General features: G+C 41.8%; 1 protein-coding gene across 1 annotated transcript; it reads right to left on the reverse strand.

Annotated features, from left to right (window-relative positions):
* Positions 1-14,299: 14,299 nt before the first annotated feature.
* On the reverse strand, positions 14,300-83,624 carry JAG2 (jagged canonical Notch ligand 2). The gene is made up of 26 exons (XM_054400257.1): positions 83,292-83,624; positions 82,708-83,031; positions 55,927-55,981; positions 49,328-49,582; positions 48,259-48,319; positions 37,734-37,864; positions 37,232-37,351; positions 35,397-35,510; positions 34,509-34,622; positions 33,829-33,942; positions 33,253-33,299; positions 32,855-33,028; positions 30,472-30,622; positions 30,055-30,219; positions 29,379-29,492; positions 27,569-27,682; positions 27,108-27,221; positions 26,129-26,245; positions 25,082-25,109; positions 23,896-23,981; positions 21,819-21,932; positions 21,493-21,608; positions 19,729-19,974; positions 19,142-19,273; positions 18,050-18,206; positions 14,300-14,772 (listed from the first exon to the last, which is right to left on the reverse strand). Exons 1-26 carry the CDS (start codon positions 83,622-83,624, stop codon positions 14,300-14,302), a joined length of 3,969 nt encoding a protein of 1,322 aa, XP_054256232.1.
* Positions 83,625-131,603: the final 47,979 nt, after the last annotated feature.

The raw sequence follows: 131,603 nt of genomic DNA on the forward strand, positions 1-131,603 counted from the left end.
TGTCATTTCATCACCTTTATCAAGTTATGCCATCTTTGAACAGCACCTGGGTATTTTGTCAGGCTTCACATTGATGAGAGGTTGTTTTTCCATCTCCTAAAATTCGTAATTTGTTCTTCATTCACTTCCTTCTGCTGATTCAATCAGCTGCAGAAGTGACCCATTGCATGATGGCTCCTCTGAGTTTTTGGAGTTGCCTTACGCTTACACAAGGTGCAGTCATGTCTCACAGAAGCTATCAGTTCAGTGGTGGACATCTCCCATGGAGATGCTTTCCCAGGCTTGTTGCCAGGAAGATCTCAGCCATAGTGGGCTTTTCATGCCAAAGCCCCTGATTTGCTCACAGGCCCTTTCAAGAGCCTGAGGAAAAATCAAGTTCTCTCTTTTGGAAATTGTTTGTGGAAGACCAGGTTTCCGTTGCTGAATGCCAGGGATGTATGTTATCCAGCATATTTGTAAGAGGCACAGCAGCAACACAAGGACAAGAAAGGAGCACAGACCTTAGAGGCAGTCTCTCAAGAAGCTGAGTTCTTAGTTTTAGCAAAGAGAGAGAGATTCCAATATGTATGCTTTGAAGGGATGAAAAGACTCAGTGCTACTAGTGGTTTGAGAGTTAGGGACAAATATATCTGAACCAGAAGGAAAGCACATGACTGAACAATGATTGTGACCAGTCACTGAGACAAAAAGACACTTCATCTCTCAGTGTCTTCAGAGCAATGTGGGCTTCAGTGAAACAAGCTACTGAGCTTGAGCAGTTGAGCTCAGTGGTCTGGGTAAATACAGATTTAGCCATTCCTTTTGGCTGTAAAAGCTATGACCCTTCTGGTTCTCACATTTTATCAGTGGGAAAGGGCTGAATTTGGTAAACTCAGACATAAATGTTGTGAGCTATATTTATACAAACCAGAGCAACCTTCTCCTTGTAGGGCAGCAGCCCTCTCCCCATGTGGCAGCAGTCATTCATCAAAAGGTGGCAGCAAGTCTGGGATGCGGGCTACTGCCTGGGAGGGTGACTGGAACTCATCCACAGCTGTCCTGGTGTAGTGATGGTGCTGGTGTCCCAGATCAGCTTCTTTTCTGTCAAGAAAGCTCAGAGGCAGAGAGAGAGGGTTTCGTGAACCCATAAAGGAACCTTTAAGAGGTTTGACATCAACAGCATCCAGCAGCACCTGGAGCCTAACACAGGGTGAGGGTGTGGGGACAGTTGTGTGCTGTTTCTGAAGGTGTCAGGTAAACAGCATCTGTGGTGCTGTGACCAGATATGATGGTCTGGTTCGTCCCATATTCATGTAAATGCAGTTCTCTGAACACCCAGAGACCCCTAAGCTTTACCAGCTCACCACACCAGCCCCAGTCCAACAATCCCCACAATAACGAAAACAAAACAGGTTTAAACACTACAAGAATCATAAGCTCTGTGACTTTCCAAGGTGTTGCTGTTGCAAGATAGGTGACAATTTCCAGTTTTGGCCTGGAAGTTTGGCTTCATCTCCTGTGCAGAAACCCCTGGCACCAGCCGTCTTTTTCCCCACAGGACACGTACACGGGTAACCAGAAACCCTATCCCAAGCCCAAAGCTGGGTTTGGCTGATGGTTTCTTCAAGGCTTATGGTATTAACCAGGCCTCCTATGAAAAGATCTCAAGCATGGAGAGGAACATAGAGAATGGTGTGAAACCCATGGGGGAGAGTAACCCAAGCAGCAGCATTGCTATGGCAATGGAGATAAGGGGCAACCCTCACAGAGCAGCTGATGAGTGACATGTTTTCTGGTGCTTTCAATGAATTGAAGTGTTTTCCTTCTCGGCTCAAACTAGAAGTAGCACAACTTAAAAACAATTAACGTCCCCTAGAGAAAAAAAAAGAAAAAAAAACAGGCCAGCAATATTTTCTTCTATTTTTAAGTCTCACTTCACCACAATAGCTCCAATATTTCACTCCTGACTCAAAGGCAAAGTCCAAGGGAGCAGGATATGCTGTAGGGTATCTCTCTTGCCACACTATTCGTGTTATTTTCAAGTTCCTCTCTGCCGGGTTGATCTTGGCAGCAGATCACAGCTCCACCGCAGCACAATGTAAACCAGAGCCATTGTTACTCCATCTCCCGCTCCTCATCGCTGCAACAACATTTCCCCAAACGCCTCCCAGCAAATTGTTGCCATGTCCCGTCCCGCTTCCCCCTCCTCCAAAATCCATTAGGCTGCTGCAGTTCAGCTATTCATCTAGCCCTCTTGGAGGCACCGAAATAAAACAGTTTCCCCTTGTTGGCTGACATTGCATAGGGTTTTGACAAATGGTCTTGGTGACAGCAGAAAGTGACTGCTGCAGGGCTGCCCGATGTTTCATGTCATGGGCACCAAGTGGGCAGAAGAGGGTAGCAGGGAAGGGGGCAGCCATCAAAATGGCCTTAAATTTCTTTCTTTCTTCCATCACGTGGTGAAGGCACAGTGGTGGGTCCAGTGGAGACCCTTGGAGGTGAACTCTTTGTATGGGAGTGGCCCAGTGTACCATCTGAGGAAAATACCAGGGTTTGGACCAACACAGTCAGTGGAGTCAGTGATGGCTTTTGCTGCTGGAGTCAGAACTGAAAATGAGTTGTGAGACCAACAGAGAGCTAGGGGTCTCAGTCCTCTTCACTGGGGACCAGTCAATGGCAGCAGATATTGCCTGTTGAGACTTTTGCTTACAAATTGGCATCTAATAAGACCCTGATATACATCAATGTGATGTATATATGTGTATGCAAGTGAGCTCACTCATTCAACAACACAAGGCCAAAGAGCACTACACAGCATCAGCATGACGCTGAACCTTGGTGAACCCACCCTGCTTCTCATGAGTGCTGTGACTCCAGCCTCAGCAGCTGCAGCAGAAGGATGCCCAGTCAGCAAAGCCAGCTCTAACCCCACAGAAATCCCCACAGCCACACTCCGCCCATGCGTTGCCCAGGTTGGCAGTGGATGGTACCCAAGATAGGCTGGGAGCAGTGATAAAGTGACATCCATGGGAGCTCACTGCCAGCTTCAGTGAAACAAAATCAAGTCTTGGCAACCTGCTTTATCAACATGAACTTGTATCTCTGCTCCTGTTTTTCCAAGGGCTATTCATGGTTCAAAGCTGTAGACAATACTGTTCCTTTCTTCACTCACCGCCACCTGGTTATCTCTGGCAGAGAGTGACTCTGGAGAGAAGCAATTTGAGAGAGGAAATACATTGAAGATGGAAATAGCATGGAAGATACAAGGGCTCTACTTTCTTGTTTCTATCTTATTCAAGATTATATTTCCTGACTGCACCCCCAAAGTCCTTTGAGTTGTTCTAAAAATTATGACAGGAACAATTAAAAAAAATAGAAAAAAATCATGTACATTGTAGAAAATTCAGAATGATTCTGTTGACTTCCACAGTGTGGAAATGGCAAATGGGAGTTGGCACTTGGCCCTTGGCTAAAGCATGTAATATATGAAAGGTGCAGGGGCATGGAAGAAAGAAATAGTGTCCCAATCAGATACCTATGTGGGAACATTTCTATCAGCATTCCAGTTCATAGCCCATTGGAAAACTCATCTTGGTCTCTGCAAAGGTTCAATGTGAAAAAAAAAAATCAGTAGGTGGATAGAAAAATGTATTAGATGGAAAATTCTACAAATGAGAGTGTGGCAGGACAGGTTTAATTGGGAGAAATGACTGACGAAAACCAAAGTCATAGGTATCAAATACTGGGTGTGCCCCTTTTCCCTGGAAGTCTGCTGGATCAGTTTACCTGTACAGTAAGGAAGGTTGCATTCTCGTCCTGCCTTTACCCTGAGTTTCCTAAGTTTGCACTGGAAATAGGCTAAGAAGCTGTGGCAAGTTTTGTTCATGGTGAGGTGAAACAAGTGCACACAAGCATAGGTCAGTTTTTATAGTAAGGGCTTTGCAATCTCAGCAGAACATTCCTTGAAAAGCCAAAGTTGTCCTCTCATAAGTACATCTGATCTGACTGGTTTGATTTTTCTGAAAAATGGCTACATAGACATCAGGTGGTAATTTTGTAATGAATTAGCAAAAAGAGGCAATAAAGAGCAAATGGAACAGAAAGAAAATGACAGGGAAGTTGTAAAAAAATAACCTTAAGGAAAAAAACAAACCAAAATAACCCCCCCAAAAGTCCAGTCAGATATTTTCCCCCTTAGCTGACCAGTAATAATTAAGGCTAAAAGGTCACCTCAGCCCCATCTGGAGTGCTCTGCTTGGAGCAGTCTCTGAAGCTGGAGGGGGCTCAGGGATGCTCCATGGGGCAGAACTGCTGCTGCTGCCCCACCTCCCAGGACCCTTGACACCAGTCAGGACACCAGTCCACAAAGTGGCTCTGGGTTTATCCCCTCCACACTTTCTGGGGCTGTGTCTCAGAAAGTCTCATCAAGAGAGCATCTCTAAAGAGATCCCAGGCTGTCAAAATGCCCAAGCTGAAGCTTTCTATTTTGATCAAATCTAGCTTGATCACAAAGCTTTTTCTGCCTGACCCTAAATGGATGTGAAGACAGGGAAATTTATGAGAAATAAACAGCTCCAGTTAAATAAACATTTGCAGCCCTGTGGCTATCCTGGCAGGGGAAAAAATAAATAAACCTGACAGCAGATATTAGCAACAGATTTTTAACAGGTGGAGGAATTATCATATGTATCTAAGAAAGAAGACACAACAGGCACTCCTAAATCACCAGTGCTGATTTAAACATGGGCTTTTAAATATAGTGTGTGAGCAGCAAATGAGTCCTAATTGAGGAAAGCTTGTAAACAACCAAGAGCTTTCATCTGCAGCATCAGGCACAATACAGGCTCTGTGATGGGGGCTGGACAATGCTGCAAAGCCCAACCCTGGGAGTGGAGACAGGTAGGGGCTCACATATCCTTAGTGAAGTTCAAGGCAGAAGCACATTGGAGTAGTGAGAAGCAGCAAATCTAGACTCATACTTCTCAGGGAGATTTGGAGCAGTCAGACTGCCATGGGAGTCACTTTTTAAAACCACCCTTGAGAGATGTCATTTGTCTTGCGAGAGTTGAGGGCCCTTTCCAGTGCCCATGTTCATGTGGGCATCTGATTCTCATTACATCTACTTCTCTGGGTAATGACGTGCCTCAACATCCAACATCTGTCAAGCACTGCGAAGTATCTGAGGAACAACCTGGGAAAGTGGGAGTAGCAGAAAGGAGGGAATGTGGCTGGGAGCAAGCCTCTAAAAAATAGTTGGGGCTGCAGTCAAGAAAGAATGGTCTGTTGCAGGAGAGCATGCAAAGTTAATGCTCATGTTGTGATGCAAGAACAGGGGAGATGCAGCATGTCAGGAAATGTCTAACCAGTGCAGATACAATCAGCCTGAAAACACACAGAGCATGCCAAGGAAGTAACCTTGAATGTCTGCTGGTATTTTTCTCTGGAAGGCAACAACAGGATATTAGGGGACAGAAACATGGACATGGTTGCTAGTGCTTACCTAGATACATAAATTACCTGCCCTGGAAAGGAGCGTGAAAGGGAAAAGTGTTTATGTCTGGTTCCAGACCAGGACTCCCTAAAAGGTAAATGCTGGCTCCACTGCCAGCAGTGCCCTGATGAGTTGTCACAGCCAGCTGGAGGTTTTTACAGTGAGATGGTTATGTTCAGGGTTAGAGCTCAGTGCTTCCACTAGGTCTGCAGGGGTCAGGCTATCAAAAACATTCCTGCTGCAGGAGAGATGGACCTAGGAGGCTGAGCTGTGCACACATCAGGCCTGTGCTGCTAGGAAAAAGCAATCTGCCTTAATTCAGGTTTTATTTCCAGAAGTTTGGATCTGCTCTCTGCTCCAATAAATGATTAATCATTCCAATGAACTGAACCAGAAACTGGCAAATCAAAGCCACCCTTGTTTTGACAACACTTTGCCCACAACCCCCAGTTTAGCACCATACCCCAGAGCAGGAGAAACACAAACCCAAGCAGAATATAGCACCCGCAGCTCCTAACCCAAGTACCCAAATTTAGGCATGTAGATACAGCAGCTTAACCCTGTGGATTGCTGGGACCCATATAGACCACCAGAGTCAATGGAAGCAGCAGGTGCTTGGAAACTCTGAAATCAAAGCACTCATTTAGGGCACTAAATATAGAGCAAAATTTAAACACCCAGGCTGGAAAATGTTGGCCATGTAGTCCGTCTGCTGCATTTTGCTGCAGGTCTTCTGCACGCAGGCTGCTGCTGTACAATACCCGTAGAAGGTGCTGGGTCTCCACTCACACCAGTGCTACTCATTAACAGGTTTTTATCCATGGTGACACAGTGCAAAGTAGGTTCTCCTCCTCGCTTTTTCAGAGGATATTGCTGCACTTGAGATAACCTCACTGGTTTATCTGTACTGAAAGCAGTGTCAGCGGGCTGTTAGAACACCTCTCTGCGACTCACCGCATCCAAGGCGTTTTGGCGCCATGTGCAGGGGTTGTCTACATGCCAACAAGCCAGGGACCCTCACCAGGCTGAGGTTTGCATCTAGACAGCCCCTAGCAGCACACTGGGGTCCAGGGAGCCAAGGCAGCACCTCCCAGTACACACTCAAGGAAGGCAAAGCTCTCTGCTGCCAGTTTTCTTTGTTTCGCCCCTGTCGTTTCATTTAAAGAAAAAAGAAAAGGAAGAGTCTGCTGATCCATGCTCACCTTTTAACTTGCCCAAATGTTCAGCTCCAGCAATGCCTTATTTTGCTGCCTGTTGAGAAGCTGCTGCACTCACCATTTCCATTTGCTTTTCAGAAGCAGAGTTTAGAAAAAGTTGCAGGGGCTGAACTTTCAGTGCCCTGCGGGCAGCCCTGCCCCAGGGAGTTTCAGTTGCACAGAAAGCAGCTCAGGTCACAGATGTCACCTTGGCTGGAGCAAGAGCTGGCATGCACATCTCCTGTGCAGGGTGACTTGGAGTTTTAGCACTGAACAACCCTTTCTCATGCCCCTCTCATGGACGATTTTGGACTGTAGCCCAGTCATGTAGACATGCAACAGTGAAGGGAGCATCAAAGAGAGAAGAACTAGATAAACCACGTGGCAAAAGGAGAAACATATGAACTGTCTCTGAATTTTCAACTCAGAGAGAGGTCAGGTCCTGGGACTGCACCGAACAAGGGTACAATTCCCCTCTTGCCAACAACTATCATACTATATATATAGTGTATATATATATATATATATATATATATATATATAAATGCTGTAATACTTACAACTTCATGTAAAATTATAGCTCCTAAATGTATGAAATGGTAAATTTGAGCCATCTCTCAATGCAGTTGTTTACTTTGGTGGTTTTTTCCTAGGACTAGGAGGTACCAGGACCTAGAAAAGCTCTGCCACGGTATTTCTTCTGCTCCTAAAGCAATGAGCTGCCTGCAGTAGTTCCTGGCTGTGGGCAAGTTTTTAATAATGGGCAGCACAGTGAAGAATAGTAGATGCTACTCTGCCAGATAATGGTGTAGAGAAGCCACCCAGGCTGCTCTCCTACCAACTTCTCAGGGCTGGGCACAGGAAAATGGCCACCAGCCACACAACCCGTCTTCCTTCTCCCATTTCTCCCTTTTGCATCTCCTCTAAGAAGAAACTGAGAGCGCTGGTAGTGCAGCATGACCATGGGTAGTTCAGTCGCACCTCGGAGAATATGGAACTGTGGACATACAACTTTTGAGAAAGACTCTTTCGGCAGTGACTTGCTGCACAGGTCCTCAGCAGCAGAAATGGAAGAGGGATGAATGAATGCAATGTGGTAGCTACCTAACCTCATCTCTGAATCACAAAACACAGTCTGCTTTCACACTATTGATGCCCACAGCCTTTTCAACCTCCTCCCTGCTGGGGAGGCTGGAGGGTTAGCTGTTGTTCTGCTAACCGTATTGCATGAGTCCTGATTATTGACATACTGCCTCTGCCAAATGAGATCAGAAAGCTCAACCCCAGCATGGTGTGCACATCCCTACTTTCCAGTGCTGCTCCTTGACAACAGTTGTGGATAAAATGAGTTTCTTCAGGGACCCCAGCACTCAGAGCAGCAAAATTCAGGCAGCTTTAGACCTTCACTCTAATAAGAACCAAGCACATGCAAAAAAGCATGAAGCAATCATCTCTGTTTTCTTCACCAGTCTCAAAGCCAGTAGGGGCCAAGAAACAATCAGCCCAGCAGGAATTGTAAACAAAGGATTCAAACCAAGCAGAGAACAGTACTGATCCATGTTGGAAGCTCACACCTCAGATGCTGTTCAGTTTGGTCGTGCCAACTCAAAAGCATCAGAGAATAATTTAGAAGGGTATAGAGCTCATACAGTAAAAACAGCTGGTAATGTGGAACAGCACCGCTGCAAATGGAGACTCTCAACCCCAGGGAAAGACGGGTGTCTGCACTGTAAATCCCACATGTTGTGGAGATGAAGAGGGAACAACTTTTTGCTGTATTTGTGTTACTTTATCAGGGATAAGATTCACAACAAACAAAAGGAAGCACTTTTCCACTCAATTCATAGTGGATTTGTGGACCTTATTGCCACAGGATGTTGTGGAGGCCTAAAGCATAAAAGGGACGATATAATGCCATGGAGAAGAGGCGCCTACCAAACATGTCTGGCTCAGGAAGGCCCTAAACCACAGATTGATAGAAGCTGAAAGAGGGCTAGCTACAATTCACTGCTTTCTTGCATTTTCCCTATGCATCTTCCACTGGCTGGTACAGGACACAGGACAATAGGCTAGATGGACCTTTGATCTTTACCAGTATGGTTGTTGGCTACATCAGCTTCCACCTACAGCTAGGGCTTTGTTAATAGGTAGGGTTATACCCAGGGTTATGCCTCCAAACAGAGGGCCAAGCCTTCAAAGGGCCTTATGTATGCTGCTGCCACAGCAATTTCCAAACATGTTCCACAGCTCCCTGCTCAAGCTTCTTTCATATGCAGCCTATCAGCACAGCAAATCTGCCACAAGGAAAAGTCCCCTTCAGATGGGTGGAAGAAGAGATAGGATAGCAGCTGAGAAAGATCTACAAGTTAACAAGTCTTTCCATACAAAACAGGACTGAAGGATTTGCATTTGGTTGCTTTTGTATTTTTTGTTCTGTGGGTGCTGGGTTTGTTTGTTTGTTCTTTTGACAGAACATTTGAAAGCAGTAGTCTTTTTTGGGAACTTTTAGGCCAGAAAACAGTGTGACACCCCAGTCACAGTCTTGCATCCTTACAGAACTGTCATGTTTACAGCTGCAAAGTGATCCTTCTGCCTTATCCAACACTGGAGAGAAAAAACAAAAGAAAAGGCACTCTCAGTTTGGTTTTTAGAAAAGCACCCATTCTTTGTGTTTCTTTGGTTATAAAGAGCAACATGGATGAAGTATTATTAAATGAACAAAAGCATAGCAGCTCCTAACCACTGCCTGTGTTAAGGTTTTCATGATTCTTTTTCCTCATCTAGAAAAACTGTAAGCTGCTTTGTTGCCAGGGACAGAAACTAACTGCCTTCTCCTTCTAAGTTCCTGAAGATTCACTCGAGATAGTTAATTTACATATTCCTTTCGAGAAGGTATCACAAAGTACCCTTTGAGAAGAATGTGCTCTATGAGATATGAGACTTGGTTACTGGCTGCAAGAATCAAGACAGCATTGCCTCCTCCTCAGGACATGACATGCCTTGTGCCAATGCTCTGCAAACAACCTGCATTATTAATTCTGAGGCAGGAGAGCTGGGTCCTGATCCAGCTCATTTAAGTCTGACTTGGTGCTATGCATAGACGCTGCTCTGTACAATTCTATTTCTTCTTGGTCCAGAAGCAGGATTCAGCATGTAAAAAAAAAGGTGATTCATCTAAACCACACAGATTCTACTGGCTTTAGCAAAAGTGACCCAATGAACCATGAACCTTAGAGATGCTTGCAGAAAAAAAAAACATCCAATTTAAGAATATTACCTATGACATCCATTTATAAGCCTTTGATTGCAAGCAGATGTTTGAAGAGATATTTTTGCACTTAACTAAGTCTCTGTCACACTGCAAGATGTCACTTCTACATAGAGCAAAAGCAGAGTTCCACATATTCATATAGAAACATTGTGAGTATGAGGATGAACATGGGAAGGATTTAGTTGTATCTCATTCCCGAGGGGACCTTTTGTTCCTTTACTGTTTTATAAGCCCATTCGTTATCCCAGATGAAGTTAGGATAAGGGGGTAGTTAGGCTCTACTTTGGAGCACCAAACAGAAGAGGTCTGGGGATTCACACAATTTTTCCAAAGGAAGAACAAGATTCCTAAGAATGACTCAAACACCTACTTTACTGTTGAGAAAGGAGCAAAAAGCAACACCAGCCTCTTCTATCCTCACTCACAATAAGCCCCCCAAATGTCTCAGCTAGACTGCCTAACAGAGGGGGTGGTAACTGCCTGGGCCAATTCACTAGCTATTCGAGCTCTTCTTCAGGCCCATCATTCCCCTGTTGCATCAAAATGACTACTCATAGCCCATCAGGATTCAAGACTATGAGACGGAACCACATGTGTGACAGTTATCACAGAACCATGGAATGCTATGGAAAAGTTATTTTGCTACATGAACTAATTTCCATCCAAGCATAGTTGGACCTCTAGAGGACTAATTCCATGGTCTGCTGGAGAGCAAACTGGACCACAGCAAATGGCCAAAAGAACTGAGTTTGCCAAGAGTTTCAGGTTAGCATTGGATCTTAAAGGCGGCAGAAGGGAAAAAATAACCTAGAAATACTCATTGCTTAGGAAAAACAACTCTCAAGGAAGAACCCATTTACTAACTTTACTCATTACACAGTTAACAGATAATGCTACTAGTAGCATACAGCTCAGCACACGTGTACCAGGCAGAAATTAAGAAGTTTTGATGTAGAAGACATGCAATCACTTTCGGAGCATCATAGAAATAAAATCTGTATAGGACGGATCAAGGTTAAACTGTGTTTCTTTTATTCATCTTGTTTCACATATCTCAGTCTACATTACTCACTCTTGGTCATCACTGAGAGGCTGCATAAAATAAATGTTGGATTTAGCAGGCAAATAGCACTACCAGTTGAACAAATCCTGGGTGTGGTATCCATCGGCCATGGGAGAACTGCTCTGCCCCTTTGTTTAGGACAGTGGGTGACGACCACTGCTGTGACCCCATTACTTCAGAGATTTCAGTAATACAAAGTAGCAGAACAAGAGCCTACAGGAGCACCAAGCCAGCTCACTGCTGCATGACAGAAGAGCAACGGTCTTATTCTGTATGTAAAAATCTGTTATTTCTCCTTTTGCCTAGAGCAGCAACACCCATCACAGTAACTTGTATTCATGCATATCTCCAACAAGGTGCATACTTAAAACACCTGAGAAGAATGTTCCGAGTATGAGAAAAATTGTCCTGAGCATTGCTCCCACTGTTTCTGAGGAGTTAATAGCAGCCACCAAGTTTTAGAACTCATTTCTGGAAAAAAAGTTGGTTCCTCTTCCACCAGCAGCCTAAGCCCTTCTTCAAGAGCAGGAAAGGTATTTAAAAAATGGAAATCATGTTAATTTTGAGAACTGACTTAGAAGCCTTTAGATGCGGTTAATCTAGTTTAGTGGTCATGATAGTTTGGTTACAATTAGACTTGATGATCTTAAAGGTCTTTTCTAACCTTAATGATTCTAAGAAACAGCTCTCAAAATGAAGACAAACCAATACTCCAAGGAAAATAATAGCAAAATAATTGTGTGATAACTGGAATATAAACTGTTAGGATCTGTAATTCTGCTTTGGAGGATTACAGCTACGAGGAAAAACACAACTTTTAGAATTCCATATATGGAGAAGTTCACCTTTTACTGCAGAAAGTATTTTATGCAAGTCATTCAAGCCCCTGTGAGATACAGGCACAGACCTGGTGAAATTGGAACATGACAAGTAGGAGGTCTGAATAGCTGCATAACAGAGGAGAAAGGTATTACTTAAAAATCAAACTCAATTTGGCAACACTATCTTAAACCCCTGCATGCTCAATAGCCCTCATATCACCCAAGCAAGCAAAATAAAACTGCTTGGACAAGCTTCATCTCAGCAGCTGGGCAGTCATGCCAAGAAAGGTTTATCATATGCATGGTCAGTAAGTATCAGTTAAACCCAGCCTTTTCAAAGAAGCATCACAAGGAGAGTCCCAGTGTAAGGACTGACGGTGTCCATGTCTCTGGACCACATGTGGGATACCACCTCCCACACACACTACTAATGGTGCAGCAGTGGGCAGATGACAACACTGCTGCCAAGCCAGCTCAGAAAATGTCAGCACTCGGGTGTAGGCTTTGAGCTCTGCTTACAAAAAGTACTGGGCATTAAATCAGGACTTTCACTCCTTCGTTAAGCCTCACCGCACCAGAACTCCAAGCACTTAGAAAGCAAACACACTCTTAAGTATCTTACACACAATGAGGGAATCATTTTATTAGATTATGGAAGACAGCAGCATTACAGTACAAAAAGTTACAAGAGTAGCAGAAAAAAAGTGGTTTTGGTTTAAATACTCAGGATTATACTGGGGAACATGAGAAGAATAGTACCCTTTTCTAAACTAAATCCTAACCAGGTTATCAAAATAAATTTTGAATATTTAGCACAAGTAAAAAAGTTACAACAAACATCATTATAAAATGCTTTAATAAATAGGTTCTTTTCTGAAAGTTTGGTTGTGGGTTTTTTTTTTTTTTTTTAAGAACATGTCAAAAAAATGTCATAAAACAGAAGATCCTGCAAAGTAAATCCTGGGTTCCTGTATAAAATAACTGGTTTCAAAACATTCAGGTTTACATTGTTCATGGGCCAGAGTTTATACTCTCAAACATCCACTCCTCTCACTGGTAGGTTAGCTAGCTGTATGTAGTGTCATGGTTCTTCAGTAATTAAAATTAACTTAGTTTGCCCAGTTAATAGCAATAATAAAGTCTTTAAAAAAACCAAACAACAAAAAACAATAACAAAAAAAACCATAAGCCTTCCATGACAAAGAACCATTTCTAATGAGGTACTCCCACCTCTTCTGAGCTCACCAGCCTTTTGTCTTTAAAGCGAAAGATGAATAAAGCACAAGAGAAACGAGACTGAGGAAAATATTGTTCCCTTCATTAGGCCTGTATTTAAACGCAAGAAAGTAATACCACATGTAATTAACATATTCACAACAGAAAAGAAAAAAACAATGCCTCGCTATGTGGGTACTGTACAGTAGATGCACCCGTTAGTGTTCTTGAGATGGGCTGAACATGGGGATAAACAAACATTTCTGGATTATTTACACGTAAGTGGTTATGCTCCTATGTAAATACAAATGACCAACAGATTCCTAACATTGATTGTATTAACATCATATTCTGATCTGGACATAATACCAAAAAAACTTTTATAAACTGCCATAAAACCTCCTTTTCTGCAACATAAATTAAAAGGAATGACATGTAAAAAAAAAGACCAAAATATTTAAGTTATTAAATCAAATATACAGAGTGATTCATTTAATATGTACATATTTACAAAAAAAGCACTTTCACTATTAGAAAATAAACTGTGTCAGTTGGGGAACCTAGAGTTCTCACAATTTACTATATGGACATGGCAGTCTTTGACAGTTGCTATAGAAAAAGTTTAATCTCAAGGCACTTGTCACATGCTTCAATACTGCAATTCTAAAGTAATTAAACAGAAATTAAAAGGCCACTTTTAAACCACAGTTGAAAGATCTCTATAACTTTTTGTTCCTATTACAAAGTGTGTAAGGCAAATTTGGAAAACATCTTACAGAAGCTACTAACGTAACAAGTGCAGTGAGCTGCCATTAATAGAGATTCAAAGTCAAGAAAGCAGTTTAAAGTTCACATAATTTCCTCAACCAGGAGGTTTTAAAGCCACCATTAAATTAGAGCAAGTAATAAAAAGAAATACATTCTGTAAACAGTGTACAGTCTTTTGTACTAAACTTTACACATATTGAAAATACCTCTCCTCTGCCACACAGCGAGTGGATTATAAGTAAACTTTACAAAAATAGCAACTATCAAAGATTACTCATTGTTTTTCATCTGACAGTCATTGAATAATTTATACAAGGCTAAAGAAACAAAATAAATTTTATTTATTATTTTTATTTATTTTATTTTTTTACGCAAAATAAAGAAACTATGAACATTTGACTCCAGATATTTTTAGTCCTTGATGCAAAGTGGAGATGCCAATTTTTCCCCTCCCCAGCAAGTGCAGGCGCAGTCAGCCTACGTTCCAAATACAGGTTAGTCTCTACTGCCTTCAAAGTTTGATGCATTCACATTTTTTACAGATCTGTTGTCCATTTTGCCTATTTGATGGGATTTCTTTACTGGACTGCTCTCTGATGTGTCAGATGCCTTTGTTGGCAAAGGCTTTGTAAGTTTGTGAGAGAGGAATTTGTCCATTTCCTCATCTCTTTCCTCCTCTTCATCCTCCTCTTCCTCATACTCTACATATTCCTCTACTGCATCACAAGTTCTTTTTTGAGGAGATATGAAGTTTTTGCATTCATAACGAATGTCTTTGTTACTGTAAGATCTGTCTATAGGATTTCTTATGGGATTTAAAGGTGCCCACTGGTTGTTGGCACCCTCTTCTCTGGGAGGACGACTTCTCTCTCTCTCTTTTCTTCTCTTCCGAGTCCACCACACGCAGATGATTATACAAGTCAGCCATACAATACTAAAAACCGCACATAGAATTGGAACCAAATAATCTAGAGGGTAAATGAAAAAAAAAAAAGAAGCCTTGAGTTAACAGGACTAGATGTATAGCACTAGACATCTGCAAGAGAAGTATCCATACATAGGTTAGCTCTTGAAAGAATTTAAGAGAAAGGAAATAGGATGTTACGGCCACACAATGATAACCTCCAGAGTGCACTAGTCCATCTAGAAATGCTCTTTGCTAGTTTAAATGAAGTTAGAGCTTTTCCTGCTTAATGATGATGAGGAGAAACATTTGTGATGTTTTCTTCCAACAAACTGGCTATATAGGCAGCATTCATTCTCAAGGACCCAAGCTAAGTTGGCCCAAAAAACCCTAGTGGTAACTTTTAACAAAAGAGTTCTATCCTTGCAGGAGGCAGGATATAAAGACTAATCTGTCTCTAAGCTGCTCTAGAAGTACTGGCACTTGTCTCAGAAATATCCTGTGTTTGCTGTAAGAGGAATCCTTTACCATTAATTCCACAGACATTTATGTACCAGCTATCTCAAAAACCATTCAGGTTAGAGCTGTGCATACAAATCAATCCTGCACTTTTTAGGATGTTCAAGTTTTACTTCAGAGTAAAACACCAGAATAGTCTTCACTGCTCAATGATTCAACAAAAGTGTTGCGGCAACTGCTTTTTTCTACCTTCCCAATAAACCCCACTAGTGCTCTCCAAGCCACTCAGACAGATTGCTTCTTTAGGAAACCATTTCTGGAAATTTATGTACTTTTGGACTCTTTCCCCTGCCTCCTTAAGGGCTTTACTGCTAGGATAGAATAACAACATTTTTCTGCTCTGCTTGATAAGCAAGAATTCACACATGGCAAGAGACAAGACCCGAGGTGCTTAGCTTTTTGCATGCACTAGGATTGTACAAAAGCTCTGCAGACAAATGCTATCAACCTACCAATCTAGCCTCTGATCAAAAAAAAAAAAAATCCCTCTGCACTGTGTACAGCATAACCTGCAAATGGCTATATAAGAACATCCAACTGCTTCAACACCACGGTCATTCATCCCAACATTAAAGCTTCCTCTGAACATATTCTTATGTGGAATACAGCACACGCTCAAACACTTCCTCCTGGTAAAGGGGAGGATGAACAAATTGCCAACGTGCTTGGCTTGAAAGGATCTAAAAATCGTATTTTAGCAGCTTGCGAAAGTATTGTGTTCCTGGAGTAACTGTTATTCTCTCCTCATTTTTCATAAGCAGTCTATGCTAAACCATGAATGAGGGGGAGGAAATACCTCAAAGGAAAAAAGCGCTTTCTAAAGCAGTTTATCCCAGAATAGAATACAAAGCTTGCACTCTCACTGCGATCACATGTATTACTTACACATATGAATGTGGATCCCATTTACTTCATAAAAGGTTCCTACACAGAACTGTCTATATGCAGACTCCAAGCTCAAAACACCTTTTCCCAGAGTAAATTAATAACGTGTCTAAGCGACCATCTCATCTATACACTTGAGCCTTTCACAGGCATGAGATTCTCAACATAGATATGGGGCTTTACAGTACATTTTGTGACAGGTTTCCTTGTAGCTCACCCAGTTAAGGGGGAACAATAAAAGAAACCAAATTGAAGACCAGGAAAGTACAGGTTAGTGTACTTCATGACAACTTCATGGCCACGAGGATGATCAGAGGGCTGGAGCACCTCTCCTATGAGGACAGACAAAGAGTTGGAGCTATTCAGTCTGGAGAAGAGCAGGCTCTGAGAAGACCTTATTGTGGTCTTCCAGTATCTTAAGGGGGCCTACAAGAAAGCTTGGGACCTGACTTTTTTAGGATGTCAGGTAGCAAACAGGACTAGGCGGAATGGAGCGTAACTAGAAGTGGGTAGATTCAGATTGGATGTTAGGAAGAAGTTTTATACCACGAGGGTGGTGAGACACTGGAACAGGTTGTCCAGGGAGGTGGTAGAAGCCCCGTCCCTTGAGGTTTTTAAGGCCAGCCTGGATGTGGCTCTGAGCAACCTGATCTAGTGTGAGGTGTCCCTGCCCATGGCAGGTGGGCTGGAACTAGGTGATCCTTGAGGTCCCTTCCAACCCTAACAATTCTATGATTCTATGAACTTCATTCAAAGAACCAGGCCTGGGTCACCTATATTAAAAATGAGGAGTCTAGAAACCACTCTAACATCAGCTGCAAGTGAAGTCAAAGTCTATCCACTTTCTTAGGAGAATCTTTGAATCTGATTGAGATGGGAGGCAAAGTAACCCCCATTCCTTTTGTCAGAAGAAAGAGGTTGAAGTATGTCAGAATCTCAGCTTAGTTCTTTATCTACACAATTTCTGTTCAAGACATGAACAAAGCTGGTACGCTCCTTTGGGGGAGCAGAGGAAATACTTTATTTGCCAAGGCTTTAAAGAGTTGAAAGGCACTGCCTAGAAGGGAAATGCAGGGGAAGCGGAACTAGTAAATTGCCTAGTCTGTGGGTGGAAGACCTTCCAGAAGACTATGTTGAGGAGGTCTAGGGAAAAACTTGGGAGGGTCTCCTACTATTTTAAGATTTCTAATCTGAAGTTTAGTTGAACTGGAACCTACCAGGGGTCTCCCATAATATAGCCTCCTGCCTCCCCCAGGCAGGAACACATATATGCAAAATCTTCAACTATTTTGGCACAGCTCTCAGAGAGCAAATATTCAGAGATAAAGGCCTCTCCAAACACAGAATATCCTCTTTAAGAGGAGTGAGCACTACATTTTAAGCCAGCTGTGTACTAGTGACAATCACATTGAAACAGACCAAAGTTTCACATTATCATGGCAAAGTATTGGAAGATACTAGACATCTTTAACACTTCTTAAGGTAAATAACACTTAAGTACTTCAGAATAGATACAGCATCACACTATGTCTGACCCCTCCCTGTATTTTTATTATCTCATAGCCTCAGTTTCTATAGTGCAGCAGCATTGAAGGCTGATGTCAGGCTAAGGTTCATGTTGGAGAATCAGAAAAGATTGGAACAGCACATGAGAAGAGCTGATCTTACGTGAAAGGTATATTTAGAGTGCAGGATGGTGTTGGAAGTCAAAACCAGAACAGTGGCAAGGGCAGGCAGGGATATTATGCAAGGGACGAGGTTAAGTTTAAACTAGCCCATAAGCACAGAATCTTGGTTTTAAAATCTCCTTCTCTTCAGTTTGTAGCATCAGTTAAAGCAGCAACCCAATCTATCATTTTCTTCAACACGTAAAGGTAGTAAAGACTGACAGCAGGGGAAAAGAAAATGCTTACACACAGCGAGGATGGGAACCTTACCTGATGATGAATTCCCAACAACGATGGTCTCTACTTTGACTTCCGTGACTGACAACATAACCGTGCTGTTCTGCCGCTTGGTGATTGCATTTACTATCGTGTTAGCAGCGTTCTGTATGAGACTGTTATCTTGTTCATCTCGATGTGGGACAAATGACTGAAGAGTGACAGGAGGAAAACAAAGTTATTGCAATCATCCATGGAAATCTACTTTTTAAATTCAGCTGCATCTTAATTGAGTTCACTAGGTTGAATTTATCCGACAATAGTTAAGAGCCACCCTAGAAGTTTACTGCAGCAGTATCGCGGCTGGCTCTATCCAAGCTGCAGATGCGGTGTCAGACTTGGTGGGTAACACGCCTACTTGCTAATCCAGCATACCCCAAATAAAAGCCAGCTGACTTCCATGTTACGCTGCTGCGCTAAACTTAGTCATAGTTTGGAGCACTTCAAGACATGTGGATTATCTAGACAGAAGCTTGGACTAAGAACAGTCTGCTCTATTTATACCATACACTTTGCTTCCTGCACCATGGCTCAGCATGTTCTTTGCAGTGCTGGTGGAGACAGTTCAGCTTCTGCTTTGATAAACACTTTACTATGAAAATTAACTCTTACTTGGAAACTAAGCAATACATAAGCAGAGTGGTTGGGCTGTAAACACCTCTTAAGGAAGCCTTTAGCTCTCTAGGGCAACAGTCCCTTTCACCTACTCAACCTGCACCTTCTGACATCCTGAAGCAGCTGTACTCTAAATACACAGCACAAACTTCTTCATAAGATCCAATCCAACCACCTGCAACTATCTCCTTACTGAGAAGGTCCATAGGCCAAGATTTCTGACAGAACAGGCAAGCACTGTTCAGTAATTTGGGCTGAATTAGTCTTCAGTTTAATCAGGAAGTTGTGGTAGTCTTACGTCATTAATGAAACCTGAAATTTAACCTATCCAGCTTCACAGGAAGCTGCAAATCACAATTGTCATCTGCTTTGCAGTAACTGCATTGAAGTGAAACAAGCTTAAACAACATCACCTTCATCTCAAAGGAGTAAGAAAATATTTTCCTATATAAACACAAATCTTGTACTTACAATAGCAACTTCCACGGCATTCTCTGTGGAGTAAGATAGATCACATAATATTATCAGAGTTCTTTCCCTAGAAACAGTTCTAGTAGCTGGTAAATACCGGATCTCTGAACAGATATTTTCAGTTGTAGTGCCCTGTTAGAAGCAAGTGAGATTTGCACGACTTTAGTTCAAATGAAAAAACAGTACATCAAAATAAACATCTTCAGATTTTTTTGTAGTTACTGAGACCTAACGAAGGCAGAAAGGGCAGAAAAGAGAACACAGTTTCTGGAATGCAGGGTGAAAAACTGAACCTGTATGACTATTCTAGTACAGTCTGAGTCCATCTTGAAATGTAAGAAAGCAGTTCAGTGCGATTAAAAAAAAAAAAACAAACCAAAAACAAAAAAAACCCCAAACATTCAGAGTAAATCCTAATTTTGCCTCTCTGTTTAGCCAAAGCACAATTAAAAACAATAGAGGAGTCTAATAAACTTTGCAAGTTCATGACAGCAAGAGATCATATTAGAAACATTAATCTTCTGTGCTTTGACATGGAATATATCCCTACACATATTGCCATACTTCATTAATGATTTTGTTCTCACCTGGGGGACTTTGTCTCCGTTAAAAATTAAAGTAATTCTAGCACAGTCATTGTCCAAGTATCCAGAATTAGGCAGACACTTGATATTGGCAGGTAGAGGCTCAGAGGCACTGCATTCTCCCCAGTCTGTGCATGGTGGCTGGAAACATTTCATGTATTTCTCCTGGCACTCTTGACCCATGGGACACTGGTTATTTGAATTATCCCAGTGTTTGTGTAACAAACAAGGCTTTTTCCCACACCACACCTAGAAATTAAAAAGAACAAACTACTGATGCATAAAAACAATTAACTGTAACAAAAACAGCAATTCACATAAGACATTAATGAAAACAAAGTCTCTATTTCATTATTGTTCTCATTTTCCAAAACAAGGATATTTTATATGAACGCAAGAGTGAAAACTGAAAAGATGATTTGAGACTCCATTGACTGGGCATATCTTCTTACAGGCTTACAGATTGGTGCCCCAACTGAGTTACAGAAGTTCAAACATTATAAAAACCTAGATAACTAGTTTAAAATAAATCTAGGAAGAGAAACATCTCCTCAAGGATTAATTTCTCTTCAATGTTTATACTGAGATTCTTCCCACAGAATGCTAAAGATGCAAGAGTTGATGCAGGTCACTGGATAAGCACTTGTCACTTCAACCACTCTCCCCTAAAAGTAAACAGCATGTTGATGCCCCAAATTACTGAGGTGCAGCAAGCTTACCAAACAGCTCCATTTCACAATGCAAACTTTACTATTCTATATAATGATATATACAGCTATTATCTTAGGAACTTACGGATTTCTAAAAGGATACTTGTTATTTAGAAAGCATGAAAGAACCAAATATCACATATAGATATAAGTTACATTTATTGCATCACTATTTCTAAGATTCTAGTTACCTTCAGGTACTTTTATCTTGTGATGACATCTCAAAGCTGAAGGTGAAGACTGTAAAGGGTCTAAAACAGTACTTCTAAAACAACTAAGTGCATGGTTTAATTATTTCTTTACCTACAAGACCTAGCTAAACAAAGTTTAAGGCTGGATAGATTAATAAGACTCAGAGGTTTTTAAACTGGTACTTCCATTGAAATGTGTGAGCTTGCTGTGAGGCAATGTTTCATCAAGTGCTCTTTAGTGGAGCCACCCACCTAGACCTACAACCTGTAAGAGGCCACTGATCTTGTATCTCTCCACCTGCACAGATACCACAAATCCATTGAGAAATACTATCGCAGGATGGCTTAGAGCACACATACTAACATAACATGTTCTATATGCATTTAAGCTAGTCTTATTTTTCTGAAGTCAACTACCAGGCTGTAGCTCATAATAAACACACAAAAGTTGCAATTTGCCCTTCACTAAGTCTGTGAATTGACAATATAAAAAGGCAATTACTACCTACTTGAAGAGACTTCTTCCTACATGTCCTTTCCCTTGGAACTAAAGTTTCACAATAATTGGAGGCTCTAGAACTGTGTTTGCAAAGCCTTAGCAGAGTGATTTATCCTTTCAAGGATCATTGTTCCATTCTAGTTCATATTTCCTTTTCTGCAAAAAGTGCATTTTCTGCTTCTAGAGACCTTGTTCTAGCATGTAGAGACCAGGACAGTAGCTTATTGATAATAAAAACAATCCTATAATGAATTTTACAGGAAGTCATTAACTTTTTTTTTTCCCCATTTAAACAAAGGCGTTTTGGGGGATACCTACAGAAGAGTCTAGATGGAAAAATGATAAGTTTCAGACAAAAATTATTTACCTTGGTGCAGTCAATACGGCCATCCAAACAGTGGCAGTTGTTGCATTCTTGATCCCACCGGCTGCCATGGGGAAAGGTCATTCCTTTAAGCCAGCAGGGCTTTCCAATTCCAATCACTAAGTAGAAAAAAAATGAAAGTGCACTCAGACACTTCACCTCTCAGTTACTAAAGCTATACAAATGTAAATAAATTTTTAAAAAGACAAAACTACCAATAATACTAGTTTCTGTTCCCTACACATCAGACTACTGTACATGAACTCTATACCAGCTACCTTATACCCTACTGTTTTTTAGGTAAAGGCTGATAGCAAATATAGGAATACCTTCTTGGCACCTAGGACCAATTCTTCCAGGGGGACAAGTACATCGATATCCATTTATTTCATCTATACAAGTGGCACCGTATCCACAAGGGGAAGACTGGCATTCATCAATATCTAGATAGAAAACAGGTAAAAATCAATGACAAGAACATGGAACATTGTAATCAAACATTTACTGAGATGTAATCTGACACACGGTACCTGTTTTCTTAGACTCACAGAATAGGTTGGAAAAGACTTACCATCAAGTCCAATCACAAAACTAACATTGCCAAGTCCACCACTAAACCATGTCACTAAGCACCACAGCTACACCACATCTTAATAAACAAAGTACAGCTTGACTTCAGAATTATAGTTCTACCATTTCAGCAGTAACCTCTAACAGATTTCTCATTATTGCACCCCAATTGAAGGTCTGTTAATCAAAGAAGCAATCATAACTGACTCATCTCTAAGAGATGTTGGACAGCTGAAGGTGCTAATGTCTTCTCCACATTCAGCTATAGAATTGAAGTCCCACATCCTGTTCTGGCACTAGTCTCAGACTTTTAGGCTTCCTAGAAAAGCACATGCTTTCAGGAAGTTATCACAGTGCAAGAGCTAAACAATGAATTGGCTCAATAGTGTCCAAAAAGTGTGACTTACTGCAATACAATCCACCATAAGGAAGGAGAGTAGCTTAGTTTGTAACAGACATGATGTTAACTTTTCTTAACCTTGAAACAGCGAATAGATTTAGTACATACATGCTTAGCACAAAAGCCTCTTAGGAAAACCACCGTCCTTCAAAGGATTCTGAGGCTTAGCCATAGAAATCTACTGATAAAGGCAGAGAAGCAGTCCATTCAGATGCACAGCAGAGTGGTGGTTGTTATCCCAGGGAAGTGAGCAATATTAATTTATGCAACAGTCTACCAACAAAGGCAAGAGAAACCAACTCGTCAAGTTTTGAGCCACAGGCACCAACTGCTTCATCTTTAAGCATAATAACTTCAAAGACGCTTTGGAAGAGAATAATTTCCTTCTATTGAAAATGGATGATCACTCCAACCCCCCAGAAAACACCAGTTCTTACTGATGCACAGCATCATCTCACCTTCTACATTTTCAAGGACTGGACTTTGAAACTGAATGGGGTAAATGGTAGTGGGTGAGACTGTTACCCATGCAGGCAATGGAAAATACCAAATGGATACGGAACGGCTTTTGGTTCTATGTAAGCTTCCTTCAGAAGTGCAATAAGATGAAGGTTTATGCAAATACAGAAATATCCAAACTACTACAGTGTTTAACTACTCTTTCCTCCTCTCTTCAAACTATATTGGTTTAAGCCTCTATAAACTGGAAAAAATGACTGTTTCTCTTATCTGCTATAAAAGGCATTTTGTCAGAGCTACTCCTTTTGCCCCATTCTTCTGTCCCATTAAAAATGCACAGTATTTGCCTTTGACTGCAAATAGTCTTCTCTGCAATTCTTGACTGGAAAAAGAGAATTCAATATCTCAACATCTGTGTGTCTGGACGAAAACACATGGCTATCTGCCATCCCCAGCTCTATATTGAGAGATCACTAAGCTGATGCTTAGTGATATGGTCAAAGTGGTAATATTCCATTTTTTTTTAAACAAAGACTCTTCCACAACACTTCAGTGCAGTTTTAGGGTCTTTTGTTCTTCATTCACATTAGTTTCCATCAATAACTGCAGTTTAACAGTTCTGTTTTATAGCTTTGAAAGACTTTCATCATACTTCTGTTACTTGTGTGCCAGCACTACACTCCCGACATTTTCTTTTTCATTTACAATGTTTCAATGAATTTTGCTTTCTAATGTTCACTGGAAGACCTAGTGATATACATCACCTCCAAAGTCAAGCTATTTAATAAGCTTCTAGGATGCCAGCACCCTAGAACCTTCAGAAATATCTGATCAAATCTAGCAACCAAGGCTTTGAGTATCATTTAAGCCAACTCATTTCAGGACAGGTAGCTTCTGACTAATTATTTGGAATTCAGCTAAGCTAAAGGGTCACAGGGTGTTCTGATTTATGCATATTTACCCGTACAGGTACTTACTAATTCTGCAGTCAGGACCAGCAAACCCAGGCGCACATTCGCATCGAAACCAATTCACACCATCAACGCAGATGCCTCCATTGTAACTGTAAAAATAATAACCCTATTGTTACACCGAGGGTTCTCAGGGTAGATTCATGAGTCTAAAGATGAGCAAAACCAGTAGGTTTTGCGTGCCATTTTTGAATGCAAATTTCTGTTGTCCCTATTCATATTACTTCCCTGACTATTCTACAATGCAGAATTTAAAAGTTCATGTTAATTCATAATAGAAGTTCTCCTTAATAAGCCATCTACATTGTTTCACTAGTCTCTAATTAAAGCTTTGTTAATTAAACCTTATGCTGCTGTTTCAGTGGATGATCTATTTTCATCAAAGGAGAAAGCATGTTAGATAAACAATACTGCTTAGTAAGTCACTTGTTAAAGCAGCAGCATCCTACTTCAGTGCCTGTATGCATGGGGAAGTGCATCAACACAATCCACTGAGATAAAACAGCACTGCAGAGTGAACATGAAGGACTGAGCTTTTGCAAGGGGTTGCTCTGTTAGGGGGTTTTTGTTGCTGTTTAGGTTTCTTTTTTGTTTTTTAATTTTAGTTTGTTGTTTGCTTTTTCTAATATCTGAAGTACAAATTATTGCATCAGAATGGAGAGAGAAAGATGATTTGCTTTATCCCCATACCGGTGTTTTTCCCCTTCAACCAAAAATATTGATCTCTATATTTAAACTGCTCCCATTTTACATTTCAAAAAATTAATTTTGTTCTTGAAACACATTTATACATATTATTTGATCTAACAGGACACTTTTATATTACCTACATTTATTTATTGTAAACTAACAGGTTTTGATTTCTCATTTTTATTCTAGAACTCAATTGTAGATGCTTGAAATGTTATCGTCTGATTCATTTCACATCACAGTAATTTACTAGTCAGTTCTGGCATGAATATACTAAAATGCTTTCATCTGTTCAGATATGATTCAACCCAGGATTGTTTTGTGGTTTTTGTTGCTGTCAAGGAACAGGTAAGGCATGGCAAAAAATTGTTTTAAGATTTTTACGGAAGTCTGGCTTTGATTATTTTAGGATAAAATTTGTTTTAATCCGGAATGAAAACTCCTATTACTGTGCTCACTTTGATTTTTAAAATAGGTACAGAACTGGAGTTCACACACTTACCATGGATGAGGGTTGCAGTCATTAGTATCTATAAAAAAAGACAACAGACTGGTGTAACTAGCAGCATATTTTCTAATGTCTATGTATTCTAAAAGTTCTTTCTTTTCTAATATCTAATGCTCAGTAGACTATCTGATATGATACAGGAAAACAAAGAAAAATACAGAACCGAAAGTCTTCTTCCAGACTTGCAAACAAAATTCAATCAGACCTAACAGACCAATGAACAACACTTCAAATTTTATGAACAGACTGACAAATGCAACATTTTACAACTTTGGTGTATTTTGATATCAATATGCAACATCACAGAAATAAACTAGGATATTGGTAGTGGATAATTTAACCAGGCTCTAAAAGCTTTCTAAAGGATCACTACTACACTACTACTTTGGCACTTCATATGTATATGAGCAGCTAGACAGACTTACTTAAAACTTTTCCTTTATAAATGGCTCTAAATTACCCATCAGTATTAATACTAGCAATGTCAGTTTTAAAACAGCAAACTAGGGCATACATCAGTAGAACAGTCATTTCAGAGCAGATTTAGAGTAGTAACAGAGCTCAAATTTAGGTGTGTTTTTTTCTTCCTCTATGTTACATCTTGGAAAAAAAGAAGAATCAATGTGGCAGGTTTTACTTCAGCTACCCAATTCACTATATTGGTATGTCAAAGTAGTTAACTGCCATTCTCAGAGAAAAGGATGGGATATACAATACTGTCTGCCTTTCCACATTCTTTTAATTATTAAAATTAGTATTTTGGTGAGAATTCTTTTTGCTCTGCTCTTGTTCCCAAAAATGCTATTTCTACAGAAGGCTGAAAGTCTTATGTTGGCAGAGATTAGGTGCAAAAAGAAGCATGACAAATTCTTCATTCATTACTCTAGCATCATCCTCTTTACCTACCTCCCACTCTGAATGATTCAGATGTTTTGGCATATGAACTCTATAAACTTGCTTTGTTTCAGTTAACAGCTCTGTGCCAGACACTCCTAATATTACCCTGGGGGAATGCAGGGGAAGAAAGGAGAAAAGCCTTACTCTGAGTGCATGTACGCCCTTCCCATCCTTCTTTGCAGATGCAAGAAAAGGAATCTCCACTGCCAACACATGTTCCTCCATTCATGCAAGGGTTTGCAATACAGCTGCTGTTTTTAGCTTTGAAAACAGAAAAGGCCTCTACTTAGCATAGAAAACAAAACATAGCTATATTCTGGATACATCAGTAACACAATCCTGATTAACATCTGAGTGAACAGTGCAAGACTTGCAAGGGTGTCACACATCGCATGAGAACCTCGCACCTACCTTCACCATCCCAATTCAGTTGTTTGATTGAACCATGAAGTTTTATTTTAAAAGAGTACCTACTTTTTCTCCATCTCTGTAAGCATCTTTCAAATACTGCTAAATTCCTACTTTGGCAGTGAGTTACCCAGGTCACGAGGTGTGTTTCATAATAAAATAGTTGCATTTGAAGTTCAGATTAACTAAATGCTGCAAATTGTATCTAAAAAGGAGAAAGGCTACACTAAATTACCTTCATCCAACTTCTTGTTCCTAGTGTGAGTTTCACATTCATAAACATGTACCATGGAGACTATGTTCAATCCCCTAAATGATCAAGAGTTGTTCCTTACAGGAACCCTGCAAATCCCCTAGGAAGAACCATTTAATTTCATTCTTCCTGAATATGTCTGCTCATATGCCTCTCGATCACAAACTTACTCACAGGGTCTTGAAAGAGTAATAGAGAACTCAAGGCCCAAGTCCACATGTTTCAAATCTGCTTAGGAGAAGCTACATAGAAGACTAACCTGCTGAGAACAGCTTCCTAAAAATCAGTATTATATCTGGTGAGTAGAAGAAATTGCTCTAAACTTCAGTTACCCAGCCAACTGGAACAGCTGTGAACTAGCAAGCTAAAAATCCACTGTGTCTGTTAATTAAACAGTTAACTACTACTTAAACACTTCCCTACTTTTTCTGGTTTTATCTGTAGCTGATTTAAAAAGCTTACCGGTGTTGCAAGTACTTCCTATCCATTCTGGAGGACATGAACAGCGAAATGTATCTCCATCATCATAGCACGTTCCACCATTGCTACAGGTATTTGCATCACATTGGTACTCACCTATGCATCACAACAAAACAGTTTTAATTTCCATTGGTCTTACTGAATTTTAAGACTAATCACTTTTTTAATTACAAAACTACTTTAAAAGAGTACTAAAAATGCATAGTTCCACTTGCTGTATTATAGTAAATAACCAGAAGAGTGGAATCCAAGGGCATCTCTTACAACACTATTTCACTACATGAAAATGTTCTATTTTGCTCCTGGGAAAATGAAGTAGCAATGAAAGTACACTTATGATTTCACTGTGATTGTTTTACATTCGATTTCAGGAACTCTAGTCTCATGAGAAGAAAGAAAACAAGTCTTTGGGTAAAACAAAGATCAAAGCAAAGAACACTTACGTGAATGGCAAGTTTTGCCTTTCCAGTCATTCTTACACTCACAATAGAAGTCATTTACCAAATCAATGCATCGGCCACCATTGTGACATGGATTAGGAGAACAGTCATTGAAATCTAGAAAAAGAGTTATTCAGATTAGAATATCTAGCCTACCCAAGGTCATAAGACAGCATAAAACACTTCATAAAGGAAATTGTGTGCTATTTAGGAAGAATAGCACCCCCAGCTGTTATGGGGTTATCTTTATATAAGCAAGGAAAAAAAAAAATCTGATTTAATACAGAACAGCATGAATTAAGGAAGGTCTTCTGATAGCCTAAAAGTATCATTTAGTGTATCTTTTAAGTAGAGCACCAAGCTCGTTTCATTTTTCCAGCAAACAGCTGTATTCTGAACTTCACAAAAAAACCTTTCTAGTAGGCACTACAGTGACCTAAAAAGGAGCCCCAGTCCAGGACATTCACATGAGATGCTTAATTCTCCCTCCTTTGCTTTATGTCTCAAAATATAGAGAGTTAAAAACATTAGATGGCTTAACCATATACATACACTAATGCTTGTATACAGACATATATACATACATACATATTTGAATTTCAGAGAAAGTTCTTTTTACTTGAAAAATACTTTAATAGGTAGAACAAAATTATTCCAGACTGAACTTCATCTAGACCACACAAAAAGCTTTGTTGACAGTGGTAGCTGCCAAAAGCTTCTCTGTCTTTATTTCACATTTCAGTTGGTGCACATCCTGTAATAAGTCTCAGCAAGTCCATGTATTCACATGTTCATAGATTCATAGAATGGTTTAGGTTGGAAAGGACTTTGAAGATCATTTAGCTCCAACTCCCCTGCCGTGGGCAGGGACAACTTCCACCAGACCAGCCTGCTCAAGGCCTCATCCAATCTGGCCTTGGACACCTCCAGGTAGGGGGCATCCACAACCTTGCTGGACAACTGGTTCCAGTATCTCACTACCCTCACTGTAAAGAATTTCTTCCTATTATCCAGTTTAAATCTACCCTCCTCAAGCTTAAAGCCATTCCCCCTCATCCTATCACTCTAAGTCCTTGTAAAAAACTCCTGGCTTTCTTACAGGCTCCCTTCAGGTACTAGAAGTCAGAGGATGTCTTCATTAGAAGGATGTTCAGAGTACAAAAACAACTAAATGCAGTTTCCTCTGAGGTAACTTAATCAAGAACTGTTCTGTTACACTTTTGTCAACTAAGGGCTAATATGTCTCATGTCAGGGCAGCTCCCATGGAACCCAGAATACAAAACACTGACTCATGGTATTCACTGAGTATAAACTCCAGCTTCATCAGTACTTTTCTTTCTAAAGGAATAGATATAAAATTTATAAATTACTTTAGTAAGGTAGAAGCACATTACAGCTTACACTAGCTCAAAGCTAAAAAGCTTTCCAATTTTGGAAACTGCTGTGTTTGAACAGATTACATAAGTTTGCCCCTTACCCACACCAGTAGGTATATTTTGCTTTTATTGCTATAAGCATATAATGAGGAGACCTCCTAACAGGGTATATTCATTTTAGCCTCTCCTCAGAAGAAAAAAGGTTTTCTTCTCCTAATGTATGTTCTGTGCTGTATCAAAAATCAGATTATGGTCCCATTAAAAAGGAAGTGAAACTTTTAGAGCTGCTACTCAAAAATCTTATTGAAAATACTGTTGCAAACAACACTAAGTAGACTGTAATTATAGAAGAGAGAAACTACTCCATGTACCAATTATCCTTAACTGTTACAGCAAAACTTTAATATTTGATCCAGCAACACTTAGTAGCACTCACTTGTGTCACAGAGTTCTCCTTCCCAACCACTTGAGCAGAAACATCTAAAGGAATCAACTTCATCGATGCATGTCCCACCATTCTTGCAAGGTTTCCCAAGACAATCATTGATATCTATGACAAAAAGTCCACAATTATTGTTCAAGGCTGTCTTCACCTGTCTAGAGGAATGATCTACCCTTGCCTCTTCAAGAAAAACAGCATGAGGTTATGTTATATTTGTACATACACAAGAACAGCTTAAACAGCTGTTTTAAAGCCTGTCAAGGTTTCTAGATGTATTCTCTCATGTAGAAAGTCAAACCAGAACATTAAGTTTACCTTGCAAAAATGTTCAGGTGTTCAACAAATGCCTGCAACAGCAACACATGCCCGAAGCTGTGCTGACAATGTGTCTGTACCTTCTCTATCATTCCCACGTTGGAGAAATCCATGTCTTGTTAGATTGTACATAAACACAGTGGATATAGACATATTCACGTTAAAGTTGGACTAATCCCAGTGAATCAGTACAAAGACTTGCCAGAAGAAACTACATTTCAAGCAGTACATCTCAACCAATGCTCTTTGTGACTTTATAAATCTTTGTAAAATCTTCATATTTTATGACATAAAATTTCATAATAAAAATTTATTTTCAGAACAACAAATATATTTAGAAGAAACTCTTACTTACTTTCATGACAGTATGTTCCAGTAAAACCTCTTTCACAGGCACAAGTAAAATTCCCTCCTGGCTGACTAATACACCGTCCATGAGGTCCACAAACATTAGATGAAATGAAACGTATTCCTTCTTGGGTTGCATTAGTGAAGACTTCTATTGTACAGCTGTCTATTACTAAGAATAATAAGTGTATCATTAAACTGAATTTGCATCACCAATCACTTCTTTTTGAAAAAGCAGTGCAAAAATTTATCACAATTTAAAAAATTATAATTTATAATTCAGGACTGTTACAATCATTTTTTTCTCACTACAGAGTCCAAGTTCGTACAATAAAAATGTTACTGCATTGTGCCGTTCTAGAAATACTACTCTTCTAATGTACCACCAATACATGAAGATAAGTTTCTGGACAAGAGCAGGTACCTTTACAAGAGCTGTTCTTGCAGTGGTCCTTGAGATGAGAACAATTCTTTCCATCATAGTCATCAGGACAGGCACAGTAATAATCTCCTCCTAGATCATAGCACTTAGCCCCATTTTGACAAGGGTTAGGCTCACAGAAATCAATATCCATCTGTAAGAAAGACCATCGTTAGCAGCAGCTGCTTCATCTCCCACAAGTAAGCAGGATTGTCTGTGTTGCTAAAGACACAGATAAAGCCAATGTACAAGCAACCTCAAGTTTTCAGGTTTGTCAATAGTACGTATATATATAAATATATATCGCATCCCATCCTGCAACACAGAGAGAAGCTTCAGGTTACTTTAGTCAATCCTAATGCAAAGCATTTCTGATACTGATAAAAAGATACTCCTTTGCAAGAGGCTGAATAAACACAGCTGCAATAACTTAGCAAAGATGAAGCCATTAGGAGATATACTGTGACTACCCTGGATCACGACAAGTCATTTCTCTGTCCTTCACACCCATATACTAAGCGCTGTAACGAAAGTTAAATACTAATGCACTTGTCAGCTTTGTCTGCAAGACACAACACAGAACCTTAGAAAAGCCTGTTCTCTCCAGCAACTTCTCTTCCCATCTCAATTAACACATGGAATTTATTACAGAATCACGTAGCCTGGAACGGACCTCTAGAGGTCAGCTACTCCCCACCTCCTGCTCAAAGTAAGTCTAGTTAACACCAAGCTGTTCAGGATCTTGTTTGCACTATCACCATGCCAATTTACACACAGAATACTTGGTACATTTTGAACATTTCTTACCATCTGTTTCAAAAACCAGAATCTAAACCTAGCTTTCATAATATAGCCCTTAACACAGACAAATTGCTGTAGCAGAGCAGTTCTGCTTCTACAACTTCAACATGAAAGACCAATTGGTAATGCCTTCAATTCACCTCAACAGGAATACTGTTATAAGGAATACTGAATATTGTTTCTTTCCTCCAACTTGTTATTCTTAAGCATTGTTTTCCTTTCCTCAAGAGAATTATTTTTTCCTCTCCACATCTCACAGCTTTCCAATCCTTAGATGTAAAATTATGTTGACAGTGGATTTGGTCACTATTTTTAGCAGTTCTGTAGCTTGATAGAAGAAAAATTCAAAGGTAACCAAACCAGAAGGAACACAAATGGTGTTAAGTATTTCATTCAAAGAAGCATGTACAATTCTAGCTACAACACAGGGATTTTCAGCAAGCTACACCATGTTCTCATATGGAACATTCAAATAAACTACAAAAAAATAGCTAAGGTTTGAGAAAGATTCTCAGATCTCCCCTATCAGATGTCTCCATTTGTTTCCTTCCATTAGTGTAAATTTCCCCTTCCCAATGCAAGTTCAGTAGCTGGTACTTTAGCATCTGGAATCAATGGTAGATATTTCCTGCAACAGACAAGGCAAGCAGCCAACTCCTCCCCTATTATTCAAACAGATTTGCTAAAACTAATTGCACAGCATGGTATGAACCAGCCAAGAGTGAAGTACTTCAGCTATGATCCTTATGTAGAAATGGCACATGAACTATTAGGTACTGCACCAGTTTTACTGAACTGGTCAATATCTAGAACCTTTTTAAAATTAAGAATAAAAGGAGGGCATTGTTTCTTTAACAATGCAAATAATGAAGAATAAAATTACTTCAGCGTTTAAGAGATCACTCTAACATCATCCACGAAAAACTCTGGTGCAAATCCAACAAAATTCTAACCCAATGCCTCCAGTTGATGCTGCTAACCATAGCCAAATTCATGTGTTATCAGCAAAAGACAGAAAGAGTACATATTTAGGGCAATATAATTACATTGGAAAGTCTAATGTCCTAGAAAGATCTTAATTAGCACATAGCACTTTATGAACTATCACTAGTATTTCAGATCTGAATTCTTAAGCACTAGAACTACACGTTCCTAAAATGATCTAAAATGTCTTTGAGACTACTCTTATCAACAGCAGTAGGATTAACTGAATTAACTCTGAAGTATGTATCTGAAAGATATTACGATGAACACCTAAAACATTCTAGCGTAACAAAACAACGTAAGTCCTGAAAATTGTGAAAGAAAATGTTGCAAGCTTAAGGAATGTTTGCAGCCTTAAAACATTTAAGAGAGTCTACACCTATGTGCAACAGCTTGGAAGTTTAATCAGGCTGCAAATTCAAGTGTTACAGCTACTATGACAGCACTGCACAGCAAATTTGCTTATTCAGAGTATCAAGTAACAGCTATGTCAGTCAGCAATGCTTTAGCCTTGGGTTACTCCTATTTAAACCCAGACATATGTTTCTTTCAAGAATTTGATCCATGAAAAGTATTGCTGTAATTTCACCACTGCCCTCACCTCACAGAAGACTCCTGAGAAGCCCTGTGAACACAGGCAACTGAATCCATTCACCAGGTCTTTGCAACGGCCTCCATTTTGGCATGGATTGCTTTCACACTCATTTGTTTCTGTCTCACAGTTTTTTCCTGTGAAACCACGAGGGCATAAGCAATGGTAACCATTCACTTCATCCTTCAGAGATGGGGGGAAAACAAGAGTAGAAAGACTTCATTGATAAAACTTCTATACAAGAATTCAAGTTACGTCTATAGTTTGGATTTGTGAACAGCAGTAGCACTACACTTTATCATTTAACCAACCTGTAATTCCCAACTACAGAATGCATACCTAGCCAGAAAAAGATTATTTTTCAACATGGTTAATTTTCAACACGGCATGTAATAAGCAGTAATTACCTTACAAGTCCCTCCATGTTGGCATTGTCCGTGACAGTCATTAATATCTATGGATAAAAATATGCAAGACATTAGAATTTATAATGGAACAGTAAGCTGTAAAAGTACAGGTTTGCAAAACAATAAAGGACAAATTCTTTTTAGAAAGGATTTTTCTCGATGTTTCAATAGAAAGCAACAATGCTTGATATCTTAAGAGGTTCTTATTTTTAAAAATATATTATAAAAAATTACATTTTACATATTTCTATTAGTGTAATAGAAATCAAATGCTATCAGCTAATATCTAACATTTTTGCTAAAAAGTATTTTAAACTGAATTAGTACATAATATCATTCAGAATCTGGAATAAGATTTATTAGAGTCATGTAAGTTTATACCTAAGCTCATTTTAATACCAATTACACTTTCAAATAGATTTTCAAACTGTATTTTCACTTCACATTGCTGGAAATTTGAGAAACCCTGTCAACAGGTATTTTTACTTTTACAAGTATGTGTACTATCGTTCATCACAAAATCTTTTTTTAAGAATGAATTATCCTATGGTCAACAGATACTAAAGAAATACTAACTGATATGACAATTAACTCCTGTCCATCCTGGAATGCAGTCACAGTAATATCCACCAATGAGATTTTTGCAAGAGTAAGCATTAACACAGGGTTTCCCCTCACACTCATTAGCATCTGTGAAAGAAGAGAAAAGAAAGAAGAGAATAAAGAACAAACCCAGAAACAGATTACCACAGCACCCAGCAAAGTTTCCATGCAATCCAAGCATCAGAAGTTCTTACTATACATTGCTAGGGCACTAAACCTATTTACATACCATAGGTTTTTAATGCACATTTGTCTGTAGTAGCACATGCATGTTATTTTATTCTTCCCTTTACCACAACTCAAAAAGATGTTAGTCAGGGCAAATCCCTTCCTTGCCTCCATTAGCTTATAGTCACTGTTCTGCCACCATCAAGAAGGAGATACCATCACCAATGCTGTATTATAAAATAGAAATGTTATCTGACATTCTAGAAGAATTACTGTAAGCAAGCTTAAATTGGGGCTTAAATAGTTACAGGTTCACTTCAAACTTCTGGCTTTGAGATCTGTTAAAGAAGAGCTAAGATACCAATTGCAACACAAATCTTCAGTATTTTCTTCAATAAAAATCACATTGGAAAACCACTTACACAATTATTCATTATTTAGGAAAAATATCTAGTGGTTTTCAAAACTTTCAGGTAATTGCTTACCAAGCTGACATGTTGCTCCAATCCACTGTTGTGGACATATGCACTCAAATGCATTAATACCATCAATACAGGTCCCTCCTTGAGCACAAGGGTTTGATGCACATTCATCAATATCTGGAAAGTCAAAGGATGACCTCCATTATACACTTAAAAATTTGGCTTAACTTGTTTGGGTTTTTTTTTTTTGAGTGATTTTAAGGTGAAAGGGAAGACTGTACAAATAAGAAAGCTTAGGAACAGACTGGCTTTATCTAACTTTTGCATAGGTTGTTGCATGTTTTTGATGCAGGAGACAGAAACTCTGAAATTTTCTATCTGCAATTCTATCCTAGATTGAGAGACAAGCTTCTTTTTTTGAGGGGGATGTGGGGGCACATGCGGGGTTAGCTGCTCTTGAAAAATGGATTAAAAAACCCTGTGTTCCAAATCAGAAGCAAACATGGAAAACGATTACATAGGTTCGTAATACATTTTACTACTTCCCTGTCTTCCAAATAAAATACTTCAGCATTTAAATGAATCTACTCTTCTGCTACATTAAGAAGGGGAGAACCATTCACATTTATATTCCTTCAAATAAATCCATTCTATATTTTGCTTTAGATAGGTTAAAGAGTCAAACTGTCCTACAAGCTTTGGCAAGAGGGCATTTCTCTGGGTATTGACCAGCTATGCTTTTATAACCTGTAGATCTCAGCTACATCAACTAGATACTGCTGGCTGCACAGTACCATTAATCTTTTCAGAATTTCCCAGCAAACAGCTGTTAGAAGTCCAGTAAGGTCAAAGACTACCACCAATTCCAAACCCACAGAGCATGATATCATGAAGTAAGGTTGAAAGGGTTGATATAACTAGCAAGTCAATCATCAGTAAGTACATACTCACCAATAGCACATGTTGGTCCACTCCACCCTGATGGGCAGTGACACTTGAAGCCTGATGAAATTTCATGACAAATTCCACCATTAGCACACGGATTAGATACACAAGCATGCTCCGCTGGGAAGACAGAAGGAAAGAAATTCTTGCTAAATCTCTTCCAGTATCAATTAAAGAGAACTTCACACTTAAGAAATTGCATTCTGATTAAAAGTGACCAAAACCATGAGCAGTAAAAAGTGCCTGTACAAAAGTTTGGAGCCTCCCCCTACAGCTGTGAAACTGTAGAGAATAAGATTCTAAGTCAGAATTTTATTGAAGGGCATAAACAGGATTTTATTGAAGGGACATCATCCTTCATATCAACTAAATAAAAAGCCTAAAGGTAGACAGGTCACTCTACCTCAGTGTCCCAGGAGCTAGAGCAGTTCCCCATTAACCTACTGCTTTCAGTCACACTTCTACCTCTAGAGAACTTCAGCACTTTTTTTTTATTCAGTGAGACAAAACAAATGTTGTACACTGAGGTCTGAACAGTTTAAGTATCAATGATCTGTTTAGCTGCATTCTAATACCATTCCTTGGAAACAGCAAAGAATAGAGCTATTTGCAATCATAGGCACTACTGCTTGCTGTCACTCCATGGTGGACTATAACACCAGCAGAAGCTGTATTACACAACAATCAAGTTTAGGAGGAACAAGTTGTACACTTTAACTTTTGATATGCTCCTTCGCAGAAGTCAAGGAAGCTTTTGGAAAGAAAAAAATCCCCTTACTAGGTAAGGCTATCTAATTGTTACTAGCATTTATATTTTGGAATCTCTATTTCAGAGATGCTATCTTTCAGAGATTTATACTGTCTATGATCTTCGGCTCTAGTACCTAAAGCAGCACATACACAAACATACTGCTAATAATTGGTATAGAACTCATTAAATGTATGACTCCTTTTACTCTGCTTCCTCATCTGAAGAGCCAAGGTGCTTCCCCACAATTTTTTGAAGCAAGCTAAGACAAGATTTCATTCACTTAATACCATGTAGCACTTTATAGAAGTTCAAAGAAGATCTACACTCTGATAAATGTGAAAGCCTTCTGCTGATAATAGTTTAGTGAACTTCAGACCAAGCAGTTAGACTGATTAATTAAAAAAAAAAGGGGGGCAAGATTCAATGTGAGAAGACTGGGAATATCACTTTTAAAAAAGGGATTTAACAATGCATTGTGGTAAAGTCACTGCAGAACACCTAGCTGAATACTACATATGAAAAAGCATTAATTTTTCTCCAAATATCGAGTCTTTAAACCAAAACAGGGAAAAATAGAAATAGTGCACCTGCCCCTTATCTCCAGTGACAGAATAATCAGCAAAAGTGTCCAAATACTAAAACAGTCTCCAGTACATGACAATTTTGGTCTTTGTGTAACACATACATGGATAAGGGGAAAAAAGCCCAATGTACTATCTTTGTGTATTGTGGTGTGCAATTTTTCATGTTGGATAGACACAGATCTGTTAAGACCAGTCAAGAAGGCACACCGCACCAGAACAGCCTGCGTAAGGCGCTAGACAGGAGGGCTGAAGCTGGCACATTCCCACTATCAGAAAAAAAGCTGAATCAAGCTGAAAAGACAAGTTACATGCCATCACTTTTCACACTTCCCCTTTCCCCTTTCAGAAACCAAACTAGCTTTTGTAAAGGAGAAAACAGCTGCTCTACAAAAATTAAAATAAACATCAATGAACATATAGAAATACCACCTGCCTAATTAGAACACACTTCTAAATACCTAAAACCATTTCAGATTTCTGAAGATACATGCAATCTACAGAAGTACCTATTTCACAGTTCTTTCCAGAGTAGCCATCTGGGCAAGCACAGCGATACTCGTCTGGTTCAGTGTTCATGCAGGTTCCACCATTCAGGCAGGGATGGTGATTTCCACAGTAATTCAAATCTGGACAGAGAAAAGCATCAAATAGTAGGGAACACATCTCACCATTTTCATCCCAAGGCAGACATACAGATGCCTTTGTAGCTTGAACACCATTCTTCTACTTCATTCTCATATTCCATGAGCTAGCCTGTCATCTGGTAACTATTCACAGAACGGGGAAGGATGAGCAAAGACACAACTGCATGAATTAATTACAGTCACGGTCAGTCCAAGCCTTTTGTCTTAAATATTCCTATACTTACAATGTTTAAGCAGCACCTGCTATAGAAGAATTAGGCACAGAAACACTCAGATAGTTGCAAACTAGCAGAATATAAATGGTTAGAGAGTTAAGTTAACCATGCAACTTAATTTATTTTTCCTGTACATTAACGTTAAGTACCTTTGTTACAGAGCAGGCCACCCCAGTTGGTTTCACAATTACACTGCCATGGTTCATTACAGCTCCCATGAGCACAGCCTGGGTAGCGGACACACTCATCACAGAACTGTCCTTGCCAACCGTAATGACACCTAAGATGTAAGTTGACATGTTAAAAGTTAGCAACACAATGCTTAATTATCAGCATTACAGGTATTTAGAATGTTACCATTTTCAATAACAAGGGTTGATTGTTCACTGTGCAACAGGTAACACTATTTCTGTTTAGAAGGGACATACTAGTCCTGTTGAACACCCTTACTGGAACTAATCTTGCTCGACTGTTCTACATACCATAGCAAAGAAAAATGCCAAGCCCTGTCTAACAAGAACAAGTTTTCTTTCACAAGAAGTCTCATCTTCAATCACCTCACATAGGAAAAAAACTCTGATTGGTATAAAAGGAGTTGAAATTACTTTTAAAAATGAAATTGCTGGCTTACTGCATCAAGAACAATAGTTTTTCTCTATGAAAACAAATTTCAAGATATTAACTAACTTGTTCTAGAATGCTACAGTCTTGAAATACAAGGGCAGCCAGAGAGGCAGCCATCTTGTCCATTTTCAAGAGAACCTTAGTAACAAATTTTTTCTATCCTCAGTGTTCTCTAGTGACAAACAGTATTCTTTGGAGATGAGGAGAAAGAACAGGAAAAAAAAGCCATTAATAATTAATTTGTTTTTAAGAGAGTTGAAATATTGTCAGATTTCTTCAGAGACCAGTATCTTTACATTACCTATTAAAGAATTCTGCTAACAAAACCACAACTAGTAAGCCTCCTCTTTTAGGCAAAAAAAAAAAAAAGTTCTACTTGTTATTTTTGAAGTACTTCATATAAACAATTTAAGAACTGTACTAGGAACAACAAGATGCACAAAACCGCACTGAATGGAGTTGGGCACATGCATGCCAGTTGAGCCCTAATGCCTAGAAGGAAAAAAAACGAAAAACATTAGAAAGGAAACTGTACTCTTATAGATTTAACACCACCATTCTGTTATCTTCATGCCCTGAATATCATAGAAGAAGAGAAAATACATTCTTAAGTCTTTGGAGCATGGTGAGAGCAGACAAGAAGTGTAAATGAGGATTCTTGGTTCCTTGTGAATCAACCCACTTCTACCATTTCAGTAAGCTGTATCAATCCCAGAAGAATAGAGCCAGTTAATGCTGGCAGTATGTTAAATTTCAACTAATTACACAGCAGAAGCAATCTAGATGCAAATCTTTTTTTCTATAAAGTTCTAGAACTACTTTGAGTTCTTAGCACCACTATTCGGTCCTCATTCAAACCTCACAGTTACAGGATTCCTAAAGGAGAGCCTCAGCTGCGTACCTAGACCAGAAGCTTATGATCACTCATCCAAGCAGGGCTGCAGAAGCCTGGAGAACACAGATTTCAGAAGAAGTTTTCTTTTGCTCTATTAGCAGCAAGAGGAAATAAATACTGCTCCTGCTAAATTTGATCTCTTCCTTCCTCCTCAAGCAAAGAAAAACCTTTTCAGGGACTGGTAATAAACAATAAATAAAAAATAAAATAAAATAAAAAAAAGTAGCACTATAACTCACTTTACTGGCCCTAACCCAAATCTCCATCCTTGCCACACCTGGCACTACTGCCATTAATTTACCATGACTATCCAAGCCAGAGCCAACATCCCATCCACATACAACAAGCATTTTCTAGGGCTGAAAGTCTGCATCATGAAACAAATAATCACAGTAACTAAATTTGGTTCCCATACCCAAAGGCTAGCAAGTTTCTTTGTTTAATGCTGCACTGGTGATTAAGAGGGCAAAGAAAAACACAGTCACCTCCCAAGAACTTGAAGGCATCTTAAGCATCTACTTGAGTTTGTAGGTATTCTTGACTTCATTAAAACTAGTTCAGCAGAAAAGTGTTGCTGCTTTTTCACAGTATTAAACACAGTAAAAGTTTGCTGTTAAAGTTACCACCAAGCCTGAGGGTAGTAGTTTCTAGAGACTAAAAGCAGTCAGTAAGAAGGAACACAGTGTTTACAAGTCAAAAGGTTACTATGTGGTAAGCTGATCAGCCTTCAGTTTATAAGGAAGAGTAAATTAGGATTTCCTCTTCAACAGGAAGTCTAGTTGCATCCTACATTAGCAGGTGCTAGAGCAGCTTTAATCCCACTTCCTTCTAAAAAGATGTTTACACAGATCTCAGCTCAACCCTAGAGCAAGATGTGATCAATAAAGTGAAATCAATTCAGAAATGGGTACATTGTCATTTGTGAGAAAGATATAAAGCCAAGGCACAAGGATTTAAAAAGGTTAATGATCCACTATAAGAAGCCCAAAAGGCAGATATAGAAAAACATCTTCGATACAAAAATAAAAACCCATACAGTTTTAATGGTGGACTAACAATTACTTCATCTCTGCTGTCCCCCTCTTTTTCAAAGTTTCTGCAATCCTAAAGTTTTCACATCTGACTAAATAAGAAAACCAAATGTAGAGAATTCATAAGGATTCCCATTGTTTGACAGACAAAGAAAATTCTTATTGGAATCAAGATTCTACTTCCTTTGTCCTTCCCCTCTGCTGACTTCATTGGCTCTGACTTGTCTTTACAACCAAACACATGCAAAACAAAATCAGAGCTGGCTTAATCTTAGCCCTTGCTGGGTTATTAAAAGTACAAAAGAAGTTACCATAAATAGATTGTTACAGTTTAGTAACTTCCTGATGGAAGGTTGAAGTACAGGCATATGATCCCACCCAGACCAAGTGTGCCTTCAGGTCAGGATTTACACAGGGACAGTGCAACAGAAATTGAAGAACATTCGCTAGTTATCTTGAAACTAAGACCTTGCAGAAAAGATCTTCATAATTCTACCAACATGCTTCACAGATTCCATTTTCCTTAGACGAGAATCTGGTAGCAACAGAAAATGAAAATTCAAACACAAGGCTGGAGGAAGAGGAGGTGGCAGGAGTTAACATTAGTAAAGCTTCTAGATAACATTTCAGTCTTGAGATTAGAGAAATTGCAACTATGCAGGAAAAATACTATTGTCACTGACAAGTAGATAAATCCACAATAATTCAACTCATAATGTATACTTGGTTACAATAGGACAGTGGGGCTTCAAGCAGTTAAACTCCAGGATAAGGAAAAGCACTTTCTACGGTAGATGTCAATGTGTTTTGAGTTGCAAATTTAGTATCAAGAAACCCTGCAGAAGCACCCATCACTACACACAATTCAAAGATACATACATTCGTAGCCAGCAGCAGAAGCAAGGAAAAGCAAGGAAAGGAGAAACAGAAGATTTGAGGGTTTTGCTTTTCTTAGGGCTATTAAAAAAAAAGCTAAACTGGTCAAGTTAAATTAAATAGAGGTTTTTCTGCAGAACTGTTTTCCCTCTGTTCTTCTGAAGCAGTCCTAGTAAACAAGCTGGTATTAGTCTTTGCTCTTCTGTGAGGAGGTTTGTTTTAGAATTTAGTGAAAGCTAAGTTGAAATTTCAAAATCAGATGGCACAAAATTTTCAAAAGATCCCATGTAAACAGATACACTACTTGTATGGATAAACTGGTCTAAGTAATCTCATCTCCTTTGGGCAGGGGGTGGGACCCTGATTTTATGATAGAGCCTTCAACAGCAATTATGGAAACAATGTGGAAAGGTGAAGAAATTAAAACAGATGCTGCTGGTCTGTAAATCATGGTCTCTCAGCACCTTGCATTATTAACAACTCCTTATCCAGGAGGAAGATGCCTATTATATAGCAAAAAGTTAGGGTGCTCTCAACAGTTAACTTTACCAACTCAGCTGTTTCATACTATCATCACACATGGTTTATTCTTCTGGTTCAATTACTTTTGGTTATCTGAGAAAATCCATATGGCAGGTCTCATTCAATTACTGAGCTACACTGGTTAACCCTAAGACAAGACTTACAATATACAAGAATGAGAAGATACCCAAATAAATTCTGTTTTACATCCAGCTACAAAGATTTGTCAGCACTTCACGTTGAAATAAACTACCAACGTGAAGGAAACCAAAGCCAAACTATTTTTAAAGCTTAAGTCAGAATATGGAGCCTAAAAATAAATTAAAGAAATCCTAGGGAGGCAGACAACGTGGTGTAAGCCTTTAATCACCACAGGTTACATCTTACTGGTATAATGCACATCCCACAAAAGCTGAAGATCATTGTGACAAATTCACATATTTTTATAAGCAGGCTTTTTGGAGGGAGTTTCTCCCACTCATATTTCAAGTAGAAGCTGTGGACAAAACACTCAACACAGGAAAATAAGGCAAAACAGTGACATTAAGAACAGAAGCAAAATGCATCATTCAGGGGTGGGGGAGAAATAACACTCTTAAATGGAAAACCACTAAATTTTCTAATGACGTGAACAGGATGGTGCTGCATAGGCCAGAACAATAGCTTTATATTAGTTATTTACTTAAAATAACTATAAAAAGCCTGTTTAATCTTTTAAGAGATTAATTGTTGCATAGCAGGCAGCAATATGGTCTAGCTGTTAGATCCTACAATTGTAAGCATCCGGATTCAATATTATAGCTAGTATGATGCTCACTAAAAGGTGTCACAGGATTGTGGCCTCACTTTCCTACCTTTAAAACAGGCATGATAGTTTTGTAGGTAGGGGAAAAGAAAGAAAAAGTCATTAATGAACTCAAATATTTTAATTATCTGAAACCTTGTAACCTTTTCCTCTCAACCTCAGCATTCTTATTAGACCAAAAGACACAAGCCTTTCTCTACAAATTTTTTTCTTTTCCAATAAAGGAAAGTGAACATTCTCACTCTGGTACTTCAGAGTTTTGTGAAGGAGCTGTTAGAGAGGATGGTTCAAAATTGTTTAGCCAGAACATGAGGAAACATTACTCAAGTAACTTGCAGTAAGTGGCTTTAAGGGTGTGTCTATATTTGCACTACTTCACACCGGGAGCATGCTCTTTAAATGAGCTGCCTGATCATTCCAGTTGATGATGTGTTGGTTCACATCAGAGCTGCTTTGGAACAAAGGAATCTGATTCATTTTAGTTTAGTTAAACTAAGGTAATGTAAGATAATGTGTGCCAGGAGCACACAATGTATTCCAGCTGCAAACAGGCAATCAGTCCACAGGAACAGACTAGAGCTGTCTAAAAATTAAAACCAAAACAAAACAGTGTTTTTAGTATGGATACTGGGTTGTCAGTGCTGCGCTGATCTACTGTTCTAGTTGTACCTACTACTGTAGGTACAAGTTAGAATAATACATGTTTTCACTTCCTGTACACCAGCTCACATTGTCCTGGATGCAGCATCCACCCTTAGGATACGTTTTGTGCCTTCCTACCCATTAACCACCCAAGGATGTTAGTGAAAAGTGTGCCTCAGTTCCTTAACCAATAAAGAAACAACACAGGATTCTTTTCTGTCTAACTTAATGCATCTGCTTGTGAAATATTTGCCAACAATCCCAGAAGGCTTACCATTAGAACATAAAAAAAACAGTAATACAGATATTACTGTTTATGGTAACAGGCAAAGGAACTTTTATGATGAGACAATGAGCAATTGTAATAGTTTTCTAAGTTCTTTGAAACTTGCAGCTGTGATATGGTATCTTGCATCAAAGAAGAGACAGGAGAAGATGTCCTGGTACTGGTACCAAGTGCATTCCTACAGCTCTTCAGGGATCATAGCCAGTCTCAGCTCAAACAAGACTTTTCTAGTTTACCATTTAGAGAAGCCTTTGAGATTTCTTGCAACTCCATTCTGGAACAATTGTAGAAGGAAGCCACATTAATTAGATCTGGACAATCTAATTAGCTAGTATGGAAGTTCCCTATCTCTCACTTTTACAAACAGGCACTTTATTTCCTCCTTTTTTTGCAGTCCTCTACAATTTTTTGTTAATCCTCTACAGTTTGTAAATAGCCTCCTGTTTAGAGATGCCTCATCAGATTTCTTTGTACCCAAGAATGAACTGACAAGAATCCAACCATCTTAAGTTCAGGCAGAGTTCCCCAAAGCTGATGTTAACAATGTTAACCACCCAAGTGTCATGAAACTCAAAGTGAGACTATTGATATTGGTAGGCATCCTCCGGAAAAAGTTAGGAACAATCTTAAGCCTTTAACATCTAACAAAGTATCTCTAGAACACTATTGCACCCCAACATTCCAGGTAGTTGTAGCTTATTTTGCAACTCAAGCTTTCGTTTCTGCATCTCTGAAAATAAAGAGCTGAATGCAGATATAGTGACAGACTGAGGAAGGATAACCAAGTGGGAGAGTTCTACATCATTTGCAGACACTGCTGGACACAAGAAATCAGCCTTGCAAACAAGGCTGAAGTGGAATACAAGGAATATGGCACTGGACAGCAAGTTTGAGAAATCTGCTTCAACAGGACAAAATAAAATGTAAGTGATTGCATAAAACAAAACCAAACCAAAAAAAAGTCACCAAAATGGTAAAACCAGAATTTTGTCAGATTGTTCAAAAACAGCTCTAGAGTAAGACAAAGTATACAGATTAGCCAATTTATTTACTTCAGGATTTTTAATAACTGTGCTTGCTCTGCTTATCTTCCACAAATTCACATTCATGCACTAGTAACAATCCCATTTCCATTTAATTCCAGTTAGGCTACACATTCTGAAAAAATTTTGTACTACGGTTACGTGAAGTAAGACTTTCATTTCCAATGACATAATCTAGGTCCCTACCATAGGTCCAGAACCTGGACACAAGTCGAGCAGTATTAGGGACTTGACCATTTCTGTTTTGCTTTGGAAGACATTCAAAAGCCAACAGGAAAAGCAGAAAGACTTCTGAAAACACTATCATCCTGGCAGGGATGGCAACGTAGGCCAGCTGTGAGTTATATCTGGACTTCTGACAAACCCATCCCACTCTGGATCACAAGGAAGTAAAAGATGAAGCTGTTAAACCGTCAGTGAGCTTGAGAGGTAGCAAAGATACTCAAGCCATAGAATCATAGAATCAGTCAGGGCTGGAAGGGACCACAAGGATCATCTGGTTCCAACCCCCCTGCCATGGGCAGGGACACCTCACACTCAGTAGTTTTAATCATGGAAGGAGATTGTTATTTGTGTTTCTCTATTGTCAGCTTTATTCATTTCACAAGACAATCGACCCTGAGCCTGTTAAGCCATTAGATCAAACTTCATTCTTTGGACAGTTTAATGGAATTTAAAAAATTACTTCAAATTATGAAAAAACATAAAAAGCACCAATCATCATGGTTTGGCAATCATGCTTCTTTGACAGTGCTTCCTACAACACCTTGGGTTGGTGAAGTCAACAAGACCATATGGTCTGCCACTGCAGGCAGAAAAAAAAACCAGAAACATTATTGTGTCCATGTTGATTCCAGATACAGATTAAGGTTTGCTTTTTTGGTTGGTTGGGGTTTGTTTCTTATTTCTTTTTATTTGCGTAAGATGGAAATGTCTCCTCTTTTCAAGATTCAGCTATACTGTGTTTGCTTTCATTAAGGATGTAATTTTTGTTCATATTCAGTATGTTCCTCAAGACAGTTGGTACATGAACTTCCCCAACAGATGATGTACAGTTACAGCCAATAGTATACACTTTACTAAGTCTGCAGTCATTTAGCTACTTTTAAGATCTTGTTTTGGTGTAACACTTTATCCAAAACCAGCTCTAATTTACATTGGAACATCAAAGCATGGAGGGTAGATTCTTTCCACAAGAGTTCAGCTGACACCTCAGAGCCATTGCTTAAATCACCTGCACATTCATGCAAGTTAGGATGAAAACCATTTCCCGACTTCTTTATTTATAAATGCCACTGCAGATCTGGCAACTAAGTGGCTATTGACAGCAGTAGATTTCCATACATCTCATGCCCACGTTTTTCTCACATTTTCTTTTTCTTTCTGAATTAAAAAAGGGCATTGTTTTCACCTGTGAAATGACAGTGGCAACTGTCCAAAAACCAGGATGAAGGAATCTAGATTATAATTCAATAGCACCAAACATAGCAGTTGCCTTTAAATAACAGCTTCCTTTGTACTGCTGGAGATAAAGGTCATCTCTGTGAGCCTTATTTTTAGTTCAGCATAATTTTTCTACAGAAAGTATTATCCATTTGGGATAGAAGCAACATTTCTAATATAGCCTAATAACTATTACAGAATACAAACTAAAGATAGCTGTGCAAACAAGCTCAAGCTACCAAGTCACATTTAAAAAGGTAGGCAAGAACCTTCCGCAACACTGCAGATGGAGTGGCCATACACAAAGGCCATTGTTTTCCTTCAACCTGCTGATCACAGATCTATCACTTCCCAGACAGGTACAAAGGAACAAGGCAGATGGCACATGATTCATCTGAAATTTGAAGTCCCTTATTCCTTCCCCCAGTACTTCCTTCTGCATGAGAGAATCCATCCAACAGAATAGTGAGATTTCTGGTCAGTCCTTCAAACAACTCCCTTATTTTTGGAAGCTCTGCTTAGCTGGGCAGGTCAGAAAGAGACATGAAGGCTAACACTAGATGCTTACAGCATGTCACTCACAGGAGGAAGGAAAGGCTTCACTATTGGCAGACACCTTAAAAAGTTACTATCACCACCCAGGCTCCCATCTTCAAAGGTTTTGTAATTCACTTCTTTAAGTCTTCCTCTTCCTCTCCAACTTCTGCCTTCCCAGACACAGCTGGCATCACAGAGAAATGAAACCTAAGAAGGAAACTGCACCATCCCCTTTCACTCCCCACCGAAAGGGTACTGTCTTGTAGTTTAAATGCATTGCTTTTTGATCTTTGTTCAAAGGCTCCTTCCATTCCAAAAGCAAATGTTCACAGTCTCGTAGGACAATCCTTTGATGTCTACAGGATTCCAGAAAACTACAGGACATCCAGAAACCCTTACATGGAACAAAATTCATCACAGTAGGTTCCCAATGGGAACTTGTGTTCTTGGAAAGCTCAAGGGAAAGAATACTTCTTGCACAAGCAGAAGTAATGCTGATACTGACCCAGCTGTCAACCTCAATTTCTACTTGTAACCTGAAAAAAATAATCACCGACAGGAGGGGCACACAATACTTGAAATCCCATTGAAAATATTTAATGATAGGAAAAGATCACAAATAATATTAAATAGAAATATTCTCTCTTGCAAAAACAGCCATGAAACATTTTTATGGGAGACTTCATAGCTCTTCAAATGTTAAACTGCACATGCACTGAAGTGTTGCATTTCATATGCTAGATTTTACAGTTTGCAGTTAGATCTGAGAGATACAACACATCGAATCATCTACAAGCCAGCAGCACCTGATGGACATTTCAAGGCAGTAAGAAGCCACTCTGTGGTGTAATGATTTAAGACTTTATTATCTACCATACCCCACTGTCAGACACTTCAGGCTATCCAGCAGGATGGGACTTGTTTTTACATCAGCTACAACAGCTCAAGAACTGGCACTTGAGCCCCGGCTTAGCTCTAAGCACAAATCTAAGTGACTTGCATCCTATCTCTGCCATTTCTGTGATGGCTGCAGCAAACGATAGGAGGACAACAAAGCTTGCCACAAATGGTATTTGTCAGCTCTCAAGGGTTCCAGCAGCCAATTCAGTTTCATATCATTCCAGGCAAGAAGATTCAATACAGCTCACAAAGGAACAACTGCACAAATCTACCCTTTCAATGATGCATACAACTCTGACCACAAATAAACTTAAGAACTTACACAGGATTCCAAACTTGCAAGACCACCTTTGCCATTTTTATCACAGTCAAGAGGAAACGGTTATTTTTACCCTGACCTACTGTGATGGATGGATATCTGAACTTTTACAATGAAACAATCAACTCATCTTGCTATCACAGAGTCTGCTTAGGCTTCATCACAAAGCCAATGGAACATTTCAGAAGCTTTTCTCATATATAGACACCAAAAAATTTCGTCTGGGGCAGAAAGCTTAGGTTGGCGTTGCTACTGTATCACTATCACTACCAAAACCTGCCCCTTTTTTTGGGAAAGCCAGATTTACTAGTTTGGTGATCAAATACACACACACACACACACACATATATATGGTGTGTCCTAGGACTGTGAGCATTTCACAGTTGTGACAGTCCAAAGAGCAAATTCCCTTTTTTATAATACAAATAATACACAGAGATCAAAGCTCCTAAGGATTTTTGTAGAGAGGGGAAGAAATAATACCAAGATTATTCTCATTTGATAGAAGCACAGTTTAAGATTACATGAAACAAATCTGTTCAGTCCTATATATGCCAAAACCAGGATTGTAAACCAGTAAAAGTATATGTAGTTCTTGTATGTGTGAAATCTACTTCAGCTCTATTTCCATCCATGTTCCTGTATAGATTTTTTCCATTTTAAAACAGACTTTTAAAAAGTAGTAATATACATGAAAAATGCTAAGATCAGTACTCAAAAAAAAAAGTTATATTCAAGCATGCAGACTTACTTGCATTCTCCAGGTACACTGCAACCCCCATGGAGCAAATTACATCCTTGTTTACACACAGCTGTAAAGAGAAAGATTCAGGCATCAGTATAGGCTTCTAGGCACCCACTGGTACAGCAGCAATCTGCAAATGTTTAGCTAGGGCTTGTGTCAATCAGCCTATATGTTTTTTGTGCAAAGCAGACTGTCTTTAGCCACACATTAGCTGTTTCTTCCAGACAGCTATTTCACAAAACACAACCCCATTACAGCTCTTTTTGGATAAAAATAGGGTAACTGTTTTTAAAAGTTGCTACTGAAGGGGGTTTGCAGCAAAAGTATCACCACTGAAACATTTCTCAAATAGTTATTTTTTTCAAACTTGGTGTTATGCTGGAAATCTCAAACTTTGATGGATAAATATGACCTTGAGTAAGCCTTAAACATGGTCACCTCTGTCATTAATAGACTTTTTACTGAAAATTAATAGAAAACAAAACCAAGAAGCCTTGAACAGAAAAAGGAGTATGTCAAGTAATTTTAGCACTAATTATTCACTGAGACTGAAGACAAAACACAAAGAGACTTGATTAAGTGGTACATGAAAGAGATGGCTACACTTGAATTTCTGTTCACATTAAGAGCTATCGAAAAATGTTTCAGTTTTGCCTGTATTACACTTCAAACTTTTTCATCTGCAAGAAGAGTATTATGAGAGCATTTTTACAGGATTAAAATCTAGTGTATTAATAACATAATTGTTCAATAAAAATCTTGCATTAGCAGATGTAATACTTAGTTTTACTTTAAAGTAACACCACCAATGAACAAATTCAATTAGTAAAAATGTTTTACTATTTCAAAGCCTCTACTTGTGTAACCCTCACAGCACAAACCACAAGCAAAACTTTATCCTGTGCTGGGCTGTGCTCTTCACAGAGAATGTTTTTTCAAAGATTTGTATTCAAAGGACAAAGCCTGTATGTGTTAAAATTAGTATGCTACAGCACAAACTACAGAAATATCTCCTGCAGTTTGTACCTGTTACATAGGCACTAGAGTGAATATAAAATGAAGTAAATGATACTACCTTGTTTACATTCTTCTCCCATCCAACCTTCCATGCAGGCTTTGTTTCCATTTTGATCACATGTGTAGTGACCAACAAAGTCATCTCGAGGACCACAAAATTTATTGCACAGGGAACTGTAGTAATTTTCATCACACTTTACTCTTATTTGTACTTCAAAATGGGCAACAGGACCATTAAATTGTAGTGTCTTCCATCGATCTTCTGGATTGATCATGCCAGCATGTGCCACTCGTTCTATTAACAAGTCTTCACCTTTTAAAGAAAAAGGTAAATTCAACAGGTGGTAAGTTTGACAGCACAGAAGAGCATGCAAATTCAAATCAAAAGTAGCCAACTGGTTAAGAGAAAATCTAGTGAAGAAAATGTTAAGATGATAAAGATCTACCATATAACTGAAATTTCCTTTGCCTTGCAAAGTTCATTACAGGAAGGCCAATTTAAAAAAGTGTCCCAAAGGAAATATTAAAAAGCCCTGGAACATAATCCATAGGAAATAGCTTATTTTTCAAGGCAGCCAAACACACCACACCCACAAGCTGACAACTAGCAGCTTTATCTTGATCTGAGGCCCTTTTTGCCTCCTTTTTTTATTATAAAATTGCAAAATGTGCATAAACTAGAAGCTGAGATAAAGTTCTTTGGTTTAAGCTTAATTTTAAAAACAAACCAAAACATATAGTAACTCGATTTGCTGCAAAATTATTGTGCAAGAGTAAATGTTCTGGTATGCTTACATTGTGTAGATAAACTAGCTTGTTTCCATTTTACCATTCTCTCAACATTAAAGGCAAAAGATCCTTTACAGGCATTTCATAGAACCACGCATAGTTAGATATTTAACAATTTGAAAGAAACATGCAAGTGAACCCAGGACTGTCAAGGGGCCATTCACACCTCTGTATCCTGCTTATCCTTATCCCTAGTGGAACTGCCAATAACTACAATCACTATTGCAATACATTCTACAAGCCTTGCCCTCACAGAAAACAGCAGCACTATGGCTGCCAGGCTCAGTTACGGGGACTAAATGTGCACCACCTATTATGTACCACATGGGACAAGAGGATTCTAGGATATAAGATTCTGAAACTGCTAGTATGAAGTATTTTCATTAATATGTATTTTGTATTTTTATCCATTTTATTCTTTGCGTCCTTCAGTACTAGGAGATAATTATTGCCAGTACAGTAATATTATACGATTGCTTCAGTAAATGCTAAGAATAGGCAAAGCACAGCAAGGGTAAGGGTAGACAGTGAGTAACCCCACGTAATAGGAGTTTTCAAATATCTTCACTATTCAAATCTGGTAACATCCCACTGCATAAAAAGAAAGAAAAGGAACCACCAAAAGCCTGCACAGGGGAAGATGCTGTAATGATAGTGAGAAAGTCTAAATCTCAGATTACTAGTAATATAAGACAAGCTCGTAGCAAGCAATACCCAACTACCATCTTCAGCAAACGCATTTCACCTACCTACTTTCCAGAACTCATTAACCTAATCTGTTTAGAACAAAAAACCAAAAGGAGCAACTGTTTCTCAACTAGGAAGTTACTGACAGAAGTATCCTGTGCATCTCTTACCAAAGCTGCACTGCCCCCTCACCATATTAAAAGGACTCCAGCAACAATTATCAGCCACTCCAACATTAAAAGGAAAGCTAAAGAAGTAATGGGCTCTGCAATGTATTTTGTTATTGTAACAGCCTTTTTCAAACTTGCTTCTACCATAAAAATCTATCTTCTCAGAATTAGAGAATATTGAACTTAAAAAAAAAAAGGAAGAAAAAAAAAAGCTCTGTTTTAATTAAGCAATGAAGCGTTCTCCAATTATTAAGAACACAAAGTACCTCCCTGCCTTACCATTAAAAGTGGTATTGCCGTGTACAGGCCACCATTCATGCTTGCCCAGACTAGTCTGCATAAACCAAATATTTTACAGCTAGACAAGACTCATTGAAGTTTACCCTTGTTCGTTAACATTCTAATTCCCATACATAAACTCCTCTGTAATCCACTAGCACAGTCAGTAGCAGAGTGGACAAGAAACCTGTAAGCTAGAAAAGGGTGCCTGCACTTTGTTTTTGACTGAACAGAGTATCTATAATTTCACCAGACACCATTAAAAGCATCATGATTAGATTCAACATCCTTTTATAATCTTATTCTTCTCTAATGACTATTGATCCACAAAGCTATAAAGGAAAAAGGCTGAATCATTGAGATTTGAACAAATAGCAAATATGCATTATAGAGCTATTTTCCAGCTATAAGAAACAAGCTTATTAAAAATAGCTGCAATAGTCACAGCTAGTGTTTCACCAAAGTGCATCAGATGGACTGAAGAACAGGTACTAAGATTAAAGGAGTGGCTTACGTAATAAAAAAAGAAAAAAAAAAATCTATCGAGCATCCTCAGGCTAATGCAGATTCATCAGATCCAGTTAATCAACTGGAACAAGCATTACAGCTATTGCAAATGTATCTATGCACAATAGTCCTCTTGATACCTGGAATCAAGAACAAGGGAAATAACCTGACAGTGCTTTTGTCTTTCTTTTCCAGAATACTCAAATTATGTTCACAAACTCCTTGAAAAAGAATGTATTCCAAACTGTAAGAGATTTCTCTCTGGGTTATAACCAGTAAAAGTAGGTCTCAACAGCCTGAAGCCAGACAAATGATGTGCACTGAACCACAAAAAGGCATCAAGAAACCAGTTCCAATATAAAAACGATCCCAAATAGAAGATGCATTTTCCAAAGGGATCCATAATCAGAGGAAAGAAAGGATTTATCGAGGTTCCTCCTTCCTCCCCCACAATGTCAAAGTGCTTCTGAAGATATCCACTCTCTTGCATTTAACTGTTTCAATGAGAGAAGTTTGCTCCCTGCATCTGGTTTAGCACTAAAATTCACCTTAGAACTCACATGTTGCTTTTAGCTCTCAGTAAAAGCAATGAGCTGCATAACTGAACTTGTTTGGTTATTGGTCAAAAAAGCAGCATAACTACTCAAACCTCCACACACAGCCTTCAAAAGCAATAAGGTTTTTTTTTTTTTCCTTGATTATTCCTTGATTATTCCCAAATCCCCTACAAGCTTCTCTGGAAAAGCAGATACTGGCACAGATGTGCCTAAGAGGCTAAAAGTTTTTATTACTGCTCCTACAGCATCTAGTTTTTAGAAGAAGAAGCCTTATCTGAGCCGTAGTTAACTGTAACTGCAATCAGAGCTATGACTATATGCTTCCTTAAGAACACTGCTCCACACTAACTTTTATCAGCAGACATAATCAAGAAGCAACTCACAGCACAATACAGAAAGGTGATGCTGGCAGGTGTTTGCAAGGAGACACACAGCAGCACATGAACTTCATATCAAAGGAATAGGAGATACTCGTCTTAGGAAGCACATTCTCTTCAGCCTATTTCAAGCAAGATTTCAAAAAGCCATACAGACAGATTAGTCTCCTACAATCTAACACAAAAGAAGGCAGCAGCCACTGCATCCCTGCAGCAGATGTAGTCACATGGAAAGTTTATGCACAAAGATGCCAGTTTGCTTCTCAATGGCAGCACCAAGTCAGACGTTACCAAGTCTGCTGCTATACAATCATAAATTTGCCAAGTCAAATGACTTACCTGCAAAGTAGCATAAACTGGTGGGACAGATGAGACAAAACAGGACCTTCACAGCAACTTTGTATCTAAGGTAGTTTCCTCCCCACTCCAACCTCCCAAAGCAGACAAGCTATAACATTATACTGCCACATGCATCTCTCCCAGCCAATGCTGCAGCACAGAAGCCGTTCAGGAAGCAGGGTCTGAAAGTCCTTCTTAAAGTTTGTAGTTTGAGGCAAATAACAAGGATACATTTGCCATGGCAGACTTGCTCTTAAGAAGATGTTTCACAGATCTACTCTAAGCACCCTTACCTTGCTTCCAATGAGTGCGAGGAAGAAGAGAGCACTCTAGAACATACAGGGAGGGAAGAATGACAACTGTGCTAAACCTTCAAGCTGCTCACTGGAAGCCTCTTTCCAAGGTTTTCAGGGCATTGTTTCCTGTTTTATTTGGGTTTTTTTAGTCCTTTCTAGTCCTTTAGATCAGTTTCAGTTATTTTATTTGTGGAGCTTTTTGAGTTTTTGTGGGCTATTTTTTTAAATACCTCCCTTCAAAGTCCCGTCTGGAACACAGGATCTGCATTTAGCTTTCAGCCTTATCCCCATTAAAGGAAAGCATAACCTGACTTTGGAACTAATTATTCAGCTTATAAACAGACTCTGGCAATTACTCTGATTAATCTTTCTTACAGTAGCAACAGAAGATGCATGTAACCCTCTCCAGAGATCAGCTCAGTGTTCAGGATATGATAGGGAGTTCGGCTTTCTACAGATACTCTGTTCACTCCTCCAGGATGCAAATAAATTGGCATATTCCCTTTCCTATTCTCTTACATATGAATTGTCCCTGTTCATCAGTTCAGTAGTCCTTGTGGAAATACAAGGGACATGTCTTTGCATCTTGACAGATTCACAAGACAAAAACCTACTGGAGGACATCCTGACAAGACAACTCAAAACAAGTGTTTAGCTAGGCTTCTGCCAAATTACAGACCAAGAAAGCCTTCCTAAATTCACATGACAAAACTTCTGGCTTTCAGATACCATACACCTTAGCAGCACCTCTCTGCCAGCATAAAATAAAGTTCACCTTCCATAACAGTTTCTTGTGATAATTAAACTGTAATCTAACACTGACAGACTCCTGTAATTTGTAGAAATTGTTAATTGAAGCAGCTGGCCCAGTGAGCTTCCAAAAGACACTATATATGCTGTTTGCCTGAATCTCAGTATTTGAAAAAAAAAAAAAAAAAAAGGACAGAAATGCAAATAAACAGATTTCTTACAGCATGTTAGTAAAATAGAAAATAAAAGGCATAAGACTTAACATAAGCCTAAGGTGACTGCCTCCTTATCAAGCGCACTTGAAAGAAACCTGAGGTTTAAAGCTACAGGTTTGCAAGAGGATTCTGCAGATTCTAAGACAAATACAGCAAGTTACAAGACCATTAAGTAGCTTATTAAAAGAACAAAATTAATCACTTAAATGCATACAGATCTGCATTGCAGGATAGGCTCTTAACATTCATTCTCATCTATACCATCTCATGAGTTGCTCTGCCATCTAGAACTAAGGCATGAATATTCCAGTATCTGCTGTACTAGATGCTCCTAGGTAAATTATTCCCAAGCTGGAAACTACTTAAAGGGATTAACTTCACGTAGTACTTTTTGAACAAAACATTCAAGGACACCTCCAATCTGTTACTATGTAGGATATCTAAACTTATTCAAGATTGAGGCTTACTCTGCTCAGCACACAAGATCTCATTTTGAATACCATGTCCAGCTTTGGGAAGTGTCACTCAAGAAGGCTGTGGACCAAATGAAGGGTTGCAGCAACATGAATTACCAGAGATCTAAAGAAAACATACCTATTAGAAAAGGTTGAAGGAGTTAAACAAGAAAAAAGAAGCTCAATTCTAAGAGGGAGGACTCAGGAACAAACTTGTCATTACTTTGTCATTGCAGATGGAACATGTTAGGAAAAATCTAAGACAGGAAAGCACAAGTGGGACTGATCTCAACCTTTAAGGACTTAGAAATCTCTAACCACTTTGAGTATTGCCAATTTTTTTTTTTTTGCTTTATGTATCTTTATAAGGTCAGTGAAGCAGCAGAAAACAGAACCTATAATTAGAAAACAAGGATGATTTCAGGCTAAACGTTTGCTATCAACACCCAAACATTTATCCTCTATACTGATTCTAGCCAGGATTAAACAGTCCATGAACTACAACAAAAGTTTGAAGTTCTCTTAATACTTGCAGCCAAAAGCATCAACTACTAGGTTTGTAAACCATTACCAAAGAGTAGATTGAAGCTGGAGTCCTACTTTAGCAACAATATGGCAACAAGCACCTACATATGATATTGAAGTATTTATACAGTAATCTTGCTTTACATTCAGATCAACAGCCCTGCTCTGACACGAAGCATTAGCATTTACAGATCAGAAAAACAAGTTAGCTTTTCAGTACTAGAGAAGAAACAAATGGAGAAAGGAATCATACCATGACCAAGAACACTTTAATAAAAAACATCAAGCATGGTTTCTTTATGGGGAACAAGAACAATTGTTTGTTTACCTAAGCATGAAAAGTATTTGATGCCACAATTATTGGTAAATGGAAAAGAATTTCAAGTGCAACTCTACAGCACGGAATGTGGCTATTTAATTATTTTTCAAGAAAGGGCCTACCATGATTTTTAAGTGTGTTTTCAGATTGAGACTCACATACTACAACCTTCACTTACTACTGTCCGTAATTTTTCCTGTCAGTAGTCATTTTTCACTTCCTAACCCAATCTTCATGGATGGATTTGTACGTGTCCTTTACTTTGCTATCAGGCCGGCATTCAAACCGAGGTGGCTAATGGCAGCAGCATACCATTTCCTCCCTCCCTATGTATGCCTGTGTACATTATAGTACAGGTAAGCAGCAACTGCAAGTTTTACATAAATACTCACCAGCTTTTGTATCATTATCCCAATCCCATGCTTCTATTATTAACGTGAACGATCTCTGAAAAGAAACAAGACACTAGTTAGTAATAAAAAACTACTCTCACACACCAGACAAACAGTGATTTTGAGTAAGCAGATATTGCTGTTATTAAGAAAGCCAACTGAGAGGAGTTTAAAAAATTAACTTCTGTACTGTTATGTGAAAGCCCTCACAGGCATCTTCTCAAAAGCATGAAATATAATAGCACTAGAAATTGTGGGGGAAAGCAGGCTAATAGCAAAACAAAAACAATTCCCTCCCCACATGCACCAAGGACTGAATTGTTATTATTATATTCTGCTCCCACTGCATCTAATTCTCAGCTTTGCTTAGCCACAGAAATCCTTTTCACAAGCAGCCCTAAGAGGCTGGAATGAAGTAAGGTGTTCTGAACATTGGGAAACAGCTAGGATATTTAAGCAACTCACGACAAAAAAAAAAAAAAAAAAAAAGTAAAATCAGAATCACTCTTTAGGCAGCTCATGAAAGATCAGTCTATATAACAGATCCTTTTGCTGTTTTCTAGAGAAACTCATCTGAAGGAGAAATACACAAAAATTCACCATGCCCCCCTTCTTTCTCATGAAAGGGGTAGTATGAAAAATGGACCTGCAAAAGACACAGCAGTTAAGGGAAGCACACCTGGCAGTACACTTTGACCTGAAGAAAAAAGCAGCACATTTCAGACATTTTTAAAATCTGGAAAAATCATGAAGGCTTTACTCCACTAAAGCAAGGCTTCAGGCAATTTTCTTGGGTTTATGACCAATTTTGTAGGATAGGTGCTGATATTCAAACACTAAAGCTATTTAGGAAAAGGTTACCTTATGCATACATGTAATGTTTACTTGTTTTCAAGTTTAGCAAGTCAAATTATCATAGAATCATAGAATTGTTAGGGTTAGAAGGGACCTCGAGGATCACCTAGTTCCAACTCCCCTGCCATGGGTAGGGACACCTCACACTAGATCAGGCTGCTCAGAGCCACATCCAGCCTGGCCTTAGAAACCTCCAGGGAAGGTACTTCTACCATCTCCCTGGGCAACCTGTTCCAGTGTCTCACCACCCTCATGGTGAAGAATTTCTTCCTAACATCCAATCTGAATTTACCCATTTCTAGTTTTGTTCCATTCCCCCTAGTCCTATCATTACCCGACACCTTAAAAAGTCCCTCCCCAGCTTTCTTGTAGGCCCCCTTAAGATATTGGAAGGCCACAATAAGGTCTCCTCAAAGCCTTCTCTTCTCCAGACTGAATAGCCCCAACTCTCTGTCTTTATAGCAGAGGTGCTCCAGCCCTCTGATCATCCTCATGGCCCTTCTCTGGACACATTCCAGCATGTCCAGATCCTTCTTTTAATAAGGGCTCCAGAACTGGGCACAGTACTCCAGGTGAGGTCTCACCAGAGTGGCATAGGGAGGGAGAATCACCTCCCTTAACCTGCTGGCTATGCTTCTCTTGACACTTAAAACCAAGGAAAAAACATTCACTATCTTAAAATTCTCATGTATAAATCTTTGTGCTTAGAGGTAAGTCACATCAAAATCTGAAGCTCATTAAACACAGGAGAGCCAAGCCTTACTATGCACAGAATTCATGTGAACTTGTCGTCTGTTAGCCTAGACTGGGAGACACAGCCAAGAAATTAAAAGCATCTCTTAAGAAGAGGACAATGTAAGAATTAGGATAATGTAAGAATTCAGCTATTTTTCATGGGGTGCTTAGGGCTCTTCTACTGTTACAAAAAGAAATGCCCGTTTTTCACTTTGAAGTGCATTGTATGCTGCTCACCTCCCACCAAGGAGAGTTATCTTAACACTGAAATCTCCCCATTTTACAGCAGTAGCAGAAGCAACCACAAGGAAGATCAGTGCAACACCCTGTGTAGAAGGGCTCTTTGCCTGAGGTCCTTACTGATTACATCAAGGGATCAGTCTGTTCAGAAATGCACTTAATTGTTTATTTTTTTATATTGCTTAGTTACATTAATATATAAGCCACACGCTATGCCTTTCAAAGATACCTTTCTTCCACACTTTCAGCTTCAGACATACACTATGGAAGATGATTTTCCATCACTGTAACAGATAAAGGTTTAGTGATAAATACTTAGATTATACTCAGTATCCACCTCTCCTGCTTTTAACAACTGATCTTCTAACATCTCAGTTTTCCTGCATTCCATCAATTTCTATTATAAGTACAAAATAGTACTCAAGTGCTTCCAGATATCCACTTACTCAGCTCATATAAGTGTTGGTCTTTCCTACTGCAAATTGGCTGTTGCATCTGACTGCCCACACAGGCTAAGGAACAAAAAATTCAAGCTGGACTTGCTGCCTTAGGAAATAGATCAGTCAAATATTGCCTTCCCAACATTCCATTCAAAAGCAGATTTCTATCTTTGCCTAGAATGCTTGGGAATTTTTGTGGGTAAGGAGTTCCACACAATACACTGTTCCAGCATGCTTATGTTGAAAGGTTGGGGGTTAAAGAGGCATTGTACCAATTTTAAGATGCTTAAAATAGAGTTCCCTATCTCTAGTGGCACAGCCTCTGGACTTGAAAATACTCCTCTACTGCCATATAGAGTCATACTTGCTTGTAAAGTACTATTAAGTTTCTGATGCACAGCTCTTCTTCCAAGGTCTGGAGGAACTGAATTTCTGGCCAAATAACTGACCCCTGCAGCCCACAGCTCATATTGCCTCCTGGTGGCAGCCAGGGCAAGGATATGGCCCCACATGCCTAATCTCATGCATTTGCTTTTACTGACCTCCCACTGGTGACCATTAAGAGCTGTAAGTCCATCCATGAAAAGAACACACAAAACATATGCAAGATCCAGACTACTAAATCTTTCCACTTACTGGCATTCCATAGCCCCAGTTTGCCCATATTTACTTACAAGCTAACAAGCTAGAACTTGGCCATTTACACATGAAAGAGTACAAAGTGTAACATTTTAGGAAGGCTTGTAGTCACATTTGTAAGGGATCAGAGATGTTATTCAAATGGCAGTAAATGGTATTGATAAATAAATGCATATTTGCTGGAAGATCAGTTTCAGCTAGGACAGTTCTCAGTTGTGCAGCTTCCTGCTTTCTATTGATAGTTACAGCATCACCCTCCAAAACCTCTTAACAGACACTAGGAGCACAACCAGAAGAGAAAGTGACTTTTGTGATTGTTCTGCCTCTAGAGAAGTGAGTTAAGATTACCAACCCTACTTCTCATCCATTCCTCACCTCCAGCTAGTCAATAAACTTTAAAAGAGGAACTCCTCTCTGCAGTACTGCAAAGGATCATCATGTTACAGTTACTATGCCTCAAAACAGGAAACAGATCCTCAATCCACCACCACCACTAGAAGTATCAAGTTTTGTGCTAGAACTGCTTAAATGCCTTTGAATTTTGGACTTGACTTTAAAACAACAACTGAAAACTTAGAAAGCATCCGTATTATTAAATTAGTTCATGTTAATGCTGCACTTTCCAGTGCAGCTTTCCAGTTATTGCTCAACTATTAGAAACGTTTGTCTATCAAAAATGTGGAAATGTCAGTATTCAGCCATAATGCAACCCTGCCCAGTAACCAGAGGAGAGCTATAGTCTGAATAACACCAATGGACATAAATTTTTAAGAATATTTTTAGCTGACATAATGGACATACTGTACTATTGTCTTACATTAGTCATGTCTCTACTCTTCAGCAGCAAGTCCAATACAGACTCCCCAGCACATCACCTGCTAGCACCAGCCACAAGTATCTCTTCTGTAACACACACCAGACAGTTTCTTTAATTGTTTTCCATAAGCATAATTTAACAACTTGCATTAATTTAACTCTTGTCCAGAAGCTAAGATCTACCCATACTGCAGATCTTTAAACCCCTCACATCATCCAGTTCCATATTGGTTCCTTGATGTATCTTCAGTAAGAGTAGTTTAAAACCTAAAAAACTCCAGATTTTTTAACAATTGTCTTAAGAATGTACCAAATTGATGAGTCTTATGCATAATACACACACACCCCACCACACCTGCTTATTAAACTGCACAGAACTCTTGCCATAAGCTGATGTGACTAGCACCTCACAAGTGCAGGACCTGCACGTTTCAGTCTGCTCTGTGTTAAGCTCTATTTTTTGTTTTTTTCAACTTACACTAGTACAATCTTCCTTAAAGAATTAAGCATAAGACATCAAATCAAAAAGCAGATGTTAAAGGTTACAAGTCAGCAGGAGATCATCTGCACACTGCAAATGAGTATGGCTCTATGAAAGAGCATTTTGTAGGAGTTAAGTATATGTATGTTCCAAATAGTTTGGAAAGATACAGATGAAACCTGTTTATCCTGGTGATGCTGCTTCAGTTGTGTTTGTTGGGTTTTTTTGTTTTGTTGGGGGATTTTTTGTTTGCTTGGGGTTTTTTTTTGTGGGTTGTTTTTTTTTTTTTTTTCCCCTCTTCTCAGGACTGGTGTTGACAAAAGCAACTTCAAAGCCTTATTCCACTGTTTACTCTAAACAAAACACTCCCCATGCAATCCCCACGACCTCCTTTCTGGGGAGGGGGGAAAATAAGACCTGTAGCATTGGTTTGGCATTGCCTTTTTATGAACTATCGCCTTGATATTGGCAAATCAAGATTCAAAAGGTGGGGTGTTTTTTTTTTTCCAAAGCAGACATGCCAAAATTTTCGTCCCAAGAAATATATTGGTCTGCTGACAGCACTTTCAGTTAGGTATAGAACTTATGTTCTCCAACTCAAATTCTGAAAAAGGCAAGAATTGAAGATTCAGATGAAATTAATGTGACATTTTCTGCATCAGTAACATGTTATTGTGGATTAAAATACTTTCACATTCTAACAGACGAAAAATTATTACATTCATGGGAATAGAAGAACTGACTGGAGTTTTTACAAGGATAAACCTTGCAAGAAAATAAAGATTAGGCTATAAAATAGAAATGAAGTGTGGCTCCTGAACAAAAATAGAGCCTGCCTTATCATCCTCTTCTGCAAGCACACAGTAAATGCCAGGTGTCATCACCAGTAAATACTGAATCCTTTCAAACCTCAATCAAGGACAGGTAACGTTTGTATTTGAATGTTTCAACTGTAAAAAGCAGTTCTAACAACTGTAGCATGTCACTGTTCCTATTACTAATCTAACTTTTGTAGCCACTGGAATAAGACATGATTCCCTGTGCCTTGGATCAGCACAGTCAACTCTCAAATGTCTACACAGGTCTGGGGGCCTTGGCCTCCCCTCCCTTCCATTTTCTTTTTCAGCACCTCTCTCCATCTAAGCAGTTTGCTTGTCTGGAAAAAGCTGACTTCAAGGCAAGCATATTTCATTTCCTTACCCAGGAGAGGTATACAGCAAGTTCTTACAAGTTCTTCATGAGTAAGCCAGAAGTGCAAAGGAAAAAAATACGACAGATTTTGAGAAGATCCAGGACTCATCTTCAACACAGGTTTAAGGGCATAGAGATGGAACAAGCCTGCAGATTGATCTTTTATAAGCAGGTTTTATAAAGCCACAATGGAGACCTTTACTGAAGAAGAAAAATTATTCCCATTTTGGGGAGAGGATATGGAAAGAAGGAAAAGGGGCCTGTTTTTTTGAAACTGAAGAGCATTTCAGTCATGCTCACATGCAAAAACTTGTGTGCTGAATGAAGAGGCCATTCCATCATACAAAAAAATCATAAAGATGTCCATCCTGTAAACCCTTATTTTTCATCTGAGAAGTAAACACAGTAGCATAGCAAGTCCTAAACAAAAGCCTTCACTTTGGAAACCAGGGACAAACAATACTATTTTGTGGGAGTGCTGTGGAAAGCCAGCATACAAGTGGCAGCAGCAGCAGAAAGCAGCTAAATTGAAGCCTTCTATTTGAAAGCAATTACTGCAGTTGTATTCCATTTGGCCCAGTCACAAAAGCAGGATGATGTTTACAAACTAGAGCCCTAACTGTTGTGTGAGGGGAAAGAATCAGCTCCACCTGACAATCTTTAGGAAGTCTGAAAAACCAGCGGGGGAGAAGGGGGTATTTTTTGCCATGGTTAACAGCCAACAGGCTGTTATCTCCACCTACATGAGTTTGAGCACTTAATTCCACTCCTCCTCCAAACTAAGCAAAGTCAAAACTGGAGGGGTGTGTATGCATATGGGAGTGGCAGGGAGAAATCTAGATGTCTGGACTATTAAGGATCATTGCATTGCAAAAGGAACACAAATAAAAACAACAGGTGAGTAAGTTAGCGTCAGTCTTGGAGCTAACATACCAAATTTAACACCCAGGTAGAGACTCACCTCCAGTTAAGGAAAATTACCCAGCAACTAGTGTAATAAACCTACCAACAACCAGCTGCAAGCATCTAAAAGATAAAAGGTTCAAGGAGGAACTCAAAGGGGTATTACATCTATTGAGCAGTGCCCAGTGCTTTGTGAAAACAGGAGCATGGCCTGTTTCTCTTCAAGGTGATCAAACTACTAGATCATAACATATCTTACCAGATGACATATCTGTAGGAAGACCTTCAAATGAAGGTCTGAAGATACTCTGATCTGCTGTAATGGCAGAATGCAGCAGGAGTTTCTTGATATGAGGGGACCTTGATGTGTAATGGTACAGCAAACATTTAAGCTGTGAAGTTCTAAAAATCATCTGAAACCCCATATTATCTTTAGATAATGCCTGTAGAAACAGTGACCCATTTTCAGGTAGCTCACAAGAGGTTAATATACCACATCTCTGACTAGAGCTCCTCAAGCAAGGACATTAATGCAGTCACCTCAGACCACACAGAGAAGAGAAAACTCTCTGTGGGGCTCCATCTACACAAGAGAAGTTGAATCATCAGAAGACAGACCCCACAGGCTTCTCTTATCACCCTAGACAAACTCAAAGCAAATTTTACCAGATTCAATCTTATCAAAAATGGTATCTTGGACATAGTATTTGTTCCCAATACCTCAGTACTGGCCCCTAACTTTTGACAGTGGCCTCTGCCAGAGGCTGTAGACAGTGCAGCAGCATCCCTGAGTAAATGGGAAGGACATATCTCACTAATAGTTTTCAAGGTCAAAAGCAAGTCCTAGCTTCTTATTTAGAAAAACTGCAGATGTAACCAGTCAGTAGTCATGTCAGGACTTCATCTGAAGGAAAGCAGATCTACTAGCTACTCTCAGATCACAAGACGCTAAAGGTTCTAGAAAAGCCCATCCTTATTTTAAAGCACTATCTTTCACCATTACATAGATAGCAGCAATGCTGGTCTAATGGAATAGAAGTAATTCCTCACTCTGCTTTTTATAGCTATCTGCTATTCATCCCCACCCTACTCCACCCACCCTCCCTGATTCCAGCATATATACATCTCTGCTGTACTCAAGGAGATTAAGTTCCATCTCTGAAGTCCAAGCTTTCAACTACTGTCACTTACATTTAAACAAACACCACAGGATTGCCTTTCAAATAATTTATTTTCCTTATACATCCAGAACTAGACAACGACAAAAAAAGCACCAGTGAAAAAAATTAGCTACACAGGTACAAGGGCTTCCTGTGATAACTTGCCTTTCCTGAGATTTTCCAGGAAAAAAACAAGAAATTTTTCAGTCAGCTACCACATTTACCACTTTTGTTAAAATATTTCTATTATACTGTAAATGCCTTCTGCCTATGCCACATCTAGGCACCTTCTGTGTACAAGTTATACATCAGTATTTTTGTTGAGAAACTAAATACATCAGAAGTGACATGGATTTTTACTTTTGCCAACCATGTGAGCAAATATAATGGCCATGTCAAAAAATAATCAATTTAATTTGAAGTGAATGATCAGCAGCTACAACTTTATTCTAGTGACCAGAATAGTTACATTTTAGGAGACATTTAAACCAGTTCTTAGACTAAGATAGAAACAGTTTAATCTTACTGATTCTTTCTTTCTCCTTCCATAGTATCTTTAACAATTCTTTGTACCAATTATCATAACCAGAGTACAGTATTTAAAATCTGGACATGTTCCAACCTTGCTGAATGTAAAATAATTTTCAGAGAACCTCATATAACCATAAGTTACAGACAATTGTAACTTTGTTCTTCAGTGCAAATTTGCATTGATAAACAAGGTTTCACACAAAGTACATCTAGTGACTTCTCAATTCCATAACCAGTTACTCCCTTCAATCCACCAAAGACAGCTTGTTTCTAGTTAAACAAGTTCATTTTACAAGCTCAACACAAGTTCTTTGATCAAGAGATGCACTTCCCACTCATGTCCATCTCTCAACTACTTGACATTCAGAAGCTAGTCAGAAAGTGCACTCTGACAAGAAGGGGTGGCTTGAGAACAGAGGCAAAAAAAAAAAAACAAGGAAAAGGACATTGTGTTACACCATCGTGTGATTCTGTAACTGAAGTTGGAAGCAAGCAGTGCAGTTCTCTTGTTCTCCCTCTCCCAAGAGACAGGACGAATATCATCCCTCAAAAGGGGATGGTTAGAAATCAAAGGTCCAGAGAAAACCAACAAAATAGAATAAAGAATCAAATTATTTCCATGAGAAGAATGAAAGGGTTGGTCAAAATTCCTCAGACTGGAAAAAAGACAACAGGTGCATGGGATGGAAGTCTACAACACAAAAGGCCCAGGTATTGGTTAGGAATAGCTTTGCCATTCTCTTCTTGACAAGAGCTAAAGGGCCATAGTCAAACCAAAGGAAAAGGTAGCACTTCATGCAGATTGCCTAGAGCAAAGTGATTCTAAGAGCTTTGTGGGTCCAAGGGCAGACTAGCACAAATACTTAGGTAAAACCAATCACAGCTAGTTCAGGAAGTCCCCAGGTTGAAAACAAAGCTTGGGAGAGTAAGGTTTTCTATATTCTTGCTCTTAGCCTTCCATGAACATTTACGTATGTTCCCTGAACTCTGGTTTCAGTGCAGGTGCTGTTCTGCAGCAAATATTCTGTCTTTTCTGATGGCGAACATTAGAACTAGGGAACATTGGGGAAAAGAATAAAAATTGCACTGTAGAGAATCTTGCATACCTGCCTGAGCCATTAGTATCTATCCCAAGGTAATCAAAATTATGACCAAAAAATGTTTGAGGGGAAAACAAACAAACAAACAAAAAAACCAGGAAAGCTAGGAGAAACAAAAAACAGTTCTAAATTAGAGTTACAATTCTACTTCAAAACTCTTTGAAATCCATGACAGAGTAGTCATAAATGAAAAATCTAATCAAGCCTCTCCTGAAATGTCATATTAAATAATCGGGAGGGGGGGATATTCAAATCACCAAACCATGCTGCAATACATGCATAGCAAGCCATGTACATGCTGCAGTAGATGCAGCAAATGCTACTCATTAAAAAAGACAAGCTGAGCTAGACCTATTAACTGGGAGATCTTACTATTTGGGATAAGGGTTTAGAGGACTCTAGGCTCATGAGACATCCCCTGAGGAAAAGGCAATCAGACAGTCTTTTAAGAGTGATTAAGTCAGGTGACACAAAGCAGAACATATTGTCATGCAAGGGAAGATATGAGAAATGCACTAGTATAGAAAGCATTTATTAACTAGCTCAAGATTGACAAGTGTCAAGTGAAGTACTAAGCTTACTGATTTTATAGTAATTTTTCACACAAATTTGTCAGCACACTTACAATAAAATCCTGGTTTAACTATAAGAAAATCAGTATTTGGCTTGGGAAAAACTAAATTGAAATGTACAACAGAAAGGCAACCAAAATAATTAAACAGTTAAGTTTCCAAACTTCAGCCATTCTGTTTACAGTCATCAAAAATCAATCCCTGCTGGCTTCTATGTAATGTAGATGAAGACTAGTTGAAGACAAGTTATTCTTGCTCCACTATGAAAGTGATTCTGCACTGTCTATATATGTCACTAAGCCACATATTACAGTTCCACACAGACATGTTCTTCTACCATAGCTGAAGAGCAAGCAAGAAATGCCTCCTCCATTAAAAGCCAGACCTCTCAGTCACTTGGGACCCAGTCTCTCTAGCAAGGAATAAAACAGCTTTCAAAACATCACCTATATTCTCCAGGGAGAATTAGGGGAAAAATAGAATAGGAACGGTGAAGGTTAGGTTAGTATGACAGGCACAAAAGCTGTGAAGGCAAGAGCATCTGTGACAGTCTGGAAGTGCTAACTAACAACAACGAAGAAGCGTTAGAACTTTAAATTTGGAAGAGATAGGAAAAAAGTTAAAAAGATAAGTCACGGACACTGTGTAAGTTTCCCTAACTCAACCAAACCATGCCAAATGCAGTACTGCCAACCATAAACCCATCTTCCAATATTGTAAGGAACCCTTGTCATTACTCAAGGTCCCAGACAAACTACAGGAATTAGATCCACTCTTTTGAAAGCAAGACAGATAAATTGCATAGATTTGTAAAAGATGTTCCTAGAAATTCTATAGGGAGACTTAGAGCGCTTCTGATAAAGGGAAACAGTAGACGTATCTGCTTAGCCTGTTGGATCTGCCTCTGTAGCTACAGGCTCAGCCTAGGACAGATTCAGAACTTCAGCCAAAATCAGAATCCTTTAGTGATCTCAGGGAACACATTTTAGACCAAAAGGAAAAGGAGTGGGGAAGCAAGAATGAAGATACCACACCTGTGCTAGGAAGTTTATTTGAACATTCTCACACTGTTCAATAGTGGGGAAAAAAAAAAAAAAAAAACAAAAAAACCCAAACAAACACCACTGTAAACATTTTGGTGAGAACCCACCAGTTAGAAGACCTCTCTTCAGGACTGTATCACATCATGGGAAAAAGTCTTCCAGAAAGTCACTATCATTCAACAACTCTGTAAAACTGCTTCTTTTCTACATAAAGCAATCCCTTCCCACCACACACATTCTGATATTACTCTAACTGCATGTCAGATTCTGCCTACATCTTGGAGGCATCTCCAATGATCCTTCTATTTGCTGGACAGGGGCCTAGCATCCCACAAAAAGCTTTAGGCATGTAGAAAATGAGTCTCAAACAGGACAGGCTCTCCCAAATGCCAGCTCTTCCACAGCTGCCCAAGCACTGCAATGCTCTGTTCATAGATAATTACTGTGGATGAACAAATGACACTATAAAGAAGGACGATACACAAAGTAAAATACACCTGAAAACAGTCTTAAACCATTCTGATCATCACTTAGCTTTATTTCAAGTAGCTGATCAGAGCTAATGATGACCACAGAAGAACCAATGCAACAAGCAAATACCTGTGTCAAAGAAACATCAGTCATCCTTCCTACTGTCACAGCTCCCTTCTGCTAGACAACCCAACATATCTATATACACTAAACCCTTACAGAATCTTATAGAAAGTTAACCCATCTTTAAATGTCCTTCGATATAGGTGGAAACGTCTCTGAGGTTTTCTGGAAAGCAAACTGGGATAGAATATAGTATCAGCAAGCTTTCCTTCTATACCTCAGAAGAAATTAAGACAGTAGAAAAGCCAGCCAGTATCCACAACAAAACTATTTAAAATACAACAGCTACCAAAACAATTGTTTCGTATTTTTGTACTTAGTACCAAAGTATTTGGTATGTTATATAACAACCATACAAAAAGCATAGATAATGTCATCCTAGTTTATATGTAAGAGTAGTCAAGTGCTACAGTTTGTATTGTGCCTGAATCTCTCCAACAGGTAAGCATACTGTGCCCTCCCCAGGTTTAATTTCTCTCTTTCACAGTTATGGAGCAGAAGCAGCAAGAAGGAAAAAAAAGTAAACCCCACAAGTGGCAACCCTGCAAATCTGCTAAAACCTCAGACAGCCCTCTCACTCCATTCTCTTCAGGGAAAGCACAAGGTGCTTATTTTCAATGGAGATTAGAAATTGAGATTAAATCAGAAACTATATACAAGAAAAAACTCTAGCAACTGCAGCACTTGTTTCTCTGCTAGTATCAAATTTGGTCAAAAAAAAAAAAAATCAAACAGAAGTCAGAAACCTACCATTTTAGATGGAGGGTCACAAGATATCTGAGAGGTGGGTGTCAAGTGGAGGGGGCCAGGCTCTTTTCAGTGATTCACAGTGATAAGACGAGGAACAACAGGTTTAAATTTGAACATGGAAGATTTCACCTCAACATGAGGAGAAACTTCTTTACAGTGAGGGTGATGGATCACTGGAACAGGCTCCCCAGGCGGGTTGTGGAATCTCCTTCTCTGGAGACTTTCAAAACCCATCTGGACGCACTCCTGTGCAGACTACCCTAAGTGATCCTGCTTTGGCAGGGGGGGTTGGGACCTGATAATCTCTTGAGGTCCCTTCCATCCTCTGATACACTGTGATACTGTGAAGATTAAGTTTCAATAGACATTTTGTCTGATCATTACACAAAAGTTAAAAAACAAGCTATTTACATATTAAGACACTTTCATGACTTCACAACTATTTAAGATACAGTTCTCTCCACCACAGCTAGAGCTAGAACTAGTGGTTTCCAGAAATCCACTGAGTTAACGAAATAGCAAAGAACAGAAGAAGGTATTGATGAAATTAGAGAACAGAGAAAAAAGCCTTTTCAAAGGAGACATGTACAAGTTGGGTACTGCCACATAGACAGTTGGGTCCTGTCTTAACATTATTTTATTAGATTTTAACAGAAGCTTTCAGCCTTGCTACCATCTTTGAACCACTTCAGACAAACTTGATATTAACCAAGTATCTAAGTCCTACTCTTTTCCTGAAGTTTTGGAAGAAGTCCACGATAAATTAAGTCCATTATACATACACTTTCTTGTTGCATTAATGAAAGTGTAGCTAGATTTTCTCTTTTGAAGTGTATGTAACAATGAAGACCCATTAATAGTCAGTGCAAGACTTGTTTTATGCTAATATTTAGAATTCAAAGATTACGTTGTAATTAATACTGCACTTCCCTCTGTGCTCCATGTGGCATGGATATTAGTGTCCTCTGGGCACCTCAAACCATGCATCATTATAATTTCAACTTGAAGTCAAGAGGGAGTTAAACAAACTATGTAATAACATACTTTAATTATTGTTCTAAACACAGAACACCTGCATGCACTCTCCTTTGTATTGGAAATATGCTTACTAAGAAGGCAGGCAAACAGAAAAAAAATAGATATACCCCTCAGTTCTATGTATGCAAAGTTCCCAGAAACAGAGAGCAGTGTTTTAATTTTAACCCTTTTAAATGTTAGCTGTTGATAGCACTGCAGTCATTCCCTTTGTTTTTAAATAAGCAAATGCCCACAAAACCAATTCAAGCTAATGAGCCTAGATTTCTTGCCCTAGGAAGACAAGAGGCCCATACTCAACCTCTGTATCCTAAGGGAGCACATTAGCGTGCTGTTTTTCTAAGTCTTCCAACTTTCTCATCAGTCCTACTTAACCACATCAACTCTAGAGCTAGCTGGATAGCATCAGACACATTTGAAGGAGAACACAGAAGTCAAAGGCTTTGCTGGTCCACAATGATGGCAACAGCTGTCTGAGCAATCATTTGTATAGCTCCAAACAAGATGGTGGTGTTGGCTCCAACCACGGGTATCACAGTATATCAGAGGTTGGAAGGGACCTCAAAAGATCGGGCCTAACCCCCCTGCCAAAGCAGGATCACTTAGGGTAGTCCACACAGGAATGCATCCAGATGGGTTTTGAAAATCTCCAGAGAAGGAGACTCCACAACCCCCCTGGGCAGCCTGTTCCAGTGATCCGTCACCTTCACTGTAAAGAAATTTCTCCTCATGTTGAGGTGAAATCTTCTATGTTCAAGTTTGAACCCATTGTTCCTTGTCTTATCCCTATGAATCACTGAAAAGAGCCTGGCCCTTTCCACTTGACACTCACCCCTCAGATATTTATACACATTGATGAGATCCCCTCTCAGTCTTCTCAAGACTAAATAGACTTGGATCTCAGTCTACCTTCATAGGGGAGATGCTCAAGTTCCCTAATCATCGTCATGGCTCTCCATTGGATTCTCTCCAGCAGGTCTCTGTCTTTCTTGAACTGGGGAGCCCAAAACTGGACACAGTATTCCAGGTGTGGTCTCACCAGGGCAGAGTAGACAGGCAGAAGAACTTTCCTAGACCTGCTGGACACACCTTTCCACACACATCCCAGGATCCCATTGGTTCTCTTGGCCACAAGGGCACATTGTTGTTCCATGGAGAACTTGCTGTCCACCAGCACTCCAAGGTCTCTCTGTGGGGCTGCTTTCCAGCAGGGCAGCCCCTAACCTGTACTGGTGCCTGTTGTTATTCCTCCCTAGATGTAGGACCCTGCACTTGTCCTTATTAAACTTCATGAGGTTTGCCTGCACCCAGCTCTCCAGCCTGTCCAGGTCACGTTGGATGGCTGCACAGCCTGACAGGTGTCAGCCAACCCCCCCAGTTTTGTATCATCAGCAAACTTGCTGAGGGTACTCTCAATCCCCTCATCCAGGCCATTGATAAGATATTGAACAAAACTGGACCCAGTACTGATCCCTGGGGAACACTACTTGCCACAGGCCTCCAGGCTGACTCTGTGCCACTGATGACGACCCTCTGAACTCTCTTGTCGAGCCAGTTTGCAATCCACCTCACTGACCAGCCATCTACGCCACACCTCCTGAGCTTTTCTATAAGGATGTTATGGGAGACAGTATCAAAAGCTTTACTGAAGTCAAGATATATGACATCCACTGCTCTTCCCTATCATCATAGAGCTTTTCACGATAAAGAACATGTCTAGGTTCTATTCCTACCCAAGTTTTTTATGATAGTTTTGGTCGATTTGAACTTCACATTGGCACAAGATTGTTATGTAGACTACAGGTTTCCTCACAGTATCAGAAACTTCATCAATCCAGAAAAAGTGCATAACACATTTAAGCTGTCCTTTATTTCAGCCCCAAACTTAACACCAGCTCAGTTTTGAATTTCTGCATGTAGAGTCCAGCAGAGAATCAGAAAGAAAACACCACAGTTCAGCCTTGAGAGTTGCTCATCTTCACTTACAACCTCCTCAGCTGTCTGTATCAGGACACTGCAGACAACCAAAGCTGTATCTGTATCTTGCTGTTCTCCATAAATTTATGGAAATAAATTGAACAGACAAGTAAGAGTCACCACTGTAAGATACGGTACAAGTCCTTCCATATAGATCAACACATGCAAGAAACTTGAATAAAAGGATCAAACAGGAATTCTGCACACAGACATGTACACTCAGTTAAATATACATGGGAGCACCAGAGTTTAGTTTTGAAAAAAACAGTTTGTAAACACGTATTGTTGTAACAAATGCTTGTCCCATATTCCAGCAGCAGGATTGAATATTCTGATCAGCACTTTGTGGCTACAGTAAGAGTCAACCTTTGCAGTATCAACCATTATGCTGTATTCAATTGCTATTAAAAATGAACTGCTTACAGGTGCAAGTAAACAGCATACAACAGTGTATGCAGCCTACAATTCCAAGCTATCTGAATATATGGCAACCAGGATTTGATCAGCTTCACCATAATAAAGCAGCACCAGAACTTTAATAGCAAATATTTTTCAGATTACTGTGAACTGGAGGGGATCTATCTCTGTATTAGCACAAATTAAATAAAACCCACTATTTGCAACACTTTTGGAAGAAAAGCTTTGCAACAAGTGTCACAAAGCACATGGAACCACCTTTGAAAGCAGGCACTTGCCCTGTAAACTTGCTCTAAGTAAGTGAATTCAGAGTGCTTGTCTAATTTTTTCCCCTTCTCCCACCAACATGGATCTTGGAAATTAAAGGGAGATTAATTATCACAGCAAGTCTTCAACTTCATTCCATTGTTGACCCCCGTTATTTCTTTGGTGTGTACCAATGTCTCCTCATGAGTATCAACAGATAACAGAATGAAGCTACCTAAAGCAAGCCAATGTTAAAAAAACTCAGTGAACAATTTTTCTAACCCAAAGCTTGACTCATAACTTGCTAATGTGTACTACTGAATACTTTTCCAGCTTCTGTAGTACTTCACTTGCCACTGGATGTTCTGTCTTCTCCAAAGTCTTTGGCAAGTCTAAGTTTCACAGAACACCAACTCTCACAAATGCATCCTAAGGGCTTAGGGACAAACAAATTATCATTGATAGCAAGATGCCACAAGTCAAGACTATCTTTTCCTTGCCAGCGAAAGCTTATTTTATTTACCTTACATTTGCCATGATCTGGGAGTAAATATGAACAGCTTTAGAAGATCTGTTGATGGGAAACAGTTTGTTCTTCTAAGCCCTACTACAATTACATTCTGATAGTCCACAGGTTAAGTCCAGGACATGCAGTGTTAGGAATAGGGATATGAATTTTAGAAATTAACCTCTGAAGAACTGCCACCAGAAGTAGTGAAGCTATAAACCATACAGCCCTTAAATTACCACAGCTTAACAGCAAATGTCAGAAGGCACTGTGGCAGTACTAAGTATTTGATAACCAGCATCTTAAGAATGCAGTCTAAACATTTCAGTTTCTCTACTTCCTTCTCTTCCTCCCTTTCTGATAGGAGAAAACACTTGTGTGGACAAATCATGGAAACAATACTGTCTTACAAACTTCTCCAACAGACAACACTACATCTTGAGCCTAAACATAAACATATGGTTTAAAGTACAGTTTATGACCAACACAGGAGGTGCTACTAGCTTACTGATGTGTACAAAAAAACAGTCATTATCAAGGGGAAGCATGGTTTATACTTAATAGTCCACTTTTAGACTTTGTTCACTTTATGTGGACAGTTACAGTAAAAATTCCATTTTGGGATATAAGGAAAATCATATTATTGTAACACAAAAAATGATTAGAACTATCAGAAGCACCCCAAAAAATGTTTTACGTGGTGTGTAAGAAAGGAACTGTCTTCGAAATCTGTTAAGCAGCAGCACAGATTACCTGATGAGCGCTAATAAAATTGTTTTCCATTAATGGGGAGAACAGTAAATGGAACCAAAAATTGCACACCCTAAAAGTCTTGCATTTCCATCTTGCTTGAAGCAGATCAATAATTAAGGTATTTACATGTTTCTCAATTTACTGCTTAAAAGTACAAGCCAGTCAAGCCTTCTAAGTATGAACAAGCTCCCTAATTAGAACTTAAGCTCTCTTTCACATCAGAAGCACTGACTGTTTTAAGGTAGACATTAAAACTTTTACAAACTATAAACAGAACTATATATATTTGAGGGGAAAAAAAAAAAAGACTGAAAGAATCCTATTTGATGGTATAGGTTAATTGCAAGCTCATACAGTATCTCACTCCAATTTGTACATACAGAACTGCTTCAGAAGGGGTAAGGAAAGATAGCTCTGCCTAAAAGGAGCATTCATATCCAACCGCAGGATCCTGCACCAACATTAATATTGCCTACTTGCTGGAAGTCCAGAAATGTAAAGTTTATTATTCAAATGTTAAGACACTTAAAATTACTTAAGCTGGTATGTTCAGAGCACTAGAAAGCATAGGAGAGACTAGAGGCCTAATAGACTATCTGGAAATAGAAGAGGCATTGCAAGAACAATAAGTGTAATACATAGTAATGTACTGAACAAAACCCACCAAAATACATCCTGCTAGAAACAAGACAGATATATATAGTCAAGCTTTTCAAGCCCAAAGCAAGATGCAAACAGATTGCAGTTCACATACTAATACTCCAGTCTTATCTCAGACTTAAAAAAAAACAACTTCAGAGAATGAGCACCTGTGCATCTGTCCAAGAGACACATAATTGGTTACTCAAGGACTATTAGGCTGTTTCTTAGCAACCTCTGCAAGCTTTAATCAAGTAAGACTAGGATTGTCATTTAGCCTCGAAATGCCTTGCCCCTTCCACCTAATACAGCATTCTAACTGCTATTAAGGAACAAACAGTCGTTTCAAAGTCAGTTAAAAATCCTGTGCTTACTATGTATTTCAGCTGAGAGTTCCTCTTAGCACTCGCTGTCAGAAGATCATGTCAAATATGCTTTTCACAATTTATTTAGTGTCTGAAACAGCAATTAATAAAAGATTTTTAAATGTCCTCCTTTTTAAACAAAATAAAAGTTAACTACAACTCTTTGAATGTAGGAATAAAGTTTAAAGTTCAATGAGCATAAGCCTATAGCCCAACTCTTAATAGTATTTTATAGGACTAAAACATTCTCCAAATGTAATTGCAAGAAAAATAATATCAAAACCAGCATCAGACATTTCAGGACAGCATTTATCTGCAAGCTGGGTAGTATTTAACTCTTTAGTGATTCTGAAATGTAGCTACTATGTTGCACACACTGGATTTCTAAAATCGAGTATTTTTCAGCAAAACTCTAGCCATCAGATCAGGAAAAAAAGCCAAAGGAATCTGAGCAATTGAAAACTAAAGTATAAACTCTTCAGTCCCGGTTCAGCTTCATTGCTCAAATATGTTATCAATGGATACATGATAGTCTTCACTTAATCTTTAAGACTGATTTCTTACAGTATTTTCCCTTATGCAGAAAGAAAAAGCACCAAAAGTCTATGGTTAAATCAGAGATGGGCATTCTTTGCCCACTCAAGATGACCTACACAAGAGCTATCACACAGCTTCATTCAGCTCTCTCCCAACAGATCTCCTTAGGTGCACAGCAATGGAAGGCAGGAGCTCTAAGGGTCCTAGAAAAGCAACATGACCTAGCCAAGATGGCCTGAGCCATCCAAACTGGTTCATTCCCCGATTGCCCAGTGGCAAGGGGAAGGGAAAGCGCTCAAGCTAAATGTGTGCATCCTGGCTCACATGATAGCTGAACATGCATCTCAAAAGCCACAAAGTGGACATAGCAGACTACTGGCACTGATCAACTCTAGCCAAAGGCAAATCAATTTTTGACAGCCACTAACCAGAATTCAGAGTGTTTTTTTCAGCAAGATGCCCATCCAAGGCCTATCAGTGATGACAAAAACGGAACACTAGCTGCTATCCTTTGGGTAAGCATCTGGCTAAGCATAGAAGAGCCAGAAGCAGTACCAGTATACTCTTATTCCTTATCCCTTGAGGTAGCCTCCCTCCTTCCATCCAAATTGCTGCTCCCAAGCTTTTTCCAGATCAGAAGACTACTAGCGGCTAGAACTGGGGAGTACCAGGGGAAAGTAAATTGATGTGCTATCAGGAAAATAACCCTCCCTTTTTAGTCTCTCCAGGAGGCTGAGCAGCCCTGAACTAGAACAAGCAATGCAAAGAGGACCCACAGAGTTGAAAAAAACAAAGAGAAAGGAGGGAAACTTTTAGGCACACAGTAATTTAAAGCTTCTGCAGATAACTAAGTATATGATGCGATCACAGCTGCTTTATGAACTTTCATTATTTCTAACGTATGTTCATATCATGTATTTCAGAGCCAACACTCAGCAAAAGCAACATATACAGGGAAAAAAAAAATGAAGGAGTCAGAATACACAGAAAGGATTAATTCTACTCATCTCACCTACACATAATGACCGGATCGTGTTTTCAAAGAGGGGCCTCACAGCCACCAGTCCACAGGGACAGCACAAATGAAAGCAGTAAGTCAAAAGCAATCATCATTATTTACCTCACACATCTGTCTCAGCTACAATTCTTCTCATGCAAGAAAAACTTTGTGGAAACCAATTAATGACAAACCAATTATAAATGCACTAAAACATTTTTGACATCCAGAAAATGTAATTGGTTTGCATTTACTGACAGATTTTTTTTTGCAGCTTTTGTGCTGACAAACTATGAACTCTAATAGTAACTCAAAGCAAACTGAACTTGCACAAGCAAGTTACAAGCAGTAGCATCAAACACAGAAGGCAGCATCTACAACACAAAGCTTCTCAACATCCACACCAGCAGATTTCCTTGAACTTCACACGATTGCTGCAAGTCTGCAACACAGTGGGAATACAACCCAATCAGGCCAAACGTAAGTTTGATACAAACAACCAACTACAGTTTTACCCCAACCACCTATGTTAAAGATCAAGATTAAAGCTAGAATTAGTCACATTTTTAGCAGATCTTTCATATGCAGATTTTTTCTTTTTTTTAGAGAAAACAGTGTTTAAAGTGTCTTCAAAGAGCCCAAAGACAGTGCCATGAGGCCTTCATCACACTGTGGTGTATTGAACATGCTTTGTTTCTACCTTGCCCTCTTCTTCAGCTCACATCCTATTGTGTAAGAGTAATCCTGACTACTTCAATATCTACTCCATTTTCAGTCAAAAATTTAATGCCCACACCAGCTGCCTGGCTCAGAGTATAACATTTCACGAATAGGCTGGCTGGAGCACCTGATGGAATAAAGATTAGAAAGTTGACAAGAGGTGTCTAAGCACACCACTGTCTGGGAAGTAAGGTCATTTGCAAGTTTTGAGTTCAGTCTCAGTGTTTCTAATAAATAAGCAGGTGTTTATTTAAGGAAGCTTTCAAGGAGTATAAATAGAAGTGTTCTTTACTATCTGAACATCTGACGTTCAAAAACCCCCCAGAACTTTAAGGTCTAAGAGCTTAAATAGTTAGCAGTATATTGTTCTCTGAGGCATAGTTATTTCAAAGAAAGTAAATTCTACATTTAGTGACATGAATGTATGAGAGATTAAGAGTGCAAAGAACATTTCTGCTTAAAATTAGAAGACAGATTTTTCTATAGTTACATGAAACTTAAGTCTTTAGGCTTTCTATTCTGGGCAAGCTGCAAATAGTTGCTGGCACACACAGCATACCAATAACAAATCCCTTTTTCAAACAGTGGTTCTGAAGTGCTCACCATTAAGGCTTTGGTTTTTTTAGAGGTGACACCTGCAGCTGCTATTGAAATCAACTGGAGTTGTCACTACCCAGTCTCTAAAACATCACCTTCTTTTAGAAAAGAGTGTAACAAAACCTGCAAGCTACTTTTGCATTTGTGTAACTAAAGGGGTATCATTTATATAACACAACATTCCCTCAACCTTTCATATCAAAAAAAGTTTGAAGGCAAACACAGTACTGATCAGGCGAAAGCATGTAATTTCCTAATCTACTTCACCAAGAATGTGTTCTGATCCACAATACATCTGTCCGTGAATTGCAACAGGCAGGGGAAGGCTTTATAAGCACAAGGACCACAGGCATATTTTCAAACTAAAATGCAGTTTTCTATGCCAGTTTCCACATCAGTCCTAGAGTTTGGCATGCCAATTGGGCAGAGTCATCAAGCAAGCAGCAAACTGGGGATAAAGGGAGGAAAAGTGGGCAAGTATTAAAAGAAGGTTCTGCTGATAGCACAAAACTTTCCACCTGGGCAAAAAGAGGCTGCTGGGAAATGAGATGTTAAACATTTATGTAGTTAATGTATGGCTATCAACCACATGATTTTTTTAACGCTGACTTCCTCTGATAAGGATGTATGACAGATGTGCATTATAAGCCATCACTATACCAGGTGAGTTTTACATTTTGGCATAAGATCTTGCTCTCGCTTCTTATTACCTGCCCTCAGGTCTTGCAGATACTTTTTTTTTTTAAAGGAAACTCAAAGCAAAGAACAACCACTTAGAGATAAAAGGTTGCTGTGTATCACTTGATGATGGTCCATATGTGAAATTCTGATCTTTTTCATGAAAAAAATGTACATACTGTTCCTCAAGTATGGCTGTGAGCAAGCACTTTTCCCAGTGCTGAATGGCCTAACTTTAACCTTCTTACTTTAAGCATATCCATCATGATGGTCTGTCATTCAAGCTGACAGGCTGTACTCCATCAGAGAGTACATCATAATGTTACCCAAGTTGTTTTCATTACAAAGCCTCAAGATCCTGATCTCAGAGTAGGGATGGCTGTGTTAAGACAGAAGGTAGACTAACTGCAGACTACTGGCCAAACAAAAATAGGTGAGAACATTTCCTACAGTGAAGCTATCCAGTTCCCTGTGGGTACTAAGGATCCCAGATAACACACTCCAAGGCTAGATGCCTTCTATGGCCTAACCACCTTCGTTTTTTCAAATTAGAAGGATTGAAAAAGCTTGACGTAGAATTCTATACTGAAGAAGACAGTGCCAAAACACTGCACCCATTAAGTTACAAAAGCTGTAAGGTTGAGTATTCCTACTCAGGTTTTTGGAGGGAAGGGGTTGCTTTCCAAGAAATTTGACATGTACTGCCACAGCCAAGTTACACTCTCAAGAGCTTTCTGTATTTGATGGTTCATGCTCCTGTATATATTTTAGATCAAGACTGAATCCTTACAGGTATTTGGACAAGACTCACATGTGAACTGTGTATGGATGAAAACTCACACAGAGCCTGGATATTAAATTGATATACTCTTTTTTTATCTACCTCCAATACCCCTTATTCAAAGAGGTACACGGAGTCTACCTAAGCACCAAGGAAAAAGAGCAGTGAAATTGCTTGTTGCTGATACTTATAGCCAAGGCTCTGAACAATGTGAAGTTCAGCTGTAGAGCTCACAGTATAGTGTATTTATGCATACACTGCACTGCCAGTCACACTGCAGTCTCAAAAACAGAGGGGAAGCAAACAATGCATCCTGTAGTACATTATTTCAACATTCACAACTAGTCAGAACAATTCCTCTGTATGACTAATCAAACTGAAGTAATATCAATCATGGCAGGAAAAGCTGTGAATTCCCTCAGGGAAGGAACAGGGTGTAGGGAAAAAACATACATGCACAACTCCATTTCATGCCACCTTGCAAAGAAGTATGAAAAACAGTTCCATCTAACCCATCCAGAAGAACGCTTGTAGCTTTCAAACATCACCTGCAGACGTAGCCTTCAGTTATGCCTGGATCTAAAATTCTGCCAATAAATTAACTGTTATTGATATATATTGCTCTGCAAGATAGTTCTGTAACTTCACTATCTGAACAGACAGCTTTATGCTAGGAAAACAACACTCAAGACTAATGAACCAAAATTGTGTAAGTGATCGGAATGAATTCTTCAAAGCTACTTTAATACTTTCATCTTCTTTGCAATTTTAATTATATCAGTTGTTTGTTAACAATCTCAAATGAGTATTAAATTTCAAATTTTATAGCAGGAGGCAAAGAAAAAAAAAAAGTAAGGTAGGTGGGTGAAGAAGACAGCTGTATTGTTCTAGCTGTTCCTCAGCCTCTCCCACTGCCAAATTTCTGTGGATGATGTATCCCAAGGTAGCAATTTTAAGAACTTTTTGGCACTATACCAAACTCCTCTTGCAAATCAGAGATCAGACTAATTATATTTTAAAAGGCAAAAAATAAGAATAAACTGGATAACTGATACTACACCAAACAGTGGAAGCCACTGAACTCCAGTACTGCAGCTTCACAGCAAAACCACTTGTCCAAATTTTAGAATAAAGTTTTACCATGTAAAATAAAACAGTAAATCAGTACAATAAAACCAAGGCAGAAAAAACAAACAAACAAAAAAAAAAAAAACCAAACAAACAATCTGCTTTTCAAGATACTATTTACCTTACAGCTACTGCTAGCTCTGGACACTGCAATATCAGACATCAAAAAAAACTCCCTCAAGCAATTTATGCAGTAAATTAGACTCATTAAGTGAAGAGTTGTCATTCAGACAAGGTTCAATAAGAAGTCCACATATAGCAATGCTGGCTTTCACTAGGGTTGGATTTCTGTTTTAATCTAGAACTACTGAAATAAACCAAAGCTTTATTCCCTGCCAGCACCAAGGCAAACTTATTTCTTAAGCAAGGACAAAATTCCTGCTTCTCTTTAGTCATTCCTTCACTGTCTATTCAGTAAAGGAACACTAATTTCATGTCTTGCACTGTGGGGGGAGGGGGGAAATTCACATGAAAAGACTATCCCCCGTATTGTTGGCTCCTGTTCACAAACTTGAGTATAGAGGGAGTATTATTCAACAATAACTTTGGAATTATCCCAGGGGATTGAAACCTAACCCAGGGACTCCATCCACTTCAAAAAAACCCTCACATTAAACATTAAATTAAGTCTCCTCCTTGCAGAGTCCACACAGCTTATGTACAGTTGTGACAAAGATGCTACATGTCCATTTTGAACTGGTCATTCAGAGCTCAAGATGCAGCTACAGGATACAGTAGGGACAGATACAGAAGGGACTTCTTTCCATAAGTGCATCACAGACTGCAATTCAGGGACTGTTTTTAAAATCACAGCTACTCTACAGCTTATTTTTAGAATTGAGAGTGGGCAGGAAGAGCATTCAGTAAACCTTTCAAAAATCAGCCAGCCAGCCACTGAACTGCAGTGACACTGTTTAAATAAATTACAGGGTGCTTTGCAACAGCTGCAAAAAAAGCAATGAAAAGACAAACCAAAGACTTTTGAGTCCTTTAAAACGCCAGAGGCGATGAACAAGAAATAGCAGCAGACACTGTGAAACATTGCAGTAATTTACCTGCAAGAGGTAGGTCAAACAGGCCTTTCTTAAGACTTGATGAGCATAGAACAATATCCGGCAGCTGCAAGGTAGGAATGTGTTTATTCCAACAGAGAAAAAGCAAAGAAGGCCAGTCTTAGAGACTTGCACTGCAAGGATTATCAAACTTTCTTCTCATTTCAAGTAGCAATACTGGAAGCTGGCAAAATAAAAAGTGCAAGTTAAGCTTCCTTTACTTCCTCATGCAGATAAAGTTTGAGATGCTAATATTACCAAAACATCCCACTGAGGAGTTTACAATTTCATCAAGCCTGCATTAAATGGTAAATAAAGAGAAATAAGTTGTAAGATCAAAGGGGACATTTAACATTAAGAGCAGATTTCCAAATACCCTCATTTAATGACAATGGCTATTAACAGGAACCTTTCTACATTCAACAGACCACAGGACTAATAACAAGCAAAGCATCACAACTTGGAAACCAGAATGTAAATGCCTCCCTGCAAAGAAATTTATTTTTTGTACCATTTCTTTAACCACCTAACACCAGTAAAACTCCTACCTTCAAATAGAAGCCAGTTCTTAACTTGAGGTATACAAGCTTCAGTTTGGAAAAGCCCTGACACCACAAAAAGTTAAGAGATCATAGAATTGTTAGGGTTGGAAGGGACCTCAAGGATCATCCATAGTTCCAACCCCCCCGCCATGGACAGGGACACCTCACACTACATCAGGTTGCTCAGAGCTACATCCAGTCTGGCCAAAACCTCCAGGAATGGGGGGCTTCTACCACCTCCCTAGGTAACCTGTTCCATTCAAATGGATTGATTTCCTTAGCATGAAAAAAAGCTAGCCGTTTTGTCCCTGCTCATTCCTAGTAGAATTTTCCCGGGTAACAAAGATCCTGCGAGCTACCTATCTTGAGAGGTCGGCAAGTGCCATTTCAGCTGTTAGTCACCAGGTGCGGGGGCAATCCAAAGGTACTGGGGCTTCCGATACACATCTTCCCTCCTGAGCTAGAGCATTGCACCATCCCCATTCCTCAGCGCCTCTCAACTTGCCAGATCCCACCCCGTGGCCCACTTGGAAGGGCCGAGAGCAACAGCTGTGAAACTCCCTGCACGATCCTACCTGCCCGCAGCCGGGCAGGAAGCCCGTCCTGTCCTCTGCCCGCACGCCACTCCCCAGTCCGCCCCAACACGGGCCCCGCTCCGCACCCAGCACACTGTAAAAGCAGAAGCCTGTATCCCCATCCGCCAAGGACGTGGATGGCCACTGGCCTTCAGCCTCTGCTGGTGCACCCCTTCAGCCAGGCGGCGCGTGGGAAGGTGTGGTAACGGACTAGAAGGACAGAGTCACGGAAACCCCCAAGATCCTAAAGGAAGGGCAGAGCAGGACGGGGACAGTGCCAGGGTCTCGCACACACATGCCCACAGCTCCCGCCGCCCCACAGGAACATGGATCAGGTTCCTGACAGTATCAGCGCATGGCTGCACTTCGGGAGCTCCCTATCGATTCGTGCGCCTGAATGAAAGCTGATCGAGCCCCCCCTGCGCTCAGTCCTGTGCAGGTACGGGGGCTGGCTGCGCTCGGGACGCGGACGGCCCCGGCCCCCACGCCTGCTTGCGGCGCCGGCAGCTCCCGCCCCTCGCGGCCCCCGCACCAACGGCCGCCGCGCGCGCCGCCGCCGAGCGGCCCCGCCCGCGCCCCAGGAGAGGCAGCAGCTCGCGCCCTTCGCGAACCGCGGCACGCGCCCCGCGCCGCGCCCCCACCTGCGCCGCGCGCACCGCCCAGCAGCGCCCCCAGCTGGGAACAAGTCCCCCTTGCGCGGGGAAGCCGGGGCTTGGCGGCTCGGGGTGCGCTGTTGCCGTCGGGCTTTGCCTTTCGGGTACGCTTTGTCCGTTATTACTTTCATTATTTTAATTTTCTTCGCCCACAAGCCGCACCTACAACTGGGGCGGGAACCCATCACGCCGTCAGCCCGCAGTCAGACACCATTCCGCAGTCGATCCCCGGCGCCGGCACTCCCGGACCGACCCCCGCCAGCACGCCCCAGTCGCCGGTAGCCCTTTACAAGATTGTCGCCGTTCCTGCGGACCGCCGCGGAGCGAGAGCTGCGTACACCCTCCCCACACCTTTCTCCGCCGGCCGCATCCCGCAGCCTCGGGAAGCGGCTGCCCCACCCGGTCAGCGCACGGGCAGTTCGCCCAGCTTTCTAACGGGGGAGCGGGCAGCCGCTGCAGAACTGGCACGGGGTCAGGGGTGGGAGGGTGAATACAAAAAGGACGATAACGACAACGCGATCATCAACCTACCGGCCACGCAAACTGAAAGGGAATAACAATCCTGCCCGTCTCGGGGGTTCTGCCTTGATGGGAGTATTTGTTGCTGTTCAAATAGAAAATATTTCCACCGAGAACGGGGGTAGATCCGAATCCGTAGTTGCAGGGTCCGACCGGAGTGATCTTGGCCTGATATTCCTTGAGGCAGACTTTCACGTAAGTGTCGCACTCGTCCCGGGTACAGTCCAGGTTCTGGGGGCTTTTCATGCCATCGCAGCATTCCCCATTGAACAACTCGCCGTTTACATTCCGCACCGAGTTAAGCTGCAGCTCGAAATAGCCCGTGGACCGGGACACCTAAAAATAAAAATCAAAGGGGAGACAGCTTCGTTACTACCGCGGGCGGTGGCAGCGCGGGGAGTGCAGGGCTGCGGCCAGGCGCTCGCCGCCTCCAACTTTCACCGGCTGAAGGTTTAAACCCCGCCACAACAGCACACGCACACATATAAATATATATACATGTATATAAAATAACGCGCATAGCGAGACCGGAGCGGGGAGGAGGAAGGGAGACGCGTAGCCCGCGGCCGGGAGCCGAGTCCCCCGCGCTCCCCTACCTGCACGCAGGAGGCGAGGAGCAGCGCCAGGCCGAGCGCGGCGGCGCGGGGGACCCGGCTCCGCCGCCCGGCGCCCCGCATGCCTGCTGCTGCTCCGCGCGGCCGCCTCAGAGGAGCCCGCCGAGCCCACCAGCCACGGACCAGCGTCCGCTCGCGGCATGGGCGGCGGGGGAGCCGCCCGCAGCGCGCCGGGGGGCGCAAGGCATGGGCTGCCGGCGGGGCCGCCCAGAGCGCTCCGCCGCTCCCCTCCCGCGGGCTCTCCTCGCCCTCTGTGCGCTTCGGCTCCGCGGACACCCAACAAGTAGGTGCCGGAGTGACAGCTTCATTACCCATTCACCGCTGCTGCCGCTGCCTTCATATTAATGAGGGGGACGGCCCGGCCCCGCGGCCGGCGGGTGGGGCCAGTGCCGCTCCCGCCGCGGCTCTTAAAGGGCGGCAGGCAGCAGTAATAGCCCCAACCCGGTCTTGCCTTGCTGTGCTCTGCCTTGCCCCTCTGGTAGCAGGGGGGTCCGCCAGCCACAGGACGTGGGGGAGCACCAGTGGGGTATCTGCGCTCCCCACAGCTACAGAGAGGTATTCGACATGTGTACACCCACCCTTTGTGTGCAAGTGGATGGGGTCCATATACCGGCAGCGTTCGAGGAGTGACCGTGTGCACCCAGGGCTGTGGAGAAGTGCGTGGGGTGGGTGCAGTCCTGGCCATGGAGGGGCACATGGGGTACACTCACACAAGGCTGCACAAGGTGTATACACCTACAGGCAAAGAAAAGCAGATATGGTGCAAGCACATGCAGGCAAGAAGTGATGCTGTGGGGGAACACTCCAGCAATGGAGGAACATGCATACATCATACACTTACAGCTGTGGAGTAGTGCACAAGGTAGGATCACCTACAGATGTGGAATAGTGCACAAGGTAGGATTGCCTACATCACAGCTGTGGAGTAGGATGCATTTACAGTCATGGAGGACTGTACTGGTTGAGAGCGTCCACTGCCATGGAGGAGCATGGTGTGTGCAAGTGTAGCTGTGGAAAAAAAACAGTGTTGGGTCATCTGTAGCAGTTGAAGAGGATGTATGGTGTATGCATCCACAGCTGTGGAGGATTGTATGGGTCGGGTACACCCATTGCTGTAGAGGAAAGCAGAGGGTAGGAGCACCCACAGCCCCAGAAGAAGAACACAGTGATGATCCCATGGCTGTGAAGCAGTGCATGAGATACATGCACATACGCTCATGTAGAAGCACAAAGGATACACACACAAAGTCACATAGGATTTGACACAGGATCGCTTCTAGAGTGCCCTCAGTGACACGTGTGGTACACAGAGCAGATGGCCAAGTGGTGGGATCATGTCCTTCTCCAGTGGTGGCTCAAGCAACTATGAGACTAACTGAGCAGAGATTTCTCTTTTAGTTTAAGCACCCTGTGATTTTGATCCCTGCTGACAACTATGAAAGCTATACATCCAGACAACTGCATGCTATGGATATGCTATCAAAGCCTCAATCTGCATTTTGGACCTAAGTTTTCTTTCTGTTTCTCTCCCTCCCCCCTCTCCCCATTTAACTCTTTAGAACTGATCATCCACCAGAGTGGACAATTGGAGAACAAACAGCTCAGAAATCAAAGGACTGTCATGTTCCCCTGTGTGGAAAACGTTTTAGAGAACCTCCCCCAGCCTTTTCAGCATCCCGGCTGCCTCCCGTTCCTCCAGCAGCCAGCCGGCACGCTGCTCCTCTGCTATTCATGGCCAGCCTGCAGCTGCAGCTACTCTCCTAGACTGACACAGCAGCAGCTGCTATATGTGTGCCAGCTGGCTAGCCGCTCTCCAAAATCCTCTTGTCCGCCCTGCTCCCCTTGCTTTCCTGCTTTGCCACCTACAGACCTGCTTCTCCTTCCCCACCCACGTCTTGCTGTTGCCACAGTCTGCTCCAGTTTCCTATCTACTCATTGTCCTGAGTCTACCCTTCTGCTGTCCTGGTTCACCTTAGTTGCACTCCAGGAAGCATCCCTCCGCTTTCCCTCTTGAGCTCAAACAGGAGCGCTCTGAAGTGGAGCAGCGAATATTGCTTTTAATTATTTTGTGTCCTCCCTTTGGATCTGTGCCTCCCAACATAACTGCATTCCAGCCTTTCTTTTTTTCTTTTTTTCTTTTTTTTTTTTTTTTTTTTGGTTAAGATAACCTCTGGTATAACCACCTTTAGAAGAGAGCAAAGTGAAAGCAGGGGGAGCTGAAAGGGGGACAGGACATTGTTTTGAGGTATTGTTTTAAAGTTGCTGTGTTTCACTAATCAGAAACTCTCCTGGGCCTGTACCCTTGCCCAGATGTGCTGCTTGTTGGCTTTCAAATGGACAGGCAAGTGCTCTTTAATTTTTAATTACTTTTTCTGGTGGCTGAAGAGAATGAGTTTCTTAGATGAGCTTTCTGCCTAACAATTATTTTGCAGTGCATGGCATCCAAAATATTTTGCAAGACTGGTATTTTGTTTGCAGGTATCACCGTAAACAAACATAAAACCTCATAATCTGCCTTCTGCATTATGTGGTCAATATACCTGTGGAGGAAGACACACATATCACCAAGCTAAGAAAATGTAATGCAGAAGAAAGATGATCCAGTAGTTACAGCATATGCTCAGTCTTTACAGAGCCAAGCTCAGTTACCTGCTGTATCACAGAATTTCTTTGTTACCCTGAGCATGCTGCATGCTTTTTTGTGCTTTAGTTTTGCCTTTGTCAATATTCTACAGGACTCCAAAATTCTGGTGCCATTTTAAAATGCCTTTTCTCACTGTAACCTGACTTCACTTGAGCAGACAGGGGAGGTGCAGCTATTTCTAGGCATTCAACCTGCTCAGGGAAATTTTCTTTTTATTCTTCTTGGTGTTGTAGCCTCATTTTCAGCTTTCGGTTTTCTCACTGTGGTCATTATTTCTCAAGTGCCCTGGACTTTCATTCTATTCTTCTTCAGGTACAGAAAGTTGTTTCATTAGATAGGCACAGATAGAGACCATTTTCATGAAACACAGCAAAAATATTTCTTAACACAGAAGCTTTGAGCTTATATAAAGGCCCACGGGCCAGATCCAGAGGTGAATGCTGACCAAGGCTAGGAGGAGCAATTACTTGCATTTTGGACAACCTGCATCAGATGTGTCCCTGTAGGACCAGTCTGAAGGGTCCAGCCCCTGTTAGAGTTCCTGCTTTCCCATGGGGTCTGCCTCTTGGTAGCATTTGGGGTGAGATGGGGCAAGATAAGATGAAAATCAAAATGTCTTATGCAGCCCTTGTGGTCCCTAGGTCACTTCCAACAGGCCACTGAGTTCTTCTGCATCCAAGGATGCAGAGGCAGGATTTGTCCCCCTGTTGCTCTAGTATTTCCCAAGCTCTGGACCCATGTTGCAGGACCAGGCTTCCCCTGCTCTGAGGAAGTATGCTGGCTCCATAACTCATTCCCAATCAGCTGCACTGTCCAAGGCCTGCTCAAGGCCCTGGCTGCCAAGTGTAAAGTGTCTCCTCTTACACCCACACCGGCAGCCCAGCTTGATGTCACCCAACCTGCTGCCTGTCCTGGCCATTTTGCATCTGGCTGCAGCCTGTGCCAGCAGCCATCTTTTCTCCAGTGTGTGAGGCCAGGACCTTTCCTTTCCCACTGCGTGGTCCTCCTCCCTTCATCTTCCCTTTGGGTCCCTATGCCTTTATGTTGAGTCACGGGGCTGTCTGTGCAGTCCTGTGCAGGCAGGCATCTCTCTGCTGCTCAGGCAAAGTTGGTATCAATTTCCCTATGCTGAGCACAAGCTTTGAGGTACTCTTATTTCATTTTCTCCCTGCCAAAACAAGACATGTCAAGATCCAGATTAAAAAAAATAAAATTGCTCTCTCATTGCTGCTCCCTCATTGCTGCTCCCTCAATTCCTCCAGCTGCTGCCCTTCTCCTTTCTCCAGCCCTGCTTATGGGAGCAAGTGGGATTTGGGGGCTGTGTATGAAAGAGGGCTGAGAAAGCTTGTGCTTGACTTTAACTGGGTTTGATGCTGCAGTCAGCAGTTACTCATCTTGCACAAGGGACACAACTGGAGAACATTGGTCCCTCTGGCAGGGGAGGGATGTGCTTATGGCCAGTCTCAGGCAGGGTGGAGTGCCGGCATCCCACACCACCTCATTCACAGCCCTCTGGGCCAGGAATTTTACTTTTGTGCTCTGGCTGTGTGCTAGTGCTAAGTTCTGCCTGTATGCAAATCCTTTGCAGGTATGCTCATTAAATCATTTGCATTAAATATCCCTGCAGGATCATAGCAGTTAGGAAAGGGCAGGGTTTACCCATTTGCCTTAGAGACGGCGGAGAGATAGGCATGTCGTTTGTTAGCATGTGAATGGATATGGATGTGGAGATGTATCCCATTTACTCAGGCCAGAATGTGTCTGCTTGGGAAAATTAAAGGCAAGAAGATCACTTTGGATGTTGTCCATCTGAAACTTGGCAGAGTAGGAGTTAACCCTCCTTTTCTGGCCAGAAATGCTACAGCTGCCTGTCCTGAGAGCAAGGCATTGCAGGACAGAACCAGCTGTGAAAAATTAACTTCCCTCCTTCCTCCTCCATGAGAAGCCTTGTGGGCCAGAGCTAACAATATGAATGGAGAAGTCTGGTCAGGAAGAGAGCTAGAGGGTAACTAGAGAAGGATTTTTCTTTCTCTCTTCTTTCTGGAACTTGTCTGGAGCCAAGGTATTTTGAACATTGCTGTGGACTTGGCAGGTTAAAGATATGTCTTCTCCCTTGACTTTGACTGAAGAGTCCTGTTAGATTTGTACGGTGCATGTAATGTCTTTAACAAGTGTGTACTTGTGTGTGCATCCTCTTCATGGAGGCAAAGCAGACCTGAGCTGCAAAGATGTTTTAAAATATCTTCCAGTATAAGACCTGGGAGTGGTTTCTCTTAGGACTGAGCTGCTAGTATAGCCCAAGAGAAGATGAAGTGGAAAAAACATAAGGTAGCGCTTATATTTGTCTTCCTTCCCAACTACTAATAGGAAAGTGAAATTATGCTTGATGGAAGTTCTGCCAGGAAAGAAGCTGAGATCTTGGCACCACCCTTTCCTATTTCAGTGGTTGCCCAGCTCTGAGCTGGCACTGGTCTCTGTGGGCTCCAGAGCAGAAGGAAGGTGGTTTCCTATCGTTTCAACTTCACTGCCCGGCATGCTTTCTGCTTTTGGGGTCTGGTCTTCTGCCAGCAGAAGCATATGCTCAGTCTGGCCCAAGAAGTCAATTGGTCTCAGTTTGTAAAGCTTGGTACTAAAGACCAGCAATATTAATAAAATGAGGGAGGTCTACTGAACACAGACTTTGAGAGTTCCTCCCAACTGATCACCTCCCATATTTCAAAGCCCAACCTAAAATGTTAACACTTGAGGTGATGGTGGAGATGTTAACTGGTCAGTTGGGAAAAAGAAATTGTAGAAAACCTGTCTCAGGTAATCTGACTTCTGAGACTCAATCTACTCCCTTAATACTGAAGTTCTTTCTCTCCTATTATCTTCTGGGTGGATTTTTAGAAATCCACAGCCCATCTCAGAAGCCTTCTCAAAACTGACTGAACCATTCTGTAACCACTATCCATAGGTGGCCTTTATTCTTAAAATTCAATGCATTCATTATCCAAGAAACATCTACCTATGACTTTCTGGGTATGTGAATCACAGAAAGTAAGGTCAGAAGGGATATCCAGAGATGACCTAGTTTATGCCATCCACAAGGAAGGACAAACAGTGCCAGTTTCTTGCATAACAGATGGGTATCTGACCTCATAAATACATCTCCAGACAGAAATGTCATAGCTGTGATAACCTGTTCTAGTGGTTAACTCTCATTCTGCTATATTGCTGTGCTTTGATCCCACTTCTTGACCTATTTGCAACGTGTGGAGAACAGAATATTCCCTTCCTCTCTGCTGCTACCCTTTATGTATTTGAAGACTTATAGTTGTGCCTCCTTCTGACATCTCTTCTATGCCCTTGATCACGCTGTCATTCTTGCGGTCCTACTGCAGTCTATCTGCCCTTGTCCCTCAATTTTTAAAAAATCCAATACCCCAAACTGGACACAGCATTCCAGTGAGATCTTAGCAGCCCTGGATGAGGTGGGAGGAATAAATCACTGACCAGGCAGTAGTCACTACTTGCTGTGCACACAGACATGATGCTTGCTTCCTTCTTTGCTTTCTTTCTTGCAACAGAATAATGTTGTTAACTTAAATTTGGTTTGCCCTCCACTTAGCAGCTTCTTTTAGCCTTGAAGCTTTAGATCATGTTTTCTAGTTATAAGAAGGTGATGCTAGTGTCAAAATCCCTAATAAAACATAGTTTTGTTTCATCTACTACTTTTTGCATATCCTGCTGCCCTAATGATAGGAAAAATATCTGGGTGTTTTAACAAATTTGTGTTAGCCATTACTCACTTCCTTGTTATTTTCCAGGTGTTTATAGAGCATGTTTTTTATTTGTTCCAGGTCTCTCCTGGAGTTCAAATGGAGTTGCCTCATGCTTTATTCTTCAACTTCTCTGTTTTCCAAATGGTGTTACATCTCATTTCTTTAGTCTTCTGACACCTTGCTGGTTCTCTGTTGCATCCCAGAGAGCTGCTAGAACCACGAAGTTGCTTCAATAAGCAGTCTAAGCATGGAATATTTAATCCAGCTAAGTATTTAGTTATTCTTTCTTCTCTCTAGATAGAGATGTTTCTGTGTCTTCTCTGGCACTGTGTTAACTTGGGCAAGAGTGATCTTTTTACTGAAAGCTGAAGGGGAAAATGCCAGTACTTCCACTGTCTTCACATCATGCATTGCTATCTTTCCTTCCCCATTGTGTAGTAGTAGCATGGCCTTCATGTCCTTGCTAAGGTATTTTGTTTTCTTGATGTGCTGTTGATCCTGTTGGTTATATATCTTTTTGTACCTTGACTTTTCTGGTTTGATCACTACATCTTCAGCTTTTGCATTTACATTCACATGCAAGTGATGCAAGTGAATCTCTTTTCCATCTGAATGCACTCCTTCTTAATTAGAGGTCAATGAAGTGGTCATGATTTAAGCAAATCATCCATCTCCTACAGTAGTTGCTTTCTCTTCTCTGCTGGGATTCTTTGAATTGGTGTCCTTACCATTGTTTCTTTAAGGTGCTGCCAACTTTTCTGAGACTTGTTTCTCATGCTTATCAGTTCTATGAGGTTTTTGAAATATGGTTTCTGGAAGTCCATTGTATTTATTTTGCTGTTCTCCTTCCTTCCTTTCGTATGACTTGTGAACTCTGTTGTTTCATGGTCATTCTCACCCAAGCTGCCTTCCTCTTGCATGTTATAAGCAGTTCCTTCTCTTTGGTTAGAGTCAAATTCAATTCTCATTTTGATTATGTATCAAGGGTTTTGTCTCTTATTATTTATCCCTTACACTCTTTGTGTTATTTCATCAGATGATCCGTTATCCTCTTCAGCTTTCCTCCAGTGATTTTCTTACAAGTAATGATGTTTCTCCTAGTTCATACACCTCTGCGCAAGTATTTGATGCTTGTATTTACCTGTTCACTTTTGAAACCAATCCTTGAGGATCCTAGTTGCTGGTCAGTGCACACAGGTGCTCTCCCTGCTTTGAGAGTTGAATGCTAGCTGTCATCACCAGTTGTTTTTCTGGAAACATTCATCCAGGTTCAAGCAAATCAAAAACCTCTTGGTGATATCACCTATACAGCCAAGCGTTCATTTTCAGGAAAAGTTTTAAGTAGCTGGCGCCACTCGTGACCAAAATAACTAGTGTTCCAGTTCACCACCATCATGGTAAAGGGTGCATTTCTCTTCATACAGACTTTCCTTTCACGACATCAGCCATGTGGTTTGCTTTGACCAGCTCACAGCTTGTTAAATGTAAGCTGGGTAGTATGGTAAGTGACAAAGAAAAAATATGAGGTGTTTAAAGCTATTATTCCATCCTTTATTTGAAAGGATGCTGTTCATCATCAGTGCGGTAGAGTTCATGAATTTCTCACTGATATGAGGCTCTTGTGCAGCAGCAGCATCCTCAGCTGATACTGCTCACTAATTCTGGTCACTTGACAAACCTATCCAACACTGGAGAAGGAAGAATTGCTTTTTGTTAGAATCCTCTGTCACAGAGAGACCACTGTAATATAATGTGCTTAAAAGTAAATTGGTCAGACCTATGGAAACGCAGATTTCTATATGGAACTGCTGAACACCGCACTGGTGATGTCCTAGCGTGAGCATCATGCCAGTCCAGCCTCAGCAGTGGAGATGTGCAGGAAAAGTTCTTCCAGTGGAAAGGATGATTACAAAGAAAAAAACAAACCAAAACCAAACACACACACCCCACAAAAAACAAACCAAACAAAAACCCAGCAACAACAACAACAAAAATCCAATATCTGTCTTATATCTATAGATTTTTTTCACTGCCTGATGCATAATTTTATCTGTTGTGCATGTTCATGCAATCTTATCCCTTGCTGACACCTCTACCCCTTTTGATAAAATTGTATTCCTTTCAAAAATAATAGCTCTAGGCTTCTGTATAGTGGAGGTTGTCTGAGAAGTGGTCATCCACATCACCACATCACAGCTTTTGAACCAAACCACTTTGCACCAAAACACTTTTGGTCCCTGTTTCCCTTAACACTTGGATCTTGGTCAGTCTTTGACCTTTTATTCAGCCACTGCCTTCCAGCACATTATTCAGAAAAGTATGTGCAGGAGCAGACCTGTAGCTTGCAGAATACAGCTCAATTCATTTGAGATAAGTGACTCAGAGGTAGAATCACAGCATTCATTATGCTGGATCAGAGTCACATTCACAATTAATCTGTTTATGTCCTGATTAACCATTCAAATAAAACTTTTATCACTCCTAGTTAAAAGCAGACATAAATGAGAGCTTCCACTTCCGAACAAGAGATGTTGCTCCAAAACAGAATTCCTTCTTCCTGGAGCCAGGCAAAATAACCAAGAGGGGTGACAGATGATTCATCTCCCAGCACTCTATATCAAAAACTGAAGCTAAAACAAGATTACTAAGAAGAGGAGTGCTATTAAAGGAGGAAACTGCTGCCGTAATTTTGTTAAGGAACATGAGATTATTTAAAAGCCTTTTAAAAAGTGTGTTTGTTCTGGGAGAGGAGGGGTGAGGAAGGATTTTAGAGGAAGGGAGAAAGCAGAGAGATTATAAGTATTTCTTGCCTATAAAGTTCATGCTGCTTGCTTTGCCCTAGCCAGCAAGGGTAGTAATTTCAGAAGCTGTTGCAAGTCATTACTCCAGCCCTAAAGAATAGGATACAACCTGCACCTTCACTTTGCTGAGGCTGAAAACACAGGAAAAAAAATGTTGTGGGGTGTAGAGGGTTTGGTGCACTATGCTGCACATAATTGCAGGTTAAGATTTTTCCTCAGTCTGTGCTTTTGTTCCTGGCTGTGATGATCCCTAGCATGCTCAGACAGCAGCAGTCTCACATTGTTCAGGATTTCTTTATAAACTCTCAAAGCCATGAACGAGCAAGCCTCAAGGCATGTGCCTCTCCTTACTCACCGACAACCCCTTTTGCACCTGCTCATGAAGCAGTGATGAAGCAGGTAGTGAAACAGGCTGCTTATTCACGGTGAATTACACAGCAAACACACGTTAGTGCAGTGGCTCTGCAGGAAGCAGAGCAGGGATTTTGGGGGCAGAATCCCAGAGCTGGTGGGAGTGGGAACTTGGAATCTGCCTGGGGAGGTCTGTCACTGGCTGCAGACTGCTGGGGACTGCTGCCGGGTTTGCTCTCCTCCCAGCATGCCAAATCCCTACAGAGCCAGGCCAGCACAGCTGTCCCTGGGATCAAGAACAAGACTTTGCCTGGAAAGTGAGAGATTCCATTCTGCTTCTGAAAGGGGCTTCTTCATGTACCAGCTGAGTGTATTGGAGGTGTTCTTGAGAGAGATAGAAAGAGGATTTGTTCCCTGAAGACACAGGTCACTGGCCAGGAGTTATGCGAAGCTGCTTCAAATGTAATTCTGCATAGGAAAAGCTAAGGGACCAAAGGGATCCATTAAGCCAGACATTTCAGTTGTACAAAAAGCATTTTGTGTACAGTGTCAACTCACAGCCAGAGCTGTGCATTTTGATCAGATTTTCAAGGTCAGATGGAAACTTGGTGGTGATCTGGTCTGACCTCAACCTGTTTCCAGGCTTTGACTCCATTTGGTGTTCTAAAACAGAAACTCTGCAGCAGGGTTCCCCTTGTTCGGTTCAGGGAAGGGCCACTTGCTTGACACAATTTGGCCCAGGGGCTGCCTAACAAAATGGTTAGTGAAAAAAACCTGTTGAGCAGCAGAGAAACTGCTCCAGGACCCGGCACAATTTGTGTCTGCCCATTTCTCCAGGAAAAAAGGAGAAGAGTGCGCTGGAAGGGAGCTGATGCCGGTTTGCTAATTGTGTGTTGAGGTTGCTCCGCTATCATAAATTAATGATATGTTTTAAAAGCAGAGTTCTGCTGAGCCGGATATTATAAAACTTTGGCTTTGTAATGTTGCAGGATGGAGGGTTTGGGGGAACTGCCACAGTTTTGGATTTAAAAAAAAAAAAAAAGAAACGTTATATGAATGAGCTTGGAAGTTGAGACAGGTTCCAGTAATGAACAATTTTGAATAAAAAGATTGAATTCATGGCGGAAAACAAGCAACAAAACAAAAAAACAAACAACAAAACCCCTACAACATTCAGGATGTGGCTTTTTTTTTCTGTAGTTAACCCCTTCTAAGTATTTAAGGGGGAAAAAAAAGAGCTGGAATGGAAATGGGGCTTTGTTTAAAAATAGTATCAGAAATTCTACTAAACACATGAATAAATCTCACAGTTTATTATGCTCTAGGATCCCTACTCTCAAGCAGGCTCGCTCTACTCAGTGAAGTTCTGGAAGAGCCAAAAATTAGTTTGTATTTTAACAATGTGCATCTAGGATTTGGTAGCCTCTAAATTTGGGCTTAGCCTTCATAGTGTGTGTGCCCAAAGATTATGTTGCACACAAGCCACAATGTCTGCATGCAAGGAGACAGGGAATCAGACCTGCTGTCACTCTACTGTTCAAACTGACCCCTGTCTGGAGAGAGACCCCCAGCTCCTGTATCAGACCCTCTTTATGACTGGCATAGCCTCCCCTCGCTGCCATGCTGTATGGTATCTCCTTCTGCAGGCCAGCAACATGCCCGGGGCCTCTGAAACCCTGGATCCATCCAGTGTGGACCAAAACACAGAGCTGGCTGCACGCCCAAATGCAGAGTTTTGTGGGTGTATTGTGTCCTTGCATACATTTCCAGGCAAAACACATTACACCTAGCTTTGGATGCCAAACTTTTCCAATTATGAGAGAACAGTAATTCACCAAGGAGTAAGTATTCCTTCAATTTCCTTTGCTTGGAAATGATACCAGGAATCTGTTCTGAATGGAGGCAGATGAAAATGCTACATGTTAATGCATATTCTGGGTTAGCTGTCTTTGTTAAATTAGAATGAATCCTGCTCATTTCCCATCTGGTCCTCTTTGACATTACTTCCAGAATATATTCACAGTTCTTATTTGTACAGTAGAAATGGCTGGCTGTAGTACCAACTTTACCTTTTATAGGCTGCTAAAATGCTGGTGCCAGATCGCAAAATAACATTCTACTTCTAGGAAGCATCTGTGGACATTACTTGCTCCAACAGCTTTCTTTTTTCCCCCCAATTTCTTTAAATGTAACCATATATGTGAAGTGAGTTTGTTGTCAGACCAAGTGAAAGTTGATGGTTTGACAGCCCTGGAAGCTGCAGTCTTCCTCATGCAGCAAGGATGCAGCAGGCAGATCAAGCAACGTGCTATCAGCTTTCCCATCTCTTCTGCACAGCCTTCCCTGAGGGCTGAAAGAGCAGATATTTCTCCATCTGCAGCTGCTTGCTGGTGCCTTTGCTGGCTGCTCTGCTGAGGGATTTTGTGCTCTGCACCCCTGCAAGCTCTGGGTTGCCCTGAAAAATACCAAGGCAACAGAAACCAAACAGCTCTCAGCCAGCACTGAATCGAGTGCTGTTGACCAGAGCTGGTTTTCTGATTATTCCTGTATCTTCCCATCTGGGAATGTTTGTTTCTGGCAGTTTCCTTAGCAGGCTCCCCATTCCAGCAACCTCCACCCCTGCCCTCCAAAGCATTTCATTCCTACCTTGGTAAACAGAGTGTTGTGATCTGAAACGCCCACATTTGTCTGCCTGGAGTGACCAAGGGCTGCAGTGCCGTGCTGGGAATTCTCACCATAGCAACTACTGGCATTGACAGAATTTGGTACTTATTAAATAGGCTGTTTGTTTACCTCTCAGGCTGTGAGAGTAGACTACAACCTGCAGTGAAACACTGTGAGCTGAACAATGCTGGGCTGCCTCTAGGATCTTCATGTGTAAACCAGATAATTACTGTGTTCTGTAAATGAAACAGATATAGAAAGCCTGTGTGGGGTAGGAGTGTTGAAGATGTAGGGTGACATGGTATTATTATCAGAAGATCAGCAAGCGTGCTCATCAGTTGCTGCTAGGCTGTCTTGAGGGATCCAGCAGGAAGAGAGTCCTGCTGGTCACATCTACTTGATAGACAATCTAAGTGGCTATTCACAGAGGTCAGTTCACAGACTTAGCAAGCACCACATACATGGGGGAAATAAAAGAGAAATTATTGGGTTACTGGTACTCCAGCAGAAATAGAAATAAGCAAGCTTGCAGATAGAAGCTTTGTGCTCAGCCTTTCAGGGATCAAATATCAGGAATTGGTTTGTAAAACATTTGTCAGTGACCAAAATGCAGAATGCCATAACAGTGCAAAAGTGATTTTCACAAAACACCTCCTGTCATCTGTGCAATGATTTCAGTTCCAGCAATGCCACATCTGCCAACCTCTCTGCACCCCCATGCTTCCAGTGGGCCACAACCTGGTGCAGGGCTGCTGTAAGCTATGTTCAACAAAGGATAGAGTTGATAAAAATAGGGAGAAACACCCAAGGTTGAACCTCCTCTGTCCAGCCTAGAGCTGCTCAACCTCCTCAGCAGTGCCTCTGTCAGGGCAATAGCTTCCAAAACTTACACAGGGGTGCTGCTCTGCACCCACCACTGCTCAGACAGGAGCAGGTCAATGCCCAACCTTGACACAAGCTGAGCTGTGATGTCCCGTGGGTGATGTGCACTGGGTGTAAACTGCCCATGCATGCCCCATGCCTTGGAGCAGCTCTGTAAAATCAGCTAATGAGTTCCCATTACAGGCAGATCCCTGGAGAAGAGGCATGTTCAGGCATGGCCGGAGCACAAACTGGGAGCATTGCACATTGAGCATCAAGCATCCCATGGCTCATAGATGCAGTTTCTGTCTAGCACTTGAATGTATTGCCCACTCTCCTTCATGTCACCTACAAGCCTATGATCTGGGTGGGAATTTCTGCCTGCCCCTGCCTACCTGCAGCCTGAGTCCCTCTGACATTTAGGATGTTGCCAGCAGTGAGGGGCCCGATCCAGGCAGGAGGTAAAGCACATGGCTGTAACACACTGAAAAAGGAAAGAGAAGCCATGCTGCATAACTCCCTTCTGTCATTCCCCATTAAAAGGGGCCAGGGCTGCTGCTCAAGTCCCTAAGACAGGGATAGGTAGGGAGGTGGGCTGGAGTCACTTTCTATGCCATCATCTAATTAGAGCATTTCTGTAAGAGGGACATGTTCAAGCCCCATCCTCCTCACCTTTTAGGTAAGTACAATAGCTCTATAATCACAGATGGGATGCTTAGGACTTTGTGCAGGTAGGTGCTTGTAGGAAGAGGGCAAAGGGGAGAAATACCTCCATGACAAAGGTCAGCCTGGAACCCAGCCTCCAATGCTCTGCTGACTGCAAAAAGCCAGTCTCTACAAGCTTTTATTAACACTTTTCCTCAGATCTAACCTCTCTGCCTTCCTTAGGCAGTAATTCTTGCTCTTTTTTTCCCTACCCTTATCACTTTGCTAGTAGTTCTGTCTTCTGTGCAGGTGCTAACCCTTCTTTCATTAAGCAATTAACAAAATTAAACCCAACAAATTGTGCTCAGATATCCCTAGACTGGCAATGCTGCTTCTCTTTCAAACTTAAAGAAAGGTTTTTAGCCCTGGAAACCTACTTTTTTTTTTTTCTCTAACCACATGAGCTAGTCTGATGAGGGTCATTGTATCTCCATACAGCCCTGCCCTTGCTTAAAGGCAGGGAGAGGAAAGCTCTGTGCTCTTGTCCTTGTTCCTCCAACTCTTTCAGTCCCTCTTTAAGTGCAGAGTGCTTTCCCTAGGGGTGCCCTGAGCATGAGGCTGGGGTGCTGTTTCTGCTGCTCATCTCCTGACTAATGAAAGCCTCACCTTGTTTCTGCATCAGCAAGATGGAGAACACCAGTCTATCCCAGCCAGGAGCAGGTGCCCTCTTGGTGGACTTCCAGTGGGCTTGGCTCCTCATCTGAATGTGCCCATGGTGGAACCAGCTGGGCTGCTCCCTGCTCACAGCATCAAGGAAATACTCCAGAAGGCAGCAGGGAATAAAATGCTACTGCAGTAATGGTTTCGGCTACCAGGATCTTGAAGGGCTTGTGCAGGCTGGGCCACCACAGCTTTGCTGCCATCACCCAGGGCACAGCTCTGAGCACAGCAGATCTCACTCAAACCCAGACTTTAAGGAATGGAGTAGAATTGCAGTTCACTTCACAACTTCAATATGCTCCAGTTCTGGGTGCTTGACTTTAGATGGCAAACATTTAATTTTCCAAGTTGCCAGGCTCTCCTGGCTTTTGCTGAAACCAGGGCAGAGCACAGCAGAAGCATCAAATTAGAGCATCCAGTTTGGTTAAAGAATGGGGACAGGAGCAGCAGCATACCTGGAGGGGAAAGGTTACTGATCTCTCTTTGAAAGAACAAGGATGGAGTTCAGTGAAAGTATGAGGATTAAGCAAATGCTGATGGTGAGCATGTAAATGGTTGCTCAGATTAGAGAGAGAGCTACAGGCTCTTGCATGTGGGGACAAGCAGAATTATGGGGCAGCTACTGGCCACAGGGCTCTTGCTTTGGTTGCTCCTATCTCTCTGAGAGATGCTGCTCTCTCTTCCAGGCTGGTCATGGCTGGTTGGTATGCTGCTCTTGTTTCAGCCTTACTGCTTTTAATCAGGAACATTTCACATTTCAAAGTATTTTTTTTATGCTGATTTTCATACAATCAGGTGTATGACCCAAAACATAGCCTTGAGTATTTCAGAATAATCATATGAAAGACTTTCAACATCCCAAAATTTTCAGTGTCAGACAGTTGGGGATGCTTAAAAGATACAGAGATGCTGAAAGATCATTTCCTGTCATTTTCTTCAAGGAGAGGGGCAACGGCATGTGTCAGGCTCTGGTGCCATGGTGATTACCCACTCACCCAGAAGACCTTTCACTGAGCCTTATGTGGTGTTTCCTCAGTACAGGATAAAATCTTGGTCCCTTAGAAATTCACCATGAGTTTCCATTGTCAAAAGAACAGTTAGAAAGTGTATGTTTGCTGAAGAAGTAAGCAATGTGCAAAACTAATGTCATTAAACAGGAAAAAAAAAAAAAAAGTATGAGGATTTCTACAGGAATTATCCAGGTAAGATGACAAAGGATGTTTTTTCATCTGATTATTTCTTTCTGCTTTCCTATTTCCATGATTTCTGAGGAACTTCAATTCCCCAGCTGCACTTCAAAACTCTGAGAGCAGTTCTGGACAGTGTGGAGTTGAACACCAGAAGAACACTAGCCCATTTTTCTCAGCTCATAAAGGAGTCCCAACCCAAGTATTTTGTTGGACTCAAAACATCCCTGAACAACAGTGGCTTTCCTGGTGACCTGTTCAAAGGAGGGACTGCTTCATCTGTACTTTCAGAATTTCCCTGTGGGGAGAGAAGGACCCAACTTGGTGCACATTAATGCTGCATTATGCTGGGCTATGAGGAAGGCAAGGGTTAGGAGCTGAGTCTCTCCCCTCCCAAGCCCTGAGCTATGGCACTGCCCGCACATCCCCCTGCCCACTTTAAATATGCTCCTTCCCATTGTGAAGCTGCATATCCATGACTGGGAGCTTAATTTAAACTGGGCTTGGAAGCACCTGAGCCCAAACAAGACCTGAACCCCCAGATTTGTCCTGTTTCTAATACCTGGGAGACAACTGCTATGAATTAACAGTAAGTCCCTTTGTATTCCATTTCTGACTCATCCTCTTTTACTGCCTCACGTTTTCAGCAACAAATGAGTCCAACTGCCAGTTCAGAGAATTATTTTTGTGGTAGAATGTGCCTGATGGAAGAGACACCCATTGCTATCCATTTCCATTAGCAGCTTGTCAATAGAAATTAAATTACATGAATAAGGCACTATCAGTGCCAACATCACTGCAGGAAAACATTAATTAGTTCTCATTTACATTAGTCAGTGGTACCATCAAATAGACTCTTCTGTTGCTACAAAAGCCATTTCCACAAATAATTGTTGCTGTCTGATAAACAGATTCACAGAACCTCACTGAGTCACTTGTTGGGCCTTCGCCATTGCATTCGGGGTCTGAGCGAAGCAAATGCTTTCTGGGATCCTATTCAAAGCCCAAGTTGAACGATGGTCCTATTCAAACCAACCCAGACACTGAAGAGGTGGGGCTTCAGGCTTTAAAGAAAATAAATCCCCAATTAACTTACAACAGTCAAAGCAAATTTATTTTTCTAAGGAAATTTCTATGTCTAAACATCAGTACGGATCTAACGATCTTTCAGAGGGTGCTATACAATAGGAGGAAAATGGAGAGGACTTATCCTTCCCTTCTGGCTCAAGAAGGAAGGATTAAGAGCTAAATCCTTTCTCAAGTGAACATTTAAGTAAGACATGCCCTATTTAAATCACAGGATGTCTTTACTTTGGGATTTTTGAGCCCTGCTGAAATCCAGATTTGCAAACAAGGCTCTGTCTTCACTGCAAACTGAATGAAGCTCCTACATCCAAACACCACTGCCCTCTGAGGGACTCCAAGATTTAGCTGTGCTGTGTGACTCACCTCAGGGTGCCTGGTCCCCAAGTGCCTTCTCTCCCTCCACAGACAGGGAGGCAAGGAGATTTTTTGCACCCATATTTTGCACCCAGCTTTTGGGAAATAAAGAAAACATGGCCTGATCTAGACCTGGAGCTCATCCAGTGCAATAGAAGTGACAACAGTGTCACCATGACCCCAAAGGCTTCCCTGATGCTGTCACACTCTCAGCGTCCCATCCATCAGGCACAACTGACTTCATCACCAAACAATGTAGACTTATAGTGTAAGCAATGCAACCCTGTTGCCAGCAAGCCTCATCTTCTCTCCAGGACATCTGCTGAGAAGGGAGGGCCTGCAAACTGGGATAGGTCAGAAAGCAGTTTGGAGAGGTCAGGTGTCTCCTTTGAGGTTGTAAACCCTGTTCCTGGATGTGGATAGTGGATGCAACAACATTTACACTATTTCCAAATCCTCCCCTGGATGTGGAGGGAGCTCTGTGATGTGAATCCCAGATGGGGCACATTGTTGCTCCAGCCATGCACGTATGAGCTCAGGCTGAGCAACACACAGGGCAGAGCTGGTCACTGAGGGTGTCTCTGCCTGTGGTGGATGTCAGAAATGAAGACAGCAGTCCTGGTGGAAAAAAAAACACAGAGATAAATAAGGAGGAGGGATGGAAAAGGAAAGAAACTACCAGAATGTCCCTAAATCATGGCACTGACTTTCTAAGTTGCATTGCATGGCTGGCTTTGCTGGACACTGAGGTGCCCATGTACAGCAACACCACAAATACTTTATCCTACTTTGCTGCAGGAGACAAATTGATCTAATGGGATGTGGGAATGGGTGGAAATGGAACTGGTGATTACCAGCAGCTTTTGCCAAAAGAAAATAAATGCCATTAGATGTTCTTCTCTGTGCAAGATTGCTGGGTCATGGGTGTTTCTCCTCCTGAGCATTCAGAAGAGCACTTCGTCCAGCCACCACCAGTACTGGACACCTGTTTGGAAGCAAAAACTGCAAATTCTTATGCCTTCTAGAGATGTGTGTGTGCTTGTGCTTTGGGGTCTGTCTTTCACCCATGTGGAAAAATAGTACTGGTATGTGTCTGTGTGCTGAAAAGCATTATTTTCAGCCAGCAATGGGAGGACAGAGAAATAACAGAAAAAAACAGCCTAAATTCTCTAGATTTCGGTAAGTTTTTCAATCCTGTTCAGTGCTTTGGCTGCATAGTGCCTGGCACAAACTGCTGGTTCAGAGACCGTAATAAGTCTCTAAATCTACTATAAGTGGCCTTCCACTTCTTTCCTTCCTTTCAGAAAGCATGTGTTCAGCTGCCAAATGACTAGACAGGGCTGTATTAAGCAATAAACAGCAGAGTTCACATAAAAAAGCTTATCTGGGATAAAGATAAGGCAATATCCACACAACCAGTGCATGCACAGGCAAGAGCAAGAGCAGGGAATGTGGGATGTACTTCATGAACACGGCACATGAAAGCAAAATATACCCCATAGTCCACCAGACATTTAGAGTGGGGAAGTGGAGATGATGCAGCCTATCTAGTTGGAGGTATCCCTGCTCACTGCAGGGGGGCTGGACAAGATGACCTTTGAGGGGCCCTTCCAACCTGATGTAATCTGTGAATCTCTGTAAGCAGCATCTACTTTATTGGTCCTGCCCCAACTATCTTGTACTGGGGAGAGCAGGAGTAGGCAGTGGTTTCCCCTCTGGGTGGGGGATGCTGCAGTGGGGCTTTGAAGCTCTGCTGGTCCACACAGGGATTTCTTTCTGCAGTGCCCAGTCTGGTCCTGCTGGGCGGAGGTGTGCCAGTCATCAGCTGCCTGCTTCATCTCTCTACAATCTAAAAGCAGAGAGCATTTCAGTACACATTCTCCTAAAGCTGATGTCTGAAAAGATATTTGCAGGAGATAATGGTGAGCAGCCCTCAATGAAAGTGTAAGCTAAATCTGAAATGTGTTAGCCAGTCATCTGCTACCTTCTACTGCATGCCAACACAAATATAATGAACTGCTGATCATTCACTTAATAGCTACACTGTGGCTGAAAAGCTGGGGACTCCTACATCATGTAAATTTGCCTAGATTTCGTACGCCTACTGGTGACCTCCAATCCCTCCTAAAGTGTTTTAGTTCCTCTGAATAGAATGGATTCATTCTAGCTTCTCAGTGAAGTAAATAAAATGGGAGTCAGGTCCCTAATGTTGTGTTAAACTGTGTTGAATTACCCATGGCAGAAAATATCAGCTCATGTAAAATGACAGGTGTTTACAATTTTTAAATGCTTATCTCTAGCTTTCCTTGCATGAGCTGCTTTTTTTCCCCCCCAGTAAGTCTTTGCCCGCTTTTCCAGGTCATGAACCTTTGTGCTTCAAAGCCAAGTGTGAGAATGAAAGGGCTGTTACTTCAGGGGATTCTCATCTGATGAGACAAGTAAAATAAGGAGCAATTGGATAAAAATAATGTGGCACTTTGAAAGAATGATAGTCATGAAAGCAGAGAAGAAACTGTGGATAGTCTTACCTCAGGAGCTTTAAAAACCAGTGATTTAAAGAAGCCAACTGCAGTATATTCTAAGACATCAAAGCCAAAAATCACCTTCAGATTACCTATCACCTTAGAAAAATGCCCCTTTAATTGAAAGTGCTGGCAAACCACTCAGTTATGTTAAAGAGCAGTTGTTAATAATGGGGCAAGAAAATCGAGGTGAATATGTATTTAAAGGCATCCTTAATCCTGCTGTTTTACCTGTGCAATACTTGGTTTTCCAGTTGCATTTATAATTTCACAGATACCAACAGTTCCTTACTGGTCCATGAGAAACAAAAGGGACCAAAAAGATCATCATCAGAGACTGCAATTTCTTGGCTTGATTCTGGGATGGTGGTTCAAGTAACTCGAAATATTTTCTTTCTTTAATGAGTTATATCTCAAAGGAAACACAGAAAAAAAATTGGGGTGGAAAGTTGTTGTAGAAAAGAGGCAGGGTGCCAGGATGGTGACTTATTAAGTACATTTGGCTACATGCATTTTCATAGAAGCATGGAATCACTAAGGCTGGAAAAGCCCTTTAGGATTACCAAGTCCATCTGTAATCCAACTGCCATGACTACTAAACCATGTTGTGAAGCGCCACATCTACATGCTTCTTGAACTCCTTCAGTGATGGCAGCTCCACCACCTCCTTGGGCAGCCTGTTCTAACACTTAATTACTCTCTCAATAAAGAAGTTTTTCCTAATCTAAACCTCCCCTGGCACAACTTAAACCAATTCCATTTCATCCTACCACTAGTTACTTGGGAGAAGAGGCCAATACCAGCCTCACTGCAGCCTCTTTTCAGATACTTGTAGAGAGCAGTAAGATCTCCCCTTAGCCTTCTCTTCTCCAGACTAAACAACCCCAGCTCCCTCAGCTGCTCCTCATATGCCATGCTCTCCAAACCCTGCAGAAGCCTTGTTGATCTTCTCTGGACACCCTCCAGGACCTCCATGTCTTTCCTATACTGTGGCACCCAGAACTGAACACAGTACTCAAGCTGTGGCCTCACCAGGGCCAAGTACAAGCGCACAATCACTTCCCCACTCATGCTGGACACACTCTTTCTGATACTCCTTGTGTTGCTGTAATCCTTGGAGGCCTAGCTGTGGTTCAGCACCCCATTTTGCAAAGCTCTTGTTGATTCTCCTCCTTTGTTGTACATTTGCTTTGAGATAACAGGTACTTGCATGGGAAACAGAAGCTGGGCAAGAGACCAGGACAGGGTTTGCCTCTCAAGGGCTACCCAGAAGAGGCAAGGCATTTCTATGGATAAGTACATGCCAGACATCCTATCAGGATTGTGTTTAACTGGTCAACAGAGATGACCCTCCAAAAAATTGCTGTTCGCCTTAGATAAGACGTATCTCTCTGATAACCTCAGTATTTGCCTTGTCCAAGGTATTTCCCATAAGGAGTACAAGGAACTAGATGCTATTTGTTTAAGCAAAATTATTTATATATGGGTGGTTGACATTGTGACTCTCATACTCACAGGCACTCTTAGGTAGCTGATGGTCACACCAATGTCCTGTTTCAAAGGAGTCACTTCCCACAGGGCTGTGGTGAACCACTGTGGTGCCCTGCCCACAGGCAGCCCTGTCAGCCTCAGGAAGTGAGCACACATCATGGCTCTTCCCACCCACTGCCCCCAGTAAGCTCACCCAGATGTCTGCTCTGGCACATGGAGAGCCTGAGCAAAGCTGCCGATGCATTTTTATTCAGTGTTTTCAGTGTCCTTTTTCAATTTTCAGCCAAGGTCTTCCCTGGTTTTCAGGTGCCTTGGTGGCTGTGGCCAAGAGGAGGTGATGAGCAGGGAAGGGCAGTGTGAGGTAATGTGTCTGAGACCATCATTTGGAGGACATAGAGGTTGAATTAGAGCTGTGTGGCTGGGAAGGACAAGGTTGTGTCCCCAGCCTGCACCTTTCTTACCTGGTAAAGCAGGAGGTTGAACATAGAGAACATTTATATGCAAGTCAAGAAATGGAGAAAATGCTATGGAAGGGAAATGGAAGAGGAAATCTCCTACCAAAAGCAGGGCAAGCTTCCACTCTCAAGAAAATTTTTGCAAAAGAATCAGCAGAGATTTTTACTTTTTTACTGTAGTTTATAAGCATATATATGCATGGGTGTGTGTATGTCAAATCCCCCAGCCCAAGCATGGTATGCTTGACCATTCAATTGAACCTGTGAAGAACATTATACAGACCTACAGACCCAAGAATGACAAGGATTTTACAAGGGGCATATACACACACAGGACCCTGAAGCCTAATAAGGAAACTCTTTACCATTTGTTTAAAGACTACATAATTTATGTTTTTCATCATCTCACAGAGGAGAGAAGGCTGTTTACTTTGATTTGTTGATGCTGCAGTTTCAAACATACTGTGTGGTATGTGTAGTCTATCTGGAAAAAAACACACCTTATTGATTGTGATGCAAGCAACCCAAAAGCCATGGTATGCAAAGAAGAGAACTGTGTGTAGAGAGTGTACCATTCTTGCTCATGTTACCTACCAGCACCCGTTATGCAATGTTTGTGATTGAAGACACCTTGCAGGAAAAATTACTGGAAAAGTAAAAAGGAAGGTTAAAAGTGCCAGATTTGAGGTGTGTCTTGAGGGATAAAAGAGGGTACCCACAGAGTCACCACAGGTTTCACAGCTCCCAGAAGCTGTTAGGCTGAGGTTTGAGCTCTCAGAGGCAGGTAGCTGTGAAAGCAAAGGAACAACAGTGAGGAGACTTCACGGAAAATCTGCACTGATAAATTGTTTGCTCTTAATATAAGCAGGTTCATAAACCAATCTGATCCCTGAAGCTTGAGAGAGACCAGATACCAGAAAGCTCATTTTCAGCTGCAGAGCTGGCAGAAATCATACCTGGGAGCCTGACCCAGATATAGTGTTACGTTGTGCTTCTAACAGGTTTGATTACTTGTGATGTCCTCGTTGGGTTACCCAGCACTGTCTTGCAGGGTGAAGCTCTCAGACTTTAAACAAGCTTTGGTTTTGTCATCACAGGCAGAGTGCTATTTCTTGGGTGCACACAGTCTGTCTGATGGGGCTTTGGGAGTGCAGGGTGCCCTTTGCTAGGCTGCCAAGCAAAGCCTCATCAGCTGTAGGAGTGAGGATGGCAAATCACTATCAGCAGCCTGGAGATGGGTAACCTGGACAAACCCCCAGGACATGGATTTTCCTGGCACTGTCCCTTCTCCAGTGGACCCTGGCCCAAAATTCTCTTGCTGCAGAGCAGGTGCAGTGCTGATAGCAATGCCAGCTTGGCTGTGGGTACCAAGCTGAAGATAGGGGTGACCCCATGATTTCCCTCTGTGCATGTCTCATCACCCCATCCACCTCTCACTCATTCCAGTGAGGAGTTTAAAGCACCTCCTTTTGTTCCACTATCCTTGCATCTTCTCACTTTCATTTGCAGTACACAAGCACACTGACGCATGTAAGTGGGAACAGCAGACCTTCAATTCTTCAAACTTTTTACAAGAAAAGAGTGCACTTTGCCTAATATGGGCTGCTCCCTGGGCTCTTTGCTTACATCTATAATTTTAAACAGAAGGAGTGGGTTTTGCTGGTGACTTTTATTCCCTCCTTGCTCTCATTTGTTTTACTGTGAGGAAAATATAGCCATGCAGTCTTACTTCTTTGTTCTCATGCAGGCAACAGAAAGAAGTAACAATTTAAGTTTGATAGCACATTTCCATAGACCTGATATGCAAATGGTATATTTACACTGAAAAAGCCAGATTCTTCATTCAGTTCCTGAGCCAGATTGAACTGGGTGGGCTAACCAAAAAAAAAAAAAAATCTAATTCAAACCTCTAGCTTTGTTTATAGAAACTGATTTTTTCCATCCTGAATACTCTTAACAGAAATTGTTACTTTCCTCCCCCCCCCCCCCACTTTGGTGATGCTTGGGTTTTATGTTTACATCCTAATGCAGCTGGTCCTTTATTGGCAATACCTCTTTATCAGAACTTCTTGCATTCTGACAAACATTTATTGAGGCATTTTGTAGAGATAGAAAAAAATAACTTCATTGTGCAGGCACTCTTGCCTGTCCTGTAGCTTAACTTTTTATTAGAAGTCATGAAATCGAGATATCAGGCAACAAAGTGGATAATGGCTAGATTGGACTAGGAAAAGCCTCTCCTTATCTCTTCCTTCCCTTTTCTGACTGAGACATTTTTTAGCAAAATTAAGTTGTCGCTGCACTGAAGCATTTTGGTTTTCCTCAGGAAAACCTGGGTTTCTTTTATGGAAGAGAGAAAGGGGGGTTTATGTAAATATTACTGTTTCTGCTAGCAAAAATGTCTCAGCAGAAATGTTCCAATTAAATTTACTAATAGTATTGTGCCCTCTGTTCCTTTCTATTTCAATCAGTACTTGAAATTAAATAGACAACTATTAATACAAAGTAGGTTCAGCCTTTGGATTATTTTGTTCAGATGTTTGCTTATTTTTCTGTTTGGGAGATGCACTTAGTTTACCTTCAATATCCATTTTGTACTGAATAGCTAATTAGTTGCCAAATGTGAGCAATGTAAATATGCAAATGCTTTTCAGCATCTCATCCCTCTGTTCCCTTGGTTTGTATTGCAAGGAAATACAAGTTGTCACTATAATTATATATCTGACCTGCTGTTACAATAAGCAACAGCTAAAGAAGTATCAGGTAGTGCAAGGGAGGGGAGACTATCACCACATTGTCTCTTTTGCTTTGAAAGCCTGAAGGTGATGCCTTCATGGCTTAGTTCATGGCCCAGGTACTAGCACAGTATGGGGTGTTATGACACCCCACCTGGATGCACTGTCCCAAGCCAGGAACTCACCTCTGGGACCATTATCTCCAACCTCACTGAGTTTCAGCCAAACGAACTCTTCCAAACTCTCTCTCCCAATGAATTGCTCCTGCCCTTCTCCATCCCCTTGGCTGTGCTTGTGGGAGGTTATTCATGTCTGGTGAAGACAGTGACAGTGATCAGATCTGGCTGCAAGGAATATGTGACTTCTTTTTTGGTTTGCTCCTTTCCTGTTATTTTCCAGCTGGATTGGTTTCCTGGGCTGGCTCACAGAACTGTTGCATGGACAGGTACATGGCAGGATTGTTTTCCTAGAGCTGGTGAGGGGCAAGGGGGGGAGAGGTGGAGGGAAGATGAAAGTTAGCCATGCTTTTGAATGAGAACCAGCCTCTGGTGAAGCACAGCCCAACTGCCTCCAACAGGCTCTTGATTAAGCCGTTATGTTTGTGACTAATTTCTTAAATATCTGCTTTCCTTCTTGTGTTCTCTCAAGAGCCTCCTGCCCCATGGTTGACTCAGACGCAGGCAGGTGCTGCTGGCAGAGATGGCACATGCCAGTTTCTCTGCCTCTGCCTCCATACAGAACCCCACCACTGCTCTCTTGGCATTCTCCCTCCCCAGCATCTGGGGCAAATTCTGTCCAGAAATGCCCTATTGCTGCTGAAATCAGAGAAATGATGCTGTGGAGTAGCTCACAACATCCAAAGACCTATCTAGGTGAAAAAGAGGTAATTTTACTGTGTGCTTGGCCTTTCAATGACAAAGAAAGGCTTTTGCAGTACACAAGGGGAGTCTGGCATCAGAAAATGAAAAGAAAGCATTTCCCACCCAGAACTTGTCTCATTTCTGTGATACAACCGTACTTCTAAAGAAATCATTGTTCTCAGTGCTGAGTGGAGCAGGTTATGATACTATGGCCAGGTGATCAGGGTAGGCCTGTGAACGAGTTGGTCAGATGTGTGGCAGCGATGAGGATTGGACTGAACTGCAGCTGTTACACCACTGACAAAAGAACCTGCCCTCCTAACCAAGTCAGCCTTTCCTAAGGGAATGACAGGAGGGACCAAATCACACAAAGCTGTAATGAATTAAGCAGTTGTTTGAAAATGGCAGATCTGACATTGCCTGAGAATAAAGTAATTGACCAACCTCAATCCTGTGTGTACAGCTCACCATGCACTGAGGCAGGGCATGGACACCAGAGCTGGACCTCAGTTTGCATTTAGGGAGAGGTCAAAGAGGAAATCAAGGGGAGGGGTTGCATTTCCTCAAGTCAGGCATGGGCAAGATGATTTTGGCTGTGGTGGTGCTGCAGGATGTGTCCTCTGTCTTCTGGCAAAGGCCAAACATGATTAAGGCATAATTTGGGGTGCTGTGAGCTATGGGAGAGGAGAGCAGGCAACCGTGTGTCACACAATCTTTTGGTGGTGAAGTTCCTTTGGTGGGTCACATCTTGGTGGAGCAGCTTCATCCATCCAGAGAAGACAAGGAAGTGCTGTGCAAGCAGCAAACGCTGACCAAACAGCTTCCCAACTGCTGTGCATGTATTCTGGGTTTGGCCTTCTGGGACCGAAAGACACAATCCAACTATTTTAGGAGCTACAGATGCTCCTTTGCTCCTGTGAGCCATTTGCCAGCCTTGCTCCGTCCTCTCCACTGCTGGAGGCCCTGCATGGTGTCAGTGAGGCTCATGAAAAGCAGCCATTCCTGCAGCAGTGTAAAACAGAGAGCTCTGCAGTAGCAGGGAAAAGGTCAGCAGCTGCCTATCTGCAAGGACCTCACACCACATTATTAATGTTTGGTGGCAAGAAAACATCTTTGGGAAAGACTTTCCTCCTCAGTGCAGGGTCATGGCTGATGGATGTATCAGGGCTGTGCTGATCCAGCTGGTGGATCTGTATGGTTTCCAGACCCCTTCCTTGCTTGTCCTTAGCCTGGGAGAGCAGATGCACCATGACTGAGCTCGTTCCTGCTTTTCCTTCCATATTAGGCAGCCCCCTTAGTGTCATGTCCTTTGCAGAGCTAACATGATCTCCAGATAGCAGCAGATGGCACTCAACGGCTTGTGTTGTGCTCACAACTCCTCATGTATGTTTCACCCTTCTTGGGGCTTCCATTCCCTCCACCAACTTTATGCCTCATCACTTCATCTCTTGGGGGTGCAACCACTGGACCATGCTCTTTTGTATGTTGAAAGATATCCAGCTACCACCAGTGGATGTTGGCTCCTAATAAGCAGGTATCACTTGGATCAAGCTACTGATGCTGTGGAGAAACATTCCACAAAGAGGTGGCATAGATGTCTCTTTGCCTTGGCCAGTGACTTCCCTGTGACCTGTACCAAATGATAAAAAAGGCAGAAGAATAACTGAAAAATTACAGATATCCTTTGTTTGCCTTGGCCTGCAGTGACACTTCCTTCTTCCACTCCCACACAGGAGAGTGAGATCATCCACGCTCCCTTGCAGTGGGTCAGCCCTCACTGGCCCACCTGGTGCTCATGTTGCTAAATATAATGAGGATGAGTGGCACTGGCAAACACATCTAATTGTCATGCGGCAGCTTTTTACAGTAGATGTCTCGTGCTGATTTACGACATCAGTCATCTGAAATATGGAATGTGCACAGGATAAAAGCCTTGGAAATGCCTTACAGACATGTGTCTGTAAGAAGTGAAACTCATACAGAAACTCATCCTGGAAGCAGTTGGATTTTGAGTCATTGCAAATGTTTAAGATATCTATGCAACATGTTTATCTTAGCTGTGGCTTCAACACTGAGCGTATTCTGCAGTCTGTAACCACAGAGCAAGGGGATTTTGCCTCTGCCTGGCAGAAGAAATGGCCTAGTGATCTTCTTTTTTTGGTATGATTAATGTAGCCAAACATTGAGTGTGTGCATGAAATGGAGCAAGGAGTTGCTTATGTGGCCACTTCAACCTAGCAATCAATCTGGGTCAAGAACATGAATTTATTTTCTGGTGGACAGATAGATAAAACCCTCTTTAATGCACAGAGAAGTGACTTAAACCCAGGTATGTGAAAACAAAAGCTTGATTTCACTTGGCTGATTCCAAAAAAGGAATCCATCATTTTGACACTTGGTATAAACCAGAAGATGGGAAACAATAGGCTTGTTTCATAATAAAGAGTAGATTACATGGGTCGCTTTACTGGACTGAAATATACCCTCTGGCTGTGTGGATTATCTTTATTCCCCAGCTGCTCGGGGGGCATCCTCAAGCATGGATCATGGCAAAGACCAGCTGACGTAGCTCCCATGTCTCCTCTCCTTTTCTGACCCTGCCCTGTCCCACAAAATCTTCTGACTTAGCTTTCTCATCTCTGAGGGTATTTGGCCTCAACACTCATTTCTTCAGAGCCTAGCAGAGAGTTTGATTGCTGTCTTCTAAAATGCCCTATCTTCCCTGGCTACAGAGGAATGGTGCTGGTACACTGAAGTCTTCAGCCTAGTGGGAAGGTCATTTCACACCTTGTCCTTAATGTCTGCAAGACTAACTTTAGCATGGATGAATAGCAAGGAGGAATAAGCTGATATTTGGGACAATGCTCAGATTTTTGCTTTCCCTTCCCATCACAGCGCAGTTTTTACAGCCAAGAGGAGAAGGTGTGCACTTAGCTCATAAAAATAAACAGTGTTCTCTGCTGCATTCCTGGACATAATGTTTGCAGATCTGATATTCACTTGTGCCACTCCAGCAAGCATTAGTTGGCTCAAATACTAAATATTTACATAGCATGGTCACGTGCAGGCTGTGAAGAGGGAAAGCATCATTGCTCCCACTTACAGGGGAGTTAAGTGACTTTCCATGGCTGTTTGTCAGTACTGGGGCCAGTACTGTTCAATATATTTATCAATGACCTGGACAAGGGGCAGAGTGCACTGTCAGCAAGTTTGCTGATGACACCAAGCTGGGTGGAGTGGCTGACACACCAGAAGGTTGTGCTGCCATTCAGCGAGACTTGGACAGGCTGGAGAGTTGGACGGGGAGAAATTTGATGAAGTTCAACAAAGGCAAGTGTAGAGTCTTGCATCTGGGAAGGAACAACTCCAGGCATCAGTACAGGTTGGGGACGGACCTGCTGGAGAGCAGTGAAGGCGAGAGGGACCTGGGAGTCCTGGTAGATAGAAGGGTGACCATGAGCCAGCAATGTACTCTTGTGGCCAAGAAGGCCAATGCCATTCTGGGGTGGATTAGAAGGGGTGTGACCAGTAGGTCGAGAGAGGTTCTCCTCCCCGACTACTCTGCACTGGTGAGCCTGCATCTGGAATACTGTATCCCGTTCTGGGCCCCTCAGTTCAAGAAAGACAGAGAGCTACTTGAAAGAGTCCAGCACATAGCCACGAGGATGATTAAGGGAGTGGAACATCTTCTGTATGAGGAGAGACTGAGGGAGCTGGGGCTCTTTAGCTTGGAGAAGAGGAGACTGAGAGGTGATTTCATCAATGTTTATGAATATGTAAAGGGTGAGTCCCAAGAGGATGGAGCAAGGCTCTTCTCGGTGGTGCCCAATGACAGGACAAGGGGCAATAGGTGGAAGTTGAGGCACAGGAAGTTTCACATAAATATGAGGAAAAACTTTTTCGCTGTGAGGGTGATGGAGCACTGGAACAGGCTGCCCAGGGAAGTTGTGGAGTCACCCTCTCTGGAGATATTCAAAACTTGCCTGGATGCACTCCTGCACAATCTAGTGTAGGTGATCCTGCTCTGGCAGGGGTGTGAGATCTTTTGAGGTCCCTTCCAGCCCCTGAAATTCTGTGATTCTGTGACCCTAGCACCAGGGCACAGGGCTGGTCTCTTTGCCTGAGACTTTGGGAGTCATTCTTTTGGGGAAAGCTATCCCTTGCCAGCGGGAAAGGAGCAGTAGGGTATTCAGCACAGGCAGCTGGATAAAGCTTTGGGTGCCCCATTGAAAATCAGGCCCTTGCATACATTGTGATGGCATCACCCCGAGCAGGCGGCTGGACCTGCTGCACAGCTTAATTTCATGCAGGAGACAATGCCAAAGGCTTTAAAGAAGCAGCTGCCCCCTAACTCCAGAAATGACCCAGACTTCTGAGAAAAGTCATCAATTCCAGCCTGAGCAGCAAACAAATTGTCGCTCTTTCTGTTGACAACAAACCATAAATTATCCTGTTATATAAAAAGGATCATCAGCCCAAGGGGCTGTGCTCCAGCCAGCTAGCAGACATTTTGTTTTAGCAGGGAAGGGCAAACCCCTTAAGTTTAACTGAGAAGCCTCCAGTTTACTCAGGTTAGTTGTTGCCCAGCAGCCTGCTGGCTTTCTATAGGTTTCTTTAGTAAAGGCTGCATAGATGGCTTGGGAATAACTCAGTCTCTTGCTGCATGTCATGCGGATGGAGCTGAAAGTCTCTCAGGACTGGTTGTCTCCTGCATGTTTATTTTATTCAGTGGTATCATGTCAGTGTGTCTGCCTAAATATAGCTTCTGTGAAGAGCATTTCCAAGTTTCTTGTTACAGTTTCACTTGCAGTTACCTTACAGTAAATGGAGGAAAATCAATGTAATCTCCATTATGCACTGCATCTAAATGTCCCTTGCTGGAAATTCTGCCTGGATTGATTCTCCTTTCATGCCTATCCTCTCTGTTTAAATCTTTCCTTTTTTTTTTTTTTTTTTTTTTTCAATAAACCACAATTTTATCATTTAAAAACTCTCCCTTGTCTAATGTGCCCTGTTGATAAGGCTCTCACAGGAACTGACAGAGCAGAAACCATGGAGTCACTCGACAGAGTTGCAAATGCAAAGCCTGGATTTGACTCTGTGGCATTTGGACATGACCATTTCAGCAGCTTCTACAGTGTAAATTGAGCAGAAGGGTCAAATTCAAGGTAATCTCCAAATAGCAAATATTAGCCTAGAACTTGCTTCTTTTGTTTTTTACAGACTAGACAGTCCTACAAGTAGCAAGATAAAGATTGATTTAAAAATATATTCCCTTTGCTGTGGTGTTTAAATACAGCTCTTTTACCCACCCCCACTGCCCTCCAGTAACATGTATCTACAGATATACAGAAAAAAATACTACTATCAAATCCCTGCCATGTCAGTGTCAGCCAGTCACTGGTAAACAATCACAGCTATAAAATGATCCCACAGATGTTATGCTAGAGATGAGTAGTCCAAAATAGAAAGCCTAAAAATATATCTGCACACCCTCTTTTTTTTTTTTTTCTGTGCTCTGCCAATTTTTGCCCCACATGTGGAGTTCTGCCTGCAGTGACCACCCAAGGAACAGTCACTATCCTAAACAGGTTCATCTGAGATTCAGTTTTCAAATTATTATTATTTGCCCCTCAAGTATCTCTGTAATCCAACACCATGGGCTTTGCTGATTGCAAAAGACTTTCAGAAATGGTGCATATTGAGATAAATTCTTAAAGACTTGGACCTGAGGTAGGATTTAGTATTTAGAGAGGTTGTGTTGGTGTGTGCAAAAACCAAAGCATTGAAGCCTCGGCTGCTGTAGAAAAGTGGAGTGGATTGTGGCAGAGACAGAACAAGTTACAAAAGGGGATGGCACCACTGTGCTGCCCACGGCAAGACAGGGCTGGAGGTCTCAAACTCCCATCGTGGGTCCCCAGTCCCTGAGTCCAGCAGATTTTGTTTTTATCTTGTGTCCACATCCTGAGAGTGATACAAAAGGAAAGCACAGAGCTCTCTGGAGTTAAGTAGCTGCTTTACATAGCAATATCTATCAAATTCTGGAGACAAATGTAGGGTTATTTTGTATTTTTTTGAAAGAAGGGACCTAGAAGATGTGTATCAGCAATATCCTCTCTGCACAGAAAGTGCTGCAGACAGGAAGACCCCATAGAGGGCCCTTGCAGATCTATCACTATTGGGTCCTTGAGGGGGTTGTTCCTGCAAGTGAGGAGCAGGTGACACCACCGATTTTGGCCAGCGATTGTACTATCTCAGGCTGTGATCCTATCAGACCTCGTGAGCCAAACAAGATGAGGCCATGGCAGCAGCTGGCTGGGAGATTTCCAGGAAAAAGAAGCAAGCGAGAAAACAGCCTTCACAGATCTGACCCTCTGCTCAGTTCAGGGCCCATGCAAGGAGATTTGGATGTGGATCAGGATGGAGCATTAAAGCCTCAAATCTGGAGTCAGTTCAAAGACCTCAGTCCCAGCTCAGCTCTGTGAGATGGTCTGGTCAGGAGGTAGCATTTCCTAGCTCTCCAGGGCTGTCAATAGAGTTTCTTTGGCTGTTCAAAGATTGTGTCTTCTGCTACCATTGAACAAAGATGGATGGACTCAACAAAGTCCCTGAAGAGAAATGAGACCTGCACAGCCAGAAAGGAGGGTCAGGATCAGAAGAAGGGGGAAACTCAGAAAAGCTCCTGGGAGAGAGTACTATGTTTTGATTTCATCTCTAAAAAGAGACCAGCCACGTCGATAAGAAACAGCAACAGCCAAAGACTTGGCAGCTTCCATCAGTGCCAATGCCTGGGGCAGGAGGGATGATCCAGAAGACACAGGCATCTGATACAGGGAAGATCTCAGTGCTCAGGGATGGGGCCAGCTGCCCCCCCAGCCAGCTTGGCAAGTGTGTAATGGAACTGATCCTCCAGACATACTGCCCCGTGCCACTGCAGCACATCCTTTGGCCATGTATCCATGGAGCAGCTTCTCTGTGTGCTTCAACTTCCCCAGAGCAAACATCTCTGCTGGGGAAGATATAGGAGGGCAGTTGTTTGGTCCCTTGGACAGTAAATGTTCCCCTGTCTCTATGGACAGGAGAAATGAAAGCAACAGGGCACAAGGGAACGAAATGAAGCTGTCAGGGGAAATTAATATTAGACATTAGGGAAATATTTTTGGCTGACAGGGTGGTTGGCCGCTACAAGAGCCTCATCACGGAAGTGGTCACAGCACCAAGACTGTCAGAGTTTGAGGACTGTCTGGACAATGCTCTTAGTCATATAGCCTATGGTTAGCTAGTCCTGCAAGGAGCAGGATTTGGCCTTGTTGATACTTATGGGTCCGTTCCAATCTGAAATGGTCTGATTTTATGCTTCTATGTGTTTTGATGGCTCTGGGGATATTTGCCTGTAGGAGACTGTCACTGCTGTTCCTCCCAGCCTCCCCAACCCTGGGATGAGATGGGAGCCAGAGACTAAGCAGCACTCTGTGAGCAGTGCTCCAGCAAGTGTCTTGTTTCACAGCTTTAATAGACAATTCAGTGTGACCACAGGGACCCCTCCCTATATCCACTCCACTGCTTTTACCTTGTGGTGAGCGTGTTTGGGGTAGCTCAGTTGCAGAGACTGAACCGTGGGCCTCTATCTCCATGTGGCAATGAAGGAGCTGCCAAAGACATGGAGGATGCTTCTTAATGGAAATCAAGTGAGACGTCTTCTAAAACACATTGCCTGAAAGGGTCCCAGCTCATACAGCACAGGTGATGACCCTTTGGTGCTACTTGGCACCAAAGAACAGTGCTGGCAGGGATGATGGTGTACTTTGACTGTCTTCTTCCTCCATCCACCACCTTCTCAAGCTAGGGTACAATCTGCTAGCTAGGATGCTTATATTCCTCTTTGAACAAAAGTAATAGAATAAGAACACATTTTAAGGGATTCCCAGCCTGTGTTTGTTCCCTTCTGAGGTGGCTCACACATCCCTATTTTTCACAGATTAATTCTTGTTTCCTGTGTTGTTGATTTTTCAACAGGGACCTCATTTACTCTAGAAAGAATGCTTCTTGCTTCTGCTTCCCAATGTAGGTTAAGATCAATAATATTAAAGTTTATTTTAAACACTTTAGTTTATCAATGCAATTTTCTCTGCATTCCAGCCTGCTGTCAGTTTTTTCACTGTTATTTGCAGTACATTAGGTGTAGTAAAAGAGTGTTTCACAATCCCACCTGGTTTCAAAGACCTTTCTAACAAACCCTGCAATGAGGATATAATTAATCTGATGACCTTGGTCAAAAACAAACACAGGCCCCAAGGTGTAGCATGTGCAAAGGGGTTGATACACTCACAGGTTTTGTTATAAGAAAGGTTTTACATGTCACTGTCTTGTTGAAGCTGCCTGGCCTTTTGTACACCCACAGCATTGCTGCTGCTGGCTGGGGAGCCAGCTATTTCTTTGGCTCATTTGGAAACCATGAAATATATTTAAGCTTTTAAATAAACCATAGAGCCTGGCAAATGTCCGTGCCAATGAGCTGATGCCTGCAAATACATTATCCCGTTATCTCCTCAGCTGAATAAATGTATGTGCAAAGTTGCTTAACTGTAGAACTTGAAAGGCATGGTCGGACATTTTTGTGAGTGTGAAGAGTCTGAAGGAGGCAAGGTGGTTGAATAAATGTGCCACAGATGAAACACCTCTGCAGGTGAGTCCCCTAGTGAGAGGGCAGCTGGGTTTTACGTGCATGGTGTCCTTCTGTGCTGCAGACCTGCCTGACTGGTGCAAATCAGTGTTTAAGCATCTACTTCGCAGCTGCTGTGGATTCTTCTGTGGAGTATTGAACCACACATGGCCCAGGCTTTGAAATTTCCCCCCACTTCTGAAAATCAGGTCACCTCTTGGGTGTTGACTGTGGCATTAGAAGTCTAATTTTAGGTTATTGGCTGCAGTAAGCATTGCTGTAAATGCTCAGCTCCTCTGCCAAGCTTCTGTAATGCTGGAGTGGAAATTTGCATCAGGGAGGCTTTACTGTCTGCACTCCAAGTTGGGAATAAGAAAACAAGACACAGAAAGATCATCCTGCCACTGAGAGGGCAACACATGCAATAGGAACAGAATTAGTTATTTTGGGGTTTGGCACAGTTTTAGGGACAAGCTTGTGACTTCCCCTGGTCTTTCCATCTTTCCCACATCAGCTGTGGCAGCTACAGGCTGCCACTTCATTCACTGCCCTCCAAAGCCCATGGAGTGGTCCACGCTTGCTGCCAGCACCAGGAGTTACACATGGAAACAAAACTGACCAGAGTGTAGGTGTGAGCAGCATGAGCTGCTGTTAGCCCTGGTTTGCCATCTCACATCCGCTGCACATAGGGTGAGAGATGGTGACTGTGAAAAACTTGTGTTCTTGTGGGAAGGAGGTGGGAGTGGGAACGGAAGGTGAAGGCTTAGAGGAAGGAGGGGACGGCTGCTTGCCACCTTATACCCCATGGTTTCTCATACATAACTGATATTCTGAGACGACCCCTGGGTTATCTGAGGATGCAGATTAGCTAAGAACTTGTTTGCAAGGGACAGTTCTTTAACAGTGGTGTGAATTATCTGAGATGCAGGCTATATGCATGAAAATACAGTGCTCTGAGCTCCTCAGTGCAAAGCACTGTGATGTGACAGTGAGATACATATTATAGGGTTTTAAATCATGTCTACAGCACTGATTACAAACTCACATAGTCCTGTCTCAGCATGCACCAGGATCAGGGTCAGACCTGGGAAAGATTCTTTGGGGATGCACTATTCAAATGCTACAAATTCCTGCTCTGTCTCTGTGAGAGGATATTGCTTAAGTGCTACCTTCATTTTCCAAGCCTTTCAGCCTGGAGAAAGCCTGGAGAGAAGGGTCTGAAGATGTGGGGGACACAACAGTTACATCCAGACATAGCCACACTGCTTACACAGGGTTATAGACACAGGGTGACAGAGCTGACAGAGTCAAATCCTGTCCCTACCAAACTTAGTGGATCAACTTGTGCAGGCCAGGGTTTCATGATGCATATTTCTGCTCTACTCATACCCTTTTTCATTGTTCCTTAGAGCCTAAAATCCAACTGAACAGGCTAGCCATGCACCACTCATCTAAAGCAGACATTTTCCAATCTTTGGAGGAACAAGGGTGATCCTTTTGTCCCATGTCTCTTGTGCCCATTTGCTTCAGAGCATCTCTACAGCTAACTGCAGCAACTTTCTTCCTGCTGCTTATTGCACATTTTGCAGATACATCTGGACCAGCCCTGCATTTGCCCTCACCAAGGGACTTTTGTTTCTCCAGATATTCTGGGGGAGGAACCTGCAACTGAGCTACCTGGAATGAATAGGTAGACTGATTTTAAAAGAGGCTTAAAAATAAATATATAAATACTGTCTTTATATTTTAATGGCAATATTAAACTTTTGCTGTAAGTTCTGGTCCAGTATGCCATATCCAGAAAATCCTCAGGATGTCTGAGACAGTCATTCTGACAGAGAATCCAGAGACAGACAGTGAGAAACGTTCTGTAGGTCCATAGAGAGAAGTTAAACAATCATCCTGGGACCTCCTGTGTGTACAATCAATACAGACCCATGTACAGTGATTGCTTTCAGCAGCTGCATTTCCCAGGGCATATTTCTAATGGAGAGAAGCACACACAAATCTGAAGACTGTGAATTAAGGGCAAAATCTCTTCATCTCCCCAAGCCTCTCTGAAAAAGCTCTACATGTATGAGGCCCAATGCTGGTAATAAGATGTTCTTTTTCTAAATGACCCTTACTTAAAGTAAGGGGAGCTAATTGGTTTCCAACTCACTGCTGCAAATAACAAACATTGGGAAAAGCTTCTTGTTCTACCCAGCTCTGCAGCTCCACTGAGCAAACAATGGCCATGCATTGAAACAGAATTACTGGGGTAGCCTCAAGCAAGGGCTGCTGATAAGCAGCAGCAGCAATAGGGTGGTAAGGTAGGCAGACAACATCTTGAGGAGCCCCAGGGCAGGGCCTTGCTGCAGGCAGCCACAACAGATGCTGGAGACACTATCATGACCAGAACAAGGTCCTCCGGGGAGGTATAGCTCTGGAGGAATGGAAGAACAATTTGTGTGCATGTGTCCATCTTCTTGTCCTTTTTCTTGTCAAATCTGTGGTCAAAAGTCTTGGAAACCCTGTGAATGCTCCTTTTCCTCAAGAGCAGATCTGGAATTCAGTGTTGACTATTCCTTGTAAGCTGGACACTTTGCTTCAGGAGCTGTGCCAAAACAATTGAGGCAGACAAAAGTCATGCTATCTTCCTGGGTACTGTAAATCAACACAGACCCTTCTCTGACAACAATGGAGCTGTATTTATTGCATCCAAACCTGGTTTGGCTTCAAGGTTTCAAATAAAGCCACATCATTTCCATCAGGACATTGAGCAGCTGAAATTTTCCCTCTGCTTTCAGAGACCAAGTTCTTGAAGTAAGGACAGCTCATATTCCCAAGAAAATTGGTGAAACCTGAATGAATTAAGCCACAATCCTTTATCATTACAGTGTGGGATACCTGGACTTCTCATGAGAGTGGAAGGAAAAGAATATCATTTGAGATGATCATAAATGCAACCATGGTTGCTAAAGTTATGTAAATGCTGCAATGAAGGTATGTGGACAAGCCTGCACCAGGCTCAGGCTCCCTGGGCTGATACCACTGAACCTGCAGGCGTGTCTGTGCTGGGCTCAGCGGAGTCACTAGCCCCATGGTTGCCCCACCCTGGGCACCTTCATCCTGCAGAGCCACACATCCACATGATGATGGAGGAAAGGCTTTCATGGAGGATATTTATGGACTTAAAATCCTTTCTGGAACCTTAGAGGTGCAGGGTGCTTCATTTGTGCTGTGGTACAAGTCCGTCTCCTGTTGGGCACTGCAGAGTGATGATGATGGAGAGCTGTGTGCCACCAAGCAATTTCTTCCCATTACCACTTGAGCAGACCCAATCCTTTGGCACTTTCTGTCTTCTTTTGTGATGATTTTCATCAACACTGAAAAGCAGCTACACAATGAATTCTGTGTGAAAACATCCTCCCAGGTAGGTACCAATACAATTTACTGGGGAAACACCTTCTGAAGAAGAGCCTTTTAAACCCAGCTGGGTTTAACTCTTCCTGTCCTTTGTACAGCAGCAAAGATCCTGCTCATGGCTGTGAGCAAAGTGAAGAGATTTTGGCTTGTGTGTCTATTATTAGACTTAGCAGAAGGCAAAATACCCCGTTAGGACAACTTCAGAGTTGAAAGAAATAGGTCTGAGCAGATGTTGATTTGCAGGATAAACAAATTATTTAAATTCAGTTTAGTTCTTTCTAACGTTTCAATCCTTTGTTCCTTGATTTAGAGTGTCAAATACCACACTCATGCTGTAAGCATGACAAAAAACACATGCCAGAACAGACAAATAAACCTGCAAATAGAAAATCTATCCAGTATCCTTGTAGGCCTGCTGTATTTCCCTATCATCTGTTAACCTTTAGGACTTTGGCTGGTGCTCTGCTAAGAAATGCTCCATGTGCAAATCTTTAGCAGCTTGCAAGCAGCACTATTGCCTTTGATGAAGAGACCTCTCCAGATTACACTGCTGGATTAGGTTGTACTAAACAAGCACGACTGAGCCTCTCACTCTCCAAATTTTCAGGTGAAAACAATGTTCCTTTAATGGCTTTTTAGTGGCATGAGGGATTGGTCTGATCTCCCAAATAACAAGTTAAAGGACAAGAGGAAATGCCCTCAAATTGCACCGGGCAAGGTTAAGGTTGGTTATTAGGAAAAATTTCTTCACCAAATGGGTTATCAAGCTTTGGAACAGGTTGCTCAGGAAGGTGGTGGAGTTACCATCCCTAAAGGTATTTAAAGGATGTCTGGACATGGTGCTGAGGGTTATGGTTTAGTGGTGACCTGGAAGTGCTGGGTTAATGGTCTCTCAGTCTTAAAGGTCTCTTCCAACAAAAATGATCCTATGATTCTATGGTATTGAGCAGGTGTCAGACTGACCTGCACACACAAAGCTGGGTGCTGAATCTCTCCCTGCACATCCATCTGTTTACACCGGAGACAGCACGGTCATTAAGTTTGGGACTTCCCTTGAAGCACTAGAAAGCCCAAGCCCACAAAGCACATTAATGCAAATTGCTTGGGAATAAGTGTGGTTGAAAACAGACAAACAAATAAATGAGAGATCCCTTCTAAAGCTGCATGCCCTCTCTGAAAAGCTGAGCTTGTATTTAAAAGGACTTTAAAAAGGACTTTACTTCCTTCAGAGGTCTCAGAAAGGTCTGTGACTCTTCTGACTTCCAAGTTTAGACTGAGACATAATTCATCCCTTTTAATAATTGAAAAGCATTTGAGTCTTCTTAGTCCAAAGGAACAGATAAGCAGCTTTCTGAGTACTCAAACTCAAGCTGGTTTTAAAATGGGGAATTAGTGCAATAGTCTTTGCATGCTTAATAATGTGCTTTGCAGCCTAATAGGAATATTAGTGTGTACACAGGCTTAGAAGAATCATCTAATATTTGTATTGCTTGCCATCTAAATTTATTGAAATGTGAATGCCAAACTACTGTAAGTTAAGAGTATTATGAGCTGAGATGCATACTCTCTTTTGCAGGTATGGGAACATGCTAAAGAGCAGCAGCTAAATTTTCAACTTGGTAAAGAGGAGGTGAATACATTCAGAAAGTCAGTGCTCAAACACAGATCCCACAGCAGAGTGTAAATGGATGGAACAAAGAAATGGGTAGAAAGGAAAATGGGATACCCATATTCATGCATCAACACAGTCCCTGAAGAGCTGGTGCTTTGCTGACTATTTTTTACATGTTGGATATATGTGCACAGATGTTGAAAAGTACAGAAATGATGGCAGAATTTCCATCTAGAGCACCTGTGATCTACATGCAAGTGGCTGAAAGTTGGGCTAAGCATTGTATCCATTTAATGACCTGGAATACCCTTGATCTCCTGTGTATCGGATGCTGCTGCACAGGATCTAGTATCTCCAGGTGGTACAAAGGGGCAGGCACACACCTGTGCCCCAGAATGATCCATCTGGCCTGAATCTGGTTAAAGGGAAGCCAATAGTTAGTTCCTAACTCACACAGGTGGCTCCTGTTGACTCCCCTGTTACATCCCTATATCTCAGCCTGATGCTACGTGGCAGAACGTGTACTGCTTTTGCTGGCAAAAGGAGAGGGGCTGTGAAATAACCTAAGTTGCAGTTGATTGATTTCCTGAAGGTGAGCACTTAGCTTTTGTTTCAAACAATGTATAAGATGGATATTTGCAGATGGAGGATGGCTGTAGCATCAGGACATGTTCCAGGAGACACCGGACACCTGCCCCTACAGCATTTTGGCCTCTTCCCAAATACCTAGGGCTTCTTCATGCCATGAGAGTCTCGGCTAGAGGTGGGTCCTGAGCCTCCTCGAACAGTGTGGAGTGGACCTGCTGGACTCCAGACTTCCCCCCCAGAACCACCTGCATCTAGGGGCTCAGCAAAAAATCTCTTCTTGAAAAAAAAAACCCAAAATTCTTATTCCACTCAAAAGACCTAAATATGGTACCCTAGGAAAATAAAAGTTCTTTATTTTTATATGAAGAGTAAGGACTCTGTGTAAATTCTGCACTGCTGTATGCACAATGTGGATGTGCTTTATGGAAGCCAGTGAGAGAAAAACATCCATGCAGGCACCAGCCCTGCAGAGCCAAACCACCACACTCATCTCCAACCCATGAGACCCTCTCTCATCTTTTCCAGAAACTGGAACTTATAGAACAATGTTTTACAAGGAAACAACTTTGCTACATAAAAATGAGTCAAAATAAACTACACGCATTCTATGTTTCTACTCCTTTCTCTTTCCAGTGCCCAGGTGCAGATGGCCAGCTCTGTGGCATGCTTGTCTCTTGACTTCATGGATGCTTATGTCTCAACTCTGTAGGATGCTTGTGGTTTAGCTCCATGGATTGCCCTCTCCAATAGCATCATTAAACCATTTTGGAGCAACTGCCCCAGTCCAGAGGCTGATGTGCTGGTGGGTGGGCCAAATGCAATGCCCTGTGCTCTGCATCCTTTCTCTCCCAGGTACAGTACCAGCCTGGATCCTGTGGGACCCTCCTCTCAAAACCCACACCAAAAGCTGCTTGGGACAATCATTAGGCCTGAGGAGGTAGCGAGAAGGATCGAGGAGGTCTCACTTTCTTTATCCCTTATAAGAGGGTTTGTGCTATAAGATGATACCTTGCTCCAGAGCAGCCTGATCAAGTGGAAATCAACACTAGCTAAGTAAACAATGATCATCCTGCTTAGAGACTTGAATTAAAAAGCTTTGACAATCAGCCTTGATTGATAGAAAAAGGACAGGGCATTAGGATCAGTCATGCAGCTTTAGAAGGCAAGACCTTCACCTCAATTTTTTTGCTTCTTTTCATGCTTGCTGACATCTCCCCCATCAACTGAACTAGGAGCAAACCTATATTAATGCCTGCAGAATATTTACATATTTTTTCCCTAGTAAATAACTCTATTTATGAGTGTCCATCTAGGAGCTAAATCCTGTGCTAGAGAGAGCTGTCACTCTGCTGTGATCAATAAGCCTGTTAGCCTTCACTCACTGCCTTGGCTCTGTGAGGGCCCCTGGAATCAGATCTTATTATTTTTGATGTATTGGTGTTATTTTGACTATGCTTATCTGGGAGACTGGGATCAGATTGCATGGAAGAGCAAGAGAAGGAAGGAAAAAGTAGGAGAGAAAAAAAAAAAACAAAAAACAACAACTGCCAAACAAAGGCACTAGAGGGAAAAGAAAGCCATTTAAAAAAGATGAAGCTGGCAGCGTAACTGGGAAGATGCAGTAGATGAGAACATTGGGTATGAGGTTGGTACTGGCTTGGCTGTCTCCTGCACATTGCTCTGGTTGTGAGCAGCCTAGAAGCTACCCAGTGTGATGCTGTCACTGCAAACCAGACCTGCTGCAGGTGGGACAGCCTCCACCCTTACAACATCCACTGGCTGGGGTTGCAAAAGGTCATGGCTACTTTGAAAGACCAAAGTGGGGCTGCACAATTTTCATATTCACCCAGCAAGGGCCTAACTCTGCTCCCTTTTTACACTGGGAGCCTGCTGCAAACCCCTCTTTTTGATCTTTAAAGGTATTTCTTAGATACCAGACAACAGTATCAGAGACAGAGGTTGTCCACCACAGCAAATGAGGTTTTTCACTTCTATGGCTAAGAACAAATCTTGAATTTGCCATCTTCTGCTTTGCCTGTTCCTGAGATGCACTGATGCTGACCCTCTGCCTTCCTCAGTCATGATGGGAAGAGACATGACAGATCCTGACACCAGTCCCAAAGATCAGAGACATGTTGTGGGCATCCCAATCCCTCTCCCATTGTCTCTGGAAGGTCCCAGCTCCCTCATGTGCTTGGGGCTTCCCCGTGCTGCCACAACCCTGCTAACCCACACAAGTGGGAGCAAAATGTGCTGTGAACCCACCCTAGGGCTCTGGGCATGATTGACAGCAGCACTGAGCAGTGGGGCTGGCAGAATGGATTAGCAGCTGATGGATAGCTGTAATTCAATCTCTTACATCCCTGCTGCACCACCAGCTCCTGGGTCAGCAGTGCCTGGGCTGCGGTATGAACCTGGCCAGGCCAGTGAGCTTCAATTCCAAGTCTGCTAAAGCTAGAAAGCCTTGGAGGAGCTAAATCCTAGTTACATCTCTGGGGAGACCTGTGGGGAGTGTTGAAATCCTTACAAAGTCCCTTACTTTGATATCAAATAGAAAAGAGGCAGCATAGCATGGGCTGCAGTACCTCTGGGTTTGTTTTCCTCGTTTACTGCCAAAGGAACACCCTGAAACCACAGGGTGGGAGAGGGGGAGTCTGAAGGACGAAATTAAGGAGGTTACGAAAGGAGCAGAGCAGGTTATCGGTGCGAGCGCATTCCTGCAGGGCCGCTTTCACAAACCCCAGGGAGCTGTTTGCACAGGACCTGCTGCTTGTCCCAAGAACATTTCTTAGATTGTTTCTAGCACTCTCGAGTGCGTGAATATGTCCAGTTATTTGAGTGATTGCTGCATAAGCCGAAACGTTACCTGAACACCCCATCCTCACGGACACACGGCAGGGCTGCTGGAGGCTCCTGCATGGTGGGCAGGAGCTGGAGGCATGTTTTATTCAACACCACCTCTGCTGGCCAAGCTCATCTGAAACCTGATTAGTGACCCTGGCTCTGAAACCTGCCCCTATGCCTGGGCTAGGTGGAGCTCTGGAGGGGGACCAGCAAGTTAGAGCACACTGTTTTCCACAGTCCCAACCTCTACCTGTGGCTCCTGGGGAAGTTTTGGAGGTGGTGGCTGGGGTGTGCCACCCATGAGATGCTGTGAGCATCCAGCTCTGCCCACGAGCACCATGTGGGGGCATTGGAAAGGACTGGTGCCATGCCAGACACCCTGAAGTAGTGGAGCAAGGCTCATCACCAGTGTTTCCATTGCAGCTGGAGCCAAGTGGGATGTTGTTCTCCTAGACCTGTTTTCAGGGGCATTACTTTGGTGGTCTTTTTTTTCCCAATCCCCTCTACACAGCTCCAAGGGGACAGGTTTAAAACAAGGCTATGTTTGCAATGTGATGGACATGTACTCAGACGATATTGCTCAGAGAGGCTGGGCTCTTGAATGAGTGGCCTTGACCCCAGGAGGTCCCTAGGCCTCACATGGTACCTGGTCCATCTCTAGTTGGTCAGATGTAGCTGATGCCACAAGCATGTTTGTAGTGATCACAGCAACGTTTTGTTCTTACTGTTGGATGCTCTAACCAGTGCACCACTACCCTGAGTACTGAACCACAGGTGGGCACAAGAAGAACTTGGGGATTTTTTTTATCAGTGAGGCTGGGCCATGAGGATAGCCATGAATGGATGATAGCTGATGTCCATTCCTGCATTGCCCATTCCCAGCCCATTTTCATCATAACTAAGTATCTGAAAGGGGTTTCTCAGAGCACCACTGCTTTTCAATGTTTTATTAGAGAGCAAAGCCAGCACAGGATATTGAGCACTTCAGCAGAGAAGTGATACAGCATGTGTCTGGCAGGGTTTAATGCCCATCTGATTGTGTTTCCAATTACAAGAAATGCACTGAAGCCAGTCCCGAGAGCACAGAGCACTGCAAACCTGCACTATTTAGCTATATTATGACTTCTTCTCTTCCCTCATGATTCATCTGGAGAACAATTATGGCTCTTGCAAAAATTTGTTCCCAGTTAAAGAGTAAGACTGACTCTGAAGGATTAGCCAAATTGAGGAATAACTTTTGCAGTAGTATAGGATTTGTATGAGGATCCTTTTTTTGTTTGTTTGGTTGGTTTGTTTTGGTTTTGATTCATATCAAGAAAAGTCCTATGTGAAACAGTGGGAAAGAAAATTCCTGCTGAAAACTTTCTCCAAAGTCAATTTGAGTCCAGATTGGAGGCTTGAGTTTTCAGAGCTCCACAATACTGCCGTGCTGTTTGGTACGTAGCACCCCAAAGCAGAACAAGCAAAATCATTTTTGGAGAGGCTGAACCCAAACAGGGGCTTGAGTGCAGATTTCTGGTACCTGCTGGCAGTGCCACTCAGCAGCACCCTTGGGACTGCAGAAATAAGGACACCGCAGGAAGTGTGGCCCTGCTCAGGCAGCTGCCCTGTTCTCCCCTGCCTGTTACCTCCACCTCAGCACAGCTTCCAAGACTGAACTGCAAATCCGTCCTGCATGCGCAGGCCTTATTCTGATCCCTCTGAAGCCGCTACATGCTTCAGGGGTTGGCTTCTAGCAGCTTCAAACAACCGAGTTAATCTGCGGCAGCCTCCCCAGCGGCGGCGCGCAGGGCAGCGGAGGCGCAGGGAGCACAGCAGGAGCTGCTCGGGCAAGCTTCTATGGCCACAAAGTCCAAGTCGCACCTGCTAATGCTTGTGAATAGACTTGCAGACAGCACCAGGTGTGCCCGCGCAGCAGGCTGCGCAACTGGGTGTGCCTTTCATCTATGTATAGAGCCCCAGTCAGGGAATGGAGGAAGCCTGGCAATTGCCCTAATTTAGCAAGACTCCTGTTTGTGCAGCAGATCGCCCTGCTCAGTCGGCACGCGTACTTCAGGGGCCATTATATCGGTTGCCCGTGGCCTGGCCCCGGCCGCAGCCCTGCAGGGGGGTTGGGGAGCGCTGCTTTCATCCTTGGCAGGGAGAGGAGGGTAATGAGGGAGAGGGCAAAAAGGCAAACGGGCGTCTGCCAGGGCAGCATGCTTCCAGCAGTGTGGGGAGCATCCCCAGCACCCAGGGAGCAGGGGGGGCCAGGGGACCCGGAGCCCCACCCCAGCCCCTGCCCCCACCTACCCCACAGTGTAATTCAATTCATTTATTTAAAGGACAGCCTTTTAGAGAAGACATTTTAATTATGTTACTGGACTTTATGATCTTAAAGGTCTTTTCCAGCCTGACCAATTCTGTGATTCTGAGAGATCTGGGAGTAGCTCAGGGCTAGTAGATACTTTACAAATAGAGTGATAGCCAACCATAACAAATAATGCCCATGTGCTTCCGAGGTGCTGGTGATGTCTCTTCTGCCACCTAATCACGAGCCTGACAGCAAAAATACATTCAAGCTTTTATAATTTCAGGCATCATTAGAAGCCTGAGTCATAATCATTAGATTATCTCCATATCCCAAAGCCACATCATGAAGATGAGATGCTAAGATTTGCTTTTATGAATGCAAACCACTTACACTCAATAGAAGAAAGATGCTGACCTCATGAGGGTAGCTGGATGAGATCAGGTAAGAGTTTTGCAGTCTGGAATCAGTATACATTATCTGCAAACGAGGACCCTGCTTTATTCTCTGCTCTCTATGGATGTATGTGTGGTGGCACGTCTGAAGGACACATCTAAAATGCAGTCAGAATTTCGAGATTCCATTAGAAGCACTTTTTTCCTGCTGGAGCTTGGACAATGTATATTGGATTTGCTCTAATTATGATCTTCAAAACAAGTCCTGGCAAGAGAAGTGGCACGAGTTGTTTTGGTTTTATTTTTATAAATCCAAATCATCCACTGTTTTGAAAAAAGTTCAAGACACTTCTCCTGCATTTTCAAACCTTCCTAATTTATTATAAAAATCCCCACCAAAATTAAAAAGGAAAAAGGAAAAGGTTAAGATACATTTACAGTTAATACTACTAAGCCAAACACCAGACAAAACACTGCTGTATGCATGGCTTTCACTGTATTGTGGTACTGCTGCTTCTGTGGACAATTCCCACCCTGCAGAAGGAAACCAGTCATCCCTTCACCATTTTGTTTGTTTGAGAATGACAGATTGCAGGGGTGGTCAAGCAAACCACAGAGCTGAGGTGTAGCATCCCCTGGGGTGTAAAGGCTTCAGAGCCATCAGAGTCTCCTGGGATTTTTTAGATGTCTGCCCTGTAGATCCCTGGAGAGCAATGGACAAGCAGGTGGGGTCAATGCTGCTCATCTTCTTGCCCAGCTTTCTGGATCATGAAGATGGGCTGAGTGACTGCCCAGCTCATGCAACTGCCCTCTGTCGTGGTTATATGGAAAAGAAATGTAAACTACATAAAAAATAGTTAGTCTGAAGCCCACAGCTGGTGTTGGCGAGATTGCCTCAGAGCACAGCAGAGGGCTGCTGCCATATGGGTGACCCTGTACCCTTGTGAGGGCTGTAGCATCCCTCCTCAGACACCTCTCCATGCTGCTGCAGCCTTCTTCCCACACTGTCTTCCCACTCTTATCCCATGCCTAGGAAACCTCTGCTGCTGTTCTGGTGGTGGTGGCTCTTCTGTATCACCTTGCATGGCCCCAGGGCTGGGTTGTAAAGCTGACAGGCCTCACTCAGGTAGACCTTGGAAACCTTCCACCCTACTGCCTGAGTGATGAGGAACGGCCTTCTGCTGACCCACAGCAGTAGTTTGGAACAGATTTTGGCAAGTCTGGCACTGCTCTTGATGCTCCCTCAGCTCACACACTCTTGGGGAGTGATGATACATTAGGACAGCCACTGAATCTTGGAAGGGGCAAAATACATGTGTCTCAAACTGTCCAGCTCCAAGACATGCAGCCAAGCATGACTGGCTGACACCAATTGAGTGTTGCACAGAGATTTTAGGATCCTCATCCTCCTGCTGTCTTGGCCATGTGCTCTCCTTGGTGGCCCAGCAGTTTGTAGTTCATGATGTGCATGTTGTGTGATGGCACAACAAATGCAGCATTGGTTGACCTGCTTCCTCCAGGGGTGGTCTGACAAGTCTAAACTCTCACCAATGTCCTCAATACAATGCAAGCACACATTGTGAAGCACTGACTCCAGGTCCTGTATGCAGCAGGGAAGGGAATGTCTGATCAGTGGAAAGCTCTCAGCACCACATTAAGAGCTTCGTTATTTGATTATTGATTTGAAATTCTGGGGCAAACAGTGTAAATACATAAATGCTGCTTTGAAAAGTTTCCAACTTTGACTGCCACACCACTGCACTGATTTCCCAAATCACTGCATTACACAGCAAAAAAGGCTTCCCATGTGCAGTTTGATACTAAATTGATGAACAAGCCATGTAATAAATTTGATGGAATCAGACAGACACTTTGGTAACTACAGCTTGGAGTGAAAGACATTCTTTATTATACATATTGTAGTCACTTGTAAAGGCATCAGCAACAATCAGGACACATTGTACCAGACACAGTAAAGATGTGGAGCAGTGCATACATCAGACAGACAGAACTTACTTGCCTTTCACCATAACTCAGCCATAGACTCACCACAGACCAGGCACAGCTCAACGTATATATGTTTGCTTCCACAAAAGGTGTCTGGCTCCCAGAGACACAGGCTGCTCTTTCTTCAGGGGCTTTCCTTGGAAGAGTCCTTTCCCAGGGCCAGATTGGATGGGGCTTTGAGGAACCTAGTGTGAGGTGTCCCTGCCCATGGCAGGGGGGTTGGAACTAGATGATCCTTGTGGTCCCTTCCAACCCTGACTGATTCTATGATTCTATAAGGTGTCCATGCCCATGGCAGGTGGGTTGGAACTAGATGATCTCTGAGGTCCCTTCCAACCCTTCCATGATTGTATGACCTTACTTCCCTGCCAGTACAACCAGCAAGTACCAGTTCTAAAAGCTGATTTCTGTATGCATCTACTGAGACATGCAGTGATTTTACATCAGTCACTGGACACCATCAGGCATCTCTACTGCATTTATTCCAATTATTGTATTAAAGTTTTGCAGTCCCTCACCTTCTAAACATAGCTAGCACCTCAGTAATCCTGGAATATATAATGAAGGCATGTTAATTACCATTAAATCAGTGAATAACAGAAACCAGTGCACAATTAAATTGCCAGATCTGATTCTCTTTCATTCATGCTCTTAACAGCTTCACGACAAACAGTCCACATGTAAATTACACTGATAGAACAAGGAATGTATGGTCTGATTAGACCACTTTAGTCAATCAAATTGTGTTGTTCCTTGTGTCTCTGCAGGCTGTATGGGCTTCAATCTACGCTGCACAAATGAAGATAAAATCTCTCAATAAAGCACTTCTGATCATTAGATTTCAAGGAGTGTTATCTGAGGGTTAAGCCCCATTCTTCCCATTTGGGTGGTAAGGAAACAGACTGCAGAACACCTCTGAAAAATCACTTCTATTAGTCACCTCCGAGTCAAATTGTAAGAATTTGCCTTGAGTCCTGCTCTAGAGGATAAGGTTTGGTCTAATTAATCAAGTATTACCCATAAAGAAGCATGTGTTCCAGTAGAAGTCTCCGTCATTCATCCCTCTACCACCATCGCTGCTGCTCAGCATTATAGTGGGAACAAACAGAAGCACATAATCTTACAGCTGGTCTATTGTCAAAGTGACACATTAGCAGAAGGATTTACAGACATGTTTGCTGATGGAATAAAGTTTGCATATTCAGAAATGCAAACGTTTTCTCTGTACATGAGCTACACACCACATGGAAGACTGCTCCCTGAAGGCTGTGCAGAACTGGGGAATGCAGCTAGGATATCTGTGATTATTAATGTTTGCTGCCTCCCCCCAAGAAGATCAGAAACTACG

The sequence above is a fragment of the Indicator indicator genome, chromosome 4 (genome assembly GCF_027791375.1).
Source record: "Indicator indicator isolate 239-I01 chromosome 4, UM_Iind_1.1, whole genome shotgun sequence".
Classification (NCBI taxonomy): domain Eukaryota; kingdom Metazoa; phylum Chordata; class Aves; order Piciformes; family Indicatoridae; genus Indicator; species Indicator indicator.

Coding starts and splice junctions, on each gene's coding strand:
- JAG2 (XM_054400257.1), bottom strand. CDS start 83,624: ATGGGTAATGAAGCTGTCACTCCGGCACCTACTTGTTGGGTGTCCGCG. Junction 83,032..83,291: donor TCCTCGCCTCCTGCGTGCAG/GTAGGGGAGCGC, acceptor TTTTATTTTTAG/GTGTCCCGGTCCACGGGCTA. Junction 33,300..33,828: donor AGGAGTTAATTGTCATATCA/GTTAGTATTTCT, acceptor TTTTATCCATAG/ATATTAATGACTGTCACGGA.